Source organism: Lontra canadensis, unplaced genomic scaffold, assembly GCF_010015895.1.
Source record: "Lontra canadensis isolate GAN:19392208 unplaced genomic scaffold, GSC_riverotter_1.0 scaffold35, whole genome shotgun sequence".
In the NCBI taxonomy this organism is placed as follows: Eukaryota; Metazoa; Chordata; class Mammalia; order Carnivora; family Mustelidae; genus Lontra; species Lontra canadensis.
The window spans coordinates 4,265,989-4,391,819 of NW_022631029.1; the positions used below are offsets into that span (position 1 = coordinate 4,265,989).

The 125,831-nt window shown below is 44.0% G+C and overlaps 4 protein-coding genes and 1 pseudogene across 10 annotated transcripts; 3 read left to right on the top strand and 2 right to left on the bottom strand.

Moving 5' to 3' along the window:
• The first annotated feature begins 9,579 nt into the window (after nucleotides 1-9,579).
• ZNF502 (zinc finger protein 502) lies at nucleotides 9,580-32,289 on the top strand. Of its 5 annotated transcripts, XM_032867809.1 has the most exons (5): nucleotides 9,580-9,662; nucleotides 18,448-18,561; nucleotides 19,101-19,910; nucleotides 29,005-29,079; nucleotides 32,230-32,289. In XM_032867809.1, the coding sequence occupies exons 2-5, from the start codon at nucleotides 18,507-18,509 to the stop codon at nucleotides 32,265-32,267; spliced, it is 978 nt and encodes a 325-aa protein (XP_032723700.1). In that variant the 5' UTR covers nucleotides 9,580-9,662; nucleotides 18,448-18,506; the 3' UTR covers nucleotides 32,268-32,289. The 5 variants fall into 5 exon arrangements, with proteins under 5 accessions (XP_032723700.1, XP_032723695.1, XP_032723699.1 ...); XM_032867804.1 differs by lacking the exons at nucleotides 29,005-29,079; nucleotides 32,230-32,289 and having other exon boundaries at nucleotides 19,101-21,747; XM_032867805.1 differs by lacking the exons at nucleotides 9,580-9,662; nucleotides 29,005-29,079; nucleotides 32,230-32,289 and adding an exon at nucleotides 9,706-10,350 and having other exon boundaries at nucleotides 19,101-21,747.
• A 3,404-nt stretch (nucleotides 32,290-35,693) lies between these two features.
• Nucleotides 35,694-41,020, bottom strand: KIAA1143 (KIAA1143 ortholog). The gene is made up of 3 exons (XM_032867810.1): nucleotides 40,865-41,020; nucleotides 37,262-37,406; nucleotides 35,694-36,164 (listed from the first exon to the last, which is right to left on the bottom strand). Exons 1-3 carry the CDS (start codon nucleotides 40,970-40,972, stop codon nucleotides 35,950-35,952), a joined length of 468 nt encoding a protein of 155 aa, XP_032723701.1. The 5' UTR covers nucleotides 40,973-41,020; the 3' UTR covers nucleotides 35,694-35,949.
• An 82-nt stretch (nucleotides 41,021-41,102) lies between these two features.
• KIF15 (kinesin family member 15) lies at nucleotides 41,103-109,513 on the top strand. 2 transcript variants are annotated; one of them, XM_032867812.1, is made up of 35 exons: nucleotides 41,103-41,252; nucleotides 51,707-51,749; nucleotides 52,265-52,448; nucleotides 54,509-54,585; nucleotides 59,547-59,584; nucleotides 62,571-62,668; nucleotides 63,973-64,152; nucleotides 66,898-67,107; nucleotides 69,138-69,263; nucleotides 69,428-69,550; nucleotides 72,229-72,352; nucleotides 74,662-74,738; nucleotides 74,974-75,183; nucleotides 76,104-76,281; nucleotides 78,347-78,488; nucleotides 79,980-80,121; nucleotides 86,273-86,470; nucleotides 87,539-87,646; nucleotides 88,062-88,167; nucleotides 89,301-89,466; nucleotides 91,755-91,905; nucleotides 92,113-92,198; nucleotides 93,158-93,227; nucleotides 93,620-93,706; nucleotides 94,306-94,410; nucleotides 95,777-95,899; nucleotides 99,116-99,262; nucleotides 99,828-99,929; nucleotides 100,236-100,400; nucleotides 102,214-102,320; nucleotides 104,792-104,864; nucleotides 105,338-105,375; nucleotides 108,023-108,188; nucleotides 108,412-108,543; nucleotides 108,894-109,513. In XM_032867812.1, exons 1-35 carry the CDS (start codon nucleotides 41,234-41,236, stop codon nucleotides 108,954-108,956), a joined length of 4,164 nt encoding a protein of 1,387 aa, XP_032723703.1. In that variant the 5' UTR covers nucleotides 41,103-41,233; the 3' UTR covers nucleotides 108,957-109,513. The 2 variants fall into 2 exon arrangements, with proteins under 2 accessions (XP_032723703.1, XP_032723704.1); XM_032867813.1 differs by lacking the exons at nucleotides 41,103-41,252; nucleotides 51,707-51,749; nucleotides 52,265-52,448 and adding an exon at nucleotides 55,495-55,633 and having other exon boundaries at nucleotides 54,532-54,585.
• On the bottom strand, nucleotides 84,408-85,440 carry LOC116874122 (annotated as a pseudogene).
• Nucleotides 109,514-111,497: 1,984 nt separating the features above from the next.
• TMEM42 (transmembrane protein 42) lies at nucleotides 111,498-116,169 on the top strand. 2 transcript variants are annotated; one of them, XM_032867815.1, is made up of 3 exons: nucleotides 111,498-111,713; nucleotides 114,669-114,815; nucleotides 115,526-116,169. In XM_032867815.1, exons 1-3 carry the CDS (start codon nucleotides 111,537-111,539, stop codon nucleotides 115,664-115,666), a joined length of 465 nt encoding a protein of 154 aa, XP_032723706.1. In that variant the 5' UTR covers nucleotides 111,498-111,536; the 3' UTR covers nucleotides 115,667-116,169. The 2 variants fall into 2 exon arrangements, with proteins under 2 accessions (XP_032723706.1, XP_032723705.1); XM_032867814.1 differs by lacking the exon at nucleotides 111,498-111,713 and adding an exon at nucleotides 111,862-112,102.
• Nucleotides 116,170-125,831: the final 9,662 nt, after the last annotated feature.

Genomic DNA, 125,831 nt, shown 5'->3' on the forward strand with positions numbered 1-125,831 from the left:
ACTTGACCTTTGTGGCCAGACCACAAAGATGGGAAGCTCTCCTGAAATACAAGATTTAACACGGTGGCAAATGCCCCAGAAGATAATGTGATTTCAATCCTGGGGATGACTCCTGGAAGGAGGGGGCAGAGGGAGAGGGAGAGAGAATCTGAAGTGGATAAGGAGTGTGGAGCCTGATGTAGGGGCTCGATCCCAATACCCTGAGATCAGACTAGAGCCAAAATAAAGTTTCAGCCACTTAGCCAACAGTGCCAGCCAGGCGCCCCAAGATTATTGTATTTTTATTTTTGCCGGGAGTAACTTCTCTTGAAACCAGTGGCTATTTCTGGAAGGGGTATGAATTAACCAGCACACTCTGGAATGAAAACCATCTTCCTTTTCAGAGGACTCAAACAGGCCATTCTGAGGTATGCCAGAATATGGCCTACAGAGAAATACATTTTTGTTTAAAAATAAAAATAACAGGGTGCCTGGGTAGTTCAGTCATTAAGCATCTGCCTTCCACCAAGTCATGATCCCAGGGTCTTGGGATCAGGCTCTCTGCCCTGCAGGGAAGCCTGCTTCTCCCTCTCCCACTTCCCCTGCTTGTGTTCCCTCTCTCACTGTGTCTCTCTCCATCAACTAAATAAAATCTTTAAAAAATAAATAATAAAAATAACCAAAATCCATCAGGGAACTACTTTTCTGTTTAACAGAAACTTCTGCAGGGCCAAAAAGCCTTAGCCATCCAATCTGCAAATCAGGGTTCTATGCTACCAGAGACCAGGAGGCTGATACTGCCTTCAGGCCTGGGGATGAGCCTCTCAGGAATGCTGGGAATTCAAGGAAGGCCTGTCCAAGGAAGGTAGGTTCATCCGGCTGGTAAAAATGGTACTATGTGTTTTCATCTTTGAAGACTTAAAAATAATACATTTAATTTCTTGAAATTTCTGAAGAGTTTATAATACATATGCATGGTATACCAACTCCCCTCTTTGCCCAGGACCTCCTCCCCTTCATATTAGCCGCTGTGGTTGGTTTCCTGGGTACCCTTCCAGACTGTTGTATGTATGTGCAAGCAGGTATGATATATTTTCTATATCATATATATGTGTGTGTATACATATATACATATTTACACACACATATATATTTTAAGATATATTAGTCTGTAGTGTTTTTTTTTAAGATTTTATTTATTTACTTGACAGATCACAAGTAGGCAGAGAGGCAGGCAGAGAGAGGGGGTTGGGAAGCAGGCTCCCCGCTGAGCGGAGAGTCCGATGCGGGACTCGATCCCAGGACCTTGAGATCATGACCTGAGCCAAAGGCAGAGGCTTAACCCACTGAGCCACCTAGGCGCCCCTATACACATATATTTTTATATATTATATATTATCTCTCTCTATATATATGTCCTTCACCCCCTCCCATTTAAAGGCACAAATGGTAGTATACTAGGCACAGTTTTTTTTTAAATCTTGCTTCTATTCATTTGATAATATCTTGTAAATCATTCTTTCAGGACATAGTTTCTTTATCATTTTCTAAGGCTGCATGGCAGCCCACTGAATAGATTTACTATAATTCATTTAGCAGCTCACATTGGAATAAACACTCATACTCAATAGCCTTTTGATATTACAAACAATGCTGCAAGTTATAACCTTGGCTTATATTATTCCACTGCTGGCAAATCTTTTTTTTTTAATGATTTTATTTATTCTTTTTAAAGATTTTTTATTTATTTTGACAGAGAGATCACAAGTAGGCAGAGAGGCAGGCAGAGAGAGAAAGGACGAAGCAGACTCTCCGCAAAGCAGAGAACCTGATGTGGAGCTCGATCCCAGGACCCTGGGATCATGACCTGAGCCGAAGGCAGAGGCTCTAACCCACTGAGCCACCTAGGCGCCCCTTAATGATTTTATTTAATAACTTTTTTCACAAAATCTTTTTTACAAATTTTATTTATTTACTTGAGAGAGAGAGAGAGAGAGAGAGACGGTGTGAGCGTGAGGGGGGGGGGGGGGGCCAAGGGAGAGGGAGAAGCAGACTCCCTGCTGAGCAAGGAGCCCAATGTGGGGCTCAATCCCTGAGCCCCAGGATCATGCCCTGAGCTGAAGGCAGATGCTTAACTGACTGAGCCACCCAGTGCCCCTTAAAAATTGCTTTTAAAAAGTTATATTTATTTAACTAATCTCTACACCAAACTTGGGGTTTATTTTTTTTATTTTTTTTTAAAGATTTTATTTATTTGTCAGAGAGACAGAGGGAGAGAGAGCAAGCACAGGCAGACAGAATGGCAGGCAGAGGCAGAGGGAGAATCAGGCTCCCCGCCGAGCAAGGAGCCCGATGCGGGACTCGATCCCAGGACGCTAGGATCATGACCTGAGCCGTAGGCAGCTGCTTAACCAACTGAGCCACCCAGGCGTCCCCAAACATGGGGTTTAAACTCATGACCCCGAGATGAAGATTCACACTCTTCAGACTGAGCCAGCCAGCCACCCCTCTATATGAAAAAGTTCTAAAAGATTTGTAACTTGGGGTATCTCTAAATAAATGAGTGATATTACCAGTAAGATATGCTGTTCCTGAAGCCTTCTGAGGCTTCTAGCAACAATCCTTTCTCTCTTCAAGGTCAATCTCTCTTCTACCAGATTGTTTCCCCATCTGTGTTTAGAAACATTGTCTAATCTCCTCTACCCTCAGAAGCCCTCTGTAATCTGCCCTTCTTCTCAGCTAATGCCTTTGTTCTCATACCCATCACCAACTCACCGGGTCCATGCTTTCTGTCTCTACTTTTCCCTCTGCTCATCATTCCTCAACCCACTCCTGTTGGAGCTAGAGTCAACATGGTCAGATAACTTCGTGAACCTAGGATAATAGATCATGGATGATTCTGAACCATTGAACCTGTGTACCCAGGAGAGAGGGGGCATCCACAGGGGAGTTTGAAGTAGGTGGAGAGGGAGAGAAGTATGCTTTTATCCATGATGACCATTCAGATGAAGATGATACAGAGCCCAGATGTGAGGGCTGGAGAAATCAGGGTTGGAAGATAAGTACTTGGGGGTCGGGGCCTAGAGATAATGGTTGAACTGAAAGGTAGGACCTTCACAGGTACCAATACTTCTCTGTCCTCTAGAATGTTCTGTTTCTAGGTCAATCACAACTCCCACACCCATTCCGTGTATGACATTTGGCCTGAAGCCTGGCCTCCAGGAGCCCATTTCTTCATCTGGGAAGTGTGAAAACTCTACCCATCTTATGAGGTCTCCGAGGACTTAGTGTCATAGTACCATCATCATTGTTATTGCCCTTTCCTCTCCATGTGGAACAGAGGAGAAAACTCAGCACATTTCTTTCCTCCCTTGAGCCTCATCTCCACTCTGTGAGGTCTGGTCCATAGGCATTATCTATCTCCCATATGAAGATACAGAGGCCCCAAGAGGGACAGTCTTGTTCAGGGGCCCACAGTGCAGAGGCCACTTGCCCCTCCCTGCCAGAGGCCATGCCCCAGATACCTTCACCCTATCCCCAGCCCTACCACTGATGAGAGTCCTGTTGATTGAGCTCTTTATGTGTGTCCTAGCCAAGCTGTGGATGGAGTGAGATGGGGTGTCTTGGCAGGCTGGTTGAGTGGCACCTGCCTACCCCATCCCCACTGGAGTCTCTGGCCCCCAGGCTGGAACTGAGGCTATGTCAAAGTCTTCACCTCCCTGGAGAGCCCCTTAAGCCATGCTCTGCCCTGTCGAGTGCCTCAATTCACTCCAGAAAATTTCCAGATGAGTAGGTCTCTCTCTGTAAAAGAACCAGAGTGGATGAGGAAGAAATTCTTGAAGATTTGGCACTCCTGAGTTTGGGAAGAGAATGAGCTGTGTGCTGAGGAACCGGAGCCTTATTTGTCCTAGCTTCAGTCCCCCTCAATTTAAATCATCTCTCCTGGATGCCCAGGGTGTCCCAGAAGGGCCTATTCAGGACCCAAAGAATAACACTCTCAGGCAGAAGGATTTATCTCATGCCAAGGAAGGAAACAAGTAGGAAGTGAGCATCCCACTGCTGGGACATGAAAGTCAAGGTCAGGATGTCCCCGGAAGGAAGAGCCTAGAAACACTGCAAGGGCTTAGACAAGAGGCTTAAATCTCAAGAGCTAATAAAGGAGAAGGGGTCAATTCCCAAGCCTCAGGAAAGCAACTTGGCTAGGTCTTCCTTATCCAGTGCTCCATCGCCTTGGCGCTACCCTTGCTTGGGTTGCCAAGGCAATTGGCCACACTGTTGAACTGGGTTATGGTGACATGGACTATGGGTTCTTGGTGTTCATTGCCAGGCTTATTCTTCTGGGATAAGATGGGGCCCAGACACTGATGTGGGCACCACCTAGAACAGAACCTGGGGAACAAGGGGAATGTCACTCAGCTCTGACATACCCCAGCTTAGTGTCCCAGGCAGGGGTCACAGGTCAAAGCTGGAACTCAGGAAGCTGAAGATGTAGTCTGAGCCTTTTGGGAGTCTCTGGATTTAGCTGTCTTTTCACGGTAAGCACCCACTACAGGACGATCCAGGACCCATTGCTGGCAAGGAAGGAAGAAAGGCATTCGTATCCTGGCCATCGTCATTAACCCCAAGCTCCAGAAGGCGGTTCAAGTCAGCTCTTCCCAAAGGGGCATCTCCCACTCCTCCTGATCACCTCTCTGGTCCTACCCCCCATTCACATGCATATTCCAGGGTGGCCGCTACAATCCTATTTTTTTTTTTTTTGTAGGTCTTCCTTGTAGTTAGGTACACATCAGATGCCTAATAAGTGCTGAGGCTGTTGAGTGGGTAGATGCATGGGTGACCCTATGGACCTGGCCGAGCGCAGTGAGTTCCCCTCCCCCACCCAGCTTTCTATTTGTTCTTCCTCATAAAATCTGCACAGCCACTCTGTACAGTAGATTCTATGAGTGTCCATCTCTCCTGTCTCCAGGCAGACAGTAAAGGCTTCAGGGTTAAGAATGTTGCCCAGGTCACAAGTGGTGGAGCTGAGATTTGGACCCAGATCATAAGAGTCTAGATCAGGGAGAGACAGGTCTGGGGCAGCTTATAGCAGAAGGAAATCCTGCCCCAGCCCCTTCCTGAGAGCCCAGCTGCTCACTGCATCCATCAAGTAGACTACTCTGTCAACAGATTGGGAGCTAAGTCATGAGGTCAGAATTCCCTTTTAGCTGGTTCTACCTGGTAACAAGCCAGGGGCAGGGAGGCCCTGGGGTTGCAGCTGGCTCTGTCTCTATTTTTGGAGCTAGAGATGGAATTCCCACTACAGCTAGTATTTAAGCTGACTCCATCTCAGGACCTGACACATATATGCTGAAGAAGATGCTAGCACTTGTTCCAGTTCTAGAGAGCCTGATGGAGGGGACACTAGCTCTGACACTTGGGAGTCATGGTAGAAACAGGTCTTGAGCTGCCTCTGGCTCCATGGTAGGCCCTGTTTCTGGCTCTACATCTGGAAGGAGCCCCAGAACTGGTGCTGGAGCAGAATAAAGAGAAAGGTTTACCTACATAACTGACTTTCTATGTGCCCTTCCCCAAACAGGAATGCTCCTACTCCCTTGAAAGGAATACTCACCCCGTGAACCCCACCCCAGGTGGCCTCTCCAGTTCACAACCCCCTTTGCCCTGTGACTCTGCCTCAGTGGGCTCTAGAGGTTCAATAAAAGGAGCATGGTTCTTCATGCAAATTGACATGCACAGGGGCCACCTTTAGCCTGAAACATGGATGGTGCAGAGACTGCGAGATATCCTGCAAATTCTGGTCAGGCCAGGTACTCAAGATGGGAGTGAGGGCACTGAAGAAAGTCATGTGTAGGGCGGTGTCAGAGGTCTGGCCTGGCACTCCTCACTAGGCTCTTTTAGCGCATTTTTATCAGTATGGGTCCCAGAGGACAGAGTCAGCACTCTTTCAACCCCTCTGAGTCTGTCCTTGTGATGGAAGTGTTGGTCATTCATCAGACCTGACAGAGAACCTGTGGACATCTGGTCTTTCCAGTGACATTCTTCTCCCCATGGCCATGGAAGAACCTACCCCAGCCTCCATGCAAACAGACAACAAGACAAAGGTTTGAGGCAGTTTTGTAAGCAGATCACTCACCATATCTCTGTTCTGGGCCCCAACTGTGGAGGCTAGGTGATGGAGAAGGGCAGCCAGAGCAAGATGGAACTATGGAAGGGATGGGTCTCTCAGGAACCAATTCATCGCCCCCCTGCACTGTGCTTCCTGGGGTAGGGAGTTGGGACTAGATTCATAGCTCCTTTAAATTCATTTTCTCATGCAGAGAAAGGCCCCAGACTTCAGCCCTCCCATGGAAATCCATGAGATTTGATCCATGAGATCCAGGGTTCTGCCAGTCCCTCCCCAACTAGAACCACTATACTCTCCCATCCTTCTCTGTGGAGACAGGGGATTCCCTCCTGTTTTATTTGGTCCTGTCACCCATCACTGTGGTCAGAATATTAAAGGATTCACATATCTAAGGAAGCCTCAAGGGTGTCACATCTAATGTATTGCGGATATGACTACTTATAATGCCTAGAGTAATTGTCTGACTCAGACTTTAACTGAGTCCCAGAGATTGTGTTGAATTATCTGTGTCTAGGAAAGTGTCTTCATGTATTAAGTGCTGATTGCCACCTTTGTATGAAAAATTAACACGTGATGCTATAGTGATTATGTTGTGTATTATATCCCCAGTACTGATTTAACTTATAACTGGAAATTTGTACCTTTTGACTATCTTCCTCCAATTCCTCCTCCTCTAGGTGTGGTTATTACTTTTTAATTATGTGTTGAGTTTGGGGATATCTCACCATATCTTTTAATACTTAGTGCCTCAGAAGATCTAAAATCTAGCACTGACTATATTCTGTGTTGTCCTCTTGGGAAGAAGACCTGAGTTCTAGCATGGGTATCTCACTTAGATTTTACATATATGTATATAGTGTGTTGTTCATATTACTTGCTTTGATGATAACCAAAAACAACCCCCCCAAGTTTTGAGTCATTGTATCCTACAGAGAAATTCCTCTCTGTGGACTATATGCTTCCTGTGACCTGGCTGGGTTGAAAAGCTGAATTACAATTTGTTTCATCATTTCTAGAGAAAAAACTTTTAGGTGCACAGACCATACCTTTTCAAATATTCTCCTTGTGGAAGTGAATCAGTTGGGAAAGTATTTGGTGGCATATAAAGAAAACTCAACTAGGGCAGATGGTCCAAAATAGGTTAATTTTTTATCACTCAGTAGGGTGTTCAGGAGAGGCAGTCTGTGGCTGGTGTAGTAACTAAAAGACCATGCTTTTCTTTTCCTTCAGTCAGCCCATTCTTACAATGCGATTAACATCTTCATATTTGCATCTCATGGTTACAAGATGGCTGCTGCATCATCAGCCTCAAAACTGTGTTCCAAGAAGGGAAAAGTGAAGGAAAAAAAATTTCCAACTCAGTCTGCTCTTTTTAATTAGGAAAACAGTGGTGTTCTGGAAGCTCCACCCATAAGCCCATATATTTATCTCTTAGCCCAGAACTGTGTCATATGGCCAGCTCTAGCTGAGAAGAAACTTGAGAAATTTGGGCACAGTGCTACCCTGAATAAAAATTTGGGTTGGTTAGTAAGGAGCATTATGAGAATGGATACTTTATGGGCAAAATGTAGTGTTTGCCATGGTATCCTTGCTAAAATGGTGATCATTGGATCTAAAATTTTTGTACATAGTTCTGGCCCCTTTAGAGATGGTATAAGGAAAAAGGAGAAGATCTAGACAAGGACAACTTAAATCATGGAAAGGGAAAGGGAATTGTCTGCTATAACCTGCAAAGGACATTGGATTTGGAGTTAGAAGTTCTAACCTTCTGATCTTATTCTTTAACTTACAATCTGTGTGATATTGGTTGCATCCACCTCTCTTAGCCTTTTTTCCTTGATGGTAAATTGGGCACAGAGTGTTAGAGACAGAGAAATAGATATTGGGTAAGCAACTGTGAAATGTTACTAGTGGTTGCATCTTGCATAGAAAAACAAGATATCTTCATGGCATATTTTTCATGTAATCTCTTTTGAAGGGTGGTTAAATATGATTTACCAGGAGTTTCTATTTCCCAAAGGGGAGTGACATTCAACTATTTAGAGTGTGTGCCTTAGGTAATATGGGGGAAGAAAGATGATATTTCCAGCAGTTTTCTCTCCCATGTACAAGAAATACACATCTACTTGGAGGAACTACTTCATGTAACTTGTTAGAACATAAACTGTAACCAGCTATCATATTTCCTATGAATCTGGTAATGATGCATTTGAAACTCTTTCTCATGTATTGTTGGTGTTCCTCAAAAATTTCACGATTTTAATGACCTACTTATGTTTAGGGATGAAACTCTAGATGGATCAGTATCAGTAATGGGAATGTAATTCCTCAGCTCAGGGAAGAATTCTAATTTTGGTGGTTTAGTCAGTCATTCACGAAGTATCTACTGAGTGCCTACTATATGTCAGCCACTGTTCTAGATGTGGTTAGTCAGTGTGAATAAGAGAAAGAAGGTACCCACCTTCATAAAGCTTATATTCTACTGAAGGATACAGCAGATGTATAAACAGGTGAGCTAGATGGTCCTTCCTTTTGGATGTTCAGAAACTTGTTTCCTGGATGGAATTAATGACATATTTTTCAATTTCTCAAAAATGCAAATATCCGAACTTTACTTTTGTATTTGATTAACAACACTTTGCCACACACTGCTAAACACGGATATGTATCTGCTGAGAGTTATATAGAGATAAATTGGGTCCTTTATAGTCACCCTTGGGTGGAATATTACACGTATTGCTCTCTAATAATTTTTGAAAGTGGACAAGTGTGTGTATTTAGGAGACCAGCTAGAGCTGGAATTACTCGTAGGGGTGACAGTGGAGAGTAAACACTAGTGAAGGTCAAGTAAAGATTGGCCCTGGGTCTTGAAGAACCAGTATGACCTGAATGGCCAGCGTGGCAGACAGTAGGTATAGGGGAGGGAGAATATTCCAGAAGGGCAAATCCTGGAAAGAAGATCCAGTGTCAAGAACAAACAAGAGATTTCAGGGGACCAATGGGAATTCACTTAGGATGGAATGTGAATAATAGCAGAACAAGAGATATTGCCCGGTAAGGTCAGTGTGTGGGGGCCTAGAACGGGAATTTGCCCATTATTCCCACTAAATAGTGGATCCTTCAAGATTCTTAATCAGCGGCTATCCTTTAGCAGGTGGAATACACTAGTGCCTCGATGAGACAGCCAATTCCGACTCCTACTCAGCAGTCTCTCCAACCCTAACGCCCACCCCAACTACAGTTTCCCTTAGGGATGAGGTGGTCACCGTGTTCCGAGCAAAGGTAGTGTTTAATGGGCCCTCAGACCCTTGGCTGGGTGGGTTTGGAGGGAAACCAGGTCCCCCCGCATCGACCTTCCTTGAGGATCCCATCGAGACTCTCCTCCCGCTTCCTAGAGAAGCGGCTTAAGGATGCGCGAGACGAGAGGCGAGGAGCCGCTGGTGACGCACTACCGGCCGCGCCACTGCTTTTCCGGCTTGGGGGAGGGGAAGCCCGTGCCCTGGGCCTGCGCGCACCTGTGGGACCATAGTCGCCACCCTGCGGGGAGCCCCCGGACCTCACGGTGAGCGGGCGGGGCTTCAGGGAGGGGAAAGGAGTGGCTCCAGGCGCCTTCGGCTGGGACGGCTGGCGGGAGGCTTCTCTACGAAGCCTGCACCGGCCCCGCGCTCCCTCGGATTGCTGTCTGCGCGTGCGGCCCGGAACTCCCAGCGGCTGTCGCATAGGGCCCGGCACAGAGCTGGCGTCTAAGAAGATGGTGGCGGGAATGAACGAATGAGTGATGACTGAGTGATGGATAGATGACCAAGAGCTAGGACCCGCGTTCGGAAACGAAGTCCCGGGGTTCAGAGTTCTCGGTTTGGATACCACCTGCTCCCCCGCCATTAGTCCTGCTGCTCAGAAACTTTTTTAGGGACCGTCGTACTAGGACCCGGCAGTAGTGTAGAGCGCACTAGGTGGCGAGTCTCGAGTCTCTTGAGTTATGTAATTCCTGAGGACACAGAGGCTGTTTCTTCATTTCTAAAGTTGGACTGTCTAGTAGTCCTTGCCTGCCTTTCTGTACAAAGTTCAGTTGACAGCATGTCTGGGATAGCACGTATGGAAACGTGATTGTTTTGCAACGGAATTTTACTATGCGAAACTTGCCAAATAGTACTCAGAGCTCGGGGGCAGGGCTACAGAATGAATGACGTTGGAGCCTGCCAAATGGGAAGATGCTTCCAGTCTAGCCGTGGAAGAAGATAGATATGTATGTAAGAAGATTTTTGTGATAATTTAAACTGTGCAAAAGAGCCCTGTTCGAAGCAGTTGGGCTCATCTATTTAACCCGCACAACTATTATCTGTAGTTTTTAATGAGGATATTGAGGTACGGAGAGAATAGATGACTGTCTAAGGAGGCATGGCCACTTAGTGACCCAAGGCTGCAGAAGAGAGAGATCTAGTGCGCTGCTGCGGCCTGGATGAGTATGTACTTTTGGCCAACCCACAAACCCAAGAAGGGCTTCAGAGAGGAGTACTTTTTTTGTTTTTTTTAAGATTTTATTTGTTTATTTGACAGAGATCACAAGTGGACAGAGAGGCAGGCAGAGAGAGAGAGAGAGAGAGAGAAGCAGGCTCCCTGCTGAGCAGAGAGCCCAATGCGGGGCTCAATCCCAGGACCCTGAGATCATGACCTGAGCTGAAGGCAGCGGCTTAACCCACTGAGCCACCCAGGCACCCTATTTCTTTAATTATAAAAGTAATACATGTTTATTTTTAGGGAAAGTGAAATATATAGACAGGTATAAAGGACAAAGGAAAGTAACCCATTAAATGTTATAGTCATCAATATGTTAAGATTTTGGTGGATTTCTTCTGTTCTTTGTGTCTTGTATATATCCATGTATTTTTTTCTTTAAAGATTTTATTTATTTGGTAGACAGAGATCACAAGTAGGCAGAGAGGCAGGCAGAGAGAGAGGAGGAAGCAGGCTCCCTGTGGAGCAGAGAGCCCTATGTGGGGCTCGATCCCAGGACCCTGGGATCATGACCTGAGCCGAAGGCAGAGGCTTTAACCCACTGAGCCTCCCAGGCACCCCAATATATCCATGTATTAATAATAGTTCCTGTTTATTGAATGTTTGCTTAGTGCTGATGTGTGTATGCATATTTTTTATTTTAGTGTTTTATATTCTGTTTTAACAACCTGTATTTTCTCATCGATATTGTTTGAAAGCATTTTTTTTAAAGATTTTATTTATTTATTTCACAGAGAGAGATCACAAGCAGGCAGAGAGGCAGGCAGAGAGAGAGATAGAGGAGGAAGCAGGTTCTCTGCTGAGCAGAGAGCCCGATGCAGGACTCGATCCCAGGACCCTGAGATCATGACCTGAGCCGAAGGCAGAGGCTTAACCCACTGAGCCACCCAGGCGCCCCGAAAGCATTTTTTTTTTTTTTTTTAAGCTAAGGAACTCTAAGCGAAGGAAAAGGTGTAATTCATTCATTAAAAGGGTGTTTAAAGAAGCAAATCCTCCCACAAAACTACCTCTTGTATTAAGGATGTAAAAGATCTCAATATATACATTCATCCTGTTGCCTCACACTGCAAGGCTGAGGGTTAGTTGTGCAGCTCACCAAAATGATCTTTTTAAGGTCTTTTTTCCAGAGTATAGCTCTTATATTAACAACCATTACATCTACATATTAAGACAGATTGTTCCAATTAGTCATTGAGGTCCAAGTTTTTGAGGGCTGTTAATATGTACATGAGCCATCACTGTTGCAGAGTTAAAAGGTGTGCCTTTGGGAACTTTGGATTATTAGTTTCATTCACGAACTAAGGCAGGAGCCCTGAGAATTACGTGCTTCATTTCTCTGCACATTCATTGACTAGAAGGTCCTCCAGTGCCCATACACAAAAGTTTTGTGAAGATTCCAGATCCTTCTCTCTGCTCCAGCCTCATCCCGTCCCAGAGCAGTAATCATTGAGAATCAGTCTTCTTCTGTAAGCATTGAGAATCAGACATTTTGATAGCACTGGAAATTTTGCCAACAAGACATACAAGTCCCTTGACTTCATGATACCTCAGAGACCAGGAGAGTGAGTCTCAACCAGAATTTACATCAAAATCAAGCAGGCATTTAAATAATTTTTCCAAAATAAAATTTACATAATTTTCACTTTTTCCTTTTTATTTATGATTCTGGTATTGTTAGTATTCAGTATTATATTTGTTTCAGGTGTACGATATAGTGATTCAGCAATTATCTGCATGATTCAGTGATCATCGCAAGTGTACACTATAATTCCCCTCACCTCTTTTACCCATTCCCCCCATCCCCTCCCCTCTGATAACCATCAGTTCTCTGTAGTTAAGAGTCTGTTTCTTGCTTTAGCTCTTTTTCTCTCCTTTTTTTTTTTTTTTGCTTGTTCCTTTTTTCTTAATCCCACATTGATTTCTTAAATCCCACATCTGAGTGAAGTCATACGGTGTTTGTCTTTCCCTGACTTATTTCACTTAACATTATACTTTCTAGCTCCATCCATGTTTTTGCAAATGGCAAGGTTTCATTCTTTTTTATGGCCGAATAATATTTCATTGTGTGTGTATATCACATCTACTTTATCCATTCATCTGTTGCTGGATACAGGCTGTTTCCACAATTTGGTTATTGTAAATAATGCTGCAGTAAACAGGGGTGCATGTATCCCTTTGAATTAGTGTTTTTGTATTTTTTGGGTAAATACACAGTAATGTGATTATTGGATGGTAAGGTAGTTCTATTTTTAACATTTTGAGGAACCTCCACACTGTTTTCTACAGTGACTGCATCAGTTGGCATTCCCATTAACAGTGCACAAGTGTTCCTTTTCCTCCACATAGTCTTCAACTTTTGTGTCTTGTGTTTTTGATTTTGTATTCTCCTGCTTTAACATACTGTATTTTCCAATGAATATTTTTTGAAAATTTTTTGAAAATCATTACAAAAGCTATCATATTGCTGTGCTATCAACATTTATTTGCTTGTTTTACAATTATAGTAACAGTGTGATCTTTGTACATACATTTCTGTGTTCATCTCTGATCGTATTTTTTCACTTAAAAAAAAAATCTGATTACAGAAGCTGTTTATTCCTACAGGAAAACTTTGAAACATTACGCAAAGATAGGCCCTAACATAAAAGGTTGCCATAATCCTTTCCTTCAGAGATGGTCATGGTCAACGATTTGAAACGTATTCTTGAGATTAGAGTTAGTTTTTAAAAAAGAAAGCATAAAAAAAAAAGAAAGCATGCTTTAACATACATATATATGATGTACTTGAAGTCCTCCATTTTCTTTTCATTTACATAGAGATAAGTATTTTTCCAAATGATCACATATTTTCATTTTAGTTATCTTAATGTCTATATATATATATATATATATATATATACATATATATATATATATATAATTTCCACCAAGAGGAAGTACCATAATTTCCTAAGCCTCAGTGTCCACTGGTAGGAAGATTGTGTTTTCTAGCAACATTGCAGGGTAATTTTTTTATAGGTAACAAAGGAGTTCAGCTTTTTTCTTCTGTGGGAAATTACTTTTTCTTTTTCTTTCTTTCTTTTTTTTTTTTTTTTTTTAAGTAGGCTCCACATTCAGCATGGAGCCCAGTTTGCGGTTTGTAGTCAGGGCCTTGAGATCAAGATTCAAGCTGAGATCAAAAGTCAGACACTTGGGGCGCCTGGGTGGCTCAGTGGGTTAAGCCTCTGCCTTCGGCTCAGGTCATGATCTCAGGGTCCTGGGATCGAGCCCCACATTGGGCTCTCTGCTCAGCGGGGAACCTGCTTCCCTTCCCCTCTCTCTGTCTGCTTCTCTGCCTACTTGTGATCTCTGTCTGTCAAATAAATAAATAAAAATTAAAAAAAAAAAAAAGTCAGACACTTAACTGACTGAGCCACCCAGATACCCTGGGAAGTTGCTTCTTTTTTCTTTTTCTTTTTTTTTTTAAGATTTTATTTATTTACTTGAGAGAGAGATAGTGAGAGAGAGCATGAGCAAGGAGAAGGTCAGAGGGAGAAGCAGACTCCCCATGGAGCTGGAAGCCCGATGTGGGACTCGATCCCGGGACTCTGGGATCATGACCTGAGCCAGACAGTCGTCCAACCAACTGAGCCACCCAGGCGTCCCGGAAGTTGCTTCTTTATGAAAAAGTTCTAATAGTAGAATTACTAGATCAAAGAATATAGGCATTTTATAGGCATCCTGATGATTTTGAGAATCTTCTGAGATACATGTAGGTGTTGTATATACTTAGTATTCTTTTCTGAGTTCCTATACTTATAAAATGATGATCCCAGGATTCCAACTGCAACTCAACCTACAATTTTAAAACCTGATGTATATTGCCAAATTATCTCTAGAAGGATGGTACTAGTTTACATTCCCACCGCTTGTGTATGAGAAGCTCTCTTTCCCCATACCTTTGTCAGTGTTGACTTTTAACACTTAAAAGAAAATTTCTAATTTGATATAAAAATAGATTCTTTATTCTTTCGGTTTCCAATTCTTTGATTGCCACCAAGATGGAACTTTGTTTTGATGTTTATTGGCCTTTTGTAATTTTGCTGTATACGTTGTATATCTCATTGTTTTATGAGTTTTTCTTTTTTCCTTACTTTTCATTCTATTTTTCAAAGATCTTATTTATTTATTTATTTATTTATTTATTTATTTATTTGAGAGAGAGCGTGAATGAGTACACAAGCAGGTGGAGCAGCAGGCAGAGAAAGAGGGAGAAGCAGACTCCCCACTGAGCAGGGAGCCTGACGTGGGGCTCCATCCCAGGACTCTGGCATCACGACCTGAGCCAAAGGCACACAGTTAACTGATTAAGCCACCCAGGTGCCCCTTTCCTTACTCTTTAATAAGAAGTGTTTTATCTATTAGGTGCATCTACTTACTCCTTGATGTATAAATCAAAAATACTTTTCCTAGGGACGCCTGGGTGGCTCAGTTGGTTAAGCAGCTGTCTTCAGCTCAGGTCATGATCCCAGCGTCCTGGGATCGAGTCCCACATCGGGCTCCTTGCTCATCAGGGAGCCTGCCTGCTTCTCCCTCTGCCTCTGCCTGCCATTCTGTCTGCCTGTGCTTGCTCTCTCTCCCTCTGTCTCTCTGACAAATAAATAAAATCTTTAAAAAAAAAATACTTTTCCTAGATTGTCTGTCATTTAATTTTATTTGTATTTTGGATAGAGAGATTGTTGTCTTTCTGTGACCAGACTTACCCAGTTTTGTCCTTTGTGGTTTGTGTTTTTTTGCATGTTGCTTAGAAAAGCCTATCCTATCCCTAAAGTCAATTATTTCTTAGTATTTTATTTTGTGATTTCATTTTTTATATTTAAACCTTTAACTAGTTTAGATTTATTTTGGTATGTGGTGTGAGGTAGGAATCTCACTAAGTGTTTTTTTCCAGGTAGTTAAGCAACAGTTCCAAAATAATTTATAAATACTTAATTTTTTATGACTAGGGATGCTAATTTTATCACATATTAAATTCTTTTATTTCTCTCAGGGGATTAGGAATCTCTAAAATCAAAAGCCAGAGTTAAATTTCCTTTTAATATGTAAAGTTGTTGTTGAGGTTTTCCTAGCCACACTCCTTTGATTTTTTTTTTTTTTTTAATTTGACAGACAGAGATCATAAGGAGGTGGAGAGGCAGGCAGAGAGAGGGAGAGGAGGAAGCAGACTCCCCACTGAGCAGAGAGCCCGATGTAGGGCATGATCCCAGGACCCTGGGATCATGACCTGAACTGAAGGCAGAGGCTTAACCCACTGAGCCACCCATGCGCCCCTCCTTTGATGTTTTTATCTGTTACTTACAGAATGGTAGTTACTCTCTTCATGACACCTCTCTCCTCTATTCCAGATATGTATGCCTACTTTCTCTTTGGGTATTTGAAAACCAAATATATCTTTTTTCTCCCTAAACCAGTGTTCTCCTTCTCTGTAAAGGTTGCTGTCATCACTCAAGCCCCAAAACAGCAAATTATCTTGACTTCTCCCCCTCCCTCACACCTCCACCCAGTATTCATCCAATCCTGTGGATTCTGTCTCTTAGTTGGTCCAGTCTACCTACTGGACTGCTGAAACAATCTCCCAGTGGGGCCTTCCAGCCTTCACCTTGCCTCCCCACCTTACACCATTCATACACAGTGTCCCTCTTTGCTATGGGCAGAAGGATGTGTTTTTTTGTTAACAGCAGAAACGCTCATGTCACTTTTTTCCCCCCAAACCTTTTCATATTCCTTTATGGCTTTCTACTCACTTAAAATAGTTCACAGGTTGTATTTGATCTGGCTTTTGCTTGCTTCAGTCTTCATGTCTTATTTTTGGTGCTTAATACTTTGTCTAACTGGATCTTTTTCATATTTCCAAAGTACTGAGCTCATTTCCTTTTGTATATTGTTTCATATCTCTGGTCTATTCTTTTCTATCTTCACCTGTTTCCTATTTACCTTTTTTTTTTCCAGGAAGGCTTTCTTGCTGAGACTACATTAGGTCCCCATTTCTCTACATTCCCGCATCCCATATTTCCACTTTTATAATTTCCATAATTGTAACTACACTTTAATGTCATTGTCCCAACTGTAATGTAAGTTCTAGGCAGGAGGGGGCGTGTCTGACTTTGTCCACTAACTCTGATTATACTGAAACCCTACTCTACTAAATGATTTTCTGTATGATTGTGTGGTGGGTTCCTTTTACGCTTAGAGGTTGGGGAGGGGCAGAGGGAGACGGAGACAGAGGATCTTAAGCAGCCTCCACTTTGGGCTGGATGCGGGACTCCATCCCACAACCCTGAGATCATGATCTGAATTGAAATCGAGTTGGATGCTTAACCCACTGAGCCACCCGGGAGCCTCCCAGATAGGATCCTCCTAAACCTTTAAAACTCAACACAGAGGCGCAGACTTTGATGAGAAGCCCATAGTGCCAGCCTTATTACGTATGTACTTCAGCAGACTCATGCTATTCTAATTACCTTCTGAGCTCTTGATTATGGTAAAATCATCTTTCTGTCTTCCTTTTTCCTTGAAATAATGCTGCTGATTCTGCTTCTCAATTCAGGGTTATATGGAGAGATATTTTTGGATGAACAGTTGTGATTTAACATTCCAAACTTCAGAATCTCTGTATTATTTTTTTGTAACTTTCTTGTAAGTCAAAAATTATTTCACAGTATAAGTGTTTTTTGTTTTGTTTTGTTTTTAAAGTAGGTTCCGCACCTAGCATGGAGCCCAATGTGGGGCTTGAACTCATGACCCTGAGATCAAGACCTGAGCTGAGATCAGGAGTCGGATGCTTAACTGCCTGAGCCACCCGGGCGCCTCTTTTTTCTTTTTTAAACTGCAGCCTACACTCTTTTTTTTTTTTTTTAAATATTTTATTTATTTATTTGACAGACAGAGATCACAAGTAGGCAGAGAGGCAGGCAGAGAGACAGGGGGAAGCAGAGAGCCCGAAGCGGGGCTCAATCCCAGGACCCTGGGATCATGATCTGAGCCGAAGGCAGAGTCTTTAGCCCACTGAGCCACCCTGGTGTCCCTGCAGCCTATACTCTTAACGTTGAGCTGTGCCTGAAGAAAAACTGTTTAGTTGATCTGACATCTAGAAGACTGGGCAGTCAATGTATCTCTAAGTTGTACAAATAGAGTTCCCTAACTACTGTCCAGCTCCTTGGCAGATAGTGAAGATGGGTGGACCAAACTTATTGCATTAGCCTTGCTATGAGTCCACTTCCCCGTGCAACTTCTTTTTTTTTTTTTTTTTTTAAGATTTTATTTATTTGAGAGAGAGAGAGAGAGAGTAAAAACCGGGGAGGGGCAGAGGGAGAGGGAGAAGCAGATTCCATGCTTAGCAGGGAGCCTGATGCAGGGCTTGATCCCAGGACCCAAGGACCATGACCTGAGCCAAAATCAAGAGGCGGATGCTTAACCAACTGAGCCACCCATATGTCCCTACCAATGCAACTTTTGATTGTGTTCATTGGCCTTTCATATTGATTGTTGTATAAAGACATGAATACTTCTATCTACTTGATAGGTAGCTTTATCATTATAAATGGCATTCTGATTTATCCATCCAGCACTTGAGTGTTTGCTGATCTATCATTCTGGCTATCACTTTTTACACAGCTGACAAATGGAATTGGTGAAGCTAGGAGGCTGGAAGCCAACCGTGTGGTCACACTGCTATCTGAACAGATGTTGTGTGAATTATTAGATAGTATCCCCAGGCAACAATTCTTTGTCCTTTTCCTGTTTACTGGGACAGTGATATCCCCTTCCCCACCTTTTTTCCCCCCTATGAGCAGGGCTCCCAGTTTTCCAACTCTGAAGTGTTTTCCAGTCAAAACAAAGAGAAGGTTTGTGGATGTTGAATATGCAAGGAGCTGAAGAGAGAGCGCTTGGAAGAGAGGTTTGTCCAGGTGAGTGAGTAAGGAAAAAACCAGTGGGAGAAAAAGCAGGGCTTTGGAAATTTTACAAGAGAAACTGATTGAAACTCAGGAAATATAATTATCCTCCTTTTAGGGATGTTGGAGGGCAGATGTGGGTGAGCATCTCTAGGGGCCAACTTTTCCCCAATATTCATTTTGTCTCATTTCCAGCATTTGCTTTTACATTCATTCTCCCACTGTCCACTCTGGATACAAACCACCCATGTTTCTTCTTTGACCTAATCCTAGCTTTCTGCTGTTTGTTATTTTCCCTTTATTTGTATTGTCTCTGGTTCTGTGGCTTCCTAAATGTCTGTAAGTGCCCATTCCATGGGGTTCCTTATTAATGGTGAACTCCACCCTGATACAGATCTCTTCTAGCACTTGTAATTGAGTTATGTGCTCTACTTGCTTTTATTGGGCCTTGTTTATATGCCAGTATTGACATATGTTAGAGTTAGGCCCCTGTAACCTCAGGAGCTTCCATTCTGTCCTGTGTAAGAAATACCCACTCTGATGTTTTCTTTCAGGTTTGATGGAAAAGTCTGTTCCAGAGGAGGATGTCTCTGAAATTGATTCACCAGGGAGAGTAGCAAAGAGATTACCAGAGGATGCAAACCAGGGTTCTGTATTTGAAAAAAAATACACGTGTGAAAGCATGAAGGAAAACCCTTCTGGAGAGGTTCCCAGACCATGCCTTTTCCAGGAAGGAGGTTTTGAGGAAATAACTTTTATCCACAAGGAAGCATCTCCTGAAACAATTAGCCAAGAATATGATTTTGAGAGAAGCTTGCTCTTGACCTCCAGCTTTGTTACACATCTCAGGGTTTCTACAGAAGAGAGCCTACATCAGTGGGAGACAAGTAGTATACACACTGATGAGATTTCAGACCAAAGTAAATGCCCAGCTCTCTCTACTCAGAAAAAGTCTTGGGAATGTAATGAATGTGGAAAAACTTTTACTCAGAGCTCATCCCTTACCCAGCATCAGAGGACTCATACTGGAGAGAGACCCTATGCATGTGAGGAATGTGGGAAAGCTTTTAGTCGCAGTTCCTTCCTCGTTCAGCATCAAAGAATTCACACCGGAGTAAAACCATATGGATGTGAGCAGTGTGGGAAAACATTTCGATGTCGATCATTTCTTACTCAGCATCAGAGAATCCATACTGGAGAGAAACCTTATAAATGTAATGAATGTGGGAATTCCTTCCGCAATCATTCGCATCTCACTGAACATCAGAGAATTCACACTGGAGAGAAACCGTACAAATGTAATAGATGTGGGAAGGCATTCAATCAGAACACACACCTCATTCATCATCAGAGGATTCACACTGGTGAGAAACCTTATTTATGCAATGAATGTGGCTCTTCTTTTCGCAAACATTCAAATCTCACACAACATCAGAGAATTCACACTGGGGATAAACCCCATAAATGTGATGAGTGTGGGAAAACTTTCCAAACAAAGGCAAACCTCTCTCAGCATCAGAGAATTCATACTGGAGAGAAACCCTATAAATGTAAGGAGTGTGGCAAAGCCTTTTGTCAGAGCCCATCCCTTATTAAACACCAGAGAATTCATACTGGAGAAAAACCCTATAAATGTAAGGAATGTGGCAAAGCTTTTACTCAGAGTACCCCACTCACTAAGCATCAGAGAATTCATACAGGGGAGAGACCCTACAAATGCAGTGAATGTGGTAAAGCCTTCATTCAGAGCATTTGCCTCATTCGGCATCAGAGAAGTCACACTGGAGAAAAACCCTATAAATGCAATGAATGTGGGAAGGGCTTTAATCAGAATACCTGCCTCACTCAGCATATGAGAATTCATACTGGAGAGAAACCCTATAAATGTAAAGAATGTGGGAAGGCCTTTGCCCATAGCTCATCTCTTACTGAACATCACAGAACTCACACTGGTGAGAAGCTCTATAAATGTAGTGAATGTGAGAAAACTTTCCGCAAGTATGCACACCTTAGTGAACATTACAGGATTCATACTGGTGAGAAGCCTTACGAATGCATTGAATGTGGAAAATTCTTCAGACATAGTTCAGTCCTTTTCAGACATCAGAAACTTCACAATGGTGAATAACCCTGGCATTCAGGTTGTGATAGCTTCTCTAGAGAGTGGCTGGGAATCTGGCTGGGGGCAGTGGGGCAGGCAGAGTTCTGGAGGGAAGGATGAAGGAACACCGACTGTTATACTCGGAAGAGTATTTCCACTTATGGAGGCAGGAGCTTGGAGAATGTAGAGCCTACTCCAGCTGGACATCTGGGAATATAGGGTAGAAAGGAATTTCTTGCTTTTTGGATAAATCCTGGCTATCTACCACTCCTCCTTCCCCTTGTGACTCTCATGACTTTAGGGGCCATTTGTTAAGTTAGCACCTGTGTTTCCCTTACTGCATTCCTGCCCCACCTTCCCAACTTGTGACCTGTGTTCTCTGGCCAGTAGGCTGAGGTGCTTTTCCAAATATTCAGTGTGCATGTGGAAGCAATTCTGAGGTAGTGCTAAGTAGCCTTCTGATATCTGAGAACATGCCATCTATTAGAAGCCGTCTCATGAAGGGGCATTGGAAATAAGGGAAAACGAATCCTTACTCATTCATTCAACAAATAAGGGGATATGTGGCAAGAACTGGGCTGATGTCTACAGGTAGTTCGTGAAGAAGGCTTTTATCAGGGTAAGAGAGATCTTTCCTGATCCTTTCAAGCTGGAAGGCAATTTGGGGCCAAAAAGGAAGTAGGAGGTCAAGAGAAACTTAACGTTCAATGGTGCCAGTTTGTGGGAAGAGAGTCAGATCTGCTCAGAGGGTCAGGAAGAGGAAGGGCCAACCTTTGTCCCAGAGGAACACTCACCCATGAGGAAAATGGTTTGCGCTAGGCTGCTGGTGCTGAGGCTCAGAGCAGGAAGTCTGTGAGCAGGTGGCCTACATATCCCAGCCCTGGACTACGGTGTACACCTGTCTCATAAGTTTGCCTGGGCCACTGGTTTGTAGGGTCCAGGGGAGAGAGACCCACCAGGGTTAACTATGTCCAAACAACTGTTAATTGATGTTTAGGGAGGAGAAACCATTAGTGAAGAGAGCAGTCAGCTTTTTAGGTTGGCCGGAGTTGGGGCAGCTGGACTAGTCCCTAAGAGAGTGTTGGTCATTGTAGCAGGGAGGGCTATGTTTCAAGTAATTATGCCGTTGGAGGCTTCAACAAATTTGTTAGATTTCAAATACTCCTGTTTTTATTGGAACTATCTTATTCTTGGATATTTACCCTTCCCTGCAGATTAGGAGTATCTAGGGAAAGACTTTCATGGAATACATTTGGAAAGTATTCTACCTCTTTTTCAAGTCCCTGAGTATTGAGATAGTACAGTTTGCCACTATGATGGTGTTTTATTCTTTTAAGAAAAAGGGCATGGTTTCCCCCTTTATTTCCTTATTCCCTTTCATGTTCTTTACTGCCACCCAAAGTTTGAGCTCTGAGAGCTTAGGTGAGGATCACCTTTCACGGCTATTTGGAATAGTTTCTATGCCCTGAAGCTTATATCGTTTTTAAAATAATGACTGTTAAAAAAACAAAGCTGATTCTGGAATGGTTGGTTATTTAGAACTCAGCATTAATTTTTTTCCAGAACAGCTGTCTTGTAAGCAGTGGTATTAATTACCATTAAGCTATTAATGAGCTATTAATTACCATTAATAGGAACATGGCAGAAACAGCACTCTCTCCCTCTGCAGCTGTGAAGATTCTATTCCCAAAACCTGCCACAGGGCAGTTCATAACCGAGTAAATTAATACCCTATGGACAAAAATAACCCTGTTAGAATTTTATGCTCGTGAAAAAATTATAGTACTTAAAGGAGATACTGATGTATTTGTACTTTCTTTTTTTTTTTTTAAGATTTTATTTATTTATTTGAGAGAGAGAGAACATGAGAAGGGAGAGGGTCAGAGGGAGAAGCAGACTCCCTGCCAAGCAGGGAGCCCGATGCGGGACTCGATCCCGGGACTCCAGGATCATGACCTGAGCCGAAGGCAGTCACTTAACCAACTGAGCCACCCAGGCACCCGTATTTGTACTTTCTAAATGAAAATGACACTAGAGAATCCATTGCTGGCCCATAGGAAATATTCAATAAATATTTGTTGAATTAATATATTTTAATCAACCTGTATCCACCAGAAACTTTAGCAACTTCCTGGTATGTAGGTATTTAGCGTAATATTTATACAGTACTGTCTTTAGAGTTCTTGAGTTGAGATTAGAGAGAGTTGGGAGAGTTTTCTTAAGGAAGAAATGGGACCTCTAAGGATGAACGATACCTCCAAGGTCTTGTTTGGAGATTTTATAAAAATCCAAAAATGTCTTAATACTCAGGTTAAGAGTCTGATACCATTTCCACTTCCTGGGAAAACAGGAAGGAAGAGAATTTGTCATCTTGCTTCTGTCCTCATCCTGTAGTCTCACACTGTCAAATATTTGTTCTCAGTTTTCTCTCAATTACTGGACAGCCAAGTGCCCAGTCACTCCAGCGCCAAATCTTGGAATTGTTCTCGGTCAGTCTTTTACTCAGTCCTCATATCCAAGCAACCACTGTATCCTGCTTATATCCCCAAGTCTGGAAGCCATCTCCACCGCTATTGCTTTAGTCCACATCCTAGTTTATTTCCTAGACCATTTTCCTACTTTCCCAGTCAGTCTTCCAGTTGCCTGCCCCATGAGGCCATCTTCCACATTTCTTCTGGATGGGCTTTGCAAAGCACAACTGGAAGCTCTGTTATCTCAGAATATCTGAGCCCCTTAGAAGGCATCTAAAGCTCCTCCACACGCACAAACAATAAAAAAAAAATAAATAAATAGAGCTCTTCCAGGGGTCCATGCCTACATTATCCCTCTCAGCTACCTTCCCTGCATTGCACACTTCCGTAGTGTAAATTCCTGTGATTCTGTATCATTGCTGGCCTCAACTTTGGTGCCTCTTGCACAGCCTCTTCCTGTGGCCTCGATTGCCTGCCTGCCTTCTGCTTGCCTGGAAAGCTCCCATGAGTCACTTAGGAATATGTTCATGCAACACCTGCTTTGAAGCTGTCTCTGACCTCACATGTTTTTTATTTCGGTATTTTGACACTTTCATTTTATTTATGTTCCATTGTAGTGGCTAGTTTCCAAATCTTTCTCTTCCCACTGAACTGTCAGCTCTGTCAAAGCAGGGGCCCTGTGATACTTATTCATCTTTGTATCCACAGTCCCTGGCACTTCAAATTTGCTCAGTAAATATTTGTTGAGCTCAACTAAAATACCTAAGTCAGTCACTTCTCCACGCCTGCCTACAGGTTGTGACTTTAGGTCCACAGCTGCCAGCAGAAGGGAGGTATGGAGAGGATATGAGTGTGTCCATGAAGTGTTTGCCAGGTGCAAGCATTCCGAATCTTTCCTCAAGATACAGATTGTGTGGTTATATTAAGCAGAGGGTCCCTTAAGAAAAAGTAATATTTTGTACAAAACAAAACCCTTGTGTTAAAAATGAGCTATTTAAATGTCGCATCACAGTTTAACAAAGTACTTTCAGATATGTTGATGTCAGCATCACCAGGAGGAGGCAAATGCTTGCATCTGTAGAAGCAGAACCATGTCAGCTGGAATAACCCTGAAATAAGGAGCAGGAGCTGCATACTGATGCTGGTGTAGCAGGAGAGCTTTTGAGTTTAGCAGTGCCAGTGTGGAAGCACTACCTGAGCTCACAGCTTTCCTTGGCTCCAGATGATAAAGAACTGGAATGTGGTGCTCATTCTCAGTGTGCTGAAACTTAACTTGTGATTTCACAAGGACATGGGATGAGGCCACATCAGATCCTCAGAACAACAGTAGAGAAAACAGGTGGTTGTACTTGCCCAAGGTCACACAGGTAGTAAGTGACATGTGAAATTTTAAACTCCCATGTCCTTTCTCACTTTTCCTTCAGATTTCTCTTTATTGGTCATACCTCTGCTCCATGATTCCTCTTTAGTTGTGTTTATTATAGATTTGACTGCATAGGACTCCAATCTTGCCGTGCTTGTGAGGATGGGAGGAGCTCATTTTAAGATTTTATCTTTAAGTAATTTCTACACTCAACATGGGGCTTAAACTCAAAACCCTTAAATCAAGAGTCCTGTGCTCTACCAGCTGAGCCAGCCAGGCAACCCTGGGAGCTCATTTTAAATCAAAAAGCTTTTTTGCCCTCAGACTTTCCAGTGTGTGAATGTGAGAAATAAATTGGTTTCACATTTTCATTTCACCTTTCTGCCTACTTAATGCAGAAGTCTAGCTTTGACTCCAGGTGGCTTCAGTTTCACTCCCCTTGAGCTACTGGCCACTGCAGGGCTAAGGTCACTTTAATTTTGTGGAATGTTTTTGGTGTCCCCTCTTCCCCTGCCCACCCCCTCACTGCCTCCCCATCCATTTCCCACCTCAGTGAAAGAAGCTCAGCCCAAATTGTGTTAAGTCCCAGACTAATGTTTCTAGTAAATTGCTCTACTTAGGGTACCCCACTCTAGAGTTAGTTCCTACACAGCAGAGCCTGCTGATATGTATTCTTTGAAGCTTAAAAGTTAGGGAAAAAATTATTAGACCTAGGCTCTTTGGCCTGTGAGATGTTAGGGCTTGGCGGGGGGGTGCATTGGACAGGACGAACTTGCTATCTGATTCCAAAGAAGTGCTGAGAATGTGACTCTTGGTAAAAAGCAAGGTGAGCTCAACATTACTGTTTCCTGTCATGTCAGCTGACAGTTCTACGAAGGGTCCTCTTTTAGCTGAAGAGGGTTAATAATGGCCTTAATCTGGAGCATCTACACTCCTAATTTCAGCCTCCTAAAGGGACTTCATTTTGTTAAACCAGCCAGTCTAGAAGTTTAAGCAGATAACTTCTCTGCTGCATCTCATTCATTTTTTTCAAGGGTTTGCTGAGGGCTCCTTATGAATTGTACAGTAGCGATATGGTAAGCAGACAACCATATTTCTCACAGCGTGCACATCCGTAAGAATTCCTGGAAGTGGATCAGGTACCCTGCTACTCATGCCTTCATCCCAGGAACACACTGTCAAAAGGAGCCTGTATGTGCAAGTATTCCCTGCGCGAGTCTCAGCAAGATCTGAAGTTTTGCAGCAGTGGGGATGAGGGCCTTGAGGGCTGGCAAAGTCCCTTGAAGCCAATGCAGAGGACTGGAGCTGGAATTTGCGGAGCATGACAGAACAAACATTTACTGAACTTTTTAAAGATGTTGGAACGTCTTAGTAATTACACACATTAAGCCCATTTAATCTTTATGATAACCTTTGAAGTTCGGTACCATTATTTATTTAGGTTCTCTAAGTCAGGAAACAGGTACAGAGAAATAACTTGCCCAAGTTTACACGCTGATAATCTGGGACTTAAGGTAAAAACAGAGCTCTTATGTTCTCAGGGCCAGTTGTCGAACAAAAGCTAAAGCAGAGGGTGTTTGGGGTTCCTGTGAAGAAACCAGTTTTCTGGCAGGTGAGAATGTAAGGAAGGTTAAGCCAGCTTTGTGAAACCTTTGGGAAGACCTCCAAAAGGCAGTGATGTGGAAGAGTTTTTACAAAGATCCATGTGGCCAGGTTGCAGAATGAACAGTAAGAGCGACTTGTGGTCGGCCACGAGTCTCCAGTTCGGTTTCCTTACTCTGGGAAGGAGCGCGGTGAGGTGGGTTTGCGGGCTGTTTCTGCAGCAGCATCTGCGGCGTCGGGCTGAACCCCCAGCTCTGGGCGGGGGAGGAAGCACCGAGATGAAGCCGTTCCCGCCTTCCTAGAGAGGAGACCACAGTGTTCTGACCGCGGCGCGAGCTGCTGACGTCACGCCGGCGCGGCGGGGACTGGCTCCGAGCTGCACGGGGTCTCCCCGACGCCCGAGTGCAGCAAGGTGTGGCGGAAGGCCTGCGGGAAGCGCTCTGTGTGTCGAGTCACCGTGCTAGAGTGCGACGGTCTGGTCTCCGAGCCCGGTTTGGTCTCGAATCCCGGGCTGGCCTGCGGCTGCTCCTCTTCCCGGGCGCGGGAATATTTGGAGCGAGGGGTCGGAGCCACCTGGCCCTGAAGAGGGAAGGGAGAAGCTTGTTGGAGAGCCCTGTTCTGGGAGTCGGGAGACCTGGGTTCCGTCTGTATGTACTTAAGGGAGGAAGTGAACTTCTGATTGCTTCAGTTGTCAGATTTCCAGAAGCCAATGCTATTCCTTGCTTTGCCACTTGACAAAGTTGCGCGGGTTGAATGACTATATGTGAGAGTTATCAACTTCCTTTAAGCTCTTGTCTAATAGCAACAGAATAGGTAATGTATGAAGACGTAGACTCAGTACTGTTATTACAGATACTATTATTGACGGCATTTTTCTAAATACTTCCCATGTATTTATGCATCATCACACCCCTATGAAATAGTTATTATCTACTCCATATAACATTTGAAAAAGGGCCTCAGAAAGGTTAGGTAACTTACCCAAGATCACTTGGCAAATAAATCTAGAACAGGGATTCAAACCCAGGGAGTTCTGGTCCCAGAGCCCATGCCATACTTCCAAGTTTACCGGAGGAAGACATGTAATCAGAGCATCAAAACAATGGGAAGGGTGGAACTGGAGGGTATTACGCTGAGCGAAATAAATCAATCAGAGAAAGACAATTATCATACAATCTCTCTGATATGAGGAATTTGAGAAGTAGGGCAGGGGGCTTGGGGGGCAAGGAAGGAAAAAATGAAACAAGATGGGATTGGGAGGGAGACAAACCTTAAGAGATAATCTCACAAAACAAACAGGGTTGCTGGGGGGTGGGGGACGGGTAGGGATAGGGTGGTTGGGTTATGGACATTGGGGAGGGTGAGTGCTGTGTAACTTGCAAGCCTGATGATGCACAGATCTGTATCCTGGGGCAAATAATACATTATATGTTAATTTTTAAAAAATGGGAAGTGCTACGGTAGAGCCACGTAAAATTCTTTGAGACTATAGAGGAGAAAGGGCCTTGGAAGTGAAGAATTATCCACCTATAAGATGTGTAGTGGTTCATATTTGAGCTGAATATTAAAGTTGAATATAAGTTTGAAAAGAAGTAGTTTGTTCAGTGAAAAACAGAGGGTTTCTAGTGGATTGGGATGGATTAGACTGGTTACCAGCCTTTTACTAGTGTTCAGAGGGAGTTCTTAAAAGCTTTCCTCCTAGGAGGGGGTCCTTAACATCTTCCAAAAGATTCCCCTATCCTTTCTTGGAGATTCTGCTTCACACAGATGTGGTCTTATTTTCCTGAAATTCCTCTACCTCTGGTTGTGGTAAGATTACTGTAGGGGAGTTTCCTTGATGTTGACTCAGCCTATTCTCAGAAGAGCTGACCTCCTTGTTTAACACATAGTACTTGACCAGTAGTATTTTTAAAATAAATGAATAACCATCCTCAATCAAAGATGGACTGAGGTTTTTGCTCTTTTCCTGTGTGTGGGTTTTTTTTTAAGATTTTATTTATTTGACAGAGATCACAAGTAGGCAGAGAGGCAGGTGGGGTGGGGGTGGGGGAAGCAGGCTCCCTGCTGAGCAGAGAGCCTGATGTGGGGCTCCATCCCAGGACCCTGGGATCATGACGTGAGCTGAAGGCAGAGGCTTGCACCCACTGAGCCACCCAGGCGCCCCTCCCATGTGTTTTTAGAATCAAAGGATCACAGAATGTTGGTACTAGTTTTCCACTTTCATTTCACAGGAACGAAAACAAATCACAGATAAGACCAAGTGACTAGCTTTAGGTCATTGAACACATTCAGAGCCCAGACTCAAACCTAGACTTCTTGACTCAGGCCAGTGTTTGTTCTAATGCCCTTTACCATAACCCAGTTTTTGACTTTTGAAGTCAATGGCTTTTCTAGTAGGTTTTTTTTTTTTTTTTGGGGGTGGGGGGTGCTTTGGCTCCAACTTTCTCTCTTGTGGAGGAAATTTTACCCCAGGATAGTCCTAAGGAGCACCTACCTGCTCCTTCTCTTTGTGCATTGTCAAGTCTCTTGGAAGACAACCCACTTACTGACTTTTGTCATTGGTGATAATTTTTTTTTTTTTCTTCAGATTTACTTATTTGAGAGAGTGCCTACTGCGGGGCAAAGGGAGAGGGATTGAGAGTCTTAAGCAGATGCCACACTGAGCTTGGAGGCCAATACAGGGCCTCACCGCCCTGAAATCACAACCTGAGCTGAAACCAAGAGTCGACCACTCACCCAACTATACCACCTAGGCACCCCATGGGTGATAGTCTTTTAAGAGAATAATGATATTCTTCATTCAGACTTAAAATAGTTATTTCGTTAGGGATTGGCTCTTCCTGAGTTCCTCTGAATTCAGAATAGGAAGGAAGTAGGCTGACAATTTATGGGTGCTTTTTTCTCCTCCCTCCATGCCTCAGATTCCTGCCCTTCCTCAAAAGAAGGCCCCAGGAGACAAACTAGTGTCGCTTGTGTTCCTCACAGCTTATCTCTGGGTAAGTGAAATCTAACTAGAGAGCCCAGGATGGGTTGTTACGGGGGCGCTCATTCCAAAGTGGTGGCAGATCTGTAGTGGGACCCACCAGTGGCCACTACACCTAAACCCTGCGGATTGAAAACGCAGAACCACCGGAAATGGCCCCACCTTATTAAAATCAGAGTGAGTATGGCCCATTGTGGAAGCAGGCAATGGAGTAACTGGTTATAGGACAGATCAGAGAATGTACTAATTTTATATCACATGTACTTAAATTGTAGCAAGAATAGCTCCCCCTGTGCAGTTACCTGGTAGCTACTCACTGAACTGCTAAGGGTAATGCCTGAATGGGGTAGCAGTCAGACATGGGAAACCTGGTAGTAAATTACTAGAAGACTTATAGCAAAGGTGATTTAAATGTTTCCTCAGGGGACGCCTGGGTGGCTCAGTTGGTTAAGCGGCTGCCTTCGGCTCAGGTCATGATCCCAGTGTCCTGGGATCGCGTCCCACATCGGGCTCCTTGCTCGGCAGGGAACCTGCTTCTCCCTCTGCCTCTGCCTGCCTCTCTGTCTGCCTGTGCTCGCTCGCTCGCTCTCTCTCCCTCTGTCCCTGACAAATAAGTAAATAAAATCTTTAAAAAATAAAATAAAATAAAATAAAATAAATGTTTCCTCAGAGAATATGAATGGGCTCCTGGCTCTGTTTGGAATAAAAGCCTAAGTAATAGCAATTTACCGGAGATCAGAAGGCAACACGGAGCCTGCGGATCTGTTAAATTCAGTAAGAACAGTACTTTATGAACTGGATTCTTAGGCTATGGGAATTCTATGAATAGATTGTGACCATTTATGGCCTGAAGAATTCAGTCTAGTTTAATATGTATGCATAATATATGTACATGTGTGTCCGTGAAGGTGTATATGCACTGGGAGATGCTTAGAAGAAAAGACTGTCAAAAAACTAACTGTATTTTCACACGGTGGTAGGATTTTAAGTAATCTCCTTTGTGGACTGTTTTTTAGAATGAGTATGCATTCTTTGTATGGCAAAAAAAACCCCAAACAAACCAAAAAGCAATTCTGAGAAACTAAAAATAAAGGAAATAAAAGCATGGTTAGAGTTTTGGTTTTATGTTTAGCTATTTAAACCACCTGGCATTAACTTTTGTACATACTGTATCTACACTGGAAGTTTATACAGAAGATAACCCAATATATTTAACAATCAGTGCAGTACAGTACTGCCTAATCAGATTGGTCTCTGACTGTAAACAATTTGTGCAGAAATACCATGTGTACCAACTAAGTCTTAGCCAGGGTAGATCTGTATGTACCAACAAGAAATTATCTTGAAGGCACATTCTTTAGTGGGGGGGAATAAAAGCAAATAGCACAAAAGAACCTATAGAATAATTTTATTTATGTAGAGAGAATCAAATGGTGTATGTATAAAAATATGTAGAAAGAAGACTGGAAAGGGGCATCTGGGTGGCTCTGCCTTTGGCTCAGGTTATGATCCCAGGGTCCTGGGATCGAGCCCCATATCAGGCTCTCTGCTCAGCGGTGAGCCTGCTTCCCCCTTTCTGCCTACTTGTGATCTCTGTCAAATAAATAAATAAAATCTTAAAAAAAAAAAAAAAAAGAAAAAAGACTGAATGAATATACTCCAAACTTAATGATAACCTCTGGGAGGGAAACGGGCTTTGTTTTGTTAGGGTGGGATGGTGATAAAAAAATGACTAAATTTATCCTATATCCTTCTGTAGTATCTAAATATTATAAAGTGAGGTTATATTTATGCATAACTTATATTAAAAAACTAAAATTAAAAGGGGCCTCAGAGAATCAGAATGTGTCAGTGTCTCTAGCACCATCCAGGGAAGACGTTTGGTGACCTGAATATCTGTTCTCAGATTCTGTGTGCCTTTTCTCAGAGCATCAGGGTTTCAAAGTCTGATGCCATTAAGATCATCTAAGTATTTCTCTTTCTCGAGTTCTAAGGAGTATCCTGATGACAGTGATTTGGTTCCTAATAGGTTTTTTTTTTTTTTTTTTTTTTAATGGAGAGAGTGTGTCAAGGAGCCGGACATTGAACATATAAATTTTTCATCGTAGATCAGTAAAGTATTTTCTACATCATTTTGTGAATTTGATTAGTGTGTATCAGATTCTGAAGCAATTCATTAGTATCAAAGGTGAGGGCCAGATTCTGGGAATCTCTTCCCCAAGGACCAACCCAATCCTACTTTTCCTGTAAATAAAACAATGATATCTTACTTTCTTTCAGTAAGCAGGGCTATAGTTTTCAAACCTAAAGATCTTCCAGTTGGACATAGCAGGAGAGCTACAGATGCTGTATGTTTTGGAGAGAGAGGTCCAAAGAGACACCTATCAAGGCGAGTGAATAGGAAGGTGTGATGGACCTAGTAAAAGTTACAGCCTGGATAGCTTTTAAAAAATTTTATTTATTTTTAGAGAGAGGAGAGGGGAAAGGGGCAGAGGGAAAGAGAATCTGAAGCAGAATCCCCACTGAGTGCGGAGCCCGATCCCAGGACCCTGAGCCAAAACCAAGAGTCAGACACTTCATCGACTGAGCCTCCTAAGCGCCCCACCTTTGAAATCTTAAAGAGAAACTTTGTCACTAGACAATGATGTAAATCTATACTTTCTCAAAAAGCATGAGCAAGATACTGCTTACAGGCAACCTAAGGAAATGTAATTACTTTTCACCTATTCTTTGAATAGACTGTAGGTAGGTAGTATTTTTCCATTAAAACTAATTTACCCAAGATTAGTGTACTTATCCTTTTTTTTTTTTAAAGATTTTATTTATTTATTTGACAGAGATCACAACTAGGCAGAGAGGCAGGCAGAGAGAGAGGAGGAAGCAGGGTCCCTGCTGAGCAGAGAGCCTGATGCAGGGCTCAATCCCAGGACCCTGGGACCATGACCTGTGCCAAAGGCAGAGGCTTTAACCCACTGAGCCACCCAGGTGCCCCAGTATACTTACCCCTTTCACATTCTACTATTTATCACTCTGGATGATCTAAATTACCTGGATCCATTTTTAGTACTTAAGTATTCCAGAATCAATCATAATAGGGAATTTTATAGATTTCCCAACATTTGTCACTACTTAAATCTCTTCTATTATCTAATTTTTTCTCCAGGTCACTGTGATCTATCTCAATTATTGAGAAGAGGATAAAGTAAAGATTCCACAATGCAGGTCCCCCGTTCTGCACAGAGGACATTTTCCTTCGTGATATTTTTTTCAAACAAGAAGATGAAGTCTGATGCAAGTGTTAAGTGACTTTTGGAAGACGTGCAGGGTCAGAAAACCTGGATGTCCAGGGTTTGTGTTTAGAGAAGGAAACATCCTGAAGAAGGAAGAGGGGTATCCTGTAGGAATGCCCGAAGGGACAATACACGCACACATAAACACCCAAAGCTTTCCCAGGACAGTGTTACTGTAACCATAACCATCTTTGAGAAAGTTCCTTGTAAGTGTCATGAATTTGAGAGACAGTTTCGTCTAAACCTGTACCTACTGGACAGACATTCCTTGTGTCACAAGCAGCATGAGTTCTAGCCAGATTTCACTGCAAATAAACCCTCAGAGACTTAACATGCAGAAGAAACCTTCAAAGTGTAGTGAATGTGGAAAATTCTTTACTCAGAGATCATCTCTTACCCAGCATCAGAGGATTCACACGGGAGAGAAGCCCTATATGTGTAGTGAATGTGGAACTTGTTTCCGTAAACAGTCAAATCTTACTCAACATTTGAGGATTCACACAGGAGAGAAACCGTATAAATGTAATGAATGTGAGAAAGCCTTTCAAACGAAAGCAATCCTTGTCCAGCATCTGAGAATTCATACTGGAGAGAAACCCTATAAATGCACCGAATGTGGCAAAGCCTTTTGTCAGAGTCCATCCCTTATCAAACACCTGCGAATTCACACTGGAGAGAAACCCTATAAATGCACTGAATGCGGCAAAGCCTTTAGTCAAAGCGTTTGCCTTACCCGTCACCAGAGAAGTCACTCTGGAGATAAACCTTATAAGTGTAACGAATGTGGGAAAGCCTTTAACCAGACTGCATGCCTCATGCAGCATCAGAGAATTCATTCAGGAGAGAAGCCTTACACGTGCACGGAATGCAGTAAAGCCTTCACTCAGAACTCCTCCCTTGTTGAACACGAGAGAACTCACACTGGAGAGAAACTTTACAAGTGTAGCGAGTGTGAAAAAACTTTCCGCAAACAGGCACACCTTAGCGAACATTACAGAATTCATACCGGAGAAAAACCTTACGAATGTGCTGAATGTGGGAAATCCTTCAGGCACAGCTCGGCGCTTGTTCGACATCAGAGGCTTCATGCTGGAGAATAAAACCTGGCGTATAACCAGTGTGGAAAGAGTTCTGTGAAAATGCCATCCCTACCCGCCCCCAAATTCTTAGGAGCTTAAGGCTCAGTCTTCAGCTGGGAAGAACGTTCTGTATGTTGAACAAGACGCAAGGTGTCCTGAAAGTTAAGAAAGTAGACTCAGAACTAGACAGTCTTGAGTTTGATGACTTCTTTGCCACTTAATGGGTGTAAGACTGGATCCTTCTGAGCCTGTTTTCCCCATCCTCCTCAGAAGAATAATGAGGATACTTACTAGGGTTGTCTTGAGAATAAAATGAGTTGTATGTAATAAATAACTACCATTCATTGGCTTTGAGCCACAGATGTTCCCAAGGTCTATAAATCTGGCTACTGAAAACAAGCAAAATACAGCATTAGTTTTTGGTTCTCAATGTGTTTTTTAAGAACTTTTTTTTTTTTTTAAAGATTTTATTTATTTGACAGAGAGAGACACAGTGAGAGAGGGAACACAAGCAAGGGGAGTGGGAGAAGGAGAAGCAGGCCTCCAGCGGAGCAAGGAGCCCAGTGCGGGGCTCCATCCCAGGACTCTGGGATCATGACCTGAGCTGAAGGCAGATACTTAACGACTGAGCCACCCAGGTGCCCCAGAACTTTTTTTTTTAAGAACATTCTTGAAATTGGGCTATGATTTCATGCTTACTCTACAGAAAGTTATTTAAACTATGTTGATTTAAATAGAATACAATTTAAGACAGTTTATCCTCAAGAAAATGAAGATTTAATCAGAGAAAAAAAATTATTGGGATTTGATTGGACACTGTGAGGTGTACTTCTGGGTACTCAGAAGAGCTTGCTAAGATTTGGATACCTCCACTATTGGATCTTAGTTCACATCAAGCTCTAGACCTCTCTTTCCCATGAACAGGGAAGCCTTGCTGACACTAACTAAATAAAAACTTGCATTGTAGGACTTTTGTGTGTTTGTGGTGGGGGCAGAGGGAGTTGGTAAGGAGAAGTCATATGCGAATAAAGAGGGGTGGAAATGGGAAGAAAACATAAGCATGTTGATTACTATGTGGCTGTATTTGTTTCGAATTTGTGAAACTAAATAAAGAAAATGTCACTTAAAATAGAGTTGGGAGGCCAGAAGGGGGGGCTTACACATATCATACCTTGCAGCCCTTTGCAGAACCAACAGAAAGAGCCACACCTTGCATTCCTAACAAGAAGCCTACTTTACTAACCCCAAGCAGGAAGAAGGAAGATTATCTCCTCGCCTGGCAATAGCCTAGCCAATGAGATGGCCACAGCTCAGCCAATGAAAAGCCATTACGTTACAAACTCCCAGTGTACTCCAAAGGACATTTTGTTTGTAACAACTGCTCCAATTCCCCCTTCCCTCTATAAAAGAGCAGTTCCCTCCATTGTTTTTCTGACTTGCCTACAGTTTTGTTGTAGCCTGTATGTCCTGAATTGCAATCATCCACTATTCTCAAATAAGCCCATAATGCTGGTAAAATAATTGGCTTTTATTTTTGAGGCTGACAGATTCTTGGAGCACAACACTAAAGGGGGCCTCTTAAGGGAATAGGAAGGCAGGAGACATTGAATTCTCAGGTGTCAACAAGCAGTATTACCACAGTTTTTGGTTTATTCTCATGTATCAAGTCCTGAGGTTGGCAGTCCGTGGCTGGTTCAGTAGCTCCTTGAAACATGCTATCAGGATCAAAGTGCCTTGAGTCTTTCCACTAAACCAGCCACAGAAAGGATCTGCCTTCCGTAGGCCAAAAAATGGCTCCAGTACTCCTAGGTTTCATGTATGTGCTCCTGGATGTAGCAGGATGTAGAGAAGGACAAAGGTTCATGCTTGCCAGATCTGCTTTCTTGTACCTTGTAGCTTTATAAAGCAGACTTCTCTCTTTTCTATAGTGTATTAACTACAGTCCATGTTATACATTAGATCCTCTCTTCTGTCAAGATCACTTGTGTTAGAAGCTCACTTGTACAAGATCCACTTTTATTTCTAAAAAATTGCCAGAGCTGTGATATAGCTACCTTTAGCAGGAGCTGGGGAAGTATTCTTAACTAGGCATGTTATCATCTTCCTCGAAAGTGGGCTTCTCTAATGAAGATGCAATAGGTGCTCTGTTCAATGACAAAATCCTCTATAGCAATTAAGTTTCTCAATTTTACCGATCTGGAAAAATGCTCAGAATATGTCATGTGAGAAGCAGGACAGAAAACATACACAAAATAATCTCAATTTTGTTTAAAAAATATAATTTACATACATATATACCCCACACGTGGGAGTTCCAAAATGTTAGTAATAGTTAATATCTACAGAGTTAGCCTCATGTCAAAGGGGTACTGATAGACAAAATTTTTATCATACTCATTTTTTTCTGAATTTTCTATAATGAATTTGTGTCATCTTTAAATAGAAATAAAAAAGTGTCACTTTAGAAAACACCCTATATACTCTTAAGGAAGATTAAGTCCAAAATATTTACACTTACTGAGTTTCATCCTCATTGTCAAAAGAAAGGAGGCAACTGTTTTTGACTTGCTTTTGTGAGTTCTTTTTAACCGAGTCCTGCTTATTTATTTCATCTCCATTTGCCTTCTTCTTTTTCGAGCTTGCTGTTAGACCTGGGTATTTTTCATCCGAGGAACGCTTGACCGGTTTTCGATACATGATTCTTCCATCAACTACAGCCGGTTCTTCGTCTGCAGCAAAAACAAAGTTAAGGAACTTTCTTCTCTCATTATGTTGTCTTTATTAGAGACTCCAATGGCAGGAAGATCTCAGATGGCATTTAAGGATGTTCTGAGTCCGTTCAGTCCGGTCTTCTTCACTGTTTCTATTTTCTAGCTACACCCACAAGACATGCAGTCCCTGGGGGCGCCTGGGTGGCTCAGTGGGTTAAGCCGCTGCCTTCGGCTCGGGTCATGATCTCGGGGTCCTGGGATCGAGCCCCGCATCGGGCTCTCTGCTCGGCGGGGAGCCTGCTTCCCCCTCTCTCTCTGCCTGCCTCTCTGCCTGCTTGTGATCTCTCTCTGTCAAATAAATAAATAAAATCTTTAAAAAAAAAAAAAAAAAGACATGCAGTCCCTTAACAAAAATTCATTTCCGAAAGTAGTCCATCATATTGCCAGTCCCCAGTGAATGACAATCAGGCTGTATTTTTATGTATTATGAAAAGTGATTGTTTGGAACTCCAGCATTTTTCCTTAAAGCGATGTAATAAGTATTTAGGAAAAATGAAAACTATACCATGTAGCATATTTCACCTCAGGCACTTATTAAATACACCTCTGTTGGCTAATGTGTAAACCTAACCATCTTTTTTTTTTAAGAAAACAGGATATTTTATTTTTATTTTTTTTTAAAGATTTTATTTATTTATTTGACAGACAGAGATCACAAGCAGGCAGAGAGACAGGGGGAAGCAGGCTCCCTGCCGAGCAGAGAGCCCGATGCGGGGCTCGATCCCATGACCCTGAGATCATGACCTGAGCTGAAGGCAGAGGCTTAACCCACTGAGCCACCCAGGCGCCCTGAAAACAGGATATTTTAATTTAAATCTGCACTTAGTCCTCCTAACAAGCCAGTAAGATAGGTACCATTGTAAGTCCCCATTTTACTGATGAGGTAGCTGAGGTTGGGAGGCGAAATAACTCGTTGAGGATCACACACCTGCTGTGAGTTAAAGCCTAAGTCTGAACCTAGGACTCTCTCCTTCGAACATACCATACTATTACATACAAGTTCATATTCCAGGCTCTCTACAATGTTAGAAAAACCAGATTACTTTCGGACATACCTGCTTTGGCAGCCTTTATTTCTGCTTTAATCTTCATGACTTCTTCAACTGACAGGTCTCCCTTTTTTAAAACCACCACCTGGGGCTGTTCATCTTCTTTGTCACTGTGATCACCATCTTCCTCTGGGAGCTGAGGCTGGATTCTCTAGGAGAAAACACAAACACAATATGGAGGCTGCTGACCTTGAACCAAATACAACTGTTATCTCCGTGAGACACTGTGATGACTAAGTGACAAGGGTAACTTGAATCAATAAATATATTTGGCAAAGAATTTTCAAGTAACTCTTAAGGGCCTAACCTTGCCACACTCGGAAAGAGGTCTACTGGCCAGTTACCCTGCAGTGCCTGCCCAAAGGGATTAATTTCCTTCTCAGCAGGACCCCAGCATGCAGTTCCCAGTGGCAGGGGCCCTGGCTTCATGGACTGCTAGCATTCCCAGCCTCCTCAGGGCCTGATGAACCACAACCGTTCTCTCTGCTCTCATCAACTGTTTTCACTTCCATCTCTTCTCAAAGCCTGACCAAAAAAAAAATAACCTCAAAGTAGAGAAAGCAGCAAGTAAAAGGTCGTCTTTCCTCCACCTCTGATGATCTCTCTTCCCTTCCAAGGGCTTCAGTTTGGTGGGCATCCTATCAGCTGTTTTCTAAGTGTATAAAAAATGAGAAAGTATGGAAAACATTCTGTATACAAACAGGACATTGTACATAGTACTACGTGACTTGCTTTCTTTTCTTTATGAAATTTCCCAAACATAAAAAAGTACAGAGAATACCAATAGAAACCATGTATTCAGTAGATATATGTAACAGGGGGTAACCTTTGGCCAGTTGATTCAGAATTTTGAAAAATGTCAGATACCATAAAAGCCCCTCCAACTTTTTTACTCAAAAAAATATTTGTATAATGCCTAGGAATTATCTATTAACATGGAATTACCTATGTTAAAGATTTTTTAAAAAGATTTTATTTATCTGTCAGAGAGAGCGAGTGAGCTAGTGTACAAGCAGGGGGAGCGGCAGGTAGAGGGAGTAGCAAGCTTCCTGTTGAGCAAGGAGTTTGACACAGGGCTTGATCCCAGGTCCTGGGATCATGACCTGAGCCAAAGGCAGATCTTAACCGACTGAGCCACCCAGGCACCCCTAAAAATAGAATCTTTAAAAAAAAATTCTTGGGTTCATTAGCTTGAGAATCACTAATTTTGCTCCTCTCTTTTTGTTTCTATGACTGGCCAGAAAATAAGAGAAATGGTCAAAGAAACAGTGACTGTTCAAAGCCACTCCTGAATTAACGCTTAAGAAGGTGAATAAGGTAATTTAATTCAATTATATAATCATTTCCCATGAAACTCTTCTTTTTGTTAGCACATCATTAGAACCACGCTTATACTGCCAACCTGATTAAGAGTACAGTTGGTTTCTCAAACACAGAAACAGGGGTTATCCCTCTATGGAAAAGTCTCTTAATTAAGTCAGTCAGTCTAAATCACTGATAGGAATTGGAAAGTGCCCCCACCCCAAATTCTCCTAAAATAGCATTCCAAGCTAGAATCTTCAAGGTGTTAACTATGTACACATGATCATCACAAGGACCTCAAGCAAACGATAAAAGGGTCTCATATTCTCCTCATTGCTAAATCCATGTCTCTTTCCTCAAACCTCATCCTCTTTGTCATTCTCACTGTTTTTGGGCCTGAGGAATCAGTTACTCCCTGATCATGTTATCTCTAACCAAAAATGCCTCCTTGTCGGCTACTGAATAGGCCATGTGGTCTCCCCTCCAATAGTCCCTCAATCACCTCTACACACAGTCCAAGACTGACCATCATTTTTTCTTTTTAAGATTTTAGTTTTAAGCAATCTCTAACACCCAGTGAATGGCTCCAACCTACAATCCTGAGATCAAGAGTCACATGCTCCACTGACTGAGCCAGCCAGGTACCCCACTGACTCACTATCTTTATACCTTCATCGATCCTTCCTCCCATCTCTACCTGCTGTCCTAACCATTCTCAAAATTCAATCTAAGTAGCCCTTCCTCTGTGAGGTCTTGCCTGATAAGCACAGTCAATACAAATGGTCACCTACTACCTGGTGCCAGGCACTGTGCCAGGTGCCAGGAAAATACAGAAAGATTAAGATACTAACTTCGAGAGTTTGGTTTAGTGTTGGAGATACCCAGGAGAGCAAGTAGTTGCACTGCAAAATGATGAATACCCCAGATATGGGCAAAGTGAAGAGAAACACAGAGGAAAAGTAACCGTTTGGAGGGGTTTTGAAGAGATTCACAGAAGTGTAACCTGTGAAGGCAGAGAGGAGGCAGGAAGGAAGGTTTTAAAAGAACACAGTATTTTGAAGATCGATCTCTTTGTCCTTTCAGAGCCCGGCACAAATTCTGGATTTAGCACATACTCACTGGCTTGAGTAATTTCACACAAGTCAATCTTGTTTCCTTTACTAAGCTCTAAGTGACTTGGGGAGTGGGTATTAGTGAAAGTACTAGACACAGAGTGCTAAATAATTCTTTATTTAGCCACACAATCCCTAAGCCTAAGGGTCTCTTCCCATTAAAAGAAGTAGGGCAGGTGTTGGTGTGAACGAGTTAGACCCTGGGAGGGCTCGGAAGTTGATTCCCACCGATCCTCATCCCTAAACTGTCCAGGTGTTGCTCTTTCCTGAAGCTCCTATTCTACTTAGATCCAGGATATTCTTTTTTTTTAAGATTTTATTTATTTGACAGAGAGAGATCACAAGTAGGCAGAGAGAGAGAGAGAGAGAGAGAGAGAGAGAAGCAGGCTCCCTGCTGAGCAGAGGGTCCCCAGGACTCTGAGATCATGACCCGAGCAGAAGGCAGTAGCTTAACCCACTGAGCCACCCAGGCGCCCCTAGATCGAGGATATTCTTTTTTTTTTTTTTAAAAGATTTATTTATTTATTTGACAGAGATCACAAGTAGGCAGAGAGGCAGGCAGAGAGAGAGGGGGAAGCAGGCTCCCCGCTGAGCAGAGAGCCCGATGTGGGGCTCGATCCCAGGATCCTGGGATCATGACCCGAGCCGAAGGCAGAGGCTTTAACCCACTGAGCCACCCAGGCGCCCCTGACCGAGGATATTCTTAAATATGCTTTATTTTGGGGGGGGCAGTAAACAACAAAGCATAAAAATAGATCCAAGACACTCTCCCAAAGATGCTCCGGACTCCAGGCTTAGGACATCAGATCATTTGATCGAGTGGCCTCTGTTTCTTTATCTGGAAAACAGGACTAAGTTACCACTCACCCGGCTAACTATAGGTTTTGGGTTTGGCAAATAATACGAGAGAGAAAAGTGATCCTTTAACCATCTCCCAGGGACAAAGCGCTCTACCGGGGTGAAGTCATTTCCAAGAACACAACAGCACTACGATGAACGACAAACAGCTTCCTGGGCATACAAAACGATAGCTGTTTGAAGAAGACCAGCCTGGGGACTGGGGCCCATCCGGATTCTGGGCTGGGCGCAGGTTGAGAGGAGGGATCCCTCACTGCCCGGCCTCCAAGTCAAGACACAAGCCGGAAGTGGAAGGGCAGCCCGCGTTTCTGAGATAACGCGACAGGCCTGGGCTCACCTTGGTTTCCACGGTAGGGCCCTCCCTGTAGCCGACCCGTTCCTTGAAGCGAGCCAGGAACGCCGGTTCGGCTGGCCGCACGTACGAAACCTGGTTCCGCTTGCTCATAGCTGCTCCGGGGAAAACAGGCTCCCGAGGTCGCCTGGTGATGGTACATTGGCGACGGCGCCTAATCGTGACGTCACGTCGTCCCCGCCCCCCTGGCCAGAGGCCGGGCAACATGGCGGCTTCCTTGCTGGCGTCAACGTCCGACCCGAGCGCCAAATTCAAATTTGCGGCCATCTTGAGCGGGCGGAATCTCGGCGCGCCGCGCGGTTGGAGGTGAGGGTATCCGGTGCGCTGGTCTTGGGATCCAGGGTTGAGGGCGCCATGGCGCCCGGCTGCAAAAGTAAGTAAGGACCCCCGGGGCTTCATGACCCCGTCCCGGCCCCCAAATACAGCAGTGAAGGGCGGCCCTCCCCGCCCAGGGTTCCCGGCTGGGCGTGAAGGGCAGGAGCGGACTGAGCGGCGCGGGGCGTTTGGGATCTCTGTGTCCCTCAGACAGACAATGCTTGGCTGGAACACTTGTCTTCCCTTCCATCTGTGTATTGGGCCCGTGCCACGAGTCAGGCACAGTTGTAGACGCTTGGGCTGAGCGGTGAACCAGAGAGCTCTCCTGCAGGAGCTTGCGCCCGGGACCTGCAGGTTTCTTCCTTCCCGTTCTCGGTTCTGCTCTTTCGTCGCTGCCCTATTCCGGTGTCCCGAGTGGGGCTCCCTGTACTTACCCCTGACTGAGGTTCTCCGCTCCTTCTGGCTCTCACCACCTTCTGCGTTTTTCCACACTATTGACTATCCTGAAGGGGAGAACTTACTCCTGTTCCAAGCACATCTTTGTCTTCTGGAGGGCTTGCTGTAGAATCTCTTTAGATAAGCCCAGGGTTATCACAAATCCCTATTTTCTTCTCAAGGGGACCCGTCGGTTTCTTCCTGTTTTCTTGGAGGGGAGCACGGCCAGTTTTCGCTTTTGATAAACCCTCACTAAATTTAAACCCTTAATTTTCACTAAAATCTTAGTCTTTTGCCGTTCTTGTTTACGTGCTCCGTCTCTTACGTTTCCTAATCCTTTAAGGAATCTTGTTTCTTAAAGCCGATTTTGAGCTAATTCGATGGATCTCGGTGAATGGTACTATTTGGTAATGAGGAGAGGCCTATGTTAGAAGATTGGAGAAACTGAATTTTGGGGCTCTAAGGAGACTTTCGACAACGTTAATGCTTCAAGCTGTCAGTTGTAATTGGGTTCCGATGTCTTTGTTGTTTCATTAACTTTCTAGGTCATCACACTATTCACTGTCTACTCACCGTGCTCTCTTTTTCCGTCTAAAATGTTTCTCTTCTGTCGTCATTTTCAGTATGCAGGGAATAGTAGCACACAAATTTTTACGTTTTTGGACTGAAATGTGCACTGGGGTTCCTGCACAACCACAGTATTTGTTCTGCAAATCTGGACTCAAGAGAATTTGATTCTGTGATATAATTAGAGCATCTGCTTACATAATGGAAAGTGATGTTTGTATGTCACTGTCTATTAAAGGACTCTGTCTGGCCTGTGTACGTCACTTTCTGGAAGTGATGAGAACAAGGGTATTGATAACTCCCCTGTGTGAAAATGATCATTTCCACGGGGAACCCTTCTGTTCTTGCAGTCTGTAAGCAATGTTCAGGTTGATGACATCCCATGGTGCTGCGAATGTTGCATGAATGTTCGTGCTGCGTGCATTCCCAGCAGTCCAGAGATCTAGAGCCTGCATTGGGGAACTCAGCTGGTGCTGTCCACAACTTTTACTTTTGTGCCGGTGAAGGTTATTTCTTTTGACGCCGTTGGCACCATGGGTTGCTGACTGTGAAATCAGACAAATGAGAATGTGAAGTACAATCCTAATGAAATTAAGTTTAAGGTTCTGTTTCTGAACTTAATCATATTTGGTCAAATGATCCATAGGTATTTATCTAGACTGCAGAGTAAAACATTATGTGTTGTTTTTTTTTTTTTTTTAACAGCAGGAAGACTTTAAAAAAAATAATGCTTTTTGAGGATTAATATACGTACAGCAAAGGACACAAATCTTAAGAATACCATGTGATGAATTTTTTTTTTTTTTTTAGATTTTGTTTATTTGTCAGAGAGAGAGAGCGCACAAGGAGGGGGAGGAGCAGGCAGAGGGAGAAGCATCCTCCCTGTTGAGCAAGGGGCTCCATCCCAGGATCCTGACCTGAGCGGAAGGCAGCTGCTTAACTGACTGAGCCACTCAGGCGTCCTGTGCGATGAATTTTACATATGAATACACACTCTTGTCACTGCCACCAAGAACAAGAAATAGAATGATTTCTGTGGGGCACCTGGGTGGCTCAGTGGGTTAAAGCCTCTGCCTTCTGCTCAGGTCATGATCCCAGGGTCCTGGGATCAAGCCCCATAACAGGCTCTGCTCGGCGGGGAACCTGCTTCCCTTCCTTTCTCTCTGCCTGCCTCTCTGCCTACCTGTGATCTCTGTCAAATAAATAAATAAAATCTTAAAAACAACAACAAAAAAGAATGATTTCTGTGCCCCAGAAAGTTCCTGGGATCCTTCCTAGTTAGCAACTATACTGATTTCCATCACTGTTGACTAGTTTTGCCTATCATGTAAATGGTACAGTATTTATCTTTTTGTTCTGGCTTTTTACTGAAGCTTACATCTGAGCACTGCTTATATGTCATCTGCAGCAGGTAATTCTTTTACATTGCTGTTGAGTGTTCCATCCTGGTAGTATGCCACAATTTGTTTAGTTTTTTGATGTACATTTGGGTTTCTAGATGGATGATTATGAATAAAGCTGCTGTAAATATTCCTCAACATATTTTAAGGTAGTTGCATCGAAGACTCAGAGCTAAAAGAATTTTACAATGAAGGACCCTTGTGTCAACCTTTGGCAGCAGCCACATGATGAATTTTTATATTCTGTTTATCCTTTGCTTAAGATACAGCATACCGAGGTGGTTAAAAGTATGAGCTCTGGGGGCGCCTGTGTGGCTCAGTGGGTTAAGCCTCTGCCTTTGGCTCAGGTCATGATCTCAGGGTCATGGGATCGAGCCCCGTATCAGGCTCTCTGCTCAGCGGGGAGCCTGCTTCCTCCCCCCCTTCTGCCTACTTGTGATCTCTCTCTCTCTCTCTCTCTCTCTGTCAAATAAATAAATAAATAAATCTTTAAAAAAAAAAAAAAAAAGAGTATGAGCTCTGGATCCTGAATGCCTGGGTGCAAACGGCAGCATTTCTCGGTGACAACATTGCCTCAGAACTCAATTAGGCTTAATGCTAGAACTATCTACCTCTGTCTAATTTTTGGTTTCATTTTATCTCACTATTGGCTTACTAACTTGGCTTTTTTCTTTTCTTTAGTAAACATTTCATTTTGGAGTGATTTAGGTTTACAGAAAAGTTGTAACACATGTTCATCTGGTATCTTCTTGACTTGACTAGACCACCAGGTGCTTTACAGACTCCCCTCCCTCCACTTCAGACTGGAATCTCTAGGCAGTTGAGCTGGGGCAACTGAAGGGCTCACTGCCTTTGTTTCCCACTCTCAGGGCCACTTTACTGTGCTGTGTGTTGTCCAGTGTCTGAAACTTACTGTGTGTTTTTTCCCAGTTTCCTAGTTACTTAAGACAGGGCAGTCAATCCAGTCTGTTACTCCATCATGGCCTTAAGCAGAAATCTGGGTCTCAGTGGGTTTTATTTATTTATTTGATAGACAGAAATCACAAGTAGGCAGAGAAGCAGGCAGGGGGCAGGTGGGGGGAGGCAGGCTCCCTGCTGAGTAGAGAGCCCCATGCAGGGCTGGATCCCAGGACCCTGGGATCATGACCCGAGCCGAAGGCAGAGGCTTTAACCCACTGAGCCACCCAGGCGCCCTATAAACTGGTGGCTTTTAAACAGCGGACATTTATTTCTCACAGTTCTGGAGTCTGGGAAGTCTAAGATCATGGTGTCTGCGTATTTGGTGTCTGGTGAGGGCTCACTTCCTCACCGGGGCTTTTTGCTATAATCTCACATGGTGGAAGGGAGGAGCTACCTAGAGTGTCTTTTATAAGGATACCAGTGTCAGTCATGAGGGCCTTGTCTTCAAGACCTAATCACTTTCCAGGGGTTCCCACCTCCTAATACCACAACCTGGGCTTTAGGTTATCACTGTATGAATTTTGGGGAGATAAACATTCATACCACAGCAGTGATAAAGAGATGACTTATTCATCATTTGTATAGAATTAAAGGTTGACTGCTTTTAGTGTGGTACAATGCCTTTATTTTTCTTTAATATTTAAAGATCTTTCATTTATTATAGAGCGAGCATGAGCTGGGGAAAAGGGCAGAGGCAGAGGGAGAAGCAGACTCCACGCTGAGCAGGGAGCCCAATTCGGGGCTCGATCCCAGGACCCTGAGATCATGATCTGAGCCAAAGGAAGACGCTTAACCAACTGAACCACCCAGGTGCCCCATAGCGTGGTACACTGCCTTTAGATAGCTGAGGTGTAGAAGTGTGTTTTGAACTTCTTCCCCCTACAACCTCCGGAACTATGTGAATACTTGTCTGACTCAAGCCTTTGTATTTTTTGCTTACCTTTTCTGCTGTCAGGATATGTGACCCCTGCTCACATCATCTGTTCTAATCTCTGTTTTCCTCTTTCCCCAACTCTTCATAAGGATCAGACTTCAGCTTTCCTAACATGAAAGCCTTCCTTTTGTATTCTGGCATTCTTATTTGTTTTTATTTTTGCTAAAAGTACAGAGGGACTGTTTCTTTGCTGCCAACTCTTGTAGAAACTGTGAAGGGCAGGTGGGGAATAGGGTAATCTGATCTATTTCACTTCACAGACGTTCATTTGCTTGAGGGTATAGCTGCAAAGGGTGGTTTCCAGAGCAGTTGTTCAGTGGCAAAAATTTACTCTGAGTTTCTCTGCTATGAAATGAAGAATAGAAATAAACAATAGAAAGAATAGAAATTAAGGGTTTTTTTCTGATCTCTTAGTATTCATTCATTCATTCATTCAAAGATTTATTGACTGTTCACTGTGTGTCAGGCACTGCTCTAGACAATGCTTTACAGTTAATTTGGAAGAGAAAGAGAGTAGACTAATATATATTATGGTGGCAGTCAGTCCTTTGAGGGAAAATAGGGCCAGGGAAAGGAGTTAGGGTGATAGGTGTGTGGGTGGGTAGGGAGATAAGCTGGTGTATCCCATAATGTGAGGTCATGGAATACCTTATTGAGAAGACAATACTTAAGTAAATGGCGGAAGAAGTGTTCCAGGCAGAAGCGTGCCTGGATGCCTTTACGGCATGCATGAAGGTCCCAAAGTGTGACTTGTTCTAGTAACAACAAGAAATCTAGTTTGGTTGTAGTGCAACAAGGAGTGTAATAGGAAATTACTCCACACTCCAAGGAGTTGTGGAGGTGGTCATGGGGGAGGCAAGTGCACTAGATCATGTAGGCTCCTTTAGGCAGTTCTAAGAACTTTGCCTTTTAACTCTCATTGAGATGGACAACCACTGTGGAGTTTTGAACAGAGGAGTGACTTGTTATGATATGCATGTATCCTTATTTATTTTAATAGCTTTTCATTTTGCTATAATTTAAAGTTACAGAAAAATTGTGAGAGTGGTACGAAGAATCCACGCATAATACTGTTTACCCATATTAGCCATTTTGTATTTTGCCACATCCGCTTTATCGTTCTCTCTCCCTCCTCCCTCACCCTCCCTCTATACATATTTTTTATTAGCAATTTGAGAGTAAAATGGATACCTTTACCACAAAATACTTCAGTGAGTAATTTCTGTGAATAGGAGTATTCTGTTGGCTAATCACATTACAGTGATCAAAATCAAGAAATTTTACATTGGAGTGCCCGGGTGGCTCAGTGGGTTAAACCTCTGCCTTCCGCTCAGGTCATGATCTCAGGGTCCTGGGATCAATCCCCGCATTGGGCTCTCTGCTCAGCAGGGAGCCTGCTTCCCACCGCCCCACCCACCCCCTGCTTGCCTCTCTGTCTACTTGTGCTCTCTCTCTCTCTCTGTGTCAAATAAATAAAATCTTTAAAAAAAAAAAAAGAAATTTTTACATTGATATAATACTGTTATCTAACAGTTACCCACAGTCCATATTTTACTTTTATCCAGGGTCCCAATAATCTATTTTATATCTATTTTATAGTTGTTTCTCTCCAGAACCAGATCTGTCATTGTATTCAGTTTTTTAACAGCTTGGTTGAGATGTAAGTCAGATACCATGTAATTCACCCACATAAAATGTAAAATGGTTTTTAGTATATTCACAGATATGTGAACTACTAACATAGTCCATTAGAACATTTTCTTCACCTCAAAAGAAATGTTATACCTTCAGTCCTCTTTCTTCCCACCTCTCTACTCCCCACCAGCCCTAAGTAACAACTCTTCTCTCTTCATTATTCAGGGTGGCATAGTAAAGTCTCTGGCTGTTATTGTTCAGTTGTCTATTTCTCCCTAATTTTCTGTCCATTTTTTCTTCGTGTATTTTGGTGATCTGGTATTGGGTGAGAATATGTTTACATCTGTATTACCATCCTGAAGGGTTGCCTTTGTATCATTATAAAATGCCCTTTTTTATCTCCTTATCAAAATTTTTTTGTGGTTTTTGAAAATTTGTTTTGTCTAATACCAGTGTAGCTACTCCAGCTTACTTGTGGTTGCCTTTTGAATGAGATATCTTTTTTCATTGTTTATTTCTAGTGTATTTTTATCTTTGAATCTAAAGTGTGTTTCCTGTAGGTAGTGTATACTTGGGGCATGTTTTGTCAAGTAGTCGGGCAGTCTCTGCCTTTTAATTGGGCTATATAATCCCTTCACATGTTACTGGTATAGTTGGATTTTCATGTGTCATTTTACTTTTTGTTTTCTATGTGTCTCACATCGTTTATATCCTCTGTTCCTCCTTTACTGCTTTCTTTTGGGATTTTTAAAAAATTGTTATATTAATGGTTGCTCTAGGGTTTAACAGGCTTGTCCTATCAAAATTAGCTTCAAGGGCGCCTGGGTGGCTCAGTGGGTTAAAGCCTCTGCCTTCGGCTCAGGTCATGATCTCAGGGTCCTGGGATCGAGCCCCGCATAGGGCTCTCTGCTCAGCGGGGAGCCTGCTTCCTCCTCTCTCTCTCTGTCTACTTGAGATCTCTGCCTATCAAATAAATAAATAAAATCTTAAAAAAAAACCTTAGCTTCAGATTTATATTAGCTTAATTCCAGTGACCTAAACATTACTCCTATGTAGTTCTATTCCTTCTCACCCCATTTTTGATACATTGTTAAGCACATTACATTTAATAACATTATAAACCCAACAGTGTATTGCTATAATCATTTTGCCAACTTTAGTCCCTTCTTCAGGCCAGTACCGCTTTGCTCCTACCCACCTTGTATGTATAGTACATTCCCATATATTGTAGACCCAACAGTACGTTATGTACATTTTATTTTATTTGTTTTCTGTAAAGATTTTATTTTTTTAAGTAATATCTACAACCAGTTTGGGGCTCAGAATCACAATCCTGAGATCATGAGTCACGTGCTGCATCAACTGAGCCAGCCGGGCATCCCCATTGTGTACATTTTAAAGCAACAATACATTATATACATTCTAAAACTTTAAAAATCAAGAGAAGAAAGGAGGGAAAAATAGGCATTTGTACTGTCTTATGGGCTATTATATCTTTGAAATGTTTTCTGCTGTTTATCTTTTTCTCCTTCTGGAGCTTCCCATTACATGTGTATTGGTGTGTTTGTTGGTGTCCCACATTTTCTCTGAGGTTTGTTTCACTTCCCTTCATCCTTTTTTCTGTCTGTTCTTTGGCTTGTATAGTCTCTGTTGCTCTGTCTTTGTGTTTGCTCATTTTTTCTTCTACTGTTTTACATATGCTGTTGAATCCCTCTAGTGAATTTTTATTTCAGTTATTGTACTGTTTGAACTGCAGAGTTGCAATTTTTCAAAATAATGTCTATCTTTATTCTCTATTTGATGGGACATTGTCATTATACCTTCCTTTAATGCTTTAATTATGATTTCCTTCAGTTCCGTGAACATGTTTATAATGGTTGCTTTGAAGTCTCCCAACATCTGGATGCTATGACAGGCAGTTTCTGTTGCTAGCTTCTTTAGTTCTTTTCCTGTTTCATGGCTCGTACTTTCCAGTTCTTTGAATGCCTTGCATTTTTTTTTTGTTGGATACTTGACATCTTAGATAATAAATTGTAGCAACTTTGAATACTGGTCTCTCTCCTATGGGGGTTGTTACTTGCTTGTTTGTTTAATGACTGACTGGTTCATTTTAGTGGCATCTCTTTCCCTCTCAAAATGTTAAGCCTTTGATGTCGCTCCTCAGAGAAGCCCAGCTTCGGCTATGCCCACAGTAACCCTGACGACACTGGTTTTGGTGGGGATTTATTTCCCTCTTTCCCTGACCACATTTAGTTCTTAAACTTCAGGAATACCAGCTGATTGCCCTGTTTTGAACAATGCCCATAAGGCTGCCCTACAAATTTGTCTAATTAGAGTCTTCCCCCACCCCCCTTTTTTGAGGGGGAGGGAGAGGGGAGAAAAGGGAATTTTTTTTTTTTTTAAATTTTTATTTATATATTTGAAAAAGAGAGAGAAAGCACAAGCAGGGAGGCAGCAGGCAGAGGGAGAAGCAGGCTCCCGGCTGAGCAAGGAGCCTGATGCAGGACTCAATCCCAGGACCCTGGGACCATGATCTGAGTGGATGGCAGATGCTTAACTGACTGAGCCACCCAGTCATCCGGAAAAAGGAGAATCTTAAGCAGGGTCGGTACTCAGCCAGGGCTCGATCTTACGGCCCTGAGATCATGACCTGAACCAAAACCAAGAATCAGACACTTAACCAACTGAGCCACGCAAGTACCCCTGATTCTTGCCCCTTTGAAGGAAAAGTTCGTGAGGTCTGTCATGCTTGTTTTGATCCCAGTAAAGCTGCTCCCAGCTGTCTGATGCCCCAGTTCTCTCCTGTAAATTAATAGGCTTGCGGTTTTGTTTGTACCTCCTAATGGCCTCTCAGCTCAACCTTCACTGTTCTTGAGTATGTGATTAGACTTGAACTTCTCCGTGCTCTGTTGGAAATGAGGTCAGCTTCTTTGGAGCTATTTGGTTTATGATCTGTTTCTCCCCTGAGGCAAAATCTCTGAGCCTAGATTCTGGAGCTAGCGGTAGGGAGAAGGTAGCCTTCTTTCAGAGTGACACCTCTGCTCTAGTTGCTGAGTATTTGATGGGGAGGAGAGTGTGTGTGTATGTGTGTGGCAGCTGGGGTCCCTTTGACTTGCCTCTCCTAGTGTAGAACCACTGCCTTGTGAGCCAGACCGAGGGTGATCAGGGTCCCAATGTTCTCAGTACACTATGTCCAAGGTACAGCCTCATTCCATGAGTGGAGGCTGAGTGAGAGAAGGGAACCCCCATCTCTCAACCATATTTATCTGGGATTTAGCTTCAGCAGTAGGCAGCTGGCTAGAGGCAGGATAAGGTTATCAAACCTATCTGCTCCTGGAAGAAAGGCCTCCAAATGGAAGCTGAAGGGAAGGAAGGAGGATCCTTGTGTTCTTGGCTGTGCAGTCTGGAGTAGAGTCGCCAGTGTGCTGGGCTAGAAGGGAGGGACCTTGGTTGAACTGCCATAACTCTCACCTTCATTGTGGAATTCTCGTTGATCTTGGCTCGATGTTTTTTCATTTGTCTCTTTGCCTTTATGGCTGTTTCTAGAGACCGTAAGTGTTTTTTTGTTTTGTTTTGTTTTCTGTTTTTTATTTTACCAGTTTTACTGGGCAGTGGGTCAGTGGAGTTCCTCATGCAGCCATGCTGAAAGCTGATCTCTGGGTTCTTTTTTAGCATTCATTCTGACTTCTGGGTTGAGGATAGGTGGGAGTCTGGGGATAAGGGAATGAGGAAGAGAAGCAGGGAAACTGTTGCAATAACTCAAATGGGGGATGTTGCTGGCTTGATTCCATAACAGTATTTGACCAGAAGTTATAGGATTCTGGATATATTTTGATGGTAGAGCCAAAGATTGGCTAACAGGTTGGATATGAAGTATGAGAAAGAAAGGAGTCAGGGATGACTCCAAGGCTTTTGGCCTGAGCAACTAGAAAGATGGAGTTTTTGGGGGTGCCTGGGGTGCACAGCCAGTTAAGCGTCCAGCTCTTGGTTTCAGCTCAGGTTGTGATCTCAGGGTCCTGTGATTGGACCCTACGTTGGGCTATGTGCTCAGCGAGAAATCTGTTTAAGACTGTCTCCCTCTCCCTTGGTCCTGCCCCACTGCGTGCTCTTTCTTTCTCTCTCGCTCTCTCAATAAAATAAATATTTTGAAAAAAAGAAGGAAAGAAAGATGGAGTTGTCATTGAGATGGAGAGGCATGTTTGGGATGGGTGTAGGGTGATCAGGAGTTCAGTTTTGGATACATTAAATTTGAGACATTGCCCATTGGGCATCCACCTGGAGACGTCAAGTGGGCAATTAGATGTGAGAGTCTGCTGCTTAGGAAAGTGGTCTAGAGTTGGTAATCATCAACATATACTTAGCATTTAAAACCATGACCTTGGGTGTCATCACCAATGGAGTGGATGCAGATAGAATAGAAGGAAGATCAGTCTTGGGCCCTGGAAGTCCCATTGTCAGGAAGTCAGGGAGCTGAGGAGACAGGGGAGTGGCAGCAACAGAAGACTGGGCTTGATAAGAATGATATTTTTTTAATAGTACAATTTTAGATGCCTGTAATAACTTCTTGTCTTTTTTTCCTAGCTGAGTTACGCAATGTGACAAATTGTCAGTCTAGCCAACCAAGGTAAGGAAAAAAATCTCGTTGATGAGACCAAAAGAATTAGGGATATAGTGTTCCTAAAACAACCATTTAGCATAGGTAGGGGTACTTGTTTCAGAATTAAGCTTGGATCTCAGCCACCTAGAAATCTGGAAACATCACATTTCCTCCCCAACACCCCCCCCATCCTCTCAACCTTCTGGCTAAAAGATGGAATCAGTAACATAATTCTCCCTTGAGGTGACTTATTTTATTACTGCTACTAAGAGGGAAACAGAGACAAGCAGTGCTTGGAGCTCCATAGAATCAACTCTCTTTGAGTTGATTTCAAATAAAAGCTTATGAAGATGAGTATCGTATCATGAAGCAAATCAGTGAAGGGTGAGTCATGTGAGACTCTTTTAGAAGAGGTAAACGTATGTGGGTAGTTTGGGGCTTTGTTGGGGAAACTCAGTATGGAAACATTAGAGGCAATGTGAGACTCAGATCTTTTTTTAGTTTTCCCAGTAAACTCAGGCTGGTACATTTCTTGTCTTCAGTAATGAAGGTGATGCCATCAAAGTTTTTGTGCGAATTCGTCCACCTACAGAAGGTTCTGGATCAGCTGATGGAGAGCAAAACTTATGCTTATCTGTGCTCTCCTCTACCACTCTCCGGCTTCACTCCAACCCTGAGCCCAAGACCTTCACATTTGATCATGTCGCAGACATGCACACCACTCAGGTAATGATAGTTTGGAAACTTAACTTTCCATTTGGATAAGATTGTGTTAGTGAAGTTTTTGTTTCTGGTCTCTTTAGTTTGATAGATTTTGGATAAGGACACTCAAAGATGTAAATATTTTAGATTTAATATATTTTAAAATATTTTAAATTTAATTGCATTATTTTTCTTCTTTCATCAAACTTTGTACCAGAGTGACAAGCCTGCTTTACTTTCACTCACCATCCCGTGATGGAGGTTAGTGGAGGTGTATTTTTCAGGGCCACTTGGATGGTTGATAAGTCTAGTTGAACTTCCTAGTTTAGGGAGAGGATCTTAATTGTAGCTGCTGTAACAAAATATCAAAAATGGGGTGGCTTAATCAGCAAACATTTATTTCTCACTGTTCTGGAGGTTGGGAATTCTAAGATCCAGGCCAGGAGATCCAGTGTTTGGTAAGGGCATGCTTCCTGGCTTATAGACAGCTGCCTTCTCCCTGTGCAGAGAGAGAGAAAGCAAATTCTCTAGTGTCTCTTAGAAGGGCACTCCTCCCATCACAAGTTCTCTACCCTCATGACCTAATTATCTTCCAAAAGCCCCGTCTCCAAATACCATCCCACTGGGGATTAGGGTTTCAGCATAGGAATTTTGAGGAGGACACAAACATTCAGTCCATGGTAGAGAGTAACAGGACTAGGATTACTATGGTGTTAGTAACTTTTTCTAATTAAGGACTATTTAGTTAAGATCTAGTCAGTACTATCCATTAGAACTTTCTGTAACAAGACAAATGTTCTAGATCTGTGCTGTCCATTACAGTAGCCTCTATCTGCATTTAGCTATTTAAGTTTGAATTTATTAAGATTGAATAAAATCTCTCAAGTTTAGTTTCTCAGATACACTAACTGCATATGACAATGGAGCCCCTGAAATGTAGCTAGTACATCTAAGGACCTTACTTTTTTACATTTTATTTAATTTTTATTAATTTGAATTTAAATAGCCACATATGGTTAATGGCTACTGTATTGGATATCACAGATCTTGATTATTCCCTTACACACATGGATGTTTTTGGTGAGACATTCAGATATTTAGATCTTTTTTTATCTAGGACATGGCTGGTCAGTGGAAATAGAAAGTTAGTCCCATATATAATTTAAAATTTTCTAGTAGCCATGTTGACAAAAAGTAAAAAAGAAACAGGTTAACTTAATTTTAATCCTATATTTTATTTAATCCAGTGTATCCAAAATATCACTTCCACATGTAATTAATATAAAGCAAATTATTAATGAAATATTTTCCATTCTTTTTATTCATGTTCAATCTTCCAAATCTGGTGTATATTTTACACTTAAAATACATCTCAAGGGACGCCTCGGTGGCTCAGTTGGTTAAGCGGCTGCCTTCGGCTCGGGTCATGATCCCAGCGTCCTGGGATCGAGTCCCACATCGGGCTCCTTGCTCGGCGGGGAGCCTGCTTCTCCCTCTGCCTCCGCCTGCCATTCTGTCTGCCTGTGCTCACTCTCTCTCCCTCTCTCTCTCTGACAAATAAATAAATAAAATCTTAAAAAAAAAAATACATCTCAAGTTGGGCCACGTTTCAGGTGGCTCAGTAGCCACATGTGGTTCATGGCTATGGTGTTTGACAAGGCAAGCTTAGCAATTCTTGCAGTATTGATAAGGTTGCATCTATTTATGTACAAAAATGAAAATAAAAATCACGTATTAATTAGTTAGTATAAGCTGGTAAGAAAAGTACCAAAGAACATATAGGGTCATGTATTTGATGCTAATAGCAGTATAATATTTGCATGCAACTTGCTGAACAAAATTTTGTATCAATTGTAGATATAAGCTTTAAATCTATAATTGTATATGAGATTAATAGACATACTTATCTAATATTTTATCATTTTAGGTGTTGTAGCCTTTTTTCTGTAGTGATTGCAATTTTCATGTTTTCACAAGCATTGAAAAATCTAAACACATTATTTTTATTCTGTTCTCAGATGTAGTGTAGGAAAAATGTTTTCATTTCTATGAAATGTTAAAATGTTTGGTGCTTACATTTGTAGGAGTCTGTGTTCTCAGCTGTGGCCAAGGGCATTGTGGAATCTTGCATGAGCGGTTACAACGGAACCATCTTTGCCTAGTAAGTCTGGCTCTGTCCTTATACAAGGGTACAGCAATACGTACTTCTTACTATAGCTGCTGAAATCAATTATCACAAACTTTAGTGGCTTGAAACAATACAAATTTATTATCTTTCAGTTCTGTAAGTCCGAAGTCTCACTGAGCTACAATAAAAGTGTTGGCAGGGCTGTGTTCCTTTCTGGAGGCTCTAGGGGACAATTCCATCTCTTTGCCTTTTCCAGCTTTTAGAGGCCACTCAGACTGCTTGGGCACAGCCTGCTTTCTCTATCGTTGAAGCCAAGAACATGCAACCCTCTGACTCTTCTTCCTCAGTCACATCTCCCTCTGGCTATGACTGGGACAGTTCCCCTGCTTTTATAGATTAATGTGATTGGATTGGCCCCACCAGGATAATCAAGGTGGAGGGGATTAAACTCCACCTACCAGAGAGGAGAACTTCTACTTATATTATTTGGAATTCTATTTCTTCTTCTTCTTCTTTTTTTTTGGATTTTTATTTATTTATTTATTTGACAGACAGACATCACAAGTAGGCAGAGAGAGAGGAGGAAGCAGGCTCCCCGCTGAGCAGAGAGCTGGATGCGGGGTTTGATCCCAGGACTCTGGGATCATGACCTCAGCTGAAGGCAGAGGCTTTAGCCCACTGAGCCACCCAAGTGCCTCTGGAATTCTTCTTTGAGGAATATTTGTCCCCCCCCCATTTATTTAATTCTACTTGAAGTTATAATCCAATATATTGTTTCTATCTTATTGCTCATATCGTCCTAGCTTTGCCATTGGGAGCTATTTGAGGTTGGTTTCCGTGTCCCTTTGACAGGTCTCGTCCGTTTGCTTGAGCACTTCCTTACTTTATGATACTACAGGTTATCTGTATTTTCCTGGCTTATCTGTATTTTCCCTGTCCTAGGCCTAGATTCAGCCATTTCACCAAGGATCCCTGGTTCCTTTTATTGGAGAATGGTATTTAGAAACCAAGATGTGGGCATTGGGTGTGTTTGTTGCTACTGGAGTATCATTGCTTCTAGGTCTTCTCAGCAGACAGCTAGGTAATAAATGTATATGTACTAAGTCATGTATATAGGCCTATCCATAATTGTTTGTTTATATCCATTTGTATATACATTAAGCTAAACATGAGTTCATGCTTATGTCTCTAATCCAAGGGTTTAGAATCCACATGGGTTCCTTCTGACTTTTCTTTTTTGTGTATCTGTAACTTCCCTTGCTGGCAGTGAGAACCGTGGCACCCACCTTCCATCATCCCTTTATTTATTTGTTCAACCCCAGTATACACATAAAACACTTTAAGAATTGTTATCCTGAATCCCTGTGAGAAACAAATTTATTGAGTATAGTTTCGAGGTACAGTTTTGTTTTGTTTTGTTTTGTTTTGTTTTGTTTTGTTTAAGCCTTACAATTTCCAGTCAAAACCTCCTTTTCTAAGGTTTCTTAGGTCAGCTCCTTTACTATCCACTCACTCCAGTGCGGGTACGTCACGCACTTCGTCGTGCATTCTATCCTGGGGCTGCCGGCATGCTGGTTGATGTGTTTTGCTTGTTTTTTTAGTTTGCCTGCCTTAAAGTTCACCCTTCGTGATAATACAGAGGTAGAGAGTCATGTATTTACCACCCCAGCACTGAAGAGGACAGTTGTTCACCTTAAAAGTTTCCCCTTTGTCCCCCTTGTAGTTAGCTACTCCCCCTTCTCCCGTCCCCTGACACCCAGGGTACACTAATGTATTTTCCATTCCTAAAGTTCTGCCTTTTCCAGAGTGCCATGTGAATGGAGTCATACAATATGTAAGATCTGGCCTCTTCCTCTTAGTAAAAATGCATTTAGATTTGCCTGTGTTGTTGCATGCATCAATAACTTACTCCTTGGGGCGCCTGGGTGGCTCAGTCGGTTGAGACCTCTGCTTTTGGCTTGGGTCATGATCCCAGGGTCCTGGGATTGAGCCCTGCATCGGGCTCTCCACTCAGTGGGGAGCCTGCTTCCTCCTCTCTCTGCCTGCCTCTATGCCTGCTTGTGATCTCTGTCTGTCAAATAAATAAAATCTTTAAAAAAAATTAAAAAAATAAAACTTTTTTTTTTGTCAATAGTATTTTATTATATGTATGAGTCACGATTTGTTTACCTATTTCCTTATGAAGGGATAGCTTAGTTGCTTCTAGTTTTTAGTGATTATGAATAAATTGCTACAACTATTTGAATATTGATTTTTGTGTGAACATAAGTTTTCAAATCGTTTTGAGTAAATCCCTAGGAATGCAATTGCCAGACCATATGGTAAGTCTATGATTAACCTTACGAGAAACTGCCAAATTGTTTTCCAAATGTATGTTTAAAGTGATTCATGGTCCTGAATTTCTAAATGTTGGCAGCCTTAAAATATCGCTGTAGATTTTAATGTTGGAATGTAAGATGGCGGTCCAGAAAACATTGTGACCTTGGCAATTATACAAGGTGAATTTTAGTATCATTTCAGATTTATTTCATAAATAGGAATATAACTTGTAATCTTTTTTTCTTAGCAGTAGACTTTTAAATTTATTTAGAAGTAGAGCTTTTTAACAGTGTAGTGAATTATATGAGACATGTGAGCAGCTGCTGCTTTGTGTGCCTGTGACCTTGTTCGTCTATAATTGGTTCAACGCACAAGAAAATAGAAAACACATTAAAAAGTATAAGTTTTAGACTCATATTGCATATACTTCCTTGAAAATTCACCTTTGCTTTTCATGCTTACTTTTCAGGTGTGTTCAGGAAAACTGAATATTGTCTCATTAGCAGTGAGACAGATACTTATTTTCTCATCTGTCTTCCCAAGAGAAAAAAGATTTTTTTTCATAGAATATTTTGAGTGGTAAAGTTCAAGAATGAATTTGAAATAAGAGTCACAGTTGCAGAGATTTTATTATATATAGAACTGTTATTTTTGACGACCTTGTAGGCATACTAATTATGTTTAATTTGTGACGTATTAATAACTTAATGAAAATTGCTTTTGCTAGAAGGTAGAAATGAGAAACACTTGGATAGAATTGAATGTTTGATTTATTGGTTGGGGAGCATACTTTTTAGTTTACCTATGACAGTCCCAATTCTAGGGTAGTTACTGTTTTTTTTTAAAGATTTTTATTTATTTGAGAGAGATCACAAGTAGGCAGAGAGGCAGGCAGAGATAGAGAGAGAGGGGGAAGCAGGCTCCCCGGTGAGCAGAGAACCTGATGTGGGACTCGATCCCAGGACTCTGGGATCCTGACCTGAGCTGAAGGCAGAAGCTTTAACCCACTGAGCCACCCAGGAGCCTGTCTTTTGGGGCATTTAAACAAAAAATGAATTTAAAAAATTTTTAAAAAGATTTTTATTCACTTGACAGAGAGAGAGTGTGTACAAGTTGGGGGAGGGGTAGAAGGAGAAGAAGCAGCAGACTCCTGGCGAGCCCGATGCGGGGCTCAATCCGAGGACCGTGGGATCATGACCTGAGCTGAAGGCAGATGCTTAACCTACTGAGCCACCCAGGGGTACCTCAAAATTTTTTAATATTTGTGCTATGAATCCAAACTAAAGACAGTTGACACCCTGATTGACACTATCTTTAACATAAGCACTTTTAGTTTTAGTTTTTGTTACTCTTGTTTTTTGGGGTAATGGAGAAAATAAGACACTACATACAAAAGCAGGCCTATAACATAAGGAATTTTAAAATTGCTATATTTTTAAAAGAAGACATTTTAATATCTTTAAAGGCAGAATTTAGGAAAGGAATTGCTAACTTAGAATAGAAAAAGTTGGAAACAGAAGTCCAGTTTCTGGTTAAATCAATTATATATGCATAGAATATACACTGTAGCTATTAAAAATAATGAGGTAGGTTGCTATTTACTGGCTTAGAAACATCTGAGATAAAATTAAAGGACAAAACAGATTACAGAGCAGCACGAGGAGCATTTCAGTTTTGTAAATAAAAATTTACTGAAAATTCTGACGTCTGTGTTTGTATAATTCTGAAGCATTACCAGGTAATGAACAGTGTATTTCCTAGTGGTAGAATAGGAAAGAAAGAAAATGAATCATTTACTTGTCACCTAGTATATATTTTTTTTATTAAAGATTTTATCTATTTGGGAGAGACAGAGAGCAAGAGCAAGAGAAGGGGCAGAGGGGAGAGTGAGAGGCAGACTCCTCACTGAGCATGGAACCTGACATGAGGCTCAATCCCAGAACCCTGAGACCATGACCTGAGCCAAAGTCCAGTGCTTAACCTACTGAGCCACCCAGGTGGCCCCAATTTTTTAAAAAAATTTTTTATAGTTTTTTTTTTTTAAGATTTTTATTTATTTATTTGACATCACAAGTAGGCAGAGAGGCAGGTGGAGAGAGAGGGAGGAACAGGCTCCCTGCTGAGCAGAGAGCCTGATGCGGGGCTTGATCCCAGGACCCTGGAATCATGACCTGGGCTGAAGGCAGAGGCTTTAACCAACACTGAGCCACTCAGGCGCCCTCTTTTTTAAAATTTTTAAGATTTTATTTATTTATTTCTCAGAGGTGGAGAGTGCACACAAGGAGGGGGGAGCAGCAGGCAGAGGGAGAAGCAGGCTTCTGAAGGAGCAGCGAGCCCAATGTGGGACTTGATCCCAGGAGCCTTGGATCATGACCTGAGCTGAAGACGGGCGCTTAACTGGCTGAGCCACCCAGCCGTCCCCGCAGTTTATTTATTTTTTTTTTAAATAAAGTCTGTGCTCAACGTGGACCTTGAACTCACGACCCCGAGATCAAGAGTTGCATGATCTACCAACAGCCTGGCAGGCTCCTCTACCTAATATACTTTTTAAAAAGTTATAAATAAAATAAGTTTTTGTGGGAAAAATGTATAAACTAGTAGACCATATTAAAGTAGGAGGGTAGTCTTTTAAGTTTCATGTGTAAAAATAACGTGTAAAACATTTATTTTTACAGTGGACAGACGGGCTCAGGAAAAACATTTACGATGATGGGTAAGTGAGTTAAGATGATCATTTCCTGACTTAATCCACACTTTCTCTGATGACAGCACCGAGGCACCTAGTACATTCTGGGGGAAGGCATACTTTCTATATATGATGTTGACTTTATAAAGGTAGGGCTGTTTCCCAGGCTTCTGTCAGATTGTGATAGCAAAGTCTGTGTTTGCAGCTCTGTTCCCGGTCAACGCTCAGCGCAGAGTAGGTGCTCCATGGACAGTTTTTGAATTGGGTTTGCTTTTGATTTTTATTTTTTAAGATTTTATTTATTTATTTGAGAGAGAGAGAATGAGCGAGAGAGCCTGGGAAGGGTCAGAGGGAGAAGTAGACTCCCTGCTGAGCAGGGAGCCCTTAATCCCAGGGGGCCAGGATCATGACCTGAGCCGAATGCAATCATTGAACCAACTGAGCCACCCAGGTGCCCCGAACTGGGTTTAGTGACTTTATATATTTATAAATCTGTACAGTCTCCACCCAGATCAAGATTCCCAATCAGTAACTACCTCACTCCTTTCCCTGAAATATGTATTATGCCGACTTCTCTGTCACCATCAGTTTTGCTTGTTTTTAAGCTTCTACAGATGAAATTTTACCGTGTGTACTCTTATGTTTGGCTTCTTCTTCACAGCATTAAGTTTCTAAGATTCTCCCATGTTGTTGGATATCCTAGTAGTTTATTCCATTGCACTGTAATATATCATTGTACGGATTTGCCACCTTTTCCATTCTAGTGCTGATGGATCTTTGGATTATTTCCAACTTTAGACTATATGTATAATGTGGCCGTGACTGCTTTTTCCTGTATGTGTTTTTTATTTTTATTTTTTAAGATCTTACTTATTTATTTGACGGAGATCACAAGTAGGCAGAGAGGCAGGCAGAGGGGTGGGGGGAAACAGGCTCCCTGCTGAGCAGAGAGCCCGATGCCAGGCTTGATCCCAGGACTTCAGGACCATGACCTGAGCCAAAGGCAGAGGCTTTAACACATTGAGCCACCCAGGCACCCTTGTATGTGTTTTTTAAGGTTCATTTCTAGGAGTGGAATTGCTGGGTCATAGTTACATGTGTGTCAGCTCCAGTAGATAATGGTCATGATAGATATGAAAGTCCTAGGAACTCCACATCCTTGTCTATATGTGATATTGTCAGTTTTTTAAATTTTAGCCATTCTGGAGTATGCATAGTGTTATCTCATTGTGTTTTTGTTTGCAGTTCCCTGATGTCTGCAGACAGCTAAATACCTTTAGCATGTTTATTGGACATTTGAACAGCCTCTCTGTAAAATGCCCATTTCAGCTTTTTTCCCATTTAAAAAATTAGCTTGTCTTTTTCCTACTCATTTTTGGGGATTTTTGTAAAATAGAGAGGTTAGTCCTCTGTCTACAATATAGGTAGCAGATTTTCTCTAGGTTTCTCATTTGTCTTTGCAGTTAGGGTTTTTTCCTTTGGTCAAGTTTTTTATTTTCTTGTGGTTGAATTTTGGTTGTGGGTTTTTTTGTTGGTTTTTTATTTTTATTATTTTTTTTTTAATGGTTTCTGAACTGTGAGTTGTAGTAAGAAAGAGAATTACTGAGTGAAATGAAAAGGAACCGTGAGACCCTCTGGGAGAAGCACCTTTCAGACATTAGGCTCTGAGTTGGAAGCATGTTCAAAAGTGTTCATAGAGAACACCTGGGTGGCTCAGTGGGTTAAAGCCTCTGCCTTCGGCTCAGGTCATGATCTCAGGGTCCCGGGATCAAGCCCCGCATCAGGCTCCCTGCTCAGCATGGAGACTGCTTCCCCTTCTCTCTGCCTGCCTCTCTGCCTGCTTGTGATCTCTGTCTGTCAAATAAATAAAATCTTAAAAAAAAAAAAAAAAGTGTTCATAGAACAGCTGGAAGACCTGTGGGGCTAGAGGGGAGTTTTCCAGAATAAGGGGCTAGCAGGGATGGAAGTTGGAGTTGTACCCTGAGGCCAAGTCATGTAGGACATGGCGATGATTTACGATTTTGTTGAGTGGGATGTGACGTCATTGGAAGGTTTTTTTTAAAAAAACTACGTGATCTGATGTATAATTAAAAAGATTTCTGAGGCAGATGAATGGACTAGACTAGAAGGGGCTAGAGTGGAAGCTAAGGAGCTAAGGCATAGAAGAGGCAGGTGGTGATGAGGGTAACTAAAGAATATATTGATTTTCTTTGTTTATTATTTAACAGGAAAGTGTTATAAAATTATCTGCACACATATTATTTGTCCTTTTTGATTACTTACTTGTCTTTTTCTACCTCCTATATGTTTGTGTGTATATATACACATACACACACACACGGTACAGTTTACAAGGGCCATTTATTTTTTTGAAAGCTTTATTTTAGAGAGAGTGCAGGGGTGAGGGGTGTGGGCAGAGGGAGAGAATCTCGAGCAGCCTCACCACTGAGCGGCTGGGCTCTGTCTCAAGAGCCTGAGATCATGACCTGAGCTGAAACCAAGAGTTGGATGCTTACCTGACTGCATCACCAGGTGCCCCTACAAGGGCCATTTAAAATATCCCAGGTTGGGAGCGCCCAGGTGGCTCACTGGGTTAAGCCTCTGCCTTCAGCTCAGGTCATGATCTCAGGGTGCTGGGATCGAATCCTGCATCGGGTTCTCTGCTCGGCGGGGAGCCTGCTTCCCCCTTTCTCTCTGCCTGCCTCTCTGCCTACTTGTGATCTCCCTCTCTCTGTCAAATAAATAAATAAAATATTTTAAAAAAATATTCTGGGTTATAGCAACCAAGACAGTGTTAGTGGCTATCATGGGCCCTTCCTTCAGGCCCATTGATGGGCAAGTACTATTCAGTCTCTCAAACTAAAATTTAACTTGTGTGGGGCACAAAGAAGGAACTGATTATACAGTGTGTCATCTTATTTCTGTATAAATTTCCTTTCAGTATTGTCATTTTGAAGGACTACTGTAGAATAAAGATGAATAGCTACTTATGTATTTTTTTACATTTCTTTAGGACCATCTGAATCTGATCATTTTTCTCATAACCTGAGAGGAGTAATCCCACGAAGTTTCGAATATTTGTTTTCCTTAATTGATCGTGAAAAAGAGAAGGTAAAACTTGTAAAAATAAAGTGGTTCTATGAAATTCTGGTTTCAAGCAGTTAGCTACTAATAATTAGCTCATAACACATGGAGGGTCAGAGGTGGTACTCTACAATGTGGATAAGCTAGTGTGGCATAGAAAAATCTCTCAGTTCTTAAGAAAAAATGAAGGATTCTGAGTTTTTAATTTTCTAAAAATTTTTGGTTTCTAAGCCATGCATCCTCCGTGAACTCAGAATAAAAGAAAGAAAAATGTACTGCTTTTTAGGCTCTCAGGTTTTTGCAAGAGCAAAAGTGTAAAGAAAATCTTAACTGAGGAAAACAGATTTATTAAGCCCCATCACCTCCCTGCACATAGGCTCACAGTTGAACGCAGGTGTCTCTAGACCCTCAGTATGCCCTGGAGCGATGGACCCATCCTTGACTCCTTTGTGGCACCTTCTCCCACCTGATCATAATTTAGTTTTCATACGTGGTGTGATTCCATCATCCTGGTGAAGTGAGCTTCTCTCTTCCACTGGCTCTCAGGGTGGGCATTTCTCATGATTGTGCTTCTTTAGCTTGATGAATTCCATGTTTAGGAGCCCTTAGTGGAACATTTTCTATTGCATGCATACCAAGGAGGCGGATGCACAACATTGGCTTACCATTTGTTCCTTTGCAGAAATGATCCCTAACCTTTACAGTTAGCCCTGTACCTTGGGTGCCAGTGAAAGAACTTTAGCGCTCCACATTCCGGTGGTTAAAAATCCTAGAGAGAGGCTTTTGAGATCACTTATTTTCAGTCTTTTCAAGAATGTAACACTTGATGGAAATAAAACTTTCTGAGTAAGTTCAGTATATGATAGATAAAAAAGGACTTGCTCTTTCTCATCACAAGGAAAAAAATTTGTAACTGTACAGTGATGGATTTAACTAGATTCACTGTGGTGATTTTTTTCTCAACTGATATAAATTCTGAATTAATATGTTGCACCCCTGAAGCTAACATGTTGTTTATGTCAGTGATCCCTCAGTTTAAGAAGGTGGAATTGCCCATCTGGACTGCTCAAGTCCCACCTCCCTGTCTTGCTTCTGAGTCACTTCTGGAGACATAGGCCTCCTGGGATCACAGTTTGATGCTGCCTGAAGATGTCACGATATGTTAAAACTAGTTACCTAGATTTATAACTGGCTTTTATATACCTTGTGTCGTGTAAAGGATAGCATGGCAGGAAATGTAGGCCTTGCGAAGCATGAGAGAGGGTGATGCTCATGAAGGATAGGGATGAACTCAGGAAAAGAAAATGTCTAAATGAGGCTTCGCTTTCCAGGCTGGAGCTGGGAAGAGTTTCCTCTGTAAGTGCTCCTTTATTGAAATCTACAACGAGCAGATCTACGACCTACTAGACTCTGCCTCAGCCGGACTGTACTTAAGGGAGCACATCAAGAAGGGAGTCTTCGTTGTTGGTGCCGTGGAACAGGTGGTGACCTCGGCTGCTGAAGCCTATCAGGTACCCGACACCTTGAGCACTTTGATCCTTAGGCAACATTGCATGCTGTGAAAAGCACTTTAATCTCAATAAAAGCAAGAATTGAGCTACTAAAAATCCGTAAAGGCGTGACACAGAATGTTCATGAGAAGAAAAAAGAATATGACTGTTGCAGATCTACCCTTAGTTAGAATAGGACTTTGAGCCACTTGATTTTGTATGATTTTGGCGCTGTTCGCTCCAGTCAGACACCCTGCAGGGCCCACGGGGACAGTTTGTTAGTGTCGTATTTCTCCAGTGTTTCTCCCTGGGAGCTGCCCCTTTGAGGAGCTTCTGGGATTGCTGCTTTTTAAACCAATGGGCTGTTCTCTTCCCTTTATTTTCTACCCTTGTTTACTTGTTAGGTGTCAAAAGCCAATGTCTTTGGAGCACTTGGCTCAGGGCAAATAAACCTTTTTTTTTTTTTTTTTTTTTTTAAGATTTTATTTACTTATTTGACAGACAGAGATCACAAGTAGGCAGAGAGGCAGGCAGAGAGAGAGAGGAGGAAGCAGGCTCCCTGCTAAGCAGAGAGCCTGATGCGGGGCTCGATCCCAGGACCCTGGGATCATAACCTGAGCGGAAGGCAGAGGCTTTAACCCACTGAGCCACCCAGGTGCTCAGGGCAAATAAACCTCTTGACAGGAATTTACAAAATATGGCATTTTTATGGCATCTGATCTGGCCAGTTGATTTTAAACGATTTTTTATCGTGTGATATTTGACACATACGAAATACTACTACATGCATAGAAGTTACTAGCTTAATGTTAAAATGAACTCAGAGGACCTTAAGAATTCAAGACGCAGATATCATCAATACTATCCTGTCTACATGTGTGCCCCTCCCTACCTCATGTCGCTGGCTCCTCCCTAAAAATCAACACTGTGCTAAATGTCACGATCATTTCCTTCCACTTTTTTTTTTTTTTTAAGATTTTATTTATTTACTTGAGAGAGAGAGAGAGACAGTGAGAGGGAGCATGAGAGGGGAGAAGGTCAGATGGAGAAGCAGACTCCCTGCTGAACAGGGAGCCCAATGTGGGATGTGGGACTCAATCCCTGGACTCTGGGATCATGACCCCGAGCCAAAGGCAGTGGCCCAACCAACTGAGCCACCCAGGTGCCCTCCTTCCACTTTTAAATCACCTACGTACATATTTCTGAAAATGTTGGTTTTGCCTGTTTTTGGGTTTTAATAAATCGTGTGTATTTAGCTTTCTGTAACTTTTTTAAACTCAACGTTTATGAAATTTGTCTATGTCGTATATCACTTATCTTCACTGCTGTATAGTTCATTGTATGAATACTTGTGTGTCCGTGTTGGGTGTGTGTGTGTATATGTATCACAGTTCAGTAATTTATTCTTCGATCTTCAAACAAGTCTCCTGATTCAAACTTTTTAAACTGTGACTCTCATAGTAAGCAATAGGTTTTACCTGTGACCCAGTGTGTGTGTGTGTGTGTGTGTGTGTGTTTGTGTATATATACATACCAAAAAAAATTATGTTGAGATTTTGGTTGGAATTCCATTGCAGTTTTGGCTAAAATCAACAGTAAAAATTCTGTATTAGAGCCATGCATGCATTTTATAAACTCTTCTTAGGTCAGAAGTTTTGGGAAGTTTTTTGTTTCTAGAAAATTTCAGTTTCCTCTCAGTTTTCAAATATATTGACATAAAGCTGTTCTCAGTATTCTCATTTTTAAAATACTTTGCTGTATTTCGTTTTCTTTTTTTACATAGTTGATATTGTTTACGTGGCTTTGCTCTTTTAATGTTTTCTTTCTTTTTCCTTGGGTTCATCCTGCTGTCCTTGTTCCAACTAATTAAGCTGGGTGCTTAGGTTAGGAGGCCCTTTCTTTTGTGGTGGAAGTGTTTAATGCTATTAAATGTTAAATGTTACTACTTATTATTGCTTAAACTTCACACACAAGTTTTATAAAGCTTTTTTTTTTTTAAATTTTATTTACTTATTTGACAGAGAGAGAGAGATCACAAGTAGGCAGAGAGGCAGGCAGGGGGGGTGGGAAGCAGGCTCCCTGCTGAGCAGAGAGCCCAATGTAAGGCTCGATCCCAGGACCCTGAGATCATGACCCGAGGCAAAGGCAGAGTCTTAACCCACTGAGCCACTCAGGTGTCCCCACACACAAGTTTTGGTTTTTTTAAAGATTTATTTATTTGACAGACAGATCACAAGTAGGCAGAGAGGCAGGCAGAGAGAGAGAGAGGAGGAAGCAGGCTCTCTGCGGAGCAGACAGCCCGATGCGGGGCTCGATCCCAGGACACTGGGATCATGACCTCAGCCGAAGGCAGAGGCTTTAACCCACTGAGCCACCCAGGCGCACCCCCACACACAAGTTTTAATATCTTAATGGTCTTATGGATCTAAGTATTTTTCTATTATAATTTTATTTTTTGACCCATGAATCGCTTAGAAATGTGACTTGAAATTCCAAATTTATGGTAATTTAAAATTTATTTATCATGTTAACTCTTAATTGCCACGGGATCAGAGAATATGGTCTTACATGATGCTTTGAAATTTATTGAGAAATGATTTATGAATTAATACAGTGACCAGTTTTGATAGTTTGTGCATGAGAAGAATATATATCCTTGGGTACGGGGTTTTACACTTTTACTAATGTTTTTGTCTGTATACTCTGTCAGTATGAAAATGGCTGTTGTGTCACTTATAAGTTGTGGCAATTTTCCCTTTTGCGTAGGTGCTGTCTGGAGGTTGGAGAAACAGACGTGTGGCATCGACGTCAATGAATAGAGAATCTTCTCGGTCTCATGCAGTTTTTACAATTACAATAGAGTCAATGGAGAAAAGCAATGAGACTGTGAATATACGGACCTCCCTACTCAATCTGGTGGACTTAGCAGGATCTGAAAGGCAAAAAGACACCCATGCAGAAGGGATGAGGTTAAAGGTAATAGTGGAGTTAGGATCTTCAACTTGTGTGTGAATTAATTACTAGAAGTCAGTACCAACGTGAGTGTGTGGAGGTTACAAAGGAATCAGAATGTGCTCCCATTCTAAAGATGCGGAAATTGTTGTTGTGGGGTAGGGACATTAAACATACGTGGGCTAGAACAAGTCTGTCGGTAGCCAGAGTACTTGAATTCATGCCAGAAAGGATGGCAGTACAAATATCAGCCAGGGTCAGATGAAGAAGGGACTGGACTGCTTGGGGTAAGCATAGAAAAGAAGGAGTTCTTGAGTTGGGTTCTCCAAGGGGGCAGGATTTGGATTGGGAGAGAACAGGGAATACATGCCCAGCAGGGGGACACCTCAAGGGTCATTATGGATGCAGAGGGAGTATGGCATTTGGAATTTCAGCACAGATCAATGAATGGGTTGGATCCTAGGTGCAAGCAGGCCCAGATCACCGAGGACTGGGAGGGCCAGGCCAGGTTTGCATTCAGTTCTCCACACGCTGGGAAACACTGAAAAGTTTTGAGTGATTTCATGCAAAAGTCCGTTTTATAGAAGCTTAGCCATCTGGCCCACCACTACCAGACTAATGAGGGGAGGGTCTGGAGAGAAAGGAGGGCAGCTAAGGGGCTTAATATTTCAGGGGGAGGGCTAAGGGGCTTAATATTTCAGCCAGTCCTAGGCTGAGGGATTGGCAGTGGGACCTGAGGTTCTCCGGATACATTTTACTGCTCTGTATATGTGTGTGGTGATCTGTTTTGTCAGTAAAGGGCGTGGATGCTGTAGGTGAAGGTGTATGAGGGCTGGGGGGGAGAGTCAGAAATGGTGAAGGACCGTCTACTGTTTGCATTGAAAGTGAGGATCTGAGCTTCCTGAGCTCTCAGGCAGTTTCAGGTGAACTTAGGCTCATGTTTCTATGGAGACATGTAGCGAAGAGAAATAGCCAGTTTTTACAATATGACATATGCTGGGCTTGTTTCAAGCGCTTCATGTGTATTAACTTATTTAATCTTCCCAGCATCTCTGGGAAGTAGGTACTGTGATCCTTTCCGTTTTGGAGAAACGGGAGTGAATTGTCTGGGGGCTCACAGCTAGGAGTAGATCGGAATTCAAGCAGAAGTAGCCCAGCTCACCGGCAGTGCTGTCAATACCTTTCTGATTTACTGACTGCTAAAACAGCTGCACTTGAACTCCATGCATCTTGCTTGAGAATACGCACATTCTCTCTTCTGTACTCCTACCACTGCAGACCCAGTTATTGAAGTATGACTACAATAAAAATCCAGGGTAGCATATTCAACCCCAACATTTTGCCCTCCCCAAACCACTTTTTTTTTTTTTTTTAAGATTTTATTTATTTATTTGACAGAGATCACAAGTAGAGAGAGAGGAAGGGAAGCAGGCTTCCTGCTGAGCAGAGAGCCCAATGCGGGGCTTGATCCCAGGACTCTGGGATCATGACCTGAGCCAAAGGCAGAGGCTTAACCCACTGAGCCACCAGGCGTCCCCCAAACCACCTTTTAAAAGGGTCTTATTATACTTTACAAAATTAGACTGAATAATCTCTCTGATAAGTTCATAAGTGACTTTGTGGGATGTGGAGTGGGTTATTATCACACTATTTTAATGTAGCAAACGTTTTAACATAAAAGGATTGAAAAATATGCCTATTAATGTACTACTGCCGCCTTTTTTCTCTGTTCTTTCCCAGCTTTTATCCCTACCTATAGGTCAATTTAAAACTCTTAGAATCATGAGGTGGCTTTTTTTTTCTTTACATAATTTCTGTGTTTGTCTTTGAATATGAAAATTGCAGAGTGGGTCAAATAGGAAAAGGTTAGGGAGTAGTTGAGGACATCTGGTGGAAAGTCAGTTATCCTTAGTAATATTGTCCGTGACCGAAAAAAAAAAGGTAATATTGTCCATGACTTGATGTTCCATTCAAAATTCACTGCTAGGCATATTTTAATTCAAAATACTAAAATGAAACCAGTGCATCTCGATTTTTATTCTTTTCCCCCTTAGGAGGCAGGTAACATAAACCGGTCATTAAGCTGCTTGGGCCAAGTGATTACTGCTCTTGTCGACGTAGGTAATGGGAAACAGAGGCACGTTTGCTACAGAGACTCCAAACTTACCTTCTTACTTCGGGTAAAGTAGACCATTGGCTTCCTGGGCCCTTTTTTGAGTTATGCTCACTGTGGTTGACAGTCGTACTCTCTCAGCCTTAGTGGTAAGAATATCCATTTTCTTTGCTTAACAAAGTTCTTATGGTTTCTTCCCTGAAAATGTGTACCATTCATATCATTAAACAGGATTCCCTTGGAGGCAACGCCAAAACAGCCATAATCGCAAATGTTCATCCTGGATCCAGGTGTTTTGGGGAAACCCTGTCAACACTTAATTTTGCTCAGAGAGCCAAGCTGATTAAAAATAAGGTAAAATACTGAGTATAATTAAGTAAATTAGAAAAATACTTAAGCTTGTAATTGCCCTAATATAAACACTAACTTCTATTTATTTCTCTTTGAAAGCTTAATTCTAAGCAATATTTGTTTCATCTTTCCTAACTTTCTGTATTGCTCAGGGAATTTGAGATCTAGATTAGGTCTTATGGTTGGTATGGTTTGGCTTGATTTTTCTTAAAGGAAGGCAGAGTTTTTCCTTTCTAACTGGGATGGAGACTAAATTTATTTACCCAAACCATTGCTAACAGAGGGGTGTGTGGGGGGTGTGTGTGTGTGTGTGTGTGTGTCAGTCAGTGTGTGCTGGGGCTTCACTATGAAGACAGTTTGATGTTGACAAGCTTTGCCTTTTACGTTATTTGTACCTGCAAGGATTTCCCCATTTTTCTTTCTTTCTTTTTTTTTTTTTTTAAGATTTTTATTTCTTTGACAGACAGAGATCACAAGTAGGCAGAGAGGCCGGCAGAGAGAGGGGGTGGGAGAAGCAGGCTCCCTGCTGAGTAGAGAGCTGATGCGGGGCTTGATCCCAGGACCCTGAGATCATGACCTGAGCTGAAGGCAGAGGCTTTAACTCAAGGAGCCACCCAGGCGCCCCTCCCCATTTTTCTTGTATATAAGAAGCTTCCTTGATATTTGTGTACACCAGTGGTCAAAGAAGCTTTTCTGTAAAGGTAAATATTTGAGGCTTCTTGGATAGCATCTGTCCCAGCTACTCAGCTCTGCCTTGGTGGTGAGAAAGCAGCTGTCAGCAGAACGCAAACATAAGGCATGGCTGTGTTCTAGTGCAGCTCTACTTACAAAAACAGATGGCAGATGTATTTGGCCCATGAGCAAGCAGCTCTTTAACAGCCCCTGGTGCAGGGTCCCCCACTTCTTTTGGAAAGGCTGGAGGCCCCTTTGGTTCTAGACAAAAGAACCACAGTGCCATGAATTGGCAGATTAATTTCCTCTTTCTTTCAAAGGAGTAGTTGGTCATTTCTGTCCCCCAAGTAGACTCCGTGATCATCCTAGCGTGTAAAAGTAAAGAGGTCCATGTTGCCTCTTCTCCTGGATAAGTCAGAAGAGTATAGGTCTAGTTGTTGATTTATTTTATTGGATTATGACTCTGTAGTGGGGTATTCATAATACAAGAAGGAAAAATCACTAGGGCTTCCTGACCCTGTCTCTTGGGGCTTACTAAGAGTTTTTGGAGAGTGGAGAACAGCAGGGATAATTAGGATTATGATGTCACTGATGGGGCAGTGATGTCAGAATGTACAGGGAGTGCCTTGAAATGAGACTGGCGGTAAGCATCAGAAGCAACTAGAAATGGCTGCTGAATACATCAAGCGGTAAAACCAGGAGGAGCCTGAGTACTAATTATTAGCAATGGTAAGTCCTATTCTGCAGCCTGCCGGTGGGAAGTGACTAGGATATCGGGGACTCATTTAAGGATGTGCTGTTTAGATTTTTCCCAGTGGGCAGACCTGGCTTAAGACAAGAACACGGGGACCTCGGGACTGTGTCAGAAAGTTTTCCTCCCTTTTTAGGATATTGGGTATTTCACAGCTGGGTCCCTTTGAGCTGATGGGTAGTTAAACTGTTAGCTCTTATTATCACCCTGTAGGTTTTATGGGCCTTTTTGAACCTCTTAGAAGCTGTCTTAACGAGGGGTGCCTGGGTGGCTCAGTTGGTTAAGCATTTACCTTCCGCTCAGGTGGTGATCCCAGGGTCCTGGGATTGAGTCCCGCATCTCCTTCTACCTGCAGCTCCCCCTGCTGGTACACTCACACGTGTGCACGCGCACGGGCTTTCTCTCAAATAAATAAAATCTTTAATAAAAAAAAAAAAGTTATGGGGTGCCTGGGTGGCTCAGTGGGTTAAGCCTCTGCCTTTGGCCCAGGTCATGATCTCAGGGTCCTGGGATTGAGCCCCGCATCAGGCTCTGCTTAGCGGGGAGGCTGCTTCCCCCGGTCTCTCTGCCTGCCTCTCTACCTACTTGTGATCTCTGTCAAATAAATAAATAAAATCTTAAAAAAAAAAAAAGTTATCTTAAAGAAGTCATTCCTTTAAGTTAATTTTTTCAAGAAACATTTCTTTAAAATAACATTTAGTGTGGTAATAAAACAGAAATAGAGCTGTCCACCAACTCCTCTCTTCAGGAGGGCTATTAGGAAATACAGGGGTGGATTCTTTGGAGAAGGGGGTTTCTGCTAAGCTGATGGAGCTCAGGCCAGCTCTGCTGTTCATCGTCCCCTTAGAGTGGGCCAAGACAGAGGGGAGGGGATGCTCCTTCCAGAGGGGAAGAGCTGTTTGCTCTTCTCCATGGGGTTGGGGCTATCCCAAGAAGAAGGCAGTGTTAAGCGCACACACCCAGATCCCTGGGTGGCCCAGCCCAAGAGGGTGGACCCCTAAGTGGGAGCATCCAGGAGGGGTGGCTAAGGGGGAGAGCCCGTGGCTGTAGGTATGAGGCAAAGGGAAGGGAGGCTTCCTCCCCTCTCTAGCACACTGTGATTCTAGGGGCCTTGCGACTGTTTGTGGGATGGGAGTGCAGTTTTGTTTGGTGTTTGTCACTCTAGGTCTTATACCAAATAGATCCTATAACAAATAGAAACACAAGATTGTATGACTCAAGTATTCTTTTAATGCTTTTTAAAAAAATTCCTGAACAGGCAGTGGTAAATGAAGACACCCAAGGAAATGTGAGCCAGCTCCAGGCTGAGGTGAAGAGGCTCAAAGATCAGCTGGCCCAGTTTACTTCAGGGCAGCTACTACCGGAAGGCTTTCTGACCAAAGGTGAGACGAACACAGCGTCCTTCATCCTGAGGAAGACCACCTGCGGATATTAGTTTGAGAACCCTCTGATGACAGGCACAGAACAGTAAAGCTATCCCCATTTTTGAACAAGTGTATTTGTTTTACCCACGTGGAAACCGGTACGGGCGTCTCTCAGGGATTCTACAGGTTCGGTACCAGACCGTTGCGGTAAAGCCAATACTGCAGTAAAGCCAATCAGTAAATAAAACTTAGGTTTGCACTATACTGTAGTATATTGTGTGCGGTAGCGTTATGTCTAAAAACACAATGTACATACATAATTTAAAAATACTCAGTTGCTGAAAAATGGTTGCCACCATCTGAGCCTTCAGCAGCTGTAACCTCTCTGCTGCCGGAGGGTCTTGCTTACACGATGACGGCTGCTGACTGATGAGGCCGGTGGCTGCTGCAGGCTGGGGCGGCTGTAGCAATTTCTTAAAATAAGACAACAGTGAAGTTTGCTGCATCGGTTGCCCCCTTCTTTCGCGAATGATTCCTCTGTAGCATGAAATGCTGTTTGATAGCACCTTACCCACCGCAGGACTTCTCTCGGAATGGGAGTCGGTCCTCTCAAGCCCTGCTGCCCTGTCAGCTCAGTTCATGTGACGCCCTAAACCCTTTGTGGTCACCTCAGCAGTCTTCACAGCACTTGTCTTCTGCATGAGTAGATTCTAGCTCAGGAAACCTTATGTTCCTTGTCCCATTAGAAGCAACTCCTCATCCGTTCATGTTTTATCAGGAGCTTGGAGCAATTCAGTCCCATCGTCAGGCTCCACTTGTGGTTCTAGTTCTGGGGCTATTTTCCCCACATCTGTGGTTATTCCCTCCACTGAAAACTCGAATCCCTCAAAGTCCTCCACGAGGGCTGGAATCTACTTCTCCCAAACTCCATATTGACATTTTGACCTCTTCCTCTGAATCACGATTACTCTTAATGGCATCTAGGATGGCGAATCGTTTCCATATTTTCAGTTGACTTTGCCCAGATCCAGTAGAGGAACATCAGCACTTGACGCTTTGCGTTGTACTTTGACATTAGGGAGACGGCTTCTTTCCTTGAACCTCATGAGCCAATCTCCGCTGGCTTCAGACTTTCCTTCTGCAGCTTCCTTACTTCTCTGAGCCTTCACAGAATTGAAGAGAGTCAGGGCTTTGCTCTGGACTAGGCTTTGGCTTAAAGTAATGTTGTGGCTGGTGTGATCTTCTATCCAGACCACTAAAAGTTCTCCCTAAGAGCAATAAGGCTGTTTTGCTTTCTTATCATTCATGGATTCGCTTGAGTAGCACTTTCTACTTCCTTCCAGAACTTTTCCTTCACATTCGCGGCCTGGCTAGCTGTTTGGAGCAAGAGGCCTCGCTTTCAGCCTGTCTTGACTTTCAGCGTGCCTTCCTCACTAAGCTTAATCATTTCTAGCTTTAGGTTTACAGTGAGACATGTGCAACTGTTTTTTTTTTTTTTTTCACTTGAACGCTTGGAGGCTATCGTAGGGTTATTAAAGGGCCTAATTTCCATATTGTTGTGTCTCAGAATAGGGAGGCCTAGGAGAGGGAGAGAGATGGGAAGAGCCAGGCAGTCAAGCAGTCAAGCATTCAGAAAACACATTTATTGATTAAGTTTGCCATCTGATATGGGCATGGTTTGTGGTGCCCAAAGTAATTACAGTGGTAACATCAAAGATCACTGATCCCAGACAGATAACTGTAACAAATATAATAACAATACTGAAAAATGTTGAAATGTTGCAAGAATTACCAGAATGTGACATAGAGATGCAAAGTGAGCAAATGCTATTGGAAAAATGGTGCCAGTAGACTTGCTCGATGCAGGGTTGCCACAAACTCTCCACTGGTAAAGAATGCAGTATCTGCAAAGCATGATACTGTAAAACTAGAGATGCCTGTACTTTGTAATCAGATAACAGATACCATATGTCCATGATATCCCCATATCTGTGGATGTGATGGGAAGGAGGAGTAGAAATAATCTTGAATAATTCATTCCTCACAGGTGCTGAAAAAAGATACTAATTTCATTTAGATCCACTTCCAATATTCAGTCATATGTAATATGTATGTGTTTACTAAACAGGATGAAAGAACTTATTTTTCTTCAAAGAATCGCTAATATGTAGATAGAATTGATTTGAAATCTGTGATCTGGGTACGACAGTCTGATTCTTTTAGATTGAGAACAGTCAGAGGCTGTTTTAGCTCAATACTTGGTCCTAAACTTTGAGAGATAAACATTTTTTTCCATTTTCTTTTCTTTCTTACTGGATCAATTACAGACAAAGATCAGACTAATTACATGAAGTATTTTCAAGAGGCGATGTTGTTCTTTAAGAAATCTGAACAGGAAAAGAAGGTAGGAAACCGAGTCGGTATAAAGGGAATTCCGGATATTTTAGGCTTTTGCTCCATGGCACCTTTCTGAGTGAAATAAAGGGCACAAGTAAATAAACAAAATGAAAAAAAACTGTGGGAAATTTAATTTTGCCCTTGGGATTAAGTGTCAAGTTAGTGTTTATTGCTTGGTTTGTGGAAATTCAGGGAGGCTGAATTCCTTTTCATGCTTAACCAAATTATGAATTTCTTTTAAGTCTCTGGTAGAGAAAGTTACCCAGTTAGAAGACCTCACCCTCAAAAAAGAAAAATTTATTCAATCTAATAAAATGATTGTGAAATTCCGAGAGGATCAAATAATGCGCCTGGAGAAGCTCCTCAAGGAATCCCGGGGAAGTTTTCTGCCTGCGGAGCAGGATCGCTTGTTGTCGGAATTAAGGGATGAAATCCAAACTCTGCGGGAACAAGTGAGTGTATGACATTTGTGGTGTTTCTAAAAAGAAGGGAGGTTCGGGGCAAATAGAAGTTTGCCACCAAATTCATGTGAGTTAATACAATGGAAAAGTATTTTTGAATGAATTTAGCTGACTTGTATGATTGCACAACTTCTTCCCCCCATTTTCCATGATGGTAAAATTAAGAGGGAGGGGAGGAACTGTGAGATGCTGCATTAGCGTCCCACCCAGCAGGCAAGTGTCCCTTATCCCTTGTCCCGGTGCGCAGTTGTGGTTGTCTGAATCAGCGGTCTCTTTACATTGGGGTCCTTCCAACTTCTTCCCCACACCCCTTGGGGCCCTTCCAACTTCTTGATGCTGGTTTTCCTTTTCCCTGGGGAGGATGGGTACTTAATACAGGCACATCATTAGGAAAAAAAAAAAATCAAATCTGTTTCTGGCTTTTGTACTTTTCTGAGGCTTTTTAATGCATATTCAAACTAATATGGGTATTTTTACTTTTATAATCATTTTCAACACAAAAGGCAACTTTGCATACATACTTTTCTGCTGTCTCTTTCACTTAATATATTTTGGAAGAGGTGGCATCCTGGTTGATAGAGCGTATCCTCCTTCGCTACAGTGTGTTAATGTCAACAGCCCCCGTTGCGTGAAGAGTTGGCCACAGTGTACACCCTTGCACGTTTCTCCCTATGAGCCCACACCTGGGTGAAAATTTCAAGGCACAGGCCCAGACACGGAATAATGGCGTCGTAGGCTACGCACATGCTCGGTGTGGTCACAAATGCCAGGTTGCTGTCCACAGCCCTTGCAGCCGACCACTGCCCGCAGAGCGTGCAGCGTTCCTAATGTTTCCAAATGGCTTGGCGGCAAGACTGGTTATTGAGGAAATGTCTGTCTGTCTGTAAGTCTGTAATTGTTTTATGTCACAGATAGAACACCATCCCAGAGTTGCAAAATATGCTATGGAAAACCATTCCCTCAGGGAGGAGAACAGAAGATTGCGATTATTAGAGCCTGTGAAAAGAGCCCAAGAAATGGATGCCCAGACCATTGCTGTACTAGAAAAAGCTTTCTCTGAACTATCTGGCACAGAGAAAAGGGACAAGGGTAAGAAATGATTGTTGTCTGCATGTCTTCTAGGGACGTGATGAGGGGGTGCTGTTGAAAAGGCATTTTATTGTCTCACCGGTAGGGTCTTCCTTTTGGCCTCAAGACCTAGGATGCTAATTTCTTTCTTTCTTTTTTTTTCTTTAAGATTTTATTTATTCATTTGACAGAAAGAGAGAGCACAAGCAGGGGGAGCAGCAGAGGGATATGGAGAAGCAGGCTTCCTGCTGAGCAGGGAGCTGGATGCAGAGCTAGATCCCCAGACCCTGGGATCATGACCTGAACTGAAGGCAGACGCTTAACCAACTGAGTCACTCAGGCCCCCGCCCCCCGAGTGCGCTAATTTCTTATGTACATACTTAGGCTTTTATGTTACCAAAAGGCATTTTCCAAACTCTTTTCTCGTAAATCTCGTAGTATTGAGTTATGCAGGCTAAGAGACGTATCAACGAAATACTTGTTATGGTTCTTTTTGGTTGCTAAAAGTTTGATTCAGATATTTCTCTTAATTTTTATTAAATGAAATTTTTCTTGCTTTAACTATCTGAAATGAAAAGTGTTTAACTAATGAACACCAGTGATTGGCAAGTGGACGATGTTTACCTGTGTGGCTAAGGTGTGAGAGGCGTCTGTAGGTCAGACTCCTGATCCCAGCTCGGTGCTTGTGTCCTGAGGTGGTGGGTACAGGCCAGACCCTGTTAGTTCTACACTGGCCAGCATGCACTGTTATTTCTACATTATTTCTGTCTGCTTTTGCTCTGTGAAAAGTGGTTTCGTTGGCATCAAATCTCACTTACATGTCGGGCAGCTACTGGTGTTAATGCCCTGGGACTTGGCAACAAAGTCTGTTTTTGCCCCATTCTCAGAGTGAATATTTTCGTGGGCTTTCATCAGATTCCATCTCAGCCTTTGTCATTTCAGATCAAAATTGAGAACACCGCAAACTCATTCTGCAATTGCAACAAAGCCTGTTTGTGTCCATTTAAAATTTTTCATTTTTCAAGTCTTCTTCCACTCTGTTATGACTCAATAAAAGAATAAGATTTGGTTGTGAAGAGACTGATTTTAGATGCAAAGTTAAGATCAGGTTTTGCGTATTATTTCAGCTATTTTTCCCTACAGTAGTCTGTATTTTGTTGGCCATTATTTGACCTCAAATAATTCCTTGACTTACTGCCTTTGAAAGATACTAACAGTCATTTCTTGATCCCATCATCTTTTTTTTTTTTTTTTTTTATTTGACAGAGAGATCACAAGTAGGCAGAGAAGCAGGCTCCCCACCGAGCAGAGAGCCCAATGTGGGGCTCGATCCCAGGACCCTGGGATCATGACCTGGGCCGAAGGAAGAGGCTTTAACCCACCGAGCCACCCAGGTGCCCCCCCATCATCTTTTTTTAACATTAATTTATTTAAAAAATTTTTTTTCAATTCAATTAACTAACACATAATATATTATTAGTTTCAGAGGTGGAGTTCAGTGATTCATCAGTTGCATGTAACATCCAGAACCCACCATCTTCTAAACAAAGATCATTTTCTAAACAACTTTACACGATGTTTTCCCACAGTGGAACTCGTCAGAACTCTCTTCAACATATCCATCTGGTCCTAAGCAATCCCTGAAAATATTTCCTACCAGTTAGATGACCCCAAGCTCTTTCAACGTGTAGCCTTTGCTCTTTGGTTCCTTTCCTGAGTAATTTATTGACTGTTTACTTTATCCGTTAGCACGAATTTCTGCAGTACTGGCCTGCTGACGTCTCACCGGCCTGATGCGTGCTGTACTTCATGGTTTGCCCTTTCTCCTGATGGCAAAGGTGTTGCCTTCAATATACCCCTACATCCTGGGGCTTCTCAGCTTCTCAGAAACAACTTCCAGCACTCTTTGACACACTGCATTGTGTCTTGTCTCCGGCTGAGTTACAGGCTCTTGTTTTTTGGGGTCCACTTTCCAATCCACCTCTCATTTTCCCTTCTTTGCTTCAAAATTAATACCCGTCAGAGAACTTAGAAAACAGGTTCTGTTCTTTCTCTTTCAAAGACCAAGTTGTTTCCTTATTACCAGGTCAACAAGGATTTTCTCCTAAAGCTCCAAAGGAGCCATGTTCATTAGTGAACACCGAGAAACTGAAAGCACAACTCTTGCAAATTCAGACAGAGCTGAATAATTCAAAGCAAGAATATGAAGAATACAAAGAACTAACGAGGTAAAGTATAAATCCACATTCATGTTTACCTGTCTCGGTATTTTTGAGTGTGGATTTGTTTTAGCGTTTAACGCTGACTGTTTATTTATTTATTTTTAAAGGTTTTATTTATTTATTGACAGAGACACAGCGAGAGAGGGAACACAAGCAAGGGAGTGGGAGAGGGAGAAGCAGGCTTCCTGCAGAGCAGGGAGCCCAATGCGGGGCTCGATCCCAGGACCCTGGGATCTTGACCCGAGCCAAAGGCAGATGCTAAACGACTGAGCCACCGAGGTGCCCCTAACAGTGACCATTTGATTGAGCATTTTACGTTAAATATTAATTCTCATATAGCAACTACCTTGTCTTGACATGAAGAAAAAGCTCCTTAATATATTTAATGAACTAGATGATACAGATGTTTTCTTTTTTTTGAGTCCTTTCTTTTTAAAGATTTTATTTATTTTTTTGACAGACAGAGATCACAAGTAGGCAGAGAGGCAGGCAGGGAGTGTGGGGAAGCAGGCTCTCCGCTGAGCAGAGCCCGATGCAGGGCTCGATCCCAGGACACTGAGATCATGACCTGAGCTGAAGGCAGAGGCTTAACCCCCTGAGCCACCCAGACGCCCTGATACAGATGTTTTCATGAATACACCTGTATCTGTTTACCAAATTTAAATCAATGTTATGAATTAAATCAGAATTTTTAGAAATTACAGGTTTGTTAATATTCTTAATGTTCCTTGTGTAAAAAAAAACAAAGATAAGCCACATTTATAGTATAATTAAGATTATGCTATCCTAAAATAGACAGAAGTGTTTATTTTTTACATTTTTTAAAAGATTTATTTATTTTAGAGAGAGACAGAGCACACATTGAGGGTAAAGGGCACAGGAAGAGAGAGAATCCTAAGCAGGGAGCATGAGCATGGAGCCCAGTTCAGGGCTTGATCTCACGACCGAGTTCATGACCTGAGCTGAAAGCAAGAGTCGACACTCACTTGACTGAGACACCCAAGGTACCCCAGAAAGTGTTTATTTTAAAAATAACATGCCGGGGTGCCTGGGTGGCTCAGTGGGTTAAAGCCTCTGCCTTCGGCTCAGGTCGTGATCCCAGGGTCTTGGGATCAAACCCCATATCGGGCCCTCTGCTCCCCGGGGAGCCTGCTTCTCCCTCCCCCTCTGCCTGCCTCTCTGCCTACTTGTGATCTCTGTCAAATAAATATATAAAATCTTTAAAAAAAATAAAAATAACATGCCATGTGTGGTATCATCACAGACTATTAGTGCTTTTGAATTGGAGGTCTACCATTTATTAGTCAAATACTTTATACTGTAGTTAATTCTCATAGCCAAATATTACCCAAATGGAAATTGAGGGTAATAATCTGAGAATATCTCAGATTTAGAGGGATAAATATCAAGTTATGTGAGAGTATAAAGTGTAAAGTACTCTACAAGTGTATGACATTACTTATTACCTGAAATACTCAATTTTTCAATATCCCTTAGGAAAAAGCAGCTAGAATTGGAATCAGAGCTTCAGTCTTTGCAGAAAGCAAATCTTAATCTTGAAAACCTTTTGGAAGCAACAAAAGCCTACAAGCGACAAGAAGTTTCTCAGCTGAATAAAATTCATGCTGAAACGCTTAAGGTAGGTGGTCTGAAGCAATTCTTTTTTTAAATTTTTATTTATTTATTTTAAGTATTTTATTTATTGATTTGATAGAGATCACAAGTAGGCAGGGCAGTAGGCAGAGAGAGAGGGGGAAGCAGGCTCCCTGCTGAGCAGAGAGCCAGATGTGGGACTCGATCCCAGGACCCTCAGATCATGACCTGAGCCGAAAGCAGAGGCTTTAACCCACTGAGTCACCCAGGCACCCTGAAGCAATTCTTCAATACTAAGTTTGATGTCATTTTGTTAATAACGGAGAGCCTCTGCACAGGTGATCCCCAGATACGCTAGAATTCCTTGCAGGCAGCGCCCCCAGGTTGACTCTCCTAGTGTTCTAATATCTGCCTCCACTGGCCTGCAGTGGCGGGGTGGGGTGGGAAAGAATGCAGCATGTGGAGTCAGACCTGGGTGCAGATTTTAATCTGTCACTAACCTTAGGCAGGGTTTCCTGACTTCTGAACCTCCTCTTTATGGTCTCCGAATTGGGGATGAGGAGAATGTGATTGCGGGTTTTCTCGAGCGTTGAGTGAGGTAGCGGAGCGCCTGGCGGCCGGGGGTCTCTGCGGCTGTTGCTGTAACGTGCCGGGCGCTCCCAGCTTGCAGTACGAGAACAGAGATCCTAGAGCCAGAGACCTCTAAAGGACCCAGGGTATCAGCAGCCCTCACAGGAGGGTGTGTTTCCCCTAAACAACCATTGCCTTCCTTAAAGAAAAAAAAAAATGTGTGGACATGTGAGAATGAGGAGAGAAAAGCCAAAAAAGATGAAGGAGGTAGTGATGCTGATGCTGGGGATTGAGCTTTTCTACCCGATTCTCTGAAGGCTGAAAAATCTGATACAGCTTAAACTTAAAAATAGATGTTTATCTCTAATGCTTATTTTTTATTTATTTTATTATTTTATTTATTTATTTTTTAAGATTTTATTTGACACAGAGAGAAATCACAAGTAGGCAGAGAAGCAGGCGGCGGGGGGGTGGGGTAAGCAGGCTCTCCGCTGAGCAGAGAGCCCGATGCGGGGCTCGATCCCAGGACCCTGAGATCCTGACCTGAGCCGAAGGCAGAGGCTCAGCCCACTGAGCCACCCAGGCGCCCCTCTAATGCTTACTGTTCAGAAGTGATATTTTTGGTGTCACTTTTTAGGAGACTGTTTTTAAAAGAAACTTTATTCATCCGTTTGAATAGGCAATTCACTTGGCCGGAATTTTTAAAGGTACAAAGAATATACAGTGACACGTTCTTCTCTGTCTACTGTCCTTCCTGCCAACCAGCCAAGCCCCTTTTTGGAGGCAGTCACTGTCAGCAAGTCTTTCTGGGCTTTATTTTCCATCTTTTAATTTTTTTTCTTTTTCTTTTTTTTTTTTTTAATTTTAACTGAAGTACAGTCGGCACACGATATTATTTTAGTTTCGGGTGTGCAGCATAATGATTCGACGATTCGGTACATTGTGCGGTGCTCCCCAGGGGTGAAGACACCATCACTCACTGCAGAGTCATCACAGTATTGTTGACTCTCACCCCTATGCTGAGCATTACCTCCCTGTGGCTTATTTATTTTATAACTGGGAGTTCATACCTCTTAATCCCCTTCGCCCCTCTCGCCCATCCTCCCCAGCCCTCTCCCTTCTGGCAACCACCAGTTCTCTGTATTCATGAATCTGTTTCTGGTTTGTTTTGTTCTTCAGATTGTACATAGAAGTGAAATCAGAGAGCATTTGTCTTTTTCTATCTGACTTACCTCACCTAACACACTACCCTCTAGATCCATCCATGTTGTCACCAATGGCAAGACCTCGTTCTTTTTTATGGCAGAGTAATATTCCAACGTGTGTGTATGTGGGGGTGTGTCTATATACACATACACACAAGTGTGTAAATGTGGCACATTTTTATGCGTTCATCTGTTGATGGACGCTTGAGTTGCTTACATATCTTGGCTATTATAAATAATGCTACAAAAAACAGGGCTGAATGTATCTTTTCAAATTAGTGTTTCCAGTTTCTTTGGGTAAATACCTAGTAGTAGAATTTTGCTGGGCCATATTATACTTCTATTTTAATTTTTTGAGGAACCTTTGTACTGTTTTCACAGTGGCTGTGCCATTTACCTTCCTGCCAGTATTGCTCTGGGGTTTCCTTTTCTCCACATCCTTGCCCACATTCATTGTCTCTTGTCTTTTTGATACCATTCTAGCAGGAATGAGGGGATATCTCATTGTAGTTTTGATTTGCATTTCCCCAATGATGAGTGATGTTGAGCATTTTTTCATGTGTCTGTTGGCCATCTGGATGTTTTCTTTAGAAAAATGTCTGTTCAGGTCCTCTGCCCATTTTTTATTGGATTATTTGGGGTTTTTTTGGTGTTGCATTGTAAGAATTCTTTAAATATTTTAGATATTAAAATCTTACTGGATGTATCATTTGCAGGTATCTTCCCCTATTCAGTAGGTTTCCTTTTTATTTTGTTTATTTATCGTTTCCTTTGCTGTGCAGAAACCTTTTACTTTGGTGTAGTCCCACTTGTTTATACCTTTTTTCTTATTTTACATGGTGGTAGCATATTATACAAAACATTCTACCCCTAGGTTTTTCTGTTTTTGTCTTTTGTCTTTCTGAGTTTGTCCCATGACTACAGAGGAAAAAAAAAAAACTTTCCCTCCCTTTTTTTTTTTCTTTTTTTTTTTTTTTTCGTTTTCTGACAGCTGCACAGGAATCTGTGGTATGGATGTATTACCATTTATTTAAACTGGAAAATACAATTTTTTAAAATAAAAGTAGAATTTTTTTCTTTGCTCTCTAAAAATGATGACCTTTTAAAAATCTGTGTAGGAAATTATTTTAAATTAACTGTGGAACATGGCCAAATGTTTTCTCATCCCGTGTCTGTAACCCCTTAGCACAGTGGAATTGGAGAGCTTGAAGTGTGCGTGGCAGGCTGGTCCTGCTGCTTCCACTTATAGGTCAGCAAATAAGGCCGAAGTGATTAAAAATTTTACCAAGAGCAGCATAGCAGTTCAGAGCTTTTGTTGATGCTCATTCTCAGTTACATGAGAGTACTTTTGAATACATTTTTCTTGTTTAAAAGAGATATACATACATATGTAAGTTTCAGTTCAAGGTCATTTTGAGCACTGCTGTCGATCTGGTTCTGATGTAGTCCTTCACGCCCCATCTGTGGGGGGTAATTTGTTCTCAGTTTGGGAATATTTTTACTTAGCAGGTTTTTTTTAAATTTTAAGATTTTATTTATTTGTCAGCGAGAGAGAGAGAGCACAAGTGGGGGGGCAGCAGGCAGAGGGAGGAGCAGTAAAAGGAAGGAGCCGGCTCCCTGCTGAGCAAGGAACCCGATGCGGGATTTGATCCCAGGACCCTGGGATCGTGACCTCAGCCAAAAGCAGATGCTTAACCGACTGAACCACCCAGGCATCCTTGCTTGGCAGTTTTGTACAGTATATATGTAGGGACTGGGATATGGAGAATGACTTCATATGTAGAACTCTACCTCATTTTAAATCTAGGCTTCCATGTTTTGGACAACCCCTGGCTTGTATAGGTGGTTGCCAGTCTGAATGTTCTTTGGGGAGAGTCTGTGAAGGCGTGGTCATCTTCTGATGTCTCAGTACTGGGGTCCTGTCCGCCAGGTGTCTGTGCTATGTGCTCTCCCAGGAGGTGTGGGAGCACTCACTGCCCAGTCCCAGCCCCTGGAACTGGTATTGTCTCCCTCTTTAATGTATGACAGTATGATGGATGGAAATGCTATCTTCTGAAGATTTTAAATTCTCATTTCCTTTCTTTCTGATGAGGTCACACATCTATGATCACTGTCCATTTGTGTATATCTTTTTCTATGAGAAAAAAAAAAGAGTCCGTTTTCTTACTGGCTGTTTTGTCTTCTGACTGTAGTTTTTAACATGTTACTTTCTCGTGTGTCATATACTACTGCCAACATATTCTGCCATGCTACTGCCATAATGTTGCTTGTCTTTTATCTTTGTATGTGATACTTTTGTTATAGAGAGGTTTTAAAATTTTGATATAGCCGGGTTTATTCCTCTTCTACCTTTTTGACTTACATATTTTTTAGGGGGGGTACAGTAGACTTCATCGATGGTACAAGATAGAGCTTTCAAGACCCTATCCTTCTCAGTTAGTCTGGGGTGGAAATTGGGTAGAGGTTGTGAGATTCTCAGTGTGTTGCGGGATGAGTTGGGGCAAGGATTCCCCAACAGCCGAGGGGCTCTCTTCCTCTTGTTTCTCAGGCTGGTGGTCTAGACGGCTCTTACTCCTTGGAGGCCCATCTGGACCATAAGATCCACTACCCAGTTGTTGTAGCCAAATTCATTGTCATACTAGGAAATGAGCTTGACAAAGAGGTCACTGAGGACTATGCCAGCCCCAGCATTAAAGATGATAGAGTGGGTGTCACTGTTAACGTTGCAGGGCAAACCTGATCCTCAGTGGAGCCCAGGATGCCCTTGAGGGGGCCCTCTGATGCCTGCATCACCACCTTCTTGATGTCATTGTATTTGGCAACTTTCTCCAGGCAGCAGGTCAGATCCATGATTGACACGTTGCGGGTAGGGACGAGGAAGGCCATGCCAGTGAGCTTCGTATTCTGCCCAGGGATGACCTTGCCTACAGCCTTGGCAGCGCCAGTAGAAGCAGGGATAATGTTCTGGGCAGCCCCTCAGCCATCACGCCACAGCTTCCCAGAGGGGCTATCCATCGACGTCATGGTGACAGTGACGGCATGGACTGAGGTCATGAGTTCCTCTACCATGCCACGGTTGTCATGGATGACCTTGGCCAGTGGGGCCAAGCATATGGTGGTATAGGAGGCTTTGCCAGCCATCTTGAGGGAGCTTTCATACTTCTCATGGTTCACATCCATCACAAACATGGAGGCATCATCAGAAGGGGCAGAGATGATGACCGTCCCCCCATCCCTACCCTCCAAGTGAACCCCAGGCTTCTCCATGGTGGTGAAGACCCCAGTGGACTCCACAACATGCTCAGCACCAGCATCATCCCATTTGATGTTGGCAGGATCTCACTCCTGGAAGATGGAGATGGACTTTCCATTGATGACAAGTTTCCTGTTCTCAGCCTTGACTGTGCTGTGGAATTTGCCATGGGTGGAATCATACTGGAACTTGTAGACCATGTAGTTGAGGTCAATGAAGGGGTCATTAATGGCAACAGTATCCACTTTGCCAGAGTTAAAAGCAGCCCTGGTGACCAGGTGCCCAATACACTGAATCTGTTTACTCCGACCTCCGCCATCATGTCATCATGTCTTGGAAACGCAGCCGGAACTGCACCAGAGATGCAGACTGTGTGTCGAATGGGGAGGAGCAGAGAGCCTCTTTTATGTATTTTTAAAGACAGTCTCAAGATCATCAATATATTCTACTTCTTAAACTACTTTTATAATTTTCTTTTTACATTGAGATGTTTAGTTCATCTGCCTTTTTACTTTTTAAAATACTTTATTTATTTGTTGAGAGAGAGGGAACAGAAGCAGAGGGAGTGGGAGAGGGAGAGACAAACTCCCCACCAGGCAGGGAGCCGAATGCAGGGCTCGATCCCAAGGACCCTGGGATCATGACCTGAGCTGAAGGCAGAGGCTTAACGACTGAGCCACCCTGATGCCCCTGCCTTTTTATTTCTGAATGGTATTACATAGGGATTTAACTTTGAATAGTCCTTGTTTTTCTCACTAATTTGAACTTTCCACATATAAATCACTTTTTCTATGTATTTTCAAGTGTCCTATTTAACTATTTGTATGCTGATCACTGTTGTAATGACTGTACCCTTATAATGTATTTTTATGTGGGTCAGGGAAGTTTTCCTAAATTTTTAATTGTCTTTCCTTGAACTTTTATTCTTTGTTTGAACTTTAGAATCAGCTTATTAACTTTCAGTTTTAAAAATCTGATTAGAAGATTGCTTGAGACCACATTAAATTGCTATATTTGTTTCTACTTAGGCATTTCTCAGCTGCCTCTTGAGGATACTCTTTTGATGATTAGAATTTCAGTTTTATCCTTTCCGTTCACACAATTAGTAAATACTTTTGCTCTTTTGTTCACGTGTGCTAATGCTGTTTCATAATCGCTTTTTGCTACAGATTATAACTACACCAACCAAGGCTTATCAACTTTGGTCTCGACCGGTATCAAAATTAAGCCCTGAAGTGGGGAACTTTGGCCCTGCGGGCACTCAGAGTTCCAGTGAGTTAGATGATAATATCTTGAACGAGCCAGTTCCACCTGAGATGAATGAACAAGCTTTTGAGGCCATTTCTGAAGAGCTTAGAATGGTGCAGGTAATGTTTGGTTTTTTTGGTTTGTGAAAACGTAAGTCATTAGACGTTCATTGAAAACAGACTTCCCTTACCATTTCAACTCTATAATTTGTAGTGTTCAAAACTATGTAGTATTAAAACTGTGTTTCTAAATATGGGTGTGTGAAAGCCCCTGGCCTCACAATCAGCCTGCTTTTGCTCTCGTCGTTTGTAGGATTTAGCAAGTCCCACACTATAGCCTCCTCAGGCTTTGGGTCTCTAACATGTGAAGAGACCAGTCTGCCACCAGCTTCAGGTTCCAGAACTGGTTGATATGGCACAGTACTGTATGTGCTAAAGAAAATGAAAATAATGGAGAGAATCTTATAGATCAAATTTCTGACAGTTTTTGGTATATTTGAAAGAACATTTGAAATGTGCTTATCCCAGAGTTCTGGTGACTTATTTATTTATTTGGTGATTTATTTATTTATTTGGATTTCTTTCTTTCTTTTTTTTTTTAAAAAACGTTTTTCTGCTGTCTAGTGAAACTTAGAGTGAGCCAGACCACCCTCAATTTCCAAAACTTTGTCCCTTCCAAGGCTTGGAGAGCATTCTGGTGAAGTCACTCACATGCAGCCTTAGAAGTCTCAGGATGGCTCTATGACTGAACCCATTTAATTTTAATCACCTTTTCCCTTAGTGTTTCAAATTCTCCACTTTAACAGACCACAAGTGTAATTCTGAGACATGAGAAGTCATTAGTGCAGTCTTTTGAAATTGTTTTCTGACTCCAGAGTGGCCTTTGATATCTTTGTCCATGTGAGGTTTAAATTTTTTTTTTTTAAGATTTTATTTATTTATTTGACAGAGAGACTCAGCCAGAGAGGGAACACAAGCAGGGGGAGTGGGAGAGGGAGAAGCAGGGTTCCTGCTGAGCAGGGAGCCCAATGCGGGGCTTGATCCCAGGATCCTGAGATCATGACCTGAGCCGAAGGCAGACACTTAACCGACTGAGCCAGCCAGGCACCCCTATTTTTTGTTCTTCTAATGCAGAAGAGACAGTGGAATGTTTGAGAGTTCCATTAAGAAGTGTTTGTGTTGCTGCAGGAACAGATGACTGCCCTTCAAGCGAAGCTGGATGAGGAAGAGCATAAGAACGTCAAGCTTCAGCAGCACATTGACAAACTGGAGCACCATTCCTTGCAGTCGCAGGAGGTGAGACCCAGAGCACGGCCCCAGGAAACATGAGCCAAACCCTCAAAGCCACAGTATCGTGAGACGAAAGCAACTTGGCAGAGCCTTTGTCAATGCTTATTTGAGTTGTATTCTTTATTGTGTCACTTCACACACTGCTCCGAGGATGACACACACACCCCTAGTCTGAATTCTAGCTCCCATTGTTGATAGCGGAGAGGCGCCTTGTCATTAGCTCTGAACGAGACAAGATGGACGGCCCAGGTGCTTACAGTGACCCTTCCCTTTGTTGGTCATCCTCACTGTAATTCATGGCAATGGCCATCTCCTATCAGAGACCTTAAACTAGATTTTTAAAACAGACATAGGTAATGATTTGGAGTATATCTTAGCATGCCAGTGTTCCTTTTCCAGTAAATTTATCTCTTTCTCAAAGCTTTTCTCATCAGAAAGAACTGACTGGGTCAGACAGCAGCAAGAGCATCTCTCACAGTTGAATGCCCTTGAAATGCAGCTTCGGGACACTCAGACTAAGAATGACTGTAAGTTCGAACAAGTGGGAGCTTTGGGATCTGAATACCGTTAACTCAGTATCTTTTGATTCCTATGAATAAATCTTGCCCCTGTGTTTTTGGTGGGTTGTTTTTTTGTTTGTTTTTGTTTTTTATTTTTTATTTTATTTTTTAAAAGATTTTATTTATTTGACAAAGAAATCACAAGTAGGCAGAGAGGCAGGCAAAGAGAGGGGGAGAAGCAGACTCCCTGCTGAGCAGAGAGCCTGATGCGGGGCTCAATCTCAGGATCCTGGGCTCATGACCTGAGCCGAAGGTAGAGGCTTAACCTGCTGAGCCACCCAGGCACCCCAGTACTTTTGTTTGTTTTTAATTACGTGACCAGACTTGAGTCTACATGACAGTGGTAAGTAATTGTCATATATCATAAAGGGGAATTTGCACCAGAAGAGCTCACAAACAAGTGATCGAACTGTTGGCTGAAAGTTTTAATACTGCTTTGAAAATGAAGTGTCTTGAAATCATAAGATGAATAATGTTTTGATAGTAACAAAATAGAGCAAAAATTAGATATTTGTACATATCCATAAAGGTGGGAGTATCACTTGATTCCCAGTTATTTCAGTGTATTTCTTCTATCATCAGTGTTTGCAGCAGTTTATAATAAAGCCGACAAAAGACAGCTGTTTTTCCTTTGCTCTAAAGAGTTACCTAATTTTACCTCCAGTTGGAGTTTCCTTAGAAGACCAGAAGCATTTAACCCATTTCGAGAAGTATATTGCCAAGGAGTTTTCAATAAGTAAGATCAGGTCACTTAAAATATGCTAAGTCTCTTGATTTCTTTCCATTATATTAAGTTTTCATGCACATGCCACGGGAGAAGCATAGAACAGTCAGGTGGCCTGCAAATTAGGGACCGATGTTAACTCTTCCCTTTTTCATAGAAATGTACCAAAAATCCTAAGAGGGAGGGAAGAAAATAATCTCCATGTTCCTCAGAACGAACCACTTGGTTGTTTAACATCTTAACTTAAAATTGGTCTCTTCAACTTGTTTTTGCTCTTTGTGTGAAGATACCCTTTGAACTTATTTGCCTACTCTGTTTGAAAAAAAAAAATTTGATGTAAAGAAACCTGTTGAGTATTTGTTTTGTTGTTTTTTAGTCTTGAAAAGTGAGGTGCATGACCTGCGAGTCGTTCTTCATTCCGCAGACAAGGAGCTGTCTTCCGTGAAACTGGAGTATAGTTCATTCAGAGAGAGTCAGGAGAAGGAACTGAGTAGCCTTTCTGACCGACACACGCACGCGCAGCTACAACTGGACAGCGTCAGGTAGAGTGGTTCTGTGACGGTGTCCCCTTGCCTGGTTGGCCTGCAGCCCAGGCCTCCTTGCCGTGCAGGTGCCGCAAACCCAACCCAAACTAGTTGAGCAAAAAAGTAAATTACTGGTGCACAATACTGAGGAGGCCTAGAGGTGATTTGGGTTTCGGGAACAAACTAGATTGAGTCTCAAAAGATACTGTCAGTACACGTTCTCTCTGTCTCTGTCTGTCTCTGTCTCTATCTCTCCCTCTCTCAGTCCCTGCTCTGCCTGCCTCAGTATGTTGCCCTTATTCTGTCCTACTGTTGAGGGCCCGCCTTTACATGACAGGGAACAGATTGCCTCACCCAGCAATGAAATTCTCTCTCCCAGAAGCCGTGTATCAATCCCAGGGAAAATCAGAATTGCTCTTGCTGGAGTCATCTGCTTATGGACCAGTCACTCACCAAGGGTTTGAGATGGCGTAGGCCCAACATAGGTGATGAGCCTTTTCCAGAGGGAAAGGTACGCTCTTCCTGGAGGTAGGGGCAGTACAAGGCCGACCGGATCAGTAGCTGTCACTGTTGTCCACAGTGACTTGCCAGAGGCTGGTGGGAGTCAAGGCTGGTAACCTTGAAACAAAGGGGTGACAGATGTAAGTTGTTTGTTTTTACTGTTCTTTTTCTTGCTCATTTCAACTTTTTTGTAAAACCATTTTGTGTTTTTGATGCCATCTCATGGGTCTGTGGCAATAATTTAAGAGTGGACATCTGATATGTGATACTGTGAGTGTGAGATACGTGGCAAAGATTTTAATCTGCATACATAAGGAATTAAAATAGAGGAAGAAAACTTGAGATCTGCAGACCACATCCATCCATTGACATGTTTTTGCTGGGCCTGCCCGGCGTGGCTTAAAAAAGTTGAGCATGGCATTCTCAAAATTGAGAGCTTTCTTATAAAAATCTTTTCGCATCCTCTGAAAATCCCATCCCTGCCATGTGAATGACTCCTTCCCCATAGGACAGGGGTGTGTGCCAAGGCAGCGTGCCCTCTGCTGCCCTGTGCTCTTTCTCCAACACCAAGGCTCCTGACAGTGGCCATTTGTCATCCGTGGTGTTTTGTCATTTTTTCTGACAAATGGCATTTGTTTTTAACATCTGAGTCCCTGACTCTCATCTTGGCTCTGTTGTAAATTAATTTTGTGTGATTTTTTTTTTTTAAAGGTCACTAATCTCACTGGATTTTCATTTCCTTGTGTTTCTATGTCAGTTGAACTAGATCTAAAATGTTAAGAAGCCACTGTATCTGAACTGTGTACTTAAATTCTGTCTTAAAAATCGGGAGCATTTCCACACTGTTTAAATTAAATATAACTTAATTTTTCTCGGTGTCTCAGGCTTGACACTGAGTGTGTCACTCTGTGGGCAGCTTGTACTCCGTGGCCCTCCAGGTGTTGAGAAGGCCTCTGCATGAAATAGCACGATACCACTGTGTGTTTCTTGAATCATTTGGCTGCTTTATATATAAGTTTGTATTGTAAACACAGACATCCCCCTTCCCTCCCATCTCTTGTCTGTATGTCTGTCTTAGCAGCTGATTTATACCACTTTGTAACTTGCTGCTTCTGCCCTGCTTCCGGTTAGTAAAGCAGATAGATCCCTGTCTAATGACCTATGTGTAAGCTGGGACATCTGTTTTGGATGGTGCAAAGTCAGGTTCATTGTTTATGAGTTCTTGGCTGAGCTCTGGCTGTTTGGGTGCGTCACAGCCTGTACGGAGAGGAACAAGGGGGTGAGAACCTAGAAAGCAGGAAATAATATATGATTTAAGAGATTGTTCTGTCTGAGGGGGTTTACTCTCTTGCTCAAATCGAAGCCACGTTTGCCATCTTAAAATCTTCCTAGAGTTGAGAGAATATGTGATAAATAGATGGAAATGAGCTATCAGCTTAATGGCCAGTCCCCAGCTTACATGAGGGAGGAACCCCCTAAAATGAATGCGTGATCCTAACCTGCCCATCAGTTCTGCCTGTCCACTCGAGACCACGGAAGGAGGAATGAGGAGGTAGATGGCTACAGGCTAACATGCCCACCCTATCTCTTCCATCCCCGTCACACTGCTCTGTGGATCCGGTGTGTCTTCCGTGTTTGTGCACTGTGGACACTCCACACAAGTTCACGAGGAATTGACACCTGTCAGGGCTTCTGTAAGTTGGGAATGGTCTGTAGATGGGAGAACTGGAACTGCTGATAATCTGACTAGCAGAGCTGCGCTTACTGTTTATATTTACCATTGTAAAAATGTTTTCCTGATAAAGATTAGAAAATGAAAAGCTTCTTGAGAGCAAAGCCTGCCTACAGGATTCCTATGACAACTTACAAGAAGTAATGAAGTTTGAAATTGACCAACTTTCAAAAAACCTCCAAAACTGCAAAAAAGAAAATGAAACTCTGAAATCTGATCTGAATGTAAGTTAAGAAGGGTATTGGTTATTGGTGCTTTTGTCCTGGATGTGTGATTGTTGCCTGGAGCGCAGGGCAAGGCCTGTTTTGACCTCTTCCTAACTTCCTGTCCTGGCCCCTCGTGCCTGCCAACATAGAAGGTACTTGATGTGTTTGTTGACTACACATTGCTAGTAACAATTATTTAAAATCTGATATGACATTGTCTTTTAGAATTTGGTGGAGCTTTTTGAGGCAGAAAAAGAACGCAATAACAAATTATTATTACAATTTGAAGAAGATAAAGAGAACAGTTCTAAGTGAGTGTTATTTATCTTTTCCGTTAGTTGACTGGAGTATCGTTTATTACAACATTAACTTGAGTTATTATTTTTTTTATTGCTACTATCCTGTAAAGTTATCCTTTTAACCATTCTAAAATGAATATCAGATTCTTTTGTATAAGAGGGTATATAGAGAAACGTATTCAGTAAGCTTGAAACGAGTAGCAGTTGGCGGTGATCAGAACTTAGGGCCTTCTCTAAAGAAATCACAGTAATTTCATAACTGGAATGGGAAGACTGATTTTTATTTCTGTCTCTACTATTCTTTTTCTAGCTCTTATTTCTCCTGATCTCTTAATATGAATGCCATTGTCTTTCTTCCCCCTCTCTCTTCAGTTCTTTCCTTGGTGATATCTGTCAGTCTCTTGGCCTCAGCCAACAGGATGATCATTACTCGAGTGAGAAGAAATTGCATTTGTTTATTCAATAGATACTTGTAGAGTTCTTAATATGATTCAGATTCTCCTCTAGGCCTGGGGATACAGGGGTTTATACGTCTAGTGGGCATACATCCTAGTTGGGAGACAGCTAACATTTAGTTTTTGCTCATATACTAGGTCATCTCCCAATAAGCCAGGCACTATTCTGGTAAATGCCAGAACATTTCTTTAGAGATAAGACACTAAGCAATATATCCCCGTCCACATGAGTTTTACATTCTAGCAGAGAGAGATAGGTAATAAACAAGTGCTTAGGTCCACAAGTCGTAAGTGCTCTGAAGAAAAAGAAACTCATAGCACAAAGATGTGATCTCCCTTAATAGTCGTTGAAGAAACGGGTAGATGCCTGACTCCTGCTGGAACACACCACCTCACACCAAGTGTGTGCCACACAGAGTTCCCTTGCAGTTCATCCAATCTCTTCTGTACAAACACACGGGTTCCTATTTCCCTTGGAAAAAGTCATGAGTAAAAGAGATCATTCTTTCCTTCCAGAGAAATCTTAGAAGTCCTTGAGGTCGTGCGTCAGGAGAAACAGAAAGAGATGGCCAAGTGTGAGCAACAGGTGAGTGACCTGTGCTCTAAGTCCAGCATTGGAGGTCTATAACTTCTTCTCTTCCTGGTGTCAGAAGAGGTGTGTTAGAAACGTGATTTCAGCTGTTAGCTGTCGAAAATTGGTAATAAAAAGGACTTGTTGCTTGGTTGTATTATTTTTGAACTCTTGTTTTTCTAATTCCTAAATAGCTATAATCATACGTTGTTGGTGGTCCCCTAGAGGGAACCCACAAAATCATTGCCTTTTAACCCAGCTTCTCCTTTTCGAGTGTTATCCTTGTGAACACCGTATAATGTGAAAAACACATTACATCTCCTTTTTTTTTTCCCTATGTGTGTGGTTAACTTTGTGATTTAATTCTTTTTCTAAAAATATAAATAAAATAATTTTTTCCCCCACAGATGGCAAAAGTACAGAATCTGGAAGAGAGTTTATGTGCTACGGAGAAACTAATCCGTTCTCTGGAGAAGTCTAGAGATGCTGACAAGGTTGGCAGAGGCCCAAGCTGTGTCCTTGTGCATTATCTTTATGAGTGATGCCTTAATGGTCCAGACTCCTGCCTCTGGGGCGACTGGCAGCTAGCTTTTTGTCGACACTTAGGCCTTGTTCATCTTCTGAGATTGCCAGAGAAGGAGGTCTTCTATTTAAGTTAATTAATTCTCCCTGTCACTGCAAGAGCAAACCGTTCTGTCCCTTCTGATGGTACTGTGTCTGAAATACATTCTTCCCCTTTTAACTAGGATGCTGTTAGTAGGACCGTTTCTTGTTGGTTCTGAGTCCCGTAATGCAAACTGTCAAATCCCTGCTGTTGATTTTCACCAGAACAGTAAACAAAATATGTAGGTCCAAGTGTAAAATTAGGTGTAAATTCATTATATACGTTCCTCTAATTCATTCAGAAAAACCAAAGCAAATGATTCAGTAAAATAGAATAAAGCCATTAAAATACAAACATAATAATATAAGGTGACATATTTTGCTAAAATAAATTTGTTGTTTCTTACTGTCATTAGGAAAGACAAACTATTTGCTGTTTTAATGTCCTTAATGTTTTTGGATATGAAGATACTGTTTCTGTCCTTGTCAGGAAGTTGTAGCTGACCTCATGATCCAGGTCCAGGAGCTGAGAGCAGTGGTCTGTGAGAAAACCGAAACCATAGACACCCTGAAGCAAGAACTGAAGGACTTAAGTGTAAGTTCTGCCGCCAACGAGATACCACACATCCTAGATTCCTCAAGAGTTTAACAAACGCTTCACCAGAAAACAGAGTTCTGTGGTCAAATTGGTTCAGAGCTACTCAAGTTCCACAGGTTTTTGGCTTTGCAGCCCTTAACAGAGCCTTTACTATGGTCCTGTGTGTCTCTGGGAGGCGGCATGGGCTGCGGCCCTGCCCTGATTGCCCTGACCCAGGAGCGGTGTGTACCAGGTGGGAACCGTTCCTGAGGAACAGACTGACCCTGGTCTGTGGGAGTGAAGGGTATGTGGTGTTCCTTAATTGCTTCAAGAAAAAACAATGACACATTTTGTTTAAGTTCAGAGACGCTCATATATAGTGACTTTTTTCCACTGTTGGACTTTTTGACCCCCTCAAGTAACTACTTTCCTCAAGTAACTACTTTCCCTCCTGCATATCTAGGGGGAATGTTGGTGCTTCCTCCTCAGGTCAGGTCAAGGTGACGGTTTTTTGTTCACATTCCTCATTCGTCTGCTACAAAGAGAGCTTGCTATTCTCCACATTTATTTGCAAAAGGCAGTGTCCTGATAAAAATGTGATAATAAGACAGGGGGCTGGGCTGGCTCAGTCAGTGGAGCGTGGGACTCTTGATCCTGGGGTGGTGAGTTCAAGCTCCACATTGAGTGTAGAGATTACCAAAATAACAAAAACAAAACCAAAAACCTGGATGTGTTTTCACGTACCTATGGGACTTTTTGATGTCTTTTCACCTTTCGAGTGCTTACTTTTCCATCCCTTCAAGTACTTATTGAATGTCCAACAAGTACTTATTGAATGATTTGTGGTAATCTCATCATCACCTTGGAGCTCTGATTCCTTCTTGTTATTATTATTATTATTATTATTACTGTTTTTTAGGATTTTATCCATTTATTTGACAGAGAGAGAGATCACATAGGTGGAGAAGCAGGCAGAGAGAGAGAGAGGAGGAAGCAGACTTCCCGCTGAGCAGAGAGCCTGACTCAGGGCTTGATCCCAGGATCCTGGGACCATGACCCGAGCCGAAGGCAGAGGCTTTAACCCACTGAGCCACCCAGGCGCCCTCTTCTTGTTATTTTCATCTAAAAATAAGCACAGTAGGGGCGCCTGGGTGGTTCAGTCAACCGTCTGCCTTCTGCCTTTGGGGGTGATCTCAGGGTCCTGGGATCGAGCCCCGTGTCTGGCTCCCTGCTCAACCTGGAGTCAGTCTGTCCCTCTCGCTCACCTCCTCCCACCACTTCTGCTCTTCCTTTCTCGCAAATAAATAAATAAAATCTTTAAAATATATATATATAAACATAGTAAAGCAGATAGCTCTTTGTATCATAAGTTTCTTTTTTGCAGTGCAAATATAACTCTGCTTTGGCTGAAAAGGACGAGTGCAAAGTATTGATTAAGAAACAGGAAGTGGAGATTCTGGATCTGAAAGAAGCCCTGAGACTGAGAATCCTCTCTGAGGACATAGAGGTAGATGTTAACACACCCTGACTCTTTTTTGCTTCTTCACTCGTTGATGTCTATATGTGCATGTGTGTGGGGAGGTTATTCATAAAAAACTAGAGGGCTTTTTTTTTTTTTTAATTTAAGATTTTATTTATTTATTTGACAGAGAGAGATCACAAGTAGGCAGAGAGGCAGGCAGAGAGAGAGAGGAAGGGAAGCAGGCTCCCCGCTGAGCAGAGAGCCCGATGCAGGGCTCGATCCCAGGACCCTGAGACCATGACCTGAGCCGAAGGCAGAGGCTTAACCCACTGAGCCACCCAGGCGCCCCAACTAGAGGGCTTTTTAAAGGAATAAGTCATAGAGACATTTTACCTAGGGTTAGGCCATTAACAGGTATTAAAATTATTCTATTTTATCCAGTTGATTGATTTTCATTCATTTGTGCTGACACCTGGGAAGCTCCTAGAACTGACCCTCTTCCCGAAGGGGAGCAAAGCTGTGTGTCCTTGGTAGGGGTGGTGGCAGCAGGGAGCAGGGAAAGAACCGGGTAACAGGTTAACCTCAGGCTTGCCTCTTGTGTTTTCGTTAAAGTAGGTTTTATTTTTGTTGTTGTAAGCATAAATTTTTCTTTTTTAGTATTAAGCCATACTGTCACGTGGTTCAAAATTCAAATTATGTAAAGCAGCATATCTTCGTGTATGCTTCCAGAGATATTTTAGGCAAGTCTTTTTAGGCAAGTTTCCCTTTTATTACATGGATGGTAACCCACTGAGTATATTGCTCTGTGGTTGCTTTGGAAATTAAGTTTTCGGGGCGCCTGGATGGCTCCGTCCTTAAGCGGCTGCCTTTAGCTCAGGTCAGGATCCCAGCGTCCTGGGATCGAGCCCCGCCCACATTAGGCTCCTTGCTCAGCGGGCTGTCTTCTCCCCCTCCTTCTTTCCCGCCGCCCAGCTTGTGCTCACTCGCTCTTTCTGTCAAATAAATAAATAAATAAAATCTATAAAAAACAAAAAAAGAAAAAAATAAAGTTTTCCTGCTAAACTATGCTATCCGTGGAAAAAACCTCACCAAATATCTATTGAGCCCGCCCACCGCACGTTCTTGCCTGGCTTGGCATTTGGGAACAGAGGAATGATTGAAACACTGTTACCTACCTCCAGATATGCCATCTAGCTTAAGAGTTAGATGTATTTAGATGTAATCAATGACCTAGGAGCACAGGAAGGGAAGGAAGGGAGTGTTGATGCTTAGAGAATTCCAGAGCACTTCCCAGAGGAGATGATTTTTTGCCAGACTCGGCCGGGGGAGGGGGCTCGGCGACCCTGGGGGTTTGTGGAGTTGGAGCCTCTCCAGCAAGGGGGGCGGTGGGGCACGTCCGGCTGGAGGTGGGGAGTCTATCACGGACGGTCTCAAATGTCAGCTGTATCTTTTCGGAAACTAGGGTGGCATAGAATTTAGGTCAGGCCAAAGGTGATAAGGCCCGGGCCAGGGCGGTACAGACTTTAGCCCAGACCAAAGCGGTAAGAATCGGGCCCAGAAGCGCGGGTGGGGACAGAGGGCCGAGCTAGAACTGAGCAGTGCCTCCTAAGTACTGTTCACAGTTGCTGGTGTCTGTAGGAAGGGCGCTGTGGTGGCAGGAGCTATCAGAGTGGGCACCGAGGGCTCTAGCCACGGTGACCGAAGATGGTTCTGTGTACCCCTGGGATGGACAAATAGAGGCCTGGGGCAAGTCGATGAAATACATTTTGTACACACTAGTTTTGAACTTTGAGGACTGGTGGGGGTAGATATCCAAAGCCCATATACCCAATAATTTGTACTTACATCCTCCTGTACCCCAGAAGGGACTTGCAGCTGCTAATGCACATACAACGCAAGGAGATTGAAACAGCAGGTTGGGACGCCTGAGTGGCTCAGTCCTTTAAGCTGCTGCCTTCGGCTCAGATCACGAGCCAGGGTCCTGGATCAAGCCCCTCATTGGGCTCCCTGAGCAGGGAACCTACTTCTCCCTTTCCTTCTGTCTCCCTGCTTGTGCTCTTACTCTCTGTCAAATAAATAAATCTTTAAAAGAATAAATACAATGAAACAGGTGAAATCCAGGTCAAAGGAAGATAAGACAAGTAATAAGCTGGTGAGGGCACGGGCTGTGGAGTTGGACTGCTTGGGAGTCTGCGTCCTGGCTCTGTGACCCTGTGAAAGTGACATTTCCCTCTGTGCCTCATTTGTCACATCCCTAGAGCAGAGATACCAAATACTGCCTTGTGCTTAAGAGGAGAAGATGAGATGGGGTCATACGCAGAGAGCACTGAGGCCACTGCCAGGCAGCCCGTGAGTGCTCAGTCCGCGGGAGCTGGCAGTGGATTTAGGAGGCTAGTTGAAAAGTTCATACACAGGGTCATTTCTACTTTAATTTTTAAAAAAAGAAAGAAAAAAATTTAAAAGAAAAGTTGGCACACAAAAGCCACCCTAAGGTCTTGTACAGAGTAGAAAATGGGGACTAAATCTTCCGTTGGCCACTGCCTGTCACCAGAGCGAGAAGGGGAGCCCGGCTGTGTGAGTGGGGGTAGCTGCATGATGCTCGCTCAGTATGACTCACTGAAAAGCCCTTCCTTACTCCCTTTGGCTCCTCATGTCTCTCTTTCTCTTCCTTCCTTAAAGAAAGGCTGACTCTACATATTGAAATATCTTAGACTCAAGTGGAACTCGCCCCACAGTCAGTTCACATCCCCTTTTTCCGAATCTCCCAGCTTCATTAGCTGAGGACAAAGGGGTCCTTGCCTTAATCCATACAAGAGCTCTTAGGAGTCCGAAGACACACAAAAGGATAGACACACCCCTAGGGGGAAAGGGAGACAGGATGGTGCATGACACGCTCCCCCGGGAGGAATAAACCTTGCTAAAGTAAAAAAAAAAAATCTCGAATTACAGAGCTTGCAGGGGCTCCTGGGAGGCTCAGTGGGTTAAAGCCTCTGCTTTCGGCTCAGGTCATGATCCCAGGGTCCTGGGATCAAGCCCCACATTGGGCTCTCTGCTCAGCGGGGAGCCTGCTTCCCCCTCTCTCTCTGTCTGCCTCTCTGCCTACTTGTGATCTCTGTCAAATAAATTAAAAAAAAAAAAAAAGTAAAAGTTCTTAAAACTTTCTTAACCTTGTAAAATTGCCCATTGGGGTGATTTGCAAATCCTCAGCGGAGCACCCAGTTAAGAGGGGACTCTTCCTTTGTGGGGATTGTCCCCTGACAGAGGGATATGCTCTGCGAGGACCTGGCCCACGCCACCGAGCAGCTCAACATGCTCACAGAAGCCTCGAAGAAGCACTCGGAGCTGCTGCAGTCCGCGCAGGAGGAGATGAGCAGGAAGGAGGCCCTGATCCAAGAACTTCAGCATGAGGTGAGATCCAGGGCCTCAGCGCCTTGGCCCGGTAAACAGAAAGGGGGGGCCAGTCGGGCGCTGAGGAGGGCCGGCTGCGCCGCGGGCTCTGAACGATGCAGCTGCTTCTGTGGGTCCTGACTTGCTTGGCTGCCTCTCTGGCCGCCCCCGGCCCCCTGACCTGCACCAGCGCGTTCTGACCTCTGGGGCAAGGCTATGGCTGACTCTTGTCCTCTCTGCTGGCTGTTGTTTTGTATTTTATTTTCCTCGATGACCCTTTGATTACGTGTGAAGCTTCAAGTTTTTTTTAAACACTGTAAAGTTTGTGAGAGAGCAGGAGACGAGAGGGTCAGAGCAGCAACCAAGGCCCATGGCCACGAGCAGCAGGTGCAGTGTTTCTAGCTGTAAACACTGCTGTGGTCTGGGTTGCTTTTAATACCTTACTGCGTTTCAGATTATTACGGACGTCCTGACAAAATAACACATCTGTACCCTCCTACCTCGGGCAGCTCATCTGTTCTTAACAGGACCGTGGGCCCTGTGTGATTTTCTAACACATCATCTCACCTCTGTTCAATTCTCCCAGCTGAACCAGAAGAAGGAGGAAGTAGAACAGAAAAAGAATGAATATAACTTCAAAATGAGGCAGCTCGAACACGTGATGGATTCTGCTGCTGAGTATCCGCAGGTGCTTGTCAGAGAAAGGGTGTGTTGTGGGGAGAATGAAGTTTCGTGAGTGATAAACGTTTGAAATTACGAAGACAATAGCTTCATTTTTTTTTTTAATAGAAAGATTTTCACCAACACCAACCCTTTCTGCTTTTTACTTGATATAAAATGTACCTGTGTTTTTATTTGTTTTACTTGGACAGGAATTAGAATAGCAAGCTAAACAGCTGAGTGTTTTCCGTGTGCTTGGTATATACATTTACAATGAAATCTTTATCAAACCTCACTTAATTGAGTATTCGGATGAAATTTAATTTTTTCATAGAGCCCTAAAACACCACCTCACTTTCAAACACATTTGGCAAAACTCCTGGAAACACAAGAACAAGAGATAGAAGATGGAAGAGCCTCTAAGATTTCCCTGCAACACCTTGTAACAAAGCTAAACGAAGATAGAGAAGTCAAAAATGCTGAAATCCTCAGAATAAAGGTAACTGCATGATTTTTCCCCATAAACCCAATCTTTTAAAAATAAACAGTATCCAAAATAAATAAGTAAAATAATATCTTTGAGTTTACTGATACAAAATTCAAAAGTCGCAGAACTGAAGGGTACACAGAAAAGCCTGCCTCCCTCTGCTGCCTTGACCCTGCCTAGCTGACTGTCCCTGGCGGCTGCCACTGTAGCCAGGTTCCCATGTGTCACCATGACTGGAACCATTGTCTCCCTGCCCGTTTGGTTTTTATGATGGTATCCTACCCGGGCCTTACCAGCTACTCTGATCCCAGTGCTGCCTGATTCAGATCCTTGCCAGTTTCATGGCTAAGGCATGGTCTCTCAATAGTTTTAAATTTGTATTTTTCTTATTAGGAGTAAGATGGAGCATCTTCGGATGGCCTTTGCCCATCTTTCTACTGTCGCCGTTCTCAATGATTCATAGGCATTCTTCCTGTATTAGATTTGCTTTTGTCTGTGATAGTTAAAAATACTCTCTTCTTGTTTGCCCTTCCTTTAAACTTCCTTCTGGTTTTAGTTTGGTTTGGGTTCTACCCAGGGACTTGGGGGTGTGGTGATTACATGTGGGGGGAGTGTGTTTAGAGGAGTGTTGAGGGGCGGGATGGTATGTGGAGGAGCTCCTGGGTGGGTGGTGTGTAGCTGCGGGGCGGTGTGGGTAGAGCGGATACAGTGCTTCATACGAGATCACGGTTAGCCTGTGAGGCCATTGCTCCATAGTGAGTTTTTGTTCAGGAACAAAATTAAGCTTACTGTAACCAAGTGACAGAACATGCACGAAGACAGCATCTCTCTTGAGTTTTGTTCCTCATGGAGGCGATCATTCCTGGCTTTTTTATTTAGGGCCATTCCCAGTAAGCCGCTATCCCAGGAATGTGGCTGTTGCCCAGATTGGCATGATGTTAGGACTCAGAAGAAATTGGGTCAGGTTAAAGGAAATCAAATAAAAGGGGCACCTGGGTGGCTCTGTTGTTAAGCATCTGCCTTCGGCTCAGGTCATGATTCCAGGGTCCTGGGATCGAGCCCCGCATCGGGTTCCCTGCTCTGCGGGAAACCCGTTTCTCCCTCTCCCACTGTCCCTGCTTGTGTTCCCTCTCTTGCTGTCTCTCTCTTTCTGTCAAATAAGTAAATAAAATCTTAAAAAAAAAAAAAAATCAAACAGTGGACAAGTAGAAGCAAAGGAGAAAGGACACTCCCTGCAGACAAGTATTTATTTCTTCTGGATGGTTAATGCTCCTGATTTTCAACTTAGCGTTCACTAAGGATTTTGAGTGATGGGCTATGGACACATCAGTTGGACCCTCCGTACAACATAGGGATTTGACATTTCCATCCATTACACTGTGCTCACCACAGGTGTAGCTGCCATCTGTCGCCAGACAACGTTATTACTGTATTATTGACTATATTCCCTATATCAGTTTCTTTAAAATTAGGATTTATTAAGTAGAATCAAGTAGAACATTTACCAAAGTAGACTAGACTTTTTTTTTTTTTTTTTTTTTTTTTAGACTAGACTTTTGAACATATTTTCTCATTAAGGGATTTTAATGAATTATGTGATACTGATAAGAGACTATATTTAACACACCGTGGGTATGAAAATGAGTCACCGTTCCAGGTCCCCAAGAGCTCGTCCCAGTTTCCTTTTCATCCAGCGACACCCAGTGCGGTGTTCTGTGCATAGGACGAGGTTCGCTTAGGCGTTTGTGTCTCGTGTTTGGCCTTGGGGAGCAAAATCATGCCGCCTACGTGTTTTCTGAAAGGACGGGATTTGCTGTCTTCCCAGGAGCAGTTGTGTGAAATGGACAGCCTCCGCACAGAAGCCGAGCAGTTGCGAGAGAGGAACTGGCTCCTGCAGAGTCAGCTAGATGATCTCGAAAGGGAAAAGAACAGGTGAGAAAGAGCTGCTGGAACCCTGTGAGCTAAATCTTGGCCTGCCTGGGTGTGGCTAGGGGGAAGCGGCTGGGCTCGGTTTCCCGGCGGGCTCAGCATTCGCCGCTAGTCCAGGGGATGCCCCGTTGGTTGAGTTGGGTCTGATGAGGGCACTGCTTTTTCCAGAATGGGGGATTAAGGCCTTCATGATCTTGCCTACTCTGTTAACCTTTGTGTTGTTGTGGAGCTATTAAAATGAATTTCAGACATGTGAAGCATTTGAACCCAACTGTCTACTGCTGTTTGACAGGAAAGGGGCATGGGGTGAGGGAGCTATGACCTCGACAGGACAAGGTTCCAGAGGTCCAGCAGGAAAAGGGAGGATTTCCTACCAGATGATTTTACTTTATGACCCATGGTCCAGGGAGTGCCCCTGTGCAGGAAGGAGCTTTCCAGAGGAGTGCTCCCTTGGGCTTGGGTATCGGTGCACGTGGTTTGCCTTTAGCTATGGCAGTTTTCTAGTTGTATTTGCTAATGGCACGACATAGTGTCACGGACAGTCAGATCCGGGCTCTGTCCTGTCTCTGACCCTTGAAAGTCCTGTGACTTTGAACACAGTTTTTAACTTCTAGTGCCTCAGTTTCCTGAGGCATAAAATGAAGAAAATGATGGCTCTCTCTCACAAGGTGTTTTAAAGACCAAAAATAACGTGGGTAAAGTGCTGGTTACAGTGCTTGGCTGAGGGGTGTCACCCAAGAAGTGGCAGATGTTAAGTATACCGGGTAGACTTATGATCTTGACCTTTTGTGAACTTGCCAGAGGGATTCGAGTTGAGGGTGGTCTGGAAAATTATGCAGCAAGTCGAAGTGAATCAAAGTGGGGGGGTCTCCATGTGGGATGAAGGCCCTGACTGAATTCAACTTCCCAGATTAGGAATGTCTGCTGTTCCTACCGTTGCCAGCGGGTCTCGGGCAGACGCGCTCCCCTTCCCCGTCCAGAAGCAGCCCTGAGATGCACTGTCCGCGCCTTAACTAAGACAGCAGATGCTCGAGGATGGTAATGGTGGCTGTGCTGACAGGCTGCTCCTGAACACGTTTCTCCAGGTGTCCGGGGGCGCTGGACATGCTCAGTTTAGTAGCCACAGCCCCTTTTAGCCCATTCCGATGTGGCCCATCTGCGGTCTGCGCATCTGTTCACATGCTCCCGTGTGAGCTGTTCACACGCTCCCCTGTGCAGAGAACAGCCCTGTACTCGTACACTGCCTTTTGTCAAGAGCTGGTTCGAACACAGAACACAGAACGTTTCTAGCTCATTTATAAAATCACAACTAAAAATGCTCACAGAGCCACGTGTCCCTTATGAGGAGCCATACAGAGCCTCCTTCCTGAAAGATCAGAGTGGGGGCAAACTTGGCTCGGGGGTCAGATCGGGCCTGCAGCCTGTCTGGTCAACAAGGTCTTATGAGAGCCGAGCCACGTGCTTTCATTTAGCTACTGTGTTGGCGTTACAACAGCCAAGCAGAATAGCTGTGACAGGGACCCCCGTGGCTCCCAAAGCCTAGAATATTTTCTGTCTGGTTCTTGACGGAAAAAGTGTACCCGCTTTTGGGCTAGAGCATAGACAACACTTCTCTAATGGTTTGGGGTGTTTTCCTCACTGAGGTCTCATTACCGTTTCTATCTAGGCTGCCAGATTCATTAAGTGAAAGAAACTACTGGACCTTCTGTTTTCCTTCAAGAAACGATTTTTTGCTCATCAATGAGAGATATTTCTAGAGGAGTCTGTGGCGTTCAGGCAGGTTCTCCTGGGGGATGTCCCCCGGGTGCAGGGGCTTCCCGCAGAAATTCAGTGTATGATCCTGCCCTGGTCAAGCTCACAGAGATGGATTCCCATTAATCAGATTCACGTGACACTGATGCAACGTCCAGAATATAATTTCCTTTATGTAGAGGAACATTCCTTTTCCATGAAAAGATTTGTCTGGTGCCCAGGGAATCCCCTTCCTGGTGTCAGCATACATGGGATGCCAGAGTGCCATCAGAAAATTGCCAACAGACGCCGAAATCCCAGCCAAGGGGGTGCTGGGGCTCCATGTGCGAGGCTGGCCTGAGGAACCCTTCCCACACCCAGAGATGCCCCCTCCCAGCTGATCACCAGGCTTCTGGACCGCCGGTCTCAGCTGCCTTCGCTCACATTTGATCTTCATATGGTACCACACTTGGCTCCATTTCTGCTTTCCTTTCCACCAGGCCTCGATTGGATTTCCCAGCTCTGTTCATCTCAGTTTTGTATGGGAGGCGTCCTGAATTCCAGGGAGGTGCCTTATTTCACCCCCACATATCAGTCACACGTGTGACCTGTGCTAACTTGACTTAATCACCAGAGTTAGCTTTGCATTGCATAACTTGGCATTGCTGCTTACAGCAGATAGGAAGGGGATGCTTGGATATGCCTAACCACACTCCCCCAGCCTCCCTTTCTCATCTCTGCAGTGAACAGAATCATCCAGATCATCAACAGCTGAAGAATGAACAAGAAGAAATGATCAAAGAAAGACTTGCTAAAGTATGACTTTTTTTTTTTAATGTAATAGTTAGGTTTCTTGTCTGAGAAATGCTTTTCTACTTAGCATTTGTGGGTTATAGATTCTAGAAACCATTTTACTCTTGAAATTTCTGTCTCTTCTGTATTCTCACTGTTGAGTTTGATATTTACCATCAATATTGAGACCTTGTTGATGAAATAAGAGTGAATTTGTCTTCGTGTTTCAGCAGATAGCCTCCTGCCGGCATCCCCACACAGAGTTTTCCATGTAGAATAGAAGAATATAGGGTGCCCGTGGGAGGCCTCAGAGGGCATGGTGTGTGAAGTTTTAAGAGACAGGCTACCCCCTTTAAGGGGTACACCGTTGAGATGTGGAAGAGGATGTTGGGTTAAGTGATCTCATTACTATGAGGGAGAGTGGACTGCTTACTATCAATTTTTTTCTTAGCAATGGTAAAATCTTAAGCCATCTTTTTCTTTTTATCTTATTACAGAATAAATTGGTTGAAGAAATGCTGAAAATGAAAGCAGAGTAAGTGCACGGTTTTGTAATTCAAGTTCTTATAGGTCTTTAATTTCTTCTCCTCTAAGGGAAGAAATAACTATATCCACAAGGTAACTCCTTTCCTTCTTCTGGTTTCCTCTGATTTAAAACCTTGGGTCTCTTTCCTACATGTGTTCTGTAAAGAAGATTTTAATTTTTTCATCTAGTTTTCATATGAATTTATGGAATCTGATAAACTCGCCTCATTCTTAGATGAGGAAAATATACGCTCTTTCCTATTGAGTTCAAAATATGTAAACTGGTTGGTAGTAACAAATAAAATGGTAAAACATGAGGAAGAGAGTACACTCTGAATATTCGCCCAGAGAAGAGGGCCTCAAACATTTTCACTTGTTAAACCTCCTAAAAGAATGATTGATTGATTGACCAATTGATTGATATGGCAGAGAGAGAGACAGTGAGAGTGGGAACACAAGCGTGGGGAGAGGGAGAATCAGGCTTCCTGCTGAGCAGGGATCCCGAAGCAGGGCTTGATCCTAGGACCCTAGGATCATGACCTGAGCTGAAGGCAGACGCCCAACAACTCAGCCACCCAAGCACCCCAAACCTCCTAAGAGAATTTTGAAACACCATGTACCCTTCTGCACATTTTTGGAGTCGACTTTATGTCTAAAATTTCTCACTGAAACTTTAAATTGAAGCAAAGGGTAGAAGTTCTCACATACTGAAAATAGTGCCATGTACGAATAAAGTTCTTGATGTCAGTGTGGCCAAATGGTCTTAGTCACAGACTCCAGCTACTGCTTCTCATGGTCCGGCCTTCTGGTCTCTGCACGAAGGTGTGGGTTCAGATCCCACTTCTAACACGTCTCCAGTTTTGTTCCGGCCATTGCCCTGTAGAGAGCCTCTCCTTGAACTGGCCATAGAAATAAAGCTCCGGTAGTGTTCTCTTCAAAGTATCCAACTGACCTGCTACTTTCTATCCATTTAACGATACAGGAACAAATTCCTAAATCAAAAATTGTACATTGTTCCTTTTTCCTTTCAAATTGAATTTCTGCTTCATACCTACACAGAATTATATCCTAATTTATTAATTATCCCAATTAATATATTTTTGGGGAATTTTTTTGTTGATTACCCTACCATATAACTAGGCAGCAAATATATATATACAAATGGGAAGTAATTTGTTAAAGTTTCTTGTGTTGTGAAAGTAATTTGTATTTGTATAGCTGGCTCTAGTGCTGTATTTTCTTTTAGATTAAGTTTTCATTTCAATTATTATTAATCATGGTGTCCTTTATTATAACTTTTTATAAATTATGATATGTAGTAATATTTAAATGGAAATTCATCTCCCAGTGCATTTTAGCTTCAATTACTTATTCTTCTGTTATACTTAATTCTGGAATGAGACAGTATTCAGTATCCCCTCTATTCCTCCTTTCTGTTTTTTAGCTGTAAGTGCTGAGAAATCGCATTCACGTAGTAAGTAAATGACAGCAGCTGGAATTTTGTTGGGTCCTGTCATGCAATTATTTGAACTCCATTCAAGTTAGTATGTCAAAAATTACATAGTTATGTCATCAAAAATTCTTTTTTTTTTTTAAAGATTTTATGTATTTATTTGACAGAGAGAGAGTTACAAGCAAGGGGAACAGCAGATAGAGGGAGAAGCAGGCCTCCCACTGAGCAGGGAGCCCCATGTGGGGCTCCATCCCAGGACCCTGGATCATGACCTGAGCCAGAGGCAGACGCTCAACTCACTGAGCCACCCAGGCGCTCCAGTCACAAATTCTTTTTAACAATCAGCTGACAAAGACCACCCATTTTGTGTAATGATTTGTTACCCATTTATTGGCTTTATAGCATCAGAGAGTATTGTGGAACAGAGCTCGTTCCATGCTTTGCTCTACATATGAGCAGTTCAGGGACTGGCTCCCAGACGGTCAGTCATTGTAGATTTAGGGTGGAAACGCAGCTCACTTACAGGATCTCTGAGAATCCCGCTGTGCAGTTTGTAGAATTGCAGCTCTTTCAAAAATAATAGCTATTTTAGACATTCTCACAAAAAGAATAAAAGCTCAGTTGGCATGTAATTTATTTCATAATCTAGGAACCAAGAGTCTCCAGCGACACACTGTCCCTAGAAGATACAGGACCTCACGCTGTGGGCAAGGGAAGCACACACTAGAAAGTGGCACACCCAGTTTTGTCGGTCCCAACCTACAGCAGTGATTCTCACAATAATGTTATCTATTTGTGGGTGCCTGGGTGGCTCAGTGGGTTAAGCCTCTGCCTTCGGCTCAGGGTCCTGGAATCGAGTCCTGCATCGGGCTCTCTCCTTGGCAGGGAGCCTGCTTCCTCCTCTCTCTCTCTGCCTGCCTCTCTGCCTACTTGTGATCTCTGTCAAATAAATAATAAATAAAATCTTAAAAAAAAAAAAAAGAAAATGGTTTGAGGAGTTTTCTAAAATGAGAGTCTTGGGTAAGATAACCAAAAAAAGCCTATCTGCATCCCTTGCTATCTCCCTGTGCCGTCACTAGGGGAGGGCTGAATATTAGTGACGCTTTCAAATCAAAATTCTGGGCTTGGGTGAAACCGGTCTCATTTGAATACTGTTGCAGTTATTTGCCTTTGGAATCCCACAAACTGCTGTTTGTTGTTACAGCCTAGAAGAAGTCCAGAGTGCTCTCCTGAACAAAGAGATGGACTGCCTTAGAATGGCCGAGGAAGTCGAGCGAACCCGGACTTTGGAATCTAAAGCGTTCCAAGAGAAGGAGCAACTGAGGTCAAAGCTGGAAGAGCTGTATGAGGAAAAGGAGAGAATATTCCAGGTGCATTTGTGTGTTGCTCGTTCTCATGTGCTCAGGGCATGTCCGGGAGGGGGCGTCAGTGGTTCAGAGTCGCTCGGGCGCGCGCAGGGATGACTGGCTGGGAGAGCCGGGAACCTGGGCTCTCTGGTGCCCTGTGCTCTGGGGACGCACGAGAAACAATGTGATTGTAAAAGCAGAATTAAGAGCAGCTCATTTTCCCCTCCCTGGATTGATTTGCCTGCAGGAGATGGAAATGTTAAGGAAGCAGGTGGAGTGTCTTGCTGAGGAAAACGGGAAGTTGGTCGGTCACCAAAACCTGCACCAGAAGATTCAGTACGTGGTGCGGCTGAAGAAGGAGAACGTCAGGCTCGCTGAGGTAAGCTCTGACAAGTACCTTAAATAAACTCAGCCTGCTCTTAGAATGATTGTTTCACTAAAGTTCAATATAATCACAAAATCGCTTAAATGCTTCCTTCGGGGAATTTATTGAATTAAAAAAAAAAAAAAATCAGTCCTTATTATTCCAAGCCTGATTCAGTCCGTTGTCAGACTCCTACATAATCAGGTTCTTGTGTAATGTTATAAGGAGTTTACAAATTGAAAGTTGTAGTCTTAATTTTTAACATAAGCTTAATGAATGCAAAGAATAACTTCCTGTAAGCATTCGAGTCTTAATTTTTTTCTTTTCTTTTTTCCTTTTTTTTTTTTTTTTTTTTAAATTCTTAGGAGACAGAAAAGTTGCGTGCTGAAAATGTGTTTTTAAAAGAAAAGAAAAGGAATGAATCTTAAGGATCTTGGGCAACTACCTACCTTGGCATCACCTTTCTGGAGATTTTCCTCTTGCAAAAGTAAGCCCTACCCCAGCGCATTTAACAGCTGAACCAAGGAGTGTAATTACTAACTGTGTATGTGGCATTGGGGGCTGACCTTCAAGTTTCCAATGCATGTTCTGCCTCCGTCCTCACCGTGTGGCAGTCGGCAGTCTGCTGTTTCAAAGTTACCATCCCATTTCAAAGCTTTCAATCAACTGTAAATACTGGGGAAACCTTTTGCCATTTTAAAATAAAAAGCCGTAGTTAAGATTTACAGTGGTTGTTGGCCAGGTTATTTTTTCCTTAGATACTACTCACCAGAATCTTCGAGTCTTGTAGTGGAAGCTCTAATGGTATGTGGTGGCTTCAAAACTTGCCATGATGTTAATCCTGTTGCGTAGCATATAGGAAAGGCAAATTTGTTAATATAGATTATTTTTGTATTCTTAACTTTTTAAGTATTCTCCTGAGCATTTTTTTATGACTGTAAATATGGCCATTTTTCAAAATGTAATAAAATCTCTTAAAAATTAACCATTTAATGAAGTGCTTTATTCTCACTTGGGAGCGCCAGATTAAAGACATGTCCATTCACCATGGACTTAATGAGCACCTATTACCTGCCCTGGTTATCCGCAAACACAGCAAACAAACCCTCCTGCCCTCAAGGAACTTCCGTGTGTCGCCGCTTCATTCCTTTTCATCGCGAATCATACCCTGTTGTGCAGAGATGCCGCGTTTGCTTTACTGACATTTGAGCTTTTTGGCAATTTGGAGCTCTTATTAATAACGCTGCTGTAAATATTTGTGTACCCGTCTTGGTGGGGATCTGCGTTTCCTGTGGCTTGAGCAGACAGATATCCAGGAGTGGAATTGCTGGTTAAGCTTGTCTAATTTTTATTTAAGACCCTGGCTCCGCTCTGCGGAGGCCCTGTTTGCTTGCACCGCGCACTCCCACCAGCAGGGGGCTCAGTTTCTTCGCATCCTTCTCAGCTCCTGTTCTGCCAGATGTTTTACGAGGGCCATCCCGGTGCTTGCTCTTGGCCCATCGCGGACATTCTCCTAAGGCCTAATGATACTGAGCATTCTTTACATAAAATAGACCTCTACGCTCAGCAGTAAAAAGAGGCAAAATGGATGAAGCTCAACAAAGAGAAAAAAGTGAAAGGTGCCAGACCCCAAAGACCACATACTGAGTGATTCCATTTATATGAAATGTCCAGGAAGGGCAGATTACAGAGAGAGGAGCTTGTGGTTGGGGGTGGGAGCGACTGACCGGATGGGCACGATGGGAACGTTTTCGATGTGGTGGAAATGTGCTGGCTTGTGATGATTGCACACATGTAGCTCTCTAAATTTACTAAAAATTAAACTTCAAAATGGCTTCATTTTATGGGTTGTCATTTATACCTCCCTAAAGCTGAGGAAAAACAATTTTAAAAATTAACGCACAGTTGAATTCCCAGAAAGTATCAGTCAATCCCTAAGAGCCAGAAACAAAAAAAAAGGATCTAAAAATCAGTGTAGGGGGCACCTGGTGGGCTTGACGGTGTAGCATGGGACTCTTGGGCTCAGGGTTGTGAGTTCAAGCTCCATGTTGGGGGTAGAGATTACTTAAAAATAAAATTTTTAATAAAAAGAATAAAATTCAGCATAAGGTGGAAAACAGAAACTGAGATCACTCTGGAGGTGGGAGAAGGTTGGAATACTGAAGCTGGTACTGAAGAGGCTTGGGTCTTAGCCACCTATGGGGGTGTCTAGGGGCTGCTGGAGCAAATGACCAGAAACTGGGAGGCTAAAAACAAACATTCTCTCACCGCTTCTGAAGGCTAGAAGTCCAGAACCAAGGTGTTGTTGGCAAGGCCATTCTCTCTGAGGGCTCCAGGGAGTGTCTGTCTGTTCATTGCCTTTCTCTTAGCTTGGGGTACTGATATAAGTCCTTGAAACGTATCTTTTCGGGGGGACACAATTCATCCTATAAACTGCAGTTATCAGGGCTATCCAGGCTTTAACTTGAGCCGCAAAACCACCCCGTGAGAGAGTGGCAAAGAAGGACTTCTCACGAAAACTTCCTGAATGGAAAAAAAAAAATGCTCAACAGTTCACTGTGAAATCATGCTAAACAAAAAAGCCCCATACAGATTACGTAAACTATTTTTTAACGTGTGCTGTATATAAAACTGTGCCTAGACAGAAAGTACTCTAATAATGATCTCCCTGGAGAGAGGAAGTAGTCCTTGATACGCTCCAACATTTCTCTTCGAAGGACGTGTACTACTTTTTACACACAAACATTTTAAACATTTAATGCACAGGAAATGGGAAGTCAGGTCAGTCCCGGTTATCTGAGCGGAGTCGTTATGGGCGATTTAGTCTCTTTTTTAAATCCTACGAGGAGCGCGCATCCATCTGGGCCTTCTGATTTGTCAGAGGCCCTCCCCGGAGCCCGCCTCCACGCCGAGTGCGGAGGGCTCCAGCGCCCTCTGCCGAGGCGTCTTTCCACTTTGCGTCTCCCGAACCGGAAGGTGCCGGTGAATCCCCTGGGGCTCTTGTTGAAATGCACATTCTGATCAACGGGTCTTGGGCGGGCCCGGGACTCCGCATTTTTAACCAATTCCTGGGGAAAGCGGATGCTGGGCCACAGCCAGTGGCAAAGACTGAAACTGCCGGGTCACGGAGTGTTCTACAGCAGCAACCACAGCGGCTTCCGACCGCAGCCACGGACGGCTCCCGGGTAAAGCTACGGAGGCTGCCCGCCGCCCCACGGAGGCCCCAGGGGCTCGGCTCGGCCCCGCCCCTCCGAAGCCCTCCCGGCGCCCGAATTTGCCTCCCTGCTCACGTGAGCGCCGCGTCACGTGAGGCCGCCGCCCAATCGCGGCGCGCGCTCGGTCCCGCTGGTGGCGGGCGCGGGGAGAGGTGGCGGCGGGCACCATGGCCGAGGGGCCGCAGTCCCCCGGCGGCGCCGTGTGCCCGACCGCCTACCCCGACGCCCCCGCAGAATTCCCCCCTCACCTCCAGGCCGGCGCGATGCGGCGCCGCTTCTGGGGAGTGTTCAACTGCCTGTGCGCCGGCGCGTTCGGGGCCCTGGCCGCCGCCTCCGCCAAGCTGGCCTTCGGCAGCGAGGTCTAGCCCGGGGCGCCGCTGCGGCCGGCGGGCGGGTGGGCGCGGGCGGAGGAGGGGCGCTGCGGGGCCTGCTAGGCTCCGGGGAGGGGGTTGGATTGGGGTTGGGGGCGCAAGGTGAAGCCTCACGCTCGCAGGTCTGTTCGCCCGGTCCGCAGCCAGGCGCTGCAGTCAGCTGGGGGGCGGGAGAGCATCCCTGCATTCCAAACCCGTCAAATCCTCGTCCAGTGTAGGCGGTAAGAGACCTGAGCCTCTTCCCTACCAGGGACCTGCAGTCTGTCCTCCGATTGGACTAGTTCGCGTTCCTACATCCACTCTCTGCCTCTCATTTTAAGCCTCTTGTGCCTGAACATTTATCTCCACGTGACTCTTAGGTGAGAAGCCCGTTGCCCATCTCTTTGCTCCGTAATTAACAAGTGTTTTGACCGGTATTCCCCGCTGCCAGGAAAACTGGGAGTTTGGGATACGTAGGCATAAGAGAGGACAGAGGAGCATTCTGGACACAACCTCCCTCAACCCACCTCCTTCCTGAGAACCCCTTAACTGCCTCCGCACGTCTTCGGTAGTGGACCTCTGCCCCTCCATCCTGAGTGGTAGTCCAGTGTCTGCTGCTGGAGGGCTTTCTCTGCCCCAGCGCCCCAGGGGTAGGTCCTGACCTGGACAGTGGACAGACGGGTCCATGCCGGTCAGCCTGTTTAGGGCGGAACCACCATGCTTGAGGTTAGTGTCCTGTTGGGTATAATTCCTGAAGCGCAAAGGGGATGAGTACCTGAACCATGAGGTTTCCTAGTCTGTTTAGTTGTGTGCCACGTCTTCATAACTACCTCAGCAGGTTGCCCTGGTGCATACAAGGCTTTTGTGAAAATTCTGCAGAGACACGCTTTCCTTTTTTTTTTTTTTTTTAAAGATTTTATTTATTTACCTGACACCCAGAGAGAGATCACAAGTAGGCAGAGCAGCAGACAGAGGGAGAGGGGGAAGCAGGCTCCCTGCTGAGCAGAAAGCCTGATGCCTTGCAGGGCCTGATTCCAGGACGCTGGGATCACTACCAGAGCTGAAGGCAGACACTGACCAGACTGAGCCACTCAGGCGCCCCAAGACATCCTTTCCTTAAGACACTAATATAGTCAACAACTAGGATACTGTTACAAGAAATAAGAGTATGGGTGCCTGGGTGGCTCAGTGGGTTAGGCCGCTGCCTTCGGCTCAGGTCATGATCTCAGGGTCCTGGGATCGAGTCCCGCATCGGGCTCTCTGCTCAGCAGGGAGCCTGCTTCCCTTTCTCTCTCTGCCTGCCTCTTTGTCTACTTGTGATCTCTCTCTGTCAAATAAATAAATAAAATCTTAAAAAAAAAAAAAAGAGTATGAGGGTCACCTGGGTGGCTCAGTCAGTAGAGCATGCACTGCTTGGTCTTGGGGTTGTGAGTTCGAGTCCCACATTGGGTGTAGAGATTACTCAAAAATAAAATCCTTTTTAAAAAGAAAGAAACAATAGTATGATATTTAGATGGGCACCCCAGAGGAGGCAGCTCTGTCTGCAAGCAGGGTTTTTTTTTTTTTTAATATTTTATCCATTCATTTGACAGAGATCACAAGTAGGCAGACAGGCAGGCAAAGGAAGAGGGAGAAGCAGGCTCCCTGCTGAGCAGCGAGCCCGATGTGGGGCTCAGTTCCAGGACCCCGAGAGCACAACCCAAGCCGAAGGCAGAGGCTTAACCCACTGAGCCACGCAGGCGCCCCTGCAAGCAGGTTTCTAACCGAAAACCAAGCAAGGGGTCTGCATGTTCTTTGTGCAGGAGGCTTAAGATCCTTTCCTTTCCAGGCTTTCACCTTTAAAAAAGAAAAAGGCTGCAAGGACTCCCAAGTGATGTCGGGGATTGCTAGTTGAGTAGCGGGGGTTTTCCTTGAGCAGGGCTGTGTCCTGGTTAAGAGCATGGAGCCACTGCCTTGTTTTCAATCCTGGAGGCTTCCACGGGCTAGAGGCACTTGAGGCAAGTTACTAATGCCTTAGGTTCCTTATCTGTAAAGCAAAGTTAAGGAGTAAATGAGAATGCACTTAAGACACTGGCCACAGGGCCTGGCCCAGAGTGAAAGCTCCCGAATGCCCAGAAGGACTGGCCTGAGTGTCCTGTAGCCTGCACGGGGTGGGGATGGGGGCATGGTGAATTCATGCTTTATCTGATTCCAGGAAGTGAGGACTCTGTCCCCCGATTTGCTCTCACTATATACTGACTAATAACTGCTTGCCCTCTGCTCCGGTCCTCAACACCAGCAAGGGACTGGTGTTCAAAACAAAGTACTGGTTACTGATTAGCATTTTGCTCTGCCCCAGGTCACCTGGCTGGCAAGATGGCCAAGTAAGTCTCAGTTTATTTCAGCTATAAAATGGGTGCGCTGAGCCCAGAGTTAGGTGGAGTGCTGTGCAGGGAAGCTCGGAGGATCGCCTACCCTGGCTATGGCAGGATCTCAGCAGGGCCCAGCTGCGCGTAATCAGGCCCCTGGGAGTGCTGTGAGGGGGCCGCAGGTCCGCTGTGGCTGGGCGTGGCCACAGTGACACTTTGTCCCGCAGGTGAACATGGCCTTCTGCATCTTAGGCATCATCATGATGGCGACCACCAATTCTCTGATGTGGACGTTCTTTAGCCGGGGCCTCAGTTTCTCCATGTCTTCAGCCATTGCGTCTGTCACGGTGACTTTTTCAAACATCCTCAGCTCGGTGAGTAGCCCTGGGTGCAGTCCCCTGTCCCAAAGCTGGGTTCCGGGGGAGTTGGGGAACTCCTGCCCTCCTAGACAGTAGCCAACTTGAGTTTGGGCTGCGGCTTGACCCCTGATGGCTGTTCCTCTCATCTCAAAGTCTGGCCGAATTCTCAAGCTAGCTGGGTATGAAGTCTAACTTTTAAAAAAGGCCTCCCTGCGTGCTGCCCTTCCAGGCTGCAGCCCTCATTCTCAAGTCTCGGCCGCCTCCGGGCAAACTGATGTCTAGGGCTCTGTGAACTTGAGCATGAGATGGGGAGGGCGGACGCTCTTTCCTCTGATAGCCTGATGTCAGCCAGGTGGGTCTGAGCCCAGTCAGTCCTGCCGTTGAGGGAGGGAGGACTTGGCCTGCAGGTTTAGATCAGCAAACACCAGGCGCCAGCTGTGTGCTGAGCCTTAGCAGCTGGCCTCTTGCTGGTCTTTCTTGTGCACTTGGCTCGGGGCTGGGGCTGGGAGGAGGGCACCCTCCCCCGTCCCCGCAGGTGGGCCAACCATGAATGGTGACTTGTGGAAGGTGACAGCTGGGCTTCAAGCCCCCGACTTCCAGCTCCAGACCTTTCCTCCTGCCCCAGGAGGGCAGTCGGCCCCAGGGAGAGTAAGGCGGTGTCTACTCACCATGGTCAAGTCCTGGGCACATGTGGCCATGACCTCACCGCAGTCTCTGTCCCACAGGCCTTTCTGGGCTTTGTGTTGTACGGAGAGTGCCAGGAGGTCTTGTGGTGGGGAGGCGTGTTCCTCATCCTCTGCGGACTCAGCCTGATCCACAGGAAGCTGCCCCCCAGCGGGAAGGCCACCGAACGCAAGCAGCAGTAGCAGCAGGTGCTGGGGGACCCGCCGGAGAGATAGCACAGCGGCCCGGGTGCGGGATGGCGTGTGGGGACCACCTCCCGGGCCTTCTGACCATCGGCCAGGTAGAGATGTTCCTGAGGGAAATGGGCCCCTGACCCCGCAGCCTCGAGGGTGGCCAGCCGCAGCTCCTGGAAGGGGAAGGATAGACGCACGCGTGTTCGGCCTGAAGCCTTCTCGATACACATGGGTGGTGCTTTCGATGCTCACAACCCTGCCCCCCGACCCCCAGCGCCCCTTGGCAGACGCTGGAGACCCCGGGGTCGGTCTGCGGGGTGTTGGGCCTCGAGACTGCACTGTAATTGCAATCCTGCGGCCGGACAGAGGGCCGGCACGTGACACTGGGGTGCGTTCCAGGGGAGCTTTCCGACACCTCCATGCGGCTGGACGGGGATACCTGCGTCATGCTTCTGCAGTTCAGCGAGGGAAGGGAAGCTGGATTAATAAATCTTTTGGTTTGTAAGTGAAAAGTAGCCTGTGTGGAACCTTAATGCTTTCCTATGCCCCCTCCCCTTTTCTTTCTTTTCCTGATTTTTTGGAATAAGAGGAAGCAACCTGGGTGAGCCTCAGCTCTTGGAGTTGGGAGCTGCCCTCGCCCCCTGGGGCCTGGGGCTCAGCTGCCCGCCCAGCTCGAGCTCCAGCACACGGTCCCTTCCTGATGCCACCCAGGCTGGATAGCGCTCTTCAGTTTCAGCAGCATCTGCCCGTTTTCTTGGTGCGCCAAGGGGAAGGCCTGACCCCACTTTGGGGACCTAGTTTTGTTTTACTCGGTGGGAAAGGAAGCCGGCTCAGAGGCTGCTCTTGCCTCCTCATTCTCCCTGTAGCCCTCTCTGCCCATTGATTGTTTTTCTCGGATCCCTGTGACTTTATCGAATCTTACGCAGCGTGAGTGTAATTCCTAGTCCTGAACGGTCTGTATGCTGCTTGTTCCCTCGCGTGGAGCTTCAGGTTCTTTGTGTGGGGTGGGGAGGCTTCCCCTGGATGTCCCAGACTCCTGGCAGCTCTCTCCAAGGCTGCCTGCCTCCATGTCTTTTTCAGACACTCCCTGCAGGAGGGAGGGACTTGGTGGCCGGGAGGCAGTAGCGGGAGGGAGAGGACAACGGACATGTCCAGGCTGCCCCTCCTCCCCGCCCATGTAGGCCCTCCTCGGCCCTCCTTGGCCCTCTAGGACTCACCGGGCAGCTGACAGATGAGCTTCCAAAAATCGTCCTGTGGCTCCTAGTGAGTGGGATCCGGCCTTAGCGCACCTCTCCAGCCTTCACACCCCCGCTCACCACGCTTACCCCCCACACTTGCATCTCAACAGTTCTCGAGTCTAGCATGTCCAGTCCCGCCTCTGTGCTTGTTTGTTTGTTTGTTTGTTTTTGCAGGAATAGGAAAGCCCATCCTAAGTGTCATAGGCGTCCTTAAGGGGCCACTGAGTAGCCAAAACAATCTTGAGAAAGAAAAACAATGTCGGAGGACTTACCCACCCTGATCCCAAACCTTACTGAAAAGCTACATAATGAAAACGGTATAGTACCAACATCTAGACATGAACCAGTGGTGCAGAGTCGAGAACCCAAGCCCGTTGAGAAGGGCATCGAGACCATTCAGTGGGAAGGGGCAGTCTTTTAGCAGCTGGTGCTGGAGAAACTGGATATCTGTATGCAGAAGAATGAAGTTGGACCCTTTCATCATATAGAAAATGGAACTCAAAATGAATGGAAGACCTAAAATTAAGATTTATTTACTTATTTGTCAGAGAGAGAGAGAGCAAGCAGGCAGAGTGGCAGGCAGAGGCAGAGGGAGAAGCAGGCTCCCCGCTGAGCAGGGAGCCAATTCAGGACTTGATCCCAGGACCCTGGGATCATGACCTGAGCCAAAGGCAGTGGCTTCACTGATTGAGCCACCCAGGCATCCCTTGAAGACCTAAAATTATAAGAACTAAAACTACGAGCTCTTAGAAGAAAACCAAGGAAAAGCTTCATGACATCGGGTTTGGCAATGATTTTTTGACACCTAAGGCACAGGCAGCACAAAAGAGAAATAAATTGGGCCTCGTCAAAATTAAGAATTTTTGTGCATCACAGGACACTATCAAGAGAGTAAATATAGGGGCGCCTGGGTGGCTCAGTGGGTTAAGCATCTGTCTTCATCTCAGGTCATGATCTCAGGGTCCTGGGATCGAGCCCTGCATTGGGCTCTCTGCTCAGCAGGGAACCTGCTTCCCCTTCTCTCTCTGTCTGCCTCTCTGCCTACTTGTGGTCTCTGTCTGTCAAATAAATAAATAAAACCTTTGAAAAAAAAAATCCCCTCTTGAAAAAAAAAAAGAGTGAACACATAACCTACAGAATGGGAGATATTTTGCAAATCATAGATCTGAAAAGGGATTAATATCCAGAATATATAAAGAAATTTTATAGTTCGTCAACAAAAAAAAATTCAACTTCAAAGCAGGCAAAGGACATGAACACACATTTCTCCAAAGAAGATACATAGATAGCCAAGAAGCCCATGGAAGGGGCTTCTTGGCCATCTATGTATGACCAAGTCACTAGTCACCAGGAAAATGCCATTCTAAACCACACTGAGATAGCGTCTCATGCCCATTAGGACGGCTACCATCAAAACAAAACAAACCACAAAAGATGACAAATCTTGGTGAGAGTGGAGAATGTGGAGCCCTTGTGCATTGCTGGTGGGAATGTAAAATCGTACCATTGCTGGTGGGGGGATAGTTTTGCAGATGCACAAAAAGGATTGAAAGCAGAGACTCACACAGATACTTGTCTACCGGTGTTCATAATATGTTAATTACAACGACCAGAAGGTGGAAACATTCTGGATAAACAGAATGTGGTAATATACATACAATAGGCTGTTCAGCTATAAAAAGGAATGAAGGTCTAATACACGGGTTACAGAGATGAACCTTGTAAAGTCTGCTAAGTTAAATAAGCCAGACACCAAATGACAAATATTGTCTGATCCCACTTACATGAGAGGCCAAGGAGAGGCAAATTCACAGAGACAGAAAGTGAAAGTAGGAAGGGGGTTGCTCTGGGACAAGGAGGAGAGGAATGGGGAATTAGTGTTTACTGGGGACAGAGTTCCAGTTTGGGGCAAAAACGTTCTGGAGATGGATAAGTAGTGACTGTTGCACGACATAGTGAATGTTCTTAACACCACTGAATTGTCACTTAAAACTGGTAAATTTTATGTCTTTTTTTTTTTTTAAGATTTTATTTATTTATTTGACAGACAGAGATCACAAGTAGTCAGAGAGGCAGGCTGAGAGAGAGGGGGAAGCAAGCTCCCTGCTGAGCAGAGAGCCCGACGCGGGGCTCGATCCCAGGACCGGGATCATGACCTGAGCCGAAGGCAGAGGCTTTAACCCACTGAGCCACCCAGGGGCCCCTAAATTTTATGTCTTAGTTGTATTTGAATTGAAATTGAAATTGAACTCAATTTCAATTGAAAATAAAACCAAACTGAGAAAAGGGAATGGCAGGAAGAGGGATTGGAGACAGCCAGCGGTGAAGTCACTTTCAACGAGTTTTCCTACGAAGGGGCAGTAGGTGGCAGAGAAGATGGGGACAAGAGGGGCAGTGAACTAACAGTGGGGAGACTGAAGGTGCAAGGAAAGGGGGAGCCCTGAGCGGGGGTCTGGTGCACACTCAACTGCTGACTTGAGCAAGGCGTGCAGACATCTCACTCTCGCAGACGTCAGGACGTAGGTCCCTGGGCAGAGCGCCAGGTAAGGTGGCTGCTGGATGTGGTCGGAGGGGCCCGTAGAAGTTCTTTTCTCAAAGTTCCTTAAATTTCAAATCATGAAGAAAAGACAATACACCTCAAAAGAAAATTGGGCAAAGTGCATGAGTTGATCATTCACAGAAGAGGAAGCTTGAACAGCTGGACATTTTTTTTTTTTTAAGATTTATTTTTAGACAGAGAGAGCACGCAGAGAGGGGAAGGACAGAGGGAGTCTTAAGCAGGCTCTGCGTTGGGCCTGGAGCCGGATGCGGGCTTGACCTCTCCTTCCTGAGATCAGGACCTGAGTGAAAACTCGAAATCAGGTACTTAACTGCCTGGGCCACCCAAGCTTCAGGGGAAACCGAGAACAGGTAATAAACATTTGAAAAGCTTCAATCTCACTAGAGATGGGGAAATGCAAATTAAGACCACAGCGAGGAGAGAAGACACAGGCCTTACAGAGGTTGAAAATCCTTGCAAACATCTCTTGGATAATGGACTTGTTTCCAGGGTGCCTGGGAGGCTCAGTGGGTTAAGCCTCTGCCTTTGGCCCAGGTCATGATCTCAGGGTCCTGGGATTGAGACCCGGGTCGGGCTTTCTGCTCACTGGGGAGCCTGCTTCCCCCTCTCTCTCTGCCTGTCTGTCTGCCTACTTGTGATCTCTCTCTCTGTCAAATAAATAAATAAGATCTTAAAAAAAAAAAAAAAAAAAAAAAAAAAAAGAACTTGTCTCCAGCAGATGTCGCAATAGTGCTGGGGTGTTGGTGGGCGTGGGTTGGTGCTGCTGGGCTCACCCAGGTAACATCACCACCTGCCTTGCGGTGGCTCCGTGTCACGCTGCCTACACTGGGTTCCCATGAGCCACCCTGCATTTATTTTCGAAACGCCTCCAGGACATCAGGACATTTCAGGGACCCAGGCAATAGTGGGAGGTGTGGTTAAAGGTTCATAAAAGGGAGATCGTGCAATTCACCATGCTGAGACAACCTGTTGGCTTTTAGAGAAAAGTAAGCCTGGTTCGCTACCTCATGCCGCTGTCCATGATAAATTCCAGAAAGGTCAAAGACGAAACTGTAAAGCAGAGAAGAAAATGAAGGCGGTTGTGAAGAACGATCTTGGAGGGAAGATGTTTCCCAGGAAACTGGAAACCTAGAAACGAAGGGGAAGGTAGAGAAACCGACTACATAAAAGTTAAAAAAATGTGTAGCAGAACTCGGAGGGGGAAGGTAATGAATGAATAAAGAGAAGCTACTCTGAAGCCTAAAAAGAGCTCCAGGGGGGGCGCCTGGGTGGCTCAGTGGGTTAAGCCATTGCCTTCGGCTCAGGTCACGATTCTGGAGTCCTGAGATCGAGTCCCGCATCGGGTTCCCAGCTCCATGGGGAGTCTGCTTCTCCCTCCAGCCTTCTCCCCTCTCATGCTCTCCCTCACTGTCTCTCAAAGAAATTAAAAAAAAAAAAAAAGAAAGAAAGAAAGGTGCTCCTGTGGGGCCAAAGAAAATGACCCACACCCCAAACGGTGAGGGGACAGTATTCTGTAGCCGAGAGTGGTCAGTGGTAAGATACTCAGTCTTACTTGTAATAGGGGTTGTCATGAAATAACATCAAAACAGTAATGAGAGAGCCCCCCACCCATCAGATTGGCTGAGATGAACAGTTTAGTAGGAGCAGAGTTTGGTTGGTTGGCTGGCTGGTTGGTTGGTTTTGAAAAGCATCTTCCCGTCTTTCTATGGGAATCCCTGATGCAGTCTCTGGAAGGTTCTCTGGCAACATTTATGGAAATTCAAGAGGCACATACCCTGTGACACAGCAGTTCGACTTTGGAAGATTCATGTTCTAAATCTCGTCCCTCGTAAGTGCAAAAACGTGGATGCAAGGAAGTTGTAGCATGTCAGAAGATTTGAACAATGTCAGCGCCTGGCCGGGGGCAGTAGTGACCACCGAGGAGAAAGAGAACTACCTGGATGGTTAAGAAATAAACTCCAAGGTATGTTTTAGAAGGAAAAAAAAAAAAAAAAAAGGCAAGGTACAGAATGGTAAGTTGAGAAAGATCCCCCTGGTGTGAGCAAATGTTTATGGCAGAGAAAACTGGAAAGACACTTCCTAGTGGTTGCCTCTGGAAAGAGGGTCTGAGGGTCTGGGGGGGGAGAGATTTAATTTTTACTGGGGGTATTTATTACTTTCCATTCTGTTCGGAATCTTTGATTCCTGAATCAGAGGATTCACATCTTTCATCTGTTCCAGAAAGTTCTCAGCATCATCGCTTTGACGCCTCTGTTCCCTCATGCTGGATATTTCTCCTCCCAGAATTCCTACTGCGTGTGTTTCGGACTTTCTCATCCAAGCCTGCCCCTCTCAGTTGGACCATACGCATGGGGTGAGAACAGCCCTCGGGATTGATCTCCCTGACGGCCTTTCTGGGGCCTGGGGTTAACCAGTTAAAACCCAGCTTGTGAGCCACGAAGACCTGTCACTGAAAGGCCAGGTGGCTTCTGCAAGTTTCTACTGGGCAGGCATCAATCCAGGCACAGTACAAATCTGGCCAGAAAACTGAAGTTGATCTGAAAGCCTCCCAGGGCAGAGTCCGTGTCATGGGAGGCGCGGTGCTCACACGGGAGTTTCGGTCCCCGAGGGCCCACGCAGTCCCCCTGGACACAGAGCCTGTAGCTGTTCGGGCACCCCAGGGAGGACCTCCACTGGGCAGGATAGGCTGGCAGGCCCCAGTCTGGCCTCCTGCCTGCCTGCCGTGGGTCCTCCTGTCCTAGAGAACTCGGCCCAGACCCGGGACTCCAAGCCAGTCCTCGGTTTCCGAGGGGCCGCTTGCAGCGGTCCGCGGCCGGTGTATAAGCATTCAGTGTGGAGTGTGCAGATGGCCGGCTCAGTCTGGATTCAGAGCTCTTGCAGCAGCTTGGAAAGGCAGAAAGGAAGCTTCCAGAAAGAGGCCCGAAAGTCAAGATCTGGAATGCCTTCCTGTGGCCGGGCTTCTGTTCTTTCTCTGTCGTGACCAAGTCCGTGTGTCCCGTTCTACAGTCTTACTTCACATGGACTCAGCCATTCCTGCTCCCCCCAAGACCCTTCCTCTGCAAGGGCTGCGTGCACGAGGGACGGAAGCCTTCTGAATGCAGTTTAACCAGAATGATACCCCATGCTCGGGAATTGGTCAGGAGGAGGGTGCCTGGCTGGCTTAGGTGGTTAAGTCTTTGGGTTGGGTTCTGGGTCCTGGGATCGAGCCCTGCTCAGCGGGGAGCCTGCGCCTCCCTCTTCCTCTACCCCACCCTCCTGCTTGTGCTCTTCTCTCTCTCAAATAAATAAATAAAATCTTTTTTTTTTTTTAAGATTTTATTTATTTATTTGACAGAGATCACAGTAGGCAGAGAGGCAGGCAGAGAGAGAGAGGAGGAAGCAGGCTCCCCGCTGAGCAGAGATTCCCGATTCAGCAGGGCTCAATCCCAGGACCCTGGGATCATGACCTGAGCCAAAGGCAGAGGCTTTAACCCACTGAGCCACCCAGGCACCGTAAATAAATAAAATCTTTAAAAAAAAAAAAAAAGGAATTGGTCAGGAAGAAATGTCACATATTTCTGACGTGGTTTACATCATCTTACACTCTGTTCCGACCATTGATGCACTGAGGAGCCTAGACAGCTGCACGTAATAATCAAAGGGTCTTCCTAATGTGTGAGGACCAGGAGGAAGAGGAGGGATGTAGAGGCAGGCTGTAAGTGCGCTGTCGCAAACTGCAATGAATCTAGAAGGCCGATTGTACCCCTCAGGGGTCCCGAGTAGTCTGAGCTGGCAGGAGCACGCGGGGTCCCTGTGATGTGCCCTCCCCAGCTGCCGGCAGGGACACAGCATGGGGACACAGAGCCTCTCAGCAGCTGGATTCCAGGTGTACCCGTCAGAGGCCAGGCTCTCCTCTGCAGGCATCTGTTCATGACCCAGAAGGTCCAGCCAGCATCTGGGACGTTTCCATAGCCCAGGGGTTACACAGAGCACTGTCCAAAATCTGCAACAGGCCTGAACCCAAGTCACGTTTGCTGAGCCGGAGCTGTGTTGCGGACAGGTCGGAAGTTTCTCGGTACTGACTTCCTGATAAAGGAGCTCGCCACCTCTCCCCTCACATTAGTGTTCCAGACCATCGAACACAGGTGTTTCACCTGGGGCTGCCTGTTGGACCGGCCCTGTGCTCCTGGGACAGCCTGATCCTGCCCTTCCGCACAGGTGCGGCCTGGAACCCTGCTGAGGGGGGCTGGGGGCTGCCCAGAGCACGTGGGTTCCCATCCCAGAGTGGCCCTTCCAGACCAGGGTGCCCTTGCCTCCTTGATCCTGTCTCCCAGTCTGTCATGAGGGAATGATGTGGGCACAATAAGGACGGAATGGGAGACCGAGGCAGGGCCTGGCTCCGGGTTGGGGCGGCGGGAGCTTCCATCCTCAGCCACCCCGGGTCCTTAGCGAGGGGCAGGGTGTGGCTGGGAGGGGCCAGAGCAGAGAAAGGAGACGGCAGCCCCCGCAGAGCGGTCTGAATGAATCATGGGGCTGAGGTTGTTGACATGTTAGCTGCTTGGGCTGGAGGCAAGCCAGTAAGAGTGATTAAAAGTCCCGCACTTCGGATGCAAAGATAATAGGAAATGGCTCATCCACAGCTCCCGGTTAGGTAAGTACACTCTCGAGTACCATGGGGGTTGGGGCGGGAACAGACAGGATATCTAGTAGATCTGGTGACAGGCAGTGGGATAACGGGGACGGTCTTGCTTCTTGAATGTTGATTTGAGTTAAAAAAAAAACAAACAAACAGATCTATACAAGACGATACATTTTGCCCCTGCCTGGGAGAGAACTCCTTTCGCTCCTTCTAGGACGGAGGCGTAGGGTCTCCTGCAATGTGCGGGTGGAGATTACAGTCGGAAGCGTCTCCCTTCCCTGTGGCCATGATGAAGCAAGCACGGGCTGTGTGCCGTGCTGGGGGCCACCTGCTCAGCCCAGAGCCCCAGGACATCACTGCTCCTGACTTCAGGGGCTGTCCCCAGATACAGTGCATTCTGCCTGTAAGTATTTACTGAGCACCTACTATGTTACCTTGTATCACTCACTCAGCAAACACCTGCTGTCTGTTTGCAACCTGGGAACCCCCCAGGCTCTGGGAACATGTCCCTGCTTTCCTCCACTTGCCTGTTCTAACAGAGGGAGTGGGACCGTAAGCCAACAAGAGTACAAGACAATTTCAGACAAGGACTCATGTGCTGAAGAGACCAAAGCCCAAGGGTCCCCAGGTGGGAGAGACAGCAGCGGGTCAGGTGGGGTTGAATCAGCTGGGGCGGGGAAGGCTTCCCTGGAGACACTCCCCTGCCCCGCCCCAGCTCAGGCAGACCTGAGAGCAGGAGTCCTGGCCGGGAATGCAGCGAGTGCAAAAGCCCTCAGGGAGGGGACGCCGGCCACCCAGTGGTGTCCACTGAGGACCAGAGACCTCGTTGTTGCTGGGAGGTGGGGGGAGGGTGGGCAGGCTGGAGACGCCCAGGGAGGGCCCTATGCAGGCAACAGGAAGGGGGTGGATCTGATTCTAGGAGCAACAGGGAGTCCCCGGAGGTCATGATAGAGCTGAATGAATTTTTATTTTTTTAAGATTTTAAGTGATCTCCATACCCAAAGTGGGCTCGAACTCACAACCCCGAGATCAAGAGTCTCATGCTCTACCAACTGAGCTGGCCAGGCACCCCGAACCAATGGTTTTAAAAAGGGCCTCCAAGGGGCACCTGGGTGGCTCAGTCAGTTAAAGCGTCTGCCTTTGGCTCAGGTCATGATCTCCAGGTCCTGGGAGCAAGCCCTGTGTCGGGCTCCCCACTCTGCAGGGAGTCTGCTTCTCCCTCTCCCTCTGACACCCCAACCATACTCTCTCTTTCAAATAAATAAAACCTTAAAAATTAAAAAATAATTTAAAAGGGGCTCTGATAGCTGGCAGGGTTGGCAGAGGTGTCACCCAGGGCGGAGGTCACAGGCTCCTTGTAACCTAATCTCAGAAGTGACATCGCAGCACTTTTCCTGCATTCTTTTCTAGAAGTGAGTCACCAGGCGCAGCCCACACTCTAGGAGAGGGGATTCCGCAAGGCAGGAGGTGGCCATCACGGGGGCCCATGTGAGAGGCTGCCCAGCACACCTGAAGAGGAATTTGCTTTGTTCCCTAGGACCTAGAATTGCTCATTAGGATTTTTGCAAGTTTCCTTGGGGCTCGGCGTCCCTCCACCTTCCCTTCCCCGAATTGCTCTATAGTCAGCATGGGTCCCGAAGGCACAAGCACGACGAACAGGCTGGGGCCCCGAGGCGGGACAGGAGGACACCTGCAGCCTGGGGTGTGGGGGGCCGGGTTATGACGGTGTATGCGTCCCTCTTCAGCCAGACCCTTCGC

Bases quoted from the DNA above. Each gene is read 5' to 3' on its own strand.
- KIAA1143 (XM_032867810.1), bottom strand. From the start codon at position 40,972: ATGAGCAAGCGGAACCAGGTTTCGTACGTGCGGCCAGCCGAACCGGCG. The intron at 37,407-40,864 runs GTGAGCCCAGGC...GTTTTCTCCTAG, and splicing joins GCCCTACCGTGGAAACCAAG to AGAATCCAGCCTCAGCTCCC. The intron at 36,165-37,261 runs GTATGTCCGAAA...TTTTTGCTGCAG, and splicing joins AATAAAGGCTGCCAAAGCAG to ACGAAGAACCGGCTGTAGTT.
- ZNF502 (XM_032867804.1), top strand. From the start codon at position 18,507: ATGTTGAATATGCAAGGAGCTGAAGAGAGAGCGCTTGGAAGAGAGGTT. The intron at 18,562-19,100 runs GTGAGTGAGTAA...GTTTTCTTTCAG, and splicing joins TGGAAGAGAGGTTTGTCCAG to GTTTGATGGAAAAGTCTGTT.
- KIF15 (XM_032867812.1), top strand. The intron at 52,449-54,508 runs GTAATGATAGTT...TTACATTTGTAG, and splicing joins CAGACATGCACACCACTCAG to GAGTCTGTGTTCTCAGCTGT. The intron at 69,551-72,228 runs GTAAAATACTGA...ATTCCTGAACAG, and splicing joins CCAAGCTGATTAAAAATAAG to GCAGTGGTAAATGAAGACAC.
- TMEM42 (XM_032867814.1), top strand. From the start codon at position 111,911: ATGGCCGAGGGGCCGCAGTCCCCCGGCGGCGCCGTGTGCCCGACCGCC. The intron at 112,103-114,668 runs GTCTAGCCCGGG...TTTGTCCCGCAG, and splicing joins AGCTGGCCTTCGGCAGCGAG to GTGAACATGGCCTTCTGCAT. The intron at 114,816-115,525 runs GTGAGTAGCCCT...TCTGTCCCACAG, and splicing joins TTTCAAACATCCTCAGCTCG to GCCTTTCTGGGCTTTGTGTT.